This window comes from Rattus norvegicus, chromosome 4 (assembly GCF_036323735.1).
Source record: "Rattus norvegicus strain BN/NHsdMcwi chromosome 4, GRCr8, whole genome shotgun sequence".
NCBI classification, from domain to species: domain Eukaryota; kingdom Metazoa; phylum Chordata; class Mammalia; order Rodentia; family Muridae; genus Rattus; species Rattus norvegicus.
In genome coordinates this window covers 148,996,803-149,109,738 of record NC_086022.1, presented here as the reverse complement: position 1 = coordinate 149,109,738, position 112,936 = coordinate 148,996,803, and the positions used below count along the sequence as shown (strand labels likewise).

General features: G+C 48.8%; 1 protein-coding gene and 1 long non-coding RNA gene across 10 annotated transcripts; one reads left to right on the top strand and one right to left on the bottom strand.

Annotated features, from left to right (window-relative positions):
* The first annotated feature begins 57,071 nt into the window (after positions 1 to 57,071).
* Positions 57,072 to 71,219, top strand: LOC102548867 (uncharacterized). Of its 8 annotated transcripts, XR_005503831.2 has the most exons (10): positions 57,105 to 57,279; positions 57,468 to 57,702; positions 59,154 to 59,244; positions 60,152 to 60,237; positions 60,530 to 60,620; positions 61,207 to 61,451; positions 61,681 to 62,847; positions 63,929 to 63,997; positions 67,571 to 67,719; positions 71,023 to 71,219. It is a non-coding gene; the product is annotated as an uncharacterized LOC102548867 (long non-coding RNA). The 8 variants fall into 8 exon arrangements; XR_005503833.2 differs by having other exon boundaries at positions 57,468 to 57,585; positions 60,152 to 61,451; XR_005503826.2 differs by having other exon boundaries at positions 60,152 to 61,451.
* Positions 71,220 to 71,898: 679 nt separating this feature from the next.
* Slc6a1 (solute carrier family 6 member 1) lies at positions 71,899 to 105,292 on the bottom strand. 2 transcript variants are annotated; one of them, XM_006237059.4, is made up of 16 exons: positions 105,019 to 105,292; positions 87,167 to 87,216; positions 86,159 to 86,483; positions 85,707 to 85,838; positions 85,490 to 85,590; positions 84,444 to 84,553; positions 83,586 to 83,718; positions 80,816 to 80,950; positions 80,513 to 80,616; positions 79,950 to 80,074; positions 78,699 to 78,811; positions 78,407 to 78,538; positions 77,114 to 77,216; positions 75,682 to 75,782; positions 74,846 to 75,013; positions 71,899 to 74,109 (listed from the first exon to the last, which is right to left on the bottom strand). In XM_006237059.4, exons 3-16 carry the CDS (start codon positions 86,394 to 86,396, stop codon positions 74,005 to 74,007), a joined length of 1,800 nt encoding a protein of 599 aa, XP_006237121.1. In that variant the 5' UTR covers positions 86,397 to 86,483; positions 87,167 to 87,216; positions 105,019 to 105,292; the 3' UTR covers positions 71,899 to 74,004. The 2 variants fall into 2 exon arrangements, with proteins under 2 accessions (XP_006237121.1, NP_077347.1); NM_024371.3 differs by lacking the exon at positions 105,019 to 105,292 and having other exon boundaries at positions 71,901 to 74,109; positions 87,167 to 87,220.
* Between the last annotated feature and the right edge of the window lie 7,644 nt (positions 105,293 to 112,936).

Genomic DNA, 112,936 nt, shown 5'->3' with positions numbered 1-112,936 from the left:
GAGCTGTTCACTGCACACAGGCACCAGCCCAAAGGGGCTAAACCCCAGCTTGACCTTTGCTTCTTAACCGTATGTCAGCAAGGCTGCACTTCCAGACTGACTGCTGATTATTTTTCTTTTATTACTTAGAAAGTTCTATGAGCTAAAATTCATGGTGCTTAAAAGATGTGATTGAAAATACTTCTGAACATCAAGGCTTTGGTACGGCTGCACCGCTGAGCCACGGCCACCACCCCTCAATTTGTAGACTGATTCCACCCCCCAAACAGTTCATTAACTCTTGATGCTCCCCCTACCCACTGGTGTCTACGCATCCAAGGATCTCGTGTGTGGATAGCATCCTCTGGTTTGCAGCGTCTCCTGACTACTTCATTCATTTAACCCGGTTGTCTTCCAGTTCTTTTTTCTCTCTCATGAATCAGCACCTCATTCCATTGTAAGGATAGTCTACTTTTTGTGAACGGGCCCAATGGCTGATGGCCTTCTGGTTGTTATGAATAAGGATGTTATGCACACACGAGCAAGCTTTTAGGTGAACTTACACTCACTACTCTTGGGTGTGGAGTTGGGGATAGAGAGTGGCTCTTGGATCATCGTGTCATTCTCGTTAACTTTCTGAATCACCAGATTCTCTTCCAAGAGAACCGTGCTGTCCACTCCACTTTCCCCACTACCCCCACCTTTAAACGGAACAGGTAACTAAGACTCTGAATGAGGGTAAAGATGTGACTGTCGGAACCACAAGCCAATGGCAGGATTAATACCAAGTAGACACTCAGATGCTTGAGGGACTTTGGGGGTAGCAGAGCCTGGGCTACCATTGTGTAGTTACAGGCTTGAACATGCACCCAAGTCACCTCAGAGGGTATGTCCAGGGCAGGTTCACATCACCCTCTAAGGGCTAGAAGCAAATTGAACTGACTGACTTGCTTGGATACATATGGGATCCTCAAATCCAAATGCTGGAAATGACTTTTAGGTATAAAAGTGCTGGCTATTCCCCCAGCAATTATATAGTGGAGGCAGGAGGGGATCAGGACTTAAGTCACCTTTGTGTACAAAGCAAGTTCAAGGCCAATCTAGACCTCATAAGACTCTGTCTCCAAAAGTGAAAGAAAGCAGAAAAGATTAGGATAGTCAGGGAAGTTGGCTTCAGCCTCCCCCGGGTGACACTGTTGGGAGGCGGGTGTGAGTAGACTCTCAGGCACACCTCGGGTCGCAAGGACACTACAGTGTAGGCTGTGTGTGGCCACTCTCTGTGTTTTCCTTGTCTGGAGGCCAAAGCCTGGCTTTCTTGCTGCCAAAGTGTTAGGGGCAAGCCCTTCTGGCCACTGTGGTTTGGACTTGGCTTCTAAGAAGGTTCTAGAAAGAAGGACCTCTTGACCTAGAGCTTGGACAAGGGGGTGGCTTGCTGAGCTCTGGGTGAAGGGAGGGAGATTCAGGTCAGCAAGGAAAAGTCAGGGAGAGACAGGCAGAAGGAAGATCAAGTTAAAGGATGAGCCAGGTCTCCAGGTCAGGCCCTGGTGAGGTAGGTGGGCTCTCCAGCTGTCTCCTCCTGCCACCCACTGTTATCTGAAGCATCTCCATGCTGAAGGCCATTGCATAACAACATTGGTTTAAAACATGGCTTTCCTTCCATCTTTCTTTTCCTCTCTCCCCCCAACTCCCACACCCATCTTAAGCTCTTAATCAAGGTTACATTTTCCTTGGGTCTTTATCTCTTCTCACTTCTCTTTCAGGCTTGCTTGGTAAAACCACATCTCTGGTCTCCTCTTTCTCATAACCTTGTCCCCGCTCCCCTATACTTGCCTATGGCTGAAAATCAGCCATGTTTTGGGTTTTGTTTTTTATCTTTTTTTTTTCCCATTAGCTTTCTCGGAACCACCTGGGCTCACTTAAGACTCATGACCTTGACTGTTTCAAGACTCCACCACACTGCCTCTCCTGCTCTGGTGTGTCTGCCTCTGCCTGCTGCAGCTTGAATGCTGCCTCTCCTGGTCTCACCCACCACTTCCTGCTTCCAGGAAACAGAAGCAAAATGTCCCTGGACTCCAAGGTTTGCCTGCTGCTCTGCCTTCAATGTGTCCTCCAAAATTCCTTGTGCTTTAGAGTTCAGAAGACTTAGTCCTCAAAAGCAGACATAAGCAGTTTGGAAGTGGAGCCTCTTGAGAGGCACTCTTGAGAGGTTACAAGGGTAAGGCATCAGTGACTTTGTTGTGAAGACCCGAGTTGGTTTCACTGGGTTCTACAAAGGAAATGAGATTTTGTGTCATGCTGGCGCTTTGATATTGGGCTTCCCAGTCTCCAAAGCCATGTCCCAAATAAACTCCTATTCATTATAAACTGCATAGCATCAGCTGTTCAGTTATAGTAACAACAGGAAACAGACAAATACCCCTCCTTCTAGTGACATACTCTGCCTCCTATTCATTGCTAAAAGGTGAACTGACTATGGGGTTGTGTGTCTTGGCCTGGGCCTAACACTTATCCCATGCCCTATCCCTCCCATCTGCTTAGAAACATCACTCCAACAACTCTCTCCCTCTCCTTCCCTCCCTCCTTCCTTCCCCTCTCCCCTCCCCCCTCTTTCTCTCTCTCCTGCACATGCACCACAGCGTTGGTTTTTTTTAAACTTCTAGATCATTCTTAGCCAGTACACAATCATGCTTCCATTTCTCCAAGCTTTGAAACACCATGCCAATGAAAATCCTTTTGACAAAGCCTTTCCCAAATACCCCTTCGTATGTCTGTGTGGGGGCATTGCTGTTGTGCAGCAGTGAGCTGTCACAATGCTTTTAAAGCGACTATCACTTTCGTCTGCCTCCAGTCAGCAGTCTAGCAAGACTCAGCTGTGAGGCTTTTCTGACTCATGTGGCATCAGTGGGACTATTGCCTTCTGGGGTCTCTACTGGGCCATGCTGGCACTGGCTGGTGGCTGGAGTTCATTTGGGGTTGTGGACTTGAGGGTTTCTATGTCCCTCTTCAGTGGCATGTCCTATTTAGAGTATGGCACATTTGTTCAGGACTGTGGACACTGCTAGATCTTTTTAAGGTTTAACCTTGAAGCAGCACTGTTGTTTTAGACACATTTTTCTTGGTGATAATCAATCACACATATGGATGGCCCTGATTCAACAGCCAGAGACTACAACAGTCCTTGCATACCAAGAGGTGAGATCTGTCAAGGCCACCTAGTGCCCCACTACCCTACTGCCCTCTGCAGTAGAACTTCTCCTCAATCTCTTCTATTCCTTCCTTCCAGTTTTCTTAAACTCATGCCGCCAGTCACGTAGCCACTTCTCCTGTGAACAGTGATGTTCTTGGCTGAGGTTAGCAGTAGCTACCACATGGTAAGGTCTTAGTTTTTACCCTGCTGGGCTGAACACAGTTGTCTACTCCCATCTTTGCTGGCTTCAGGACCTCAGAGTCTCTTCCTTTTCCTCCTGTTCCAATGACCCAAGCTTCCCAGATGATTTTTCTTGTCCCTTCCTTTGCCAAACCTCTCAGTGCAGGGCTGACCCAATGCTAAACCTTTTATGCTCTTCTCTTGGCCAATCCCACCACTTTAAATTCTATTCATAGCATGCATGGCTGCACGGACCATAGCCATGGTCAAGATCCTAGTTTATTTTCTATTGCTATGATAAATACTGTGGGGAAAAGCAACATGAGAAGAAAGGGTTTACTTGGTCTATATCGCGGGGCATAGTTCATGGCTGAAGAAAATCTGGGCAGAGACACAAAGCATTTATCATCTGTTTGTAGTTGACACTGGTATAAACAGACCTACTGTGTGGGCTGCACAGACAGTTATGTGTGGTAGTTGGCACTTGGAATTAACAGTCAACTTAATCGACTTAGAGAGCTATGCAATGGCTCTACCATATACAGCAGGGTAAGTCTCTTGACTTAATAACAAAAGTTGTCTATAAAGCTGAATCCCTTTGGTGGTGGCTGCAGCCTTAAACATCCTGTTTCTTATTCCTCCTGATCGCCTCATACAGGAAGTGAATGACCCAGGCCATCCAGGTCTGAGGAAGTGTCCTCTAAGATGAAATGATGAAATCAGCTGTGATGTGTTTCTCAGAACTCAGTCCAGATGTTGTTATTGCCCCATTCACATCTGTAGCCCATAGCCCTCCCTTGACTCCTGACCACTCTTGCCATCTTCCTTATGGTGCTGGTCATCTCAGAAGTGGGACCATCAATTGAGGAAGTGCCTCCATCAGATTGGCCTACAGGCAAGTCTATGAGGCATTTCCTCGATTAATGATTGGTGGCGGGGGCGAGGGGGGTGAGTAGGAGGGAGCAGTCCTCTGTGGGTGGGTCCATCCTGGTTAGGTGATCCTTGGTGTATGAGAGAGCAGGCTGAGAAAGCTAGAGAGTAAGCCAGCAAGCCAGCCCTATGGCCTCTGCTTCAGTTCCTGCTTCCAGGTTCCTGCCTTGAACCTTGACCTCCCTCAGTGACTGAGTATGACCTGGGAGCTGTAAGCTGAAATAAACCCTTTCTTCCCCGTGTTGCTTTTGGTCATGTTTGATATCACAGGAATAGAAGAAACCCTAACTAAGGCAGAAATTGGTGCTGGAGAATGGGCTACTGCTGTGACAGACGTGACCACATTGATTTGGCCTCAGGTTGAAGGGTCGATCTGAACCTCCAAGGGTAGGGCATGATATTGCTGTTTCTAATAAGCTTCTAGGGGACTCTAGCGTGCAGCTGGGCCAGAGCCGTTTCATCGCTGCCCTTTATCGCTTGCATCGATCATGAACATTGCAGCTGCAGAGGAACAGATTTAATTAGAGGAGGCGGAACATTTGGGGTGAGTGGATGACAATGTCTGGACACATCCAAGGGGCTCACAAGTCCCATCTCTCCTGTCGTCTCGGCCTGACTTGTTTTCAATTTAGCTGATGTCACTAGTACAAGTCATGTCCCTAAGGCTGGGTTTTGGAGGGGAAAGCAAAATTCAGGAGGATAAGAAAGGAGATAAGAGATAGATTAAAAACTCCCAATGGCTGAGATCCAAAGGATGGCACTGAGGGCTGGGGCTGGGGAAGGAAAATAAATGTTTTTCTAAACGAGCTGGGCAAGAGAAGATATTTTTGAAAATGGTCAAAATGAGATATAAGAAAACTCAAAAAGGCAGTATTGCATTACTGTGGGCCAGGGAGGAGTGGCTGTGCAAGAGCTGTTTCTAACAGAGGGGACAAGAGAAACAGGCCCCGCCCTCTTCCAGGGCCAGGTAAAGATGGGTACAACGCTACAGGGTTTATTGGTTCAGCCTCTGTAGGCAATGAAAGGCAGAGCCAGCACCTATGAGACCCTCTAACTACATTTGAGTGACGGCTGTCACCTGAGCAGTAGGGAACAGGGAGGGAGTTGTCAGGAACAGTATAAACTGCTATGTATGGCTAAATCCCAGCCCCACCAAAGAGAGACCCATAGAACAGGCTGGGTGCTAGAGGGGGCTTGCAGGGAACAAGAGGCTTAGTTCTCAATTTCCAGAAGGATCTGGAGTGGTGGAGCATGCAGTAACATCTGGACACTGTCATCAAGTACTTCATGCCGAGCAAAGCGCCTGACAGGGGCAGCTTCACAGCAACCCCTACGTGCTGACACAGTAGCCAGGATGTTCAATCAATGACTGAGCTCGGAATGCATAGAAAGTGTCGGGCTACACCCAGCGAACCCGCCAGAGAATAAGGCTCATGCCCCAAGCTTCCAGGAGCAAGGGAGATATGCCACATCTTGTGTGCCTCAGTTACAGCTGTGGACTTCCAGGAGAGCTCTAGGAAGCAAGTCTGGATGTGATCTAACCTTCAAACCAGGATCTTTTAGGGAGTGAAAGTGGGCACCATTTACAGCTCTGATTGGACAACTAATTAGCACTCACCGGGGCTGCCCTGGGTCAATAGGGCACAGGGGTACCTTGCCACAGAGAGGCACCAGCTCCCCTTGATATCAAATCAGGCTTCCTCTAGGCAGGGACATTTGAGCTAAGACTTAACAGGTGTGTGTAGGATTTGACTAGCTGCTTAGATCGACTTTGTACATTGTCAGCCTGCAGACCCCTCCTTGGGTGGTTGTCATTGTGATATTGTTGGGTCATTGGATGGGTGATTTTTCAATGTCATAGTAAATCCCTCATGGGAAATGTCATGCTTGTCTGACAGCTCTGCCTGGGATTCTTGTCAAGGCACCAACTGGAGGCGTGGGGCAGCTAGCACATCTGCAAGAAGCTCAGATCCTGCCTATTGTCATGCTCAGAGCAGAAGCTGGGGACCTGGCGGCTTCTCACCTAACCTTCCCTGTCACTATCTTTCTCTGAGGTCTGATGCATCTGTTTTACCCCAGTCTTATTATGATAAGCAGACACGATGTAAAATTAACCACTTCTAGGCATGGAGTTCCACGGCATTAAGTGCTGCAGCCAATACCGTCAGTCTCAGAATATTTCATCTTCCCAAGCACAAATTGCCCACACTAACACACTCTCTTCCTCCTCCAGGTCCTCGCATCCACCATGCTGTCCCTTTGAATTTAGTTATTCTATGTTGCGGATTTGGTCTAATGCTGCATGTGTCCTGTTAGTTTGGTCCCCCAAATTGCACAAGAATCCTCATGTCTGCACTTTAAACGCTGAGGAGCCAAGTTACTCTTGATTGGTAAATACAGTTGCTGGTGGCCAATGGCTGGGCAGGGAAACAGAGGCCCGCCTTTTGAGGTACCATGTCTGGAAAGGAGTAGAAGTCATGCCTGAAGTGTGCTGGACAGAGTCATCATGTAGGTGCTGGGGAACACAGCCTGAGAAGGCTTCAGGTTTGGGTCTGGGACAGTCAAGATGGAATATAGGTTTTAGTAATTAATAACTCAGGAATATTGGAGGGGAGTGTGTTAGCCACATGGAGGTTTGAAAGTGGCCCAACCATTGAGCTGCTTAGGCACATTAAAATATAAGGCTCTCTCTCTCTCTCTCTCTCTCTCTCTCTCTCTCTCTCTCTCTCTCTCTCTCTCTCTCTGTTTCATTTGAGAACCCAGAACATTGGGATGGGTAGCTAAGAGAGCTGCTACCACCAGCAGGGTCAATTTGAGTAGCAATATTTGGGTGCAGTACTAATTCTAAGGACCTTATGCCAATGCAACTGTATTGTTTGGCAAAGCAGAGCATCTATATCCGTATGTAACTAACAGCACATCCCAACCATCCATCAAGAGTCACCTACTGTCTTAGTTAGGGTTTTACTGCTGTGAATAGACACCATGACCAAGGCAAATCTTATAAAGACAACATTTAATTGGGGCTGGCTTACAGGTTCAGAGGTTCAGTCCATTATCATCAAAGTGAGAACATGGCAGCATCCAGGCAGACATGGTACAGGGGAAGCTGAGAGTTCTACATCTTCATCTGAAGGCTGTTATCAGAATACTGACTTCCAGGCAGCTAGGATGAGGGAGGGTCTTAAGCCCACACCCACAATGACACACCTACTCCAACAAGGCCACACCTTCAAATAGTGTCACTGACTGGGCCAAGCCTATACAAACCATCACACCTGGGTTACTTCCACCTCTAGCTGTTGTGCACAACGTTGTTGTGAACACAAGCATAATATCTGCTTTGTTTGCCTTCCCATGGCCATAACCAAATACTCAAGACGCCAACTCAAAGGAGGGAAGGTTTGTTGTGACTCCGGCTACATGAGCAGCAGACTCCATTGTTTCTGAACTTGTGGTGAGAAGGTTCAGGACCTCTTGACAATGGGGTATGCATTGTAGTTATTGACTTTATGGGGGCCAGGAGGATATAGAGTTGGGGATGTGAGGACAGGTATGGACCCAATGACCTACTTTCTCCAACTGAACTCTGCTTACTAACAGGCCATGCCTGTGAATGAATCCATTGATGAGGTTAGCACCCTCAAGATGCAATCATCTCTCAGCTGAACCAAGTCTTTGATAGGTGAGGCTTTTGGGGAACACTTTAACACCTGCCTTCAGTTCATGTGGGTTCAAACAGCATGGCAGCCAAGTCATAGAGTGCTTCCACTGAGCTTTTCCCAGGAAAGGCTGTGCTGTTCCCCATGACAGTGGCACCAGATGACAGTGACCATGTGCAGGAGCCTCACTTCCTTCATACAGCTGTGAGCAACTGCTGAGTCATCTTACTTTTTGTAGGGACTTGTATTAGTCAAGATTCTCTAGAGTGACAGAATTGACAGAATGATTATCTCTCTCTAGAGGGAAAGGGGGTTTATTGGAATAACTTACAGGTGGTGGTCCAGCTAACCCAACAACGAATGCTTATAAATAGAAGGTTCAAGAATCCAGTCGTTGTTCAGTTCGTGAGGCTGAATGTCTCCGCGGATCTTCAGTATATGGTCAAATTCCGAGTTGGCTTGAACACCAATGAGGGATGGACTTGTTAGTGAGGCGAGAGCAGGCAGGCAAAGAGTAAAAGCTTCCTTCTCCCATGACCTTACATAGGCTTCCAGCAGATGTGGCCCAGATTAGAGGTGGGTCTTCCCACCTCAAAGATCTGGATCAGAAATTGATCTTCCCACTTCAAATGATCTAACTAAGCAAAACTCCCTCACAGGTGTGCCCAACCATTTTTGTGCCTTCATTCCAAATGGTCACCTTGACAACCAGACTAGCCATCGCAGGACCTTTTATTTTCCAATTCAAAGAGGATTGTTGATTTCATGTAGCTACCTTCAAGAATACCATACAGTGCTCCCATAGTCTTCAGCCATTTCCTACCAAGAGTGACATGTCACACAGTTACAACATCACAAGTATACTAGTTCAAGCAAGTGCTGACGTCATTCGGTGTTTATTAATGTACATGTGTGTAGATATTTAAATTTTATCACATGCACAGATTCACGTGACAACAACATCAGTTAAGTTCCCAAAAGATTTTTTTTTTAATATTAGGCATGTGGAGAAATTTTTAGTGACAGGAAACTAAAGATCATTGTATAATAAACACCCATGCATTGCCATCCAGTGTCGGGTCTCAGCATCAGTTTCCTCTCAGCCTCCTCTCTCCTCCCTGACTTCTCAGCAGCTCAAAGGCTTTTCCTCATTCCGTCTGCAGTCATTGCAGAAAGGTAGGAGATGGGACACTACTGCTACAGCACCCTTAGGCACACTCCCCTGCTCCCAAACAACAATAACCTCTAGACATTCCCACCTAGACACCTATTCACCCACCCCCAACGCCAGCAACCTAGCCGTATCCTAGGAGAGGGTAGCACAGACTGCAAAAGTATTTACTTGGGGTGGTAGACAAAAGCCAGAGTTTCATACCCTACAATCAATCTACTGAAAGTCTTGTTGGGACTGGAGAAATGGCATTTGCTGCCCTTGCATAAGACTCAGCTTTGCTTCCTAGCACCTGCATGGTGATTCATGACCATCCTTAACTCCAGTTTCTGGGAATGCCTAATCCTGACTTCTGAGGCCGCCAGGCACACACATGGTACTATACATATATGCAGGCAAAACACTGAAATGCATTAAATAAATAATAAGTAAGTAGAAAATGCTATCCCTTTCCTTCAAAACACAGTTTCCCTACAACCACTCCCTGCTGTGTTAATGTCCAATGGCTATAACCAAATAGCTAAGAGAAAGTCACCTTAAGGGAAGACAGGTGTGTTATGGTCCCTACCTGCCAAGTTTTCTGTCTACTGGCAGCAGGCTCAATTGTTTCTGGACCTGTAGTGAGAAGATTCATTCATCTGGCTCTTGTCTCAGCTTCTGGAGTCTTCCACCCAGACCTCTGCAACGGCCTCCAACATGGAACACTGCCTCCCTCTGCCTGGCTGCAGCCCAGAGGGATCCTGGTTGCCATACCCCTCGGCTCTCAGAACTTACATCTTTCAGGCATTCAAAAGCGCACACCAAGGATGCCCCCCCCCCGTTTTTACTGTCTTCTAATTTCTTTCTCTTTCCCACTAGGGACATCCAGGCCCCTCCTGCTTTCTGGCCTTTGACAGTCTGTCCTTCTGTTGGGGATGCTCATCTTCAGATGTCATATGATCTACTGAATGCCTCCTTCTTGTCTAGGCTCAGACATCATGTGTAAAAACAGTGTAGCTTGGTATGCATGGGGGATTGGTTCTAGGACCTCCTTGAAGCCTCCAAATATTCTCGGATGCCCATGTTCTATATGTAATATAGTACACATCTCAGAGCCTCTCATATATGTTTGTATTTAATTTTTCTGGAGAGCTTCTTTTTGTATTGTATTTACATACATTTTATATGTAATTTAACCCCTTTCCTTCCTCTTCCCCAGCTTCTCCTATGTCCTTTCTACCCCTTCTCAAATTAATGACCTCTTCTTTAATTATGTTTTGTAAATGTTCACTTTTATTTCCTTAGAGGAAGGGCTAAGATAAGAGCCATACCCAAATCGTGTGAATACACAGATTATTCTGAGTCCAGAGTGTTTCTATCTAACTATCCCCAGGTCTAAGACTAGGCCAAGAACCTTGTAACTTCCATATAATCTAACCTTCTGCGAGCCCAGACATTGAAGGCTTCAGCTTCCAGTCTTTGTCTGCTAGCCTAGGCATAGAATGCTTCAGACTCCAAGACTTACTGCTGAATAAACTCGCCCTTTCTAGTTCTTTATGAACTCTGGCTGTCTGGTTCAACTCAGCTAGTTATTCTGGCTCAAACTCTTTAAGCTCTGGGTCAAACTGGTTTCTCTTGGCTTCTGACTGAATTACTCTGCTTGGAAATACTGCCTCTGAACTCCACAAATGGAATTTCACCGAACTCAACTGCTCTGCTCTGATCTGAGTTCAGCAGCACTCAACTGAATTGTTCTGAATCGAGCTGACCACAACTGAATTGAATTGAATTTCCTCTTCCTCCTCTCCCTCTCCCTCTCCCTCCCTCCCTCCCTCCTTCCCTCCCTCCCTCTCTCTCTCTTTCTCTCTCTCTCTCTCTCTCTCTCTCTCTCTCTCTCTCTCTCTCTCTCCTTCTCTCTGTTCTTCAAGTAGCCTCTCTTTCTTGTCTGTTCTCATAAGAGTTAGGTATATCCTATATCTGACTCATTCTGTCAAATCTTCCTCTGATTCATCACTTTGCCTCTCAATTAGATGTCACTGTTTGGTATCAAAGGTTCATACTGTATTCAAGCCAGAGGGATTAAAGGTGTATACCATGTCTGCATTCCAGTTGGATCATATCTTTGAATGTGATCCCTTGCCAAAGCAGCCATGTTGCTGGATTAAAATTCCTCTACAATTGTTGTTACACATATATGCATACATAACAACCTACTGAGTCCATTTAGTGTTGCTTGTATGTACATGTGTTTAGGATTGACCACTTGGAATTGCATAACTGTCAGAGAACTCATCTTTGACGAAGACTGATTCTTCCTTTCTTAACAGTCATTATTGCCTGTAGTTCACCTAGGGATGGGATATTGTGAGATTCTCTCTACCCACATTGGCATGTTAATTGGTTTGTCATTGTCAGAGTCTTAGTTAGGTGACCATAGTATCTAGAAGCAGATACCCTGGTCCTCTGACTCCTATAGCCTTTCTGTCTTCCCTTCCTTGATATTACTATGTGCAGGAGTGTGGTGTAGATTTATGAGTTAGGATTGGGATTCCCATGGTCTGTTCTGTGCATTTTGACTAGCTGTGATTCTCTGTCCTGGTCTCCATCTGTTTCAAAATGAAACTTCTTGAAAGAGGGGTAAAAGCTACACTTACCAGGGAAAGTAGATGCAGGTTCCATTGGAGCAAAGCCTGCAAGTATTGAAATACTTGAGGGGTTTGGTACTGTAAAGAGTCTCCTGATGACTGCCTACGCCACTACAGTGTAAATCCTCTGCAAATACTTATTTCACTGCAGCTTGAGGAGAACATGTCTGCTTGGTGCAGATGGAGTTTAATTTTCAGAACAGTTTCTGTTTGAGGTTGGGTGAACCTGGGGATGTGAAGACCAGGGACACTAGGCCAACCACATCTTCTATAACCCTCTGCATCCACTTGATACCTTGCTCTGTGTCTCTAGTGCTGATGGACAAGAAGCATAAACAGATGGCTTCATGGGCTGGGCCTATGAGTACCCTGTGGGACTGGTTGAGTGTGAGTGAGGCCAGATTCCTGTTCCCTGCTTCCTTTCCATGGGCCTCTCTCTGGTCACAGTTACTGTTTCAACACTACAAACTCTTCTTCAGTGGCCTACTCTCTGCTAGGAGTCCAAGTCCTGTGCTAACCTTGTTACTCAGCTCTCCCTGGTCACTTTCTGTGTCTATCTCCTAGCCTATATTCATTCTCTCTCTCTCTCTCTCTCTCTCTCTCTCTCTCTCTCTCTCTCTCTCTCTCTCTCCATTCCCCATTTCTTCCTCCTCATTATTTATCACCTTTTCGAGTGGTACACGTTACACCTTCCTGGGCTACTTGTCACTTGAATCCTCTACCTGGGGCAGCCCTGTCCTAATGCACAAACTGTGTACCTTACAGCCCCAGTGGTCTCCATTCACAGACTGTGATGTGATATTGCAACGATGACTCTTGGTGTTGTACAACAGTGGCCCTAACACTCAAAAAAGTGAAAGCCATTTTCTTTGTGGGGGGTGTTTCCCAAATGCTTAGACATGTGCTTGGCTCACCCTGGTCTCACAGTTTTCTTTAAGGACTAGCAATCTCTTTTCCTCCCAAAGACAAGAGGATCCTTACCTAGAGGTATCTAGGGCTCTTCATATAATCCTTGAGAGTAGTGTGCTGACTAGTTTTGTCAGCTTGACACAAGCTGGACTTACTTCAAAGAAGGAAACCTCAACTGAGAAATTACCTCCATAAGATGAGACTGTAGGCAAGCCTACAGGGCATTCTCTTAATTGGTAATTGAAAGGAGAGCCCAGCCCATCATGAGTGATGCCATCCTCAGTCTAGTAGTCCTGGGTTCTTTTAAGAGAGCAGGCTGAATGAGCCATGATGAGCAAGTCGGTTTATATCCTCTGTATCAGCTCCTTCCTCTGGTTCCTGCCCTGTCTGAGTTCTTGACTTTCTTTGATGATGAACAGTGATTTGAAAATTCAAGTCAAATAAACCCTTTCCTCCCCATCCCAGCCATGGTAACCCTAACAAGGACGGGTAGTAACCATATCTTATTGGCTACCCAATGTTGTGTTTGTTGTCTGTGTGCCTCTCTAGGCTAAGTCCTGACCTATCCATACAGGAACGTCTAGCATGAGGAGCCTGTCTGACATGACAGATAGGACTCACTCAGTGGTGCCATGGTGGGCCCAGGCTGATGGCAACCTTCAGCACTCAGAAGTCATATGTGCACTTGGCTCTTGCCCTCAAGACTCAGCTGTGAGCCTGGAGAGATGTCTGACCCAGGATGTTCCTGGGAGATACTTTTGAACTACCAGATAGGTCTGAATGAATTGCCTTTCCATTCCCCATGTCCTCCTTGCACTACAAAACAGATACCTCTAGGTAAGGATCCTCTAGGCCTTGATCCTGAGATGAGTTTCTCAAAGAGGAGGTCAGGATTATCCTAACCGTCAAGTTGACCCTGAGGACTTTTGAATGACCAGTCCTAGATGAGATTTCAGGATGCAGCAGGCAAACAGGCTGCCTTCACGTCTTCCCTAAAATTTCCCAACAGCCTTGTGAGCAGGAGAAACAGCTCTCTTGCCCTGTGTGGTGATTTGAATATGCTTGGCCCGGGGAGTGGTATTATTAGGAAATGTGGCCTTGGTAGAGGAAGTGCGTCACTGTGGAGGAGGGCTTTGAGACATTTTTCTAGCTGCATGGAAAAAATCTTCTCCTTGAGGCCTTCAGATCAAGATGTAGAACTCTTGGCTCCTCCACTGCCTTGCCTGCCTAGATGCTGCTATGTTCCTGCTTTGATGATAATGGACTGAACCTGTAAGCCAGCACTAATTAAATGTTGTCCTTTAGAAGAGTTGTCTCGGTCATGGTGTCTCTTCACGTTCATGGAAAGCCTAACTAAGACACCCTGCCCTGCATGGCTCCTTTGTTATCATCAGATGTTTGGTCCAGTCTGGCCAGCTCACTTGATGTCCTTTGGCAGTGTGGCTTTCTGTACCATGCCCTCCTCCCTCCAGGGGCTAGGGCACACAGGCACCCATGGATGTTCTTTGCTTGATTGAAAGTGCTGTGGGAAGCAGGAGAGACTTCAGAAAGGACAGTGATGAGAGGAGCCATTAGGTACTAATGCCACCCACCCTCCATCACTGCACAGCCTGGCTGGCTTCTTCCAGGCCAGTTGGGTTGGGGTTAATTAGCTTCTGGACTTCTTCGCTGTAGGGTGTCTCCTTAATCATCTGCCACCTGCTCCTCTCCAGTCTAGCAAGAATGAGTGTTCTGGTAGCAGAAACTGACCTAGGGCATGTGAACCAAGGGCAAATCTCTAAGAGCTAAAGCCACATGCCCCAGTGACCCCACTGCCTGCTTTCCTAGGGAAACTGAGGCCTACGGAGGTAGGGACTGATCTGGAGTCCTTTGGTGGGTGGCTGAATCATGAAGCAGCTGGCGTTCTTGGATTCAGATCTAAGGCTGACTGCCACAAAATGTTTTTATTCATACTGTAAACTGGCCTCCATTGCACTGTGTTAAGAGGCCAAGGCTTCATAGATGACTAAGTCAGAGGGAGCCCCTCCTCCCACGGGTTCACTCTGCAGTGGAGGACACCCCACTGAAAAGGCTAGCAAGCAAATAAATGGGTGATAGCAGAGTGTGGATGGATCACGAGGGTGGAAAACTGCAATGCCCAGGATGCCTGTGGACTGCCTTACACAGGGAGTGCACTTTAATGCATTTTGCTTCTTATCGAAATTTGATTGTCAGGGCAATGGCATTAATGAGATCACAGGGCACCACCTTCACGGAGAGACTCATGTCTTTCTCCAAGACAGAGGACTGGTCTTCATGGGCATAGTTATTCTCACAAGAGCAGGTACTTGGAGGGGGTGCCTGGCAACTCCCCTTGGTCTCTGGCACATAAACTGCTTGCTGGTTCTTCCATTGTTCCACAGTGCAGGGAACTTCACGAGTCACCAGAAATAGGATCCTGGCCTTCCAGCCTCCAGAACCATAGCTAAGCAATGTCCTTCCTATTTACCAGCCTCAGGGTTTTGGTTGCAGCAACCAGCATGAACCAGGACTCAGCGACACCAGGGGGATCCTTTCTGAGGAAATAACTAGTTTCCCTATGATAACAAGCTTTTCTTTATCAATAAGGATGACATAACAGGAGACAATAATACTTTTGCAGCCCCCCGGTGGCAGTGTAGATACAGGTTTGGGGAATTGAGAATTGCAAACACCACAAAGAAAACAGCAAGATCCCATGTCCCTTCTGGAGAAAGAATACCATGTGGTACCAAAGAGTCTCTAGAAAGTCAAAGGTAAATCTGGAGCTAGGGAAATGTATCATCTCCATGCAAGGGTGAGCACCTGAGTTTGGATCCCAAAGCCCATGCAAAATTAATAAATGGATAGATAGATAGATAGATAGATAGATAGATAGATAGATAGATAGATAGATAGATAGGCCAAGCACAGTGGCGAGTGTTTGTGACCTCTGTGTTGGTGGGGAACAAACAGGAGTGCACACACACACACACACACACACACACACACACACACACACAGCTCTGGCCCAACTCACAGATGCAGGACATATGTCACATGTGTACTTAGAGATTTACTAGAAATAGCCGGCAAATGTATAAAAAGAAACAAGTAGAATCGATTTTAACATCCTTTGCTAAAACCAACATGTCCAAACTATTACCATCCAAGGATGAAATCTTTTCCAGTTTTTTATGAAGTCTTTGAAATCTGGCCTGCGTTTAGTCAGGACTACACACACACACACACACACACACACACGCTCGCCTAAAAGGAGGGAGAGACTCATTCAACCACACACCACAGTGGTCTAACCAGCAAAATCCAGACTGTGGGACACTCTTCAGGAAAGATGGCTGGCATTTTTTCCTTAAAGAACTATAATGTAATGTAGGAGCTGGAGAGATGGCCCAGTGGTTAAGAGCACTGGCTGTTTTTGCAGAGGATCTGAGTTCAATTCCCAATAGCCACATACCTGCCACAATTGTCTATAACTCCAGGCCCCGAGGATCTAGCACTCTCTTTTGGCATACAAAGGCATTTCACAAGCATGATGCACAGACAAACGTGCAGACAAAACACCCATACCCATAAAATAACAATAAGGGCAAAAAATAAAATATGTTATAGGACCAGTAAGATGGCTCATCAGGTAGAAGGAACCTGTGACCAAGCTTTATAACCTGAGGTGACTCCCTGAGACCTGAATGGTGGAAGGCAAGAACCAATTTCCAGAAGTTGTCCTCTAGGTGCCACACACACACACACACACACACACACACACACACACACACACACACAAATAATTATATAAATGTTAGTTTTAAAAAATAAAGTACATTTTAAAGGGGGAAAACTATCAGGAAAGACACTTAAAACTATAGGAGTCTTCAAACACATAGCAGGTAGTCACTGGGTGTGGATTTAGTTTACTTCCTGGTTGAATCAGACCACTAAAAGACGTTTCATGACCTTTGTGAAAGAAGTTTCTGCTGAAATATTCTATTGAAATGACTGGTATTTAATGTGATAATGGGACGGTGGCTGTTTTTAAAAATCATTCTCGTTTTTTTAAGGTGTGCTGAGATGTTTATGAGTGCATGCCAAAATAATACATCTGGAATTTGCTTCCAAGTAATGTCTGAGGGGAGGGGCAGGTGGGGATAAGTCAGAACTGAGTTGGTAATGGTGATGCATGTCAAATATTCTGTTTTCTACTTACTGGACATTTATGGACTAAAAAGAATGAAAGGGAATTGGGGTATTTCTGAGAGAGAGAGAGAGTGGATAGGAGAGGCCACAAAGCAGCTCCAGAAGGGTAGGGAGTCTGTCTACCTTGATTAGTAGCAGGCATCTTCTCTGACTAGCATGGAGAGTGGCCCCTTAAAGGTCAGGAAAATGAGATGTTATTCATCTAGAAATGAAGAGAAAGAAAGCCATCTCTGTAGGTGTGCATGACCTTGCAGATGGAAAGGCTGAACTAATGCATGAAAGAGAGAGCGGAGGTGTGGATGAGTCCAGGCAGGTCACAAAGCAGGTCAACATATAGAAGCCAATGCTACTATACCCAAAAGATGCCCCAACATATAAAAAAGACACGTGCTCCACTATGTTCATTGCAGCCTTATTTATAATAGCCAGAAGCTGGAAAGAACCCAGATGCCCTTCAACAGAGGAATGGATACAGAAAATGTGGTACATCTACACAATGGAATATTACTCAGCTATCAAAAACAATGACTTTACGAAATTCGTAGGCAAATGGTTGGAACTGGAAAACATCATCCTGAGTGAGCTAACCCAATCACAGAAAGACATACATGGTATGCACTCATTGATAAGTGGCTATTAGCCCAAATGCTTGAATTACCCTAGATCCCTAGAACAAAGGAAACTCAAGACGGATGATCAAAATGTGAATGCTTCACTCCTTCTTTAAATGAGGAAAAAGAATACCCTTGGCAGGGAAGGGAGAGGCAAAGATTAAAACAGAGACTGAAGGAACACCCATTCAGAGCCTGCCCCACATGTGGCCCATACATATACAGCCACCCAATTAGACAAGATGGATGAAGCAAAGAAGTGCAGACTGACAGGAGCCGGATGTAGATCGCTCCTGAGAGACACAGCCAGAATACAGCAAATACAGAGGCGAATGCCAGCAGCAAACCATTGAACTGAGAATAGGACCCCCGTTGAAGGAATCAGAGAAAGAACTGGAAGAGCTTGAAGGGGCTCGAGACCCCATATGTACAACAATGCCAAGCAACCAGAGCTTCCAGGGACTAAGCCACTACCTAAAGACTATACATGGACTGACCCTGGACTCTGACCTCATAGGTAGCAATGAATATCCTAGTAAGAGCACCAGTGGAAGGGGAAGCCCTGGGTCCTGCTAAGACTGAACCCCCAGTGAACTAGACTGGTGGGGGAGGGCGGCAATGGGGGGAGGGTTGGGAGGGGAACACCCATAAGGAAGGGGAGGGGGGAGGGGGATGTTTGCCCGGATACCGGGAAAGGGAATAACACTCGAAATGTATATAAGAAATACTCAAGTTAATAAAAAAAATAAAATAAAAAAAAGAAGCCAATGCTGCGTATGTACACTGGCAACGAAAACCCCACCAATAAAATGATAGCACGATTTCCTTTATAAGGAAAGTTTCAAAATACCTGGAATGAATAAAGAGACAAACCACGCAAACACTATGGGTGCTGAGATGGCTCGGCAGGTTGGATGGAAATGAGACATGACCACTGCAAGGTATGGTTGAGGAGGGGTTTTTATTGTAAATATGAGGGAGAAGTTAGCTAGAGGCATCTGGAAAGGTCCAGAGCAGAGAGAGAGAGAGAGAGAGAGAGAGAGAGAGAGAGAGAGAGAGAGAGAGAGAAGCAGATTGAACATGGCCAGCAGAAGAGACCAGGCCATGAGAGGGGAGGTGTGGGAGCCAGGGAAGAAGGGCAGAGTGAGGGGAGGCGAGGGGAGAGAGCACATGGGCAAAATGGACGGACTGTAGAGGAATCAGTAGCTGGGGAGGGAAGCGAAGCCCTGGGCTGAGGTTTAGGGTGGGAGACAGGATAGGAAGAGTAGAGAGAGACAGGTCCTGAGTAACCCTGGGCCAGTGTGCACCACCCTTAGCCATTTGTCTTGAGTTTCTTTGGGACCTGATACAAGTAAAGGTAGTTGTTCCTCACCACAGGAGGCAGCCTGAGTTCTATCCCCGGGACCCACATGGTAACAGGTGAGGACCAACTTTCTCAAGTTGTCCTCTGACCTACACACACACACACACACACACACACACACACACACACACACACCCCATACCATGGTTCACGTGTCCTCTGCCCAATAAATAACCGAAACACTAAAATGTTTCAAGAAGACTTTCACATTAGGAACTTTGAAGCAAAGCCTCCCTGAAAGCAGTCAAAAAAGCTCCAAACAGAGCAAGACACCTGCACTGGAAGACATGGTTTGCTTAGGGATGTCTGTGCTGCCAAAATCTACTCACGGATTCAACGCCCCTCCTGCCAGTCTTAGGGTTGCCTCTTTTTTTTTTCTTGTTGTTGTTGTTGAAAGAACTGACAAACTGATTCTAAAATTCATATGGAAATGGTAGAGACCCAGAATAGCAAAAGAAAAAGAAATTTAAATAAAAGGAAGTGAGTCACACTTCTCATATTCAAAATTTCCTGTGCCGAAGACAGGAGAGATGCACCCACACAGCACAGAGACCAGGGGAAGAGAACTGAGAGGCCCCTCCATTGTAACCCACTGATCTGCAGCAGGCGCCAAGGCAGAGAGTCTTTCCACCCAGTGGAGCTCAGGAGACAGGCTCCATATGCTAAGCAATCATCATCCCTCAAACTACAGTCACACACAAACTATTTGTCTCTCAGCTATGATACAAAAAAACCCATAATCAACAGAAGAAAAATGAATACGTTGGACTTTTATCAAAATGAAAAGCTTTAGTGTCATTTTAATTAGGGCTAGCAGGACATGGGAGCTGGGCGCAAGAACGATGCTATCTCAAGAGAATATGGCTGACCACATTATTTTTAATGTATGTGACTTCCTGATATAAACATATCCCACATCCCATCAATGGTGAGAAAAGATACACACGGACAGTGTGAGATCCAGGGGAAACTTAAGCTGAAATGTTACCCACATGGAATCATCGTGACTGCTGTCTCCATGGCCACGGAACTCCTGGAGAGGATGCATCCTCTTATAGCAGACACCTGCTGGCTGGAGGTGTTGGCTGCGAAACAAGCAGACTCCTGCTATGCTTCTCTGTCATGTCAGAAGTGCACAGGAGTTAATTCCCACTCAGTCCTGGTGTGTGTGTGTGTGTGTGTGTGTGTGTGTGTGTGTGTGTGTGTGTCCCATGTGTTCCTGTTGGCTGCGAAACAAGCAGACTCCTGCTATGCTTCTCTGTCATGTCAGAAGTGCACAGGAGTTAATTCCCACTCAGTCCTGGTGTGTGTGTGTGTGTGTGTGTGTGTGTGTGTGTGTGTGTGTGTGTGTGTCCCATGTGTTCCTGTGCCCGAGGAGGCCAGAAGAGGCCATCAGATACCCTGAAGCTGGTCTTAAAAGAGCTTGTGAGCTGCCCGATGTGGGTGCTGGCAACAGAACTCAGTCCTCTGGAAGGGCAGTGAGCACTTAGTCTCAGCACCATCTCTAACTCCCAATCGTTCGTTCTAAAGAAAAGATGGCTTACAGAATATTACAATATTTTGGAATGGAAAAGTAGTTAGTGAAAATAATAAATAGGGGCTAAATGAAGTGCATGGTGATGGCCTAGCTCTGTGGTAGTTCAAGGCCAGCCAGGATAACATAGGAAGAAACTGCCAAAAAAAGAAAGGAAGGAAGGAAGGAAGGAAGGAAGGAAGGAAGGAAGGAAGGAAGGAAGAGTGAAGAGAAAAGCTCATGTCAACCTTACAACACTCAAAGAGTGCCAAAAACTCAGGTGTTGGTCAACCAAGAATGGATGGATACACTGTAACAGATCTATACACTGAAATCGCACCCTAATAAAAACCAGACTGCTGGAGAACCAGTGCGTGTGATTCCGTTTGCATGCAGCAGAAGGACAGGTTCATCTAATTCATGGTGATAGAGATCAGAACAGTGACAACCTACGGGATTTAATTGGAAAGGCATGGAGACATCGCAGGCTGACAGAAAGATCCCGTACTCCCAGAACTGTGTTGATAACCCCTGTCAAAAATCATAAATTTGCACACCCAGGACCCCTGCAGGTCAATGTGTAAGCTTTGCTTTAATTTGTGAGAGACTAGAGGGTGCGTATGTGCAGAGAAGAGCCAGGCATTCGGTGCTGGAGAGATGGCTCGCTGGTCAAAAGCACCGGCTGCTCTTGCAGAGAACCTGGGGTCCTAGGTCCTAGGTCCTAGGTCCTAGCACCATGCGGTGGCTCACAACCTCCTGTAACTCCTGTTGCAGAGGATCTGACGCACTCTAACCTCCAGGAGTACCAGGCATACACATGGTGAACATATATCTATCTGGGCACATACATTACTCAGGCAGAACATTCATAGACCTAAAAGGAACAAATCTATTCATTTCGGGGGCCGGATGTTGACAGGTGGGGTGGGCTCCGGCTCTGCCTTTGTGTCTATTGCCCTCATGCGCAGAGTAAATGAGGCTTCTGGGAAACCTCTTTTAAGGTGTCAGCCATGCCTGCCTGTGGCCACTCCTGGATTTCTGACAACATAAAGTCCTAGCAAGGACAATGACTCACCGTGGGGGTAGAGCCAAGGGGAGCTGAGGGTACAGTCAGTGGAGGCCGGATGAAAGGACAGAAAGATCTGAACTTGGGAGACAGACCAAACCAAAGACATTCAACTTGAGCTCAGTTAACTCTTCTGTAAAATGACATGGGGGAGGTGTTTGGGGACATCAGGTCATGTCCCTATAGAAGGCAAGGGACTGGCAAGCTAGGAAGGGGCTGAGAGAAACAGTGAGTAGTCTGGGTGTAAATCTGGCCTTGGCCTGGTCCCTCAGGGGCTGCAGCATTGATTTCAGCCTGCCTCAGCTGAGTGCCCGTCTCAGCCATTAAATAAGGAGGCGGGGCATTGTGAACTCTTAGGAGCCCATGAACACACAGCTGAAGGCTGGATGCCTTTCTTGCTGAGTGGGAAAGACCCCCTACTAGAGCTTTCGTTACATGGAACAGGTCATAAGGAAGTGTTAACTGTGTTTTGGCTGCATAAGTAAAAGCACTCTATCCTAAAGGTGGACACCCCATCTATGGTAGAGTGAACTCTCTGGTCATAAGCTATGGCTGAAGTAGTTCTCAACAGCCAGAAACTGGTAGAGACCCTGCCTTCGTGCCTGCGTCAGAAAGCTGGGCTTGCCTAGGGAGGGGATGGAGTGATGGAGAGGGCCCTTTAGGGTAGACCCTGGAAACCTGCTGCCTGCTCCTGCCAGTTTCCCATAACGGCTGCTTCCAGATGTTCACACACACTGACCCTGAATCAGCTGTGTGTCTCATGGGGCCACTGGTCATGTATTTCCACTCCATCCTTCTCCTGTTTTTGTCTGATACATTCAGAAGACTGTGTGCTGACCCTGGGCATGGCAGGGTCTGCTCAACCCAGAATCCTGCTGAGAGCGTTTTCTAGAAACAGCGAGCTAGTCTCATGCCTGGGACGTTCACATCCTCATGGAAGGAAAGCCAGTAGACTTTTATACCAGTTGTTTTTTTGTCAACTAGACACAAGCTACAGTCATCTGAGAAAGGAGACTCAGTTGAAAGACTGCCCTTATCAGATGGTCAAATGGTAAGGCCCGGGGGGGGGGGGCACTTTCTTTTTCTTTTTTGTTTGTTTTTAGCACTTTATTTTATTTATGTGTATTACTGTTTTGCCTGCATTTTTGTATGTACACAATGTGGGGGCTGTGCCTGTGGAGGGCAGAAGGTCCCTTGGAACTGAAGTATAGGCAGCGATGTGCGTGCTGGGAACCAGATCCAGGTTCTCTGCAGGAGCAGCTGATGCTATTAATTGTCACGCTATCTCCCCCATTTCTTAATCATTGACTGATGTGGGCGGGCCCGGCCCACAGTGGACCATGATGACCCTGGGCAGGTGATCTTGGGTTATATGTGAAAGCAGGCTGAGCAAGTCAATAAGCAGCATTCTTCCTCATTCTCTGTCTGTTTCGGTTCCTGCCTTGGCTTCCCTTCATGACAGACCACAAAAGATTAAATAAACCTTTTTTTGCCCCTCATGTTCCTTTTGGCCATGGTGCTTACCACGCAATAGAAACCTAACAAGAAAAACTTTGGAATCAGATGGATCTTGCTTTGACTCCAGCTCTGTCATCCGCTAGCTGTGGGATCCTGCTCACGTGGTCATCCACCTCCAGCTGCTAGCATCTTCTTCCTTGAAGCATGCATATCCTAACGCCTCTGCTCAGAGTGGGAAAGGGGAGGACTCACAGCTTTATCACATTTTGTGTCTTGCAGTCCACTTCCTTGCAAGCAGAGCCCTCCCTCTCTCCTGAAAGATAACCTCCACCTCTAAGGGGCAGCTCGCATGGATTCACCATGGTGCCAGACCAATTATCCCGTCTGCCTGTCTTTGGGGGATTTTCTTCAGTTCTGGATGGGCGTCCTTGTCCTGCAGGCGTCTGTTTCCTGTTCCAGTTACTGCCCTTCAAAGGTTCAATTGTCTGTTGTCTTCAGAAACCCCGTGCTGGTCACACTTTCCCAGCCGAAGAATGGTTTCACTAAGCCGGAGCTCTTACCAGGAACTGGTCTTTTGTTCACAGCCCAAGGAAGTTGATGAGGGGGTCTACCCGGAATCGGGCATCACCAGTGATGACTTCAAAAGGACTCCTTCTGGAAAGAAGGCGGGGCTCAGTCTGAGAGTGATGGACAGATGATGCCAGGTGGCTCCCAGGGGCTACGGGCTGAGCAGATCAGACACATCAGACACCAGACACATCCACCCATTCCCTTAAGGATTCCTACCATGCCAAGAAAGGCAGGGCTGGTGGTAGGGCTGCCAAAACCAGATAACCATTCTCACAGCGGGGCGGGGGCAGCTACCAGCTATGCCCCCCATTTCCACTCATGGTACTGTCTGGTTCCACAAGACCCAAACAGATTCCCTTAGCCCTCATCCTGGAAATGGTGCTATTTTCCAAAGCACAGCCAACACCGAGAACGGCCCTTATCAAGCCAGATCGGGTCATTTTTCTTCCTCTCGGAGCATGATTATTCCCAAGAGGGGAGACTGGCTAATTGTTTTGTAAAAACTTGGTGTTAGTGGCTTCCTCGTGGCATCTGTTATGTTCACAGCTTTAGGAACAACACACATGGATGAATCCATTTACATGTCGGGATTTACTATGTTCACGGTATGTAATGGATTATAATGTGAACATGGTGAAGGACTGATGAAGGATATTTAACTTAAAGTTTTAAATTAAAAAAAGGTTTAATTTAATTTTCTGTATATTTTGCCTGCATGTGTGCATATGTGCTGCCTGTGTTACAGATGGCTGTGAGTTGTCATATAGGTGCTGGGAATCAAACCCAGGTCCTCTGGAAAAGCAATAAGCTCTTAGCCAGTAATCTGCCTCTCTGGTTTCTGGTTTAATTAAGTTTTCCCTGTTTATATCCCTGCAAACTCTACCAGAAGCAAGGACTGCCTCGTTTCCACCATACTCAAAAGTCCCCCAGAACTTTTCAATCAATAGCCCAAAATCCACTTTCCCCACCACAAAGCAACCACCACCCACAGTTTGCCACCAGAGCTGGGTTTAGCTCAGTTTTAAACTTCATATAATGAAACCATATGGTTTACAGTCTCATTCAGCTAACATAATGGTCCATACATGCTGTGTTATCAATTGTCATTCTGTTATATGACCACAACTTGTTAAATGGCTTCCAGGGGATGGAAAAAAAACTGGTTGTTTTAAGCAAGACAGTTATTGAGCATACTAAATTTCAGGGAGTGGAACGTGAAGGCTGAGGAATGGCGAGAGGGTTTAGAGTGTGAAGGTGCTTGCTGCCAAGCCTGATGACCTGAGTTTGATCCCCAGGACTCACATGGTAGGAAGAGAAAAGCGACTCTTACAAGTTATCCTCTGACCTCTACATGTGTACTGTGGAGTGCAGGTCTGCACACCTGTGCACACACACGCACAAGCACTCTAACTAACTAACTAAATAAGTAAATGGATTTAGGGTGGACTGGGAGGAAATTTAGAGATCATACTCAACTTCCTCAATTTATATGTGAGGTTCAGAGAAGGGAAGTGACTAGTTCAAGCCCAAGGTCACACAGCTTCGTGAGGCTGAGCTGAGGCTAAGCCAAATCTACTTCGCCAGGCAGTCGGAACTAGCTTTTTTTTTTATTTAGTTTGTTTGTTTGTGTTTTGTTTGTTTGTTTTGAGACAGAATTCCTTGTGTAGCCCTGGCTATCCTGGAACTCACTCTGTAGACCAGGCTGGCCTCAAACATAAAGATTTACCTGCCTCTGTCTCCTGAGTGCTGGGATTAAAGGTGTGCACCTCCACTGCCTGACTGGAACTACTTTTTAAAGATATTTATTCATTTATGTGTATGTGAGCGACACCCACACTGTGTATGTGTGTGTGTGTGGGTGTGTGTGGGTGTGTGTGTGTTCGTGCATGAGTGCATTGTACTCTCGTGCCTGGAGAGGCTAGAAGAGGCTCAGATCCTTTGAACCTGAAGTTAAAGGAAGTTTGAATCAGCTAACACGACTGCTGAGAGAAGTAAATTTGTGTCTTCTGGAAGAGCAGCGAGAGCTCTAACTGCTGAGCCAGTTCTCCAGCCCCTGCCTCTATATAGCCCTGTCCTGTCCTGTCCTGTCCTGCCCTGTTCTGTCCTGTCCTATCATCTCCTTTCCTTGCCTTGCCTATCCTATCTTATTTTTCTTCCTGCCCCCTCCCTCTACACCTCACTTAATCTATTAAATAGATACACAGAGGCACTCCTTTACATCCTAAAAGGCTTGCAAGTTTTTCTGCACACACAATATGTTCCCCTGGGAACATATGATACAATTTATTTCTGAGGTGTCAAAACTGTGTCTGCTATGAAGTTAAGACTCATTTATAAATGTTCATAAGAGAGACGAGGAGGTAACTAGTGATTCATAAATACAGACTGTTTGTATCAGAGTTCGGGTGGTGAAAACCCCCCAACAGGGGAGCACTTCTCAGCTTGCTTTGCACGAGGCTGAAATCTGGATGCTCATGGGTGTTCCAAGTGTGATTTCACTGTCTTTGTTGTTGTTGTTCTACCTTTCACGGCAGTAGAAAAAAAAATTAAGTCAGATATCCCGGGGTTCACCTTATGGTCTCTGTTTTGGCGGCTTTGTTACTGTCGTAGCTTGATTTCTATTGCTGTGATGAAACACCATGGCCAAAAGCAACTTGGGGAGAACAGTTCTTTCATTTTACCGCTTGGAGTGTGTCAGCTAGAGACGTTGGAGCAGCAACTCTCGGCAGGAACCCGGAGGCAGGAACAGAAGCAGAGCCTCCGGAGTAATCCTGTTTACTGGCTTGTTCCTCAAAGCCATGCTTTCTTAGAGCACCCAGGACCACCAGCCCAGGGGCAGCACCACCCACACTGAGTTAAGCCCACCCACATCAATCAAGAAAATGCACCACAGGCTAATCCAGTGGAGGCACTTTTCTAATTGAGGTTACCTTTTTCAAATTGACTCTAGCTAGTGCCAAGTTAACATAAAACTAGATGGCACAGTGACCACATAGTTCATTCCTATGAATTTCAATTTCCCCTGCAGAGTGGGCATAGACAGTATTTATTGTCCCGCCATGATGCTAGGGGCTTATTTTTAGGCACAAAATAAATACTCGATATATCCTCTTGGGATGAATTTGTATTCAGAAAGAGTTCCTTGGGGAGATGAGGTATGTCTAGTAAAGCAAAGGCAAGGAATGGGAATCTAGCCTGTGATAAATGGGAAGCCATGTTTTCCCTATAAATTCTGGCATCTTCCTTGGCAAGGGTTGTGTGCTTTTCAAGTCTCTGGCTCCTGGTTCTGTTCATCTGCTCCCTCATCTCAGGAGAGAGGGCAGGCGAGGGCTAGGCTTGTGAAGTTTAGGCCTCAGTGTGACTGTTAGTCAGGGTCTAGGCCAATGTTTCCAGGCTCTTGAACTTTTCTTTAATGAATTGAAATGAAGATTTGCACAGATCACACAGGTAGCAAGATGGTTTTATTTAATATAAAGCAATAATACAGATCAGAAGGAAATTAGCTGCCAATAGTGACAGGGACCACTAGAATGAGACTGCTCAAGGTCACTGGTTATTGTACAGGGTTTTCTTTGGAGAGGTTCAAGAGAAGGAGGAATTTGACTGCTAAGGGGCATAGTAAAGAAGTCCTCTATTTTAATTGGCAGATCTGCATTACGTAAGCTTCTACCCACTGAGCATGTCCCTTCCCACTATGCATCCGATTTTAATCATACAGATAATTATGCAAAGGTATAAGGGCAAATAGAATGTTCTCCCTAAAAGTTCACCTATAAGACACAGTTTATCCCCAAATTTGTTCATGACAGATTGACCATCCTACATACTGGTCTATACTGGTAATGTGTTTGACTAGAAATGGAAGAGAAACTGATTCCATTGTTTAGAGAGGGCTGTGTGTGTAGCTCAGTGCTGGAAGGAGGCCTAGGTTACCAGGTACATTGTTAAAAAGAGAGGTGTGTGTACAGTATATACACGAAGGTCTAGGTTTCCATGTGCACTATAAGAAGGATGTGTGTAGCCCAACTGAGCGGAGTCCCAGGTTGCTGAGCTATTCCCTATGCTTGCCTTTCTTAATAGACTAAGAATGGGGCCTTGATAGTCACACCTGGGTCTGGATCTCATCCTGGAGTCCTAGGTAAGACTATTTTCTGTTTCAGTGATAAAATATTATGACCAAGGCAACTTATAGAAAATCTTACTTGTTCTTACAGCTCCAGAGAGGGGATCCATAATGGCAGAGGGGAGGCATGACAGCATGTGACTGGAGCAAAAAAACCTAAGAGATCACATCTCAACTGCAAGCAAGTAGCAGAGAGTTGGGTGAGGCTATGAGCTCCCAAAGGTCACCCCAATGATGTATTTCCCTCAGCAAGGCTGTACCTTCCAGGGTTCTATAACAGCCCCCAAAACAGCAGTACCATGTGTGGGCCAAGTATTCAAATACAGGAGCCTATGGGTGACATTTCTCACTTAAATCACCACAAAGAGCAACAGCATTTGACCTTCCAGGCTCTCGGGTGGCTTCGAGAAAGAGGACTTCAAATTTGGGGGTCTCAAGAGTAGGTTGATGTTCTGGGTGGGCTGGGGTAGGAACCCCTGTTCCTAGAGATATATAGTGTGGTCATGTGTTTGTTAAAGTTTCTCTTTGAGCCTCTGTTTCTTCTTCTTCACATAAGGAGGGTCATTCCTGTTGGGAGGGTTGGGAGGGTTGGGAGGGTTGGGAAGATCTCATGAGCCAAGCACGGGGGAATGGTAACCATCCCTTTCCCCTACTGCTTAACAGTGTCTGAGACGTTTTCAGACTATGCAACCCCATGGACCTGGTGAGTTAGTTATTGAAGCCCCTGGGCAGGACAGGTAGCTTCAAGGAGGTTAAGCTGCATCTAGGGGGTCTCTGGTTGGCAGAGGCTGTTCGCAAGTGTCATCTGTTTCAGTTATAAGAAAGAGTCCCAAGTGTCAGAGCGTTAAATGGCACAGTGGGTGCAAAGTGTTCAACAGAGTTCAGTCAAGTGCACTGGCTCAAGGAATGGGTTCTGGACTCAAGTGGGGTTTGGATCGTCTCTAGTATTTCCTAGGTGTTGCTAAGTTAGGAAATTGCTTAAGCTGCAGTCCTCAATTTCTCAACGTGTCAAGGGAGGGCTTAACCATACCAGAGGATGTTTCCATAACACAAATACGACAGGAAAAATCACAATGACTGGCAGATGACCAGACCTATGTGGTAGGATATGGCATTCTCTGGGGAATGGGACTCCATGTTCTTTAACTTCCCTGTCTGCCTGTCACTGCAATGGAATTGGACCTTAATCAGTTAGAGAAACATAATTGGATTTTAGTTAGACCACAGCAGGCTCTTTTTCTTTTTTAATCTTGAAAAGTGTTCTCTTTCTAGAAGGGGACATAGTAATTGAAAAGAATGTGGATTCAGACCAACCATGGAATTCTGAGTCATGCACAAGTCATGTGACCATGGACAAGTCACTTCCTCTCTGTGGAGTGTCTTCCTTCTTTACAGAATGTGGATAATTATGGCAGCACCGCAGGCTCCTGTGAGTATGATAGGACTCTGTAGGCTAAAGCCGCAGCCAAATCTCTTTGGCCCAGGACCAGCTCTTGAAGTCTGCAGCTTCCTGGCTTGGAAGCGTCCACAGAAGCAAGGCTTTGGCTCAGGGGTGCCTGGAGACTCTTGGCCAGAGAGAACCAGTGTTTGCTGCTTGTTCTATTGCTCTCCCTCAGCCCAGATTCCAGGCTCTTCTGCTCTTGTCTGGTGGTGACAACCTAGCCTGTTCAAGGATATAGCCTTTGGTGCCTCAGGCTGGGCAACTTTGAAACCCATACTCTTCTGTGAGCAACATCATCTCTCTGACCCTCAGGCTCCCATTTGGGAACCACGTTAAAAGTGGTCCCTTCCTCAAAGGGCACTTGGCTTGTGCATGGTGATCAGAGCTGGAACAAGATGACCACTGGTCATCCATTCCACAAATGTCTGCTGAGCACCTACTACGTGCTCTGTGCGTAGTATAAAATAGACAGACTCATCTCAGCCTTGGGGGTCTCTAGTCTAGTTGGGAGAGCAATATGAATAATGACATCCAAAGTGGTAAGTGCTGTCTTAGTCTGTTTGGGAGGAGCTGGGACAAAAAGTGCCCAGCACGGTGGCACACACATTTAATTCCTCTGCAGGAAGCAGAGGCAGGAGGATCTCTGGAAGACCAACTACTCAAGGGCAGCCTGGCCTACATAGCCGGTTCCAGGTCACCGAAGGCTATAGGCTATACAATGAGATCCTCTTTCAAAACAAATCATATCACACACACACACACACACACACACACACACACACACACACACACACGCACAGCACCACTGCCACCACCCAATAGGCCGCATTCAATGCTTTATGGCTAATTTTGGTTGCTATCTTAACAGACTTTAGAGTCCCTACAGAGACAAACCTCTCGGCCTGTCTACGAAGGGTTGTCCAGATTAGGTTAATTGAGTGAGGCAGCACCACTCCATGCCCCAGTGCACAACAGGTTCAGGCTGGAGCACCTCATCTAGTGGCTACTGAATTTTCAGGAGATAAGACCTTAGTGGCAGAAGCAGATCACTGGGGTGGGCCTTTGAAGACAGCCCCTGGAGTCTGACTTGGCTCTACTTCCTCACTTGCCATGACCTGGGCAGCCTCTGCTGCACATGCCCAGTGCCATGACCTGAGCTGCAGCTCTACACGTCCCTCACCCTCATGGACTGAAGAGCTCTCAAACCATGACCAAAATAAATGTCCCCTGTCTTGATGTGTTTCTGCCACATGCTTTTGTCACAGCAATCTGATAGGAATGAAGACAATCTTGCCATCACGTTATTGGGCAGTCAAGTTCTGCCCCCATGCAGACATTGATTAAGTAGCTAGTATAGAAAAGCAGACTCCAGTGTGGTTAGGCGCAAGACAGAACATTCTGGTCCTAGTCTATGACTGCTACAGGCCACCCCAAGTCATCCTTAGCTGATGGCGGGACACAGTCTATTAGGGACGTGGAGAAGTGCCTCCCTGGGGCTGACTGGTTCCTTACACTGTGTTCGTGCCAGGAGAGAGGGCCTCTAAAATGCTGTAGCCAAGCTACATGCACTGAATTGCACTCATCTCAAGAGCTTACTTCCCGCATCCATTAAGCTGCCTAACAAGCTACGGATTTCACCTCTGGAAACTCGTTTATTTTTAACAGTCATTATGCTAATGAGCAAAGGCTCTGCTGTTGCTCTTCCATGAAGAGAAACGGACCCCTCATTGTGGCGACTTCTGAAAGGGTGGGGGAGGGGCACCACGGAGAGAATGCTGACAGGCATTTGGGGACCAGGAGCTCCAAGTAGCTGCCTGCTCCCAGTATATCACACTATTTTTTTTCTCAAGGTCCTGGCAAGTTTACCTCTGACTTCATACTTGATGCCTTCTGTCCATCAACTTTGCTTCTATGTGAGGAGCACCCTACAGCCATGATAAAGCCTCTTACTCTGGTCAAGGAGCCAGTCCAAGGCTTCCCTGAACTCCCTGTCACAGGGGTCACTTTTTCCAATAGTAGTATCTACCTCTGATCCCCACACACTACTAAACTATGCCTGATTGCACAATCAGTCTTTGCCTATTGCTTTCAACAAGCTATCCATTTGTCCACTACTGGTTTTATTTTCCTGTTTTACGTATATGAAACACTCCATTAGTGTTCATTTTCTGTCTACCTGCCAGACCTCAAGTTTCAGCCTTCAGAGCTCGGCACTTGGTAAATACTATCCTCAAGGGACACAGATAGCAACATCTGTGGATGCTCTGGTCCCTTACATAGAATACAGTAGAATTTGCATGAAGGCTATACAGACCTGCCACATACATTATGTCATCTCTAGATTGTAATACTGACAGAACGTAGATGCTACCCAAATCTTTATCCTGCTCTGTGTAGAGAACACAACCTCCCCAAGCCCTAACATGTTCCTGAATCTGTGCGTGTGGCTCTGCAGATGTAAGGGGCTAACTATACCGAACCCTAACTTGGGGAACTGGCACAGCCATATGCACTGGAAACGTAGAGTCATGAAGCCAGCACAGCAGCCTGACACAGTCCCAGCAAAGCTGAGCGGATTGCCGCAACCTCTGTCCTTCATCTCCAGCTTTAGGGTTTTGGTTCCTGTGTGCTGCATTCTTGGGGATTTTCTGCATGATGATTCATTTTATGTCTTCTCCAGAGAAAACCGTATCTGAGTCTTTTTAGGAAAATCCTAAAATTAACTTTGGCTACAATTTGGAAGTCTTTCTGATGCCCTGGAGATGATTAAGCACAGATGAGCCCATGGCTAGATGAGGCCATTACTCCAGGAATCTTCTTGGGGTGTCTGCCCCTGAGCAAACTCAAGCAGTATAAATGGTGCAGGATGATCTTAGATAACTAATACTCTGACTGGTCAGGAGAATAGGTTATAGATTCAAAGTCTCTTTTTATTATAGGTTTTAGAGCTCTCTAAAAATATGGTTTAAAGATAGATATTCTTCAAGGTACACCACTTCAAGAATAAATCTCAATAATTAAGATTTGCTAGTCATAAAAAGACCGATTCGGATATTTTCTGTTTTCTGGAATGATTTCAAACTACACACACTTCCAGCCTAAAAGCAGCCCATCATCTACTAAGTGTGTGTGTGTGTGTGTGTGTGTGTGTGTGTGTGTGTGTATGTGTGTGTGTGTGTGAGTGTGTGTGTGTGCGTGCGCGCGCACTTTGCTGGAGACATTCTTTAGATTCTTTAAATTGGAGTTATAAGGCTAATAATAAAGATTAAATCTGTTCTGTTTGTGTTTTCTAATTGTGACTGAACTTGTGACCCTGGACGCATAACGAAAAAAAAAAAAAGTCAAACACATAATCTGTGCTTCTTGGATAATCATTAGTCTGTCTTTGTTCTGAGGAACCTGGGTAAATAAAGAAGAACCTGGTGGTTAGTCAGTCAGAGCTTCAAGATCCCCCTGACACTCCTCCCTCCGCTTTCCTCACCAGCTCCTTATCCCCTCTGCTGCTGCTCTGTCAGTAATGACCCTTTGCCCCGGACCCCCCATCAGGAGACAAAATAGTGGCCAAAAAGGACCTCACCATTGCTAAGAGAAAAGGTATGCTTGTCAAGAAGGCAGGAGGCTCTTTTGGACGGATGCCTAGCTGTGGAAGCCAGCCCAGGTCCTGCTGGGGCCTCTTGGCTCTGTGCTTCTCCCAGGTAGTGCTGTGTCTTTCCAGAGATGCTGCATCAAGTGTGGGTTTCCTGTCCCCTGCCCAAGGCCGGTGAGCCCCAAGATGATAAATGCAATCTAGTTGCCGGGGCCCATTGTCTTCTTCCTTGGTTTAGGAGAAAGGCCTTATGTCTCTGAAGAAGTGAGTCTTTGTGAGGTTTTGTGGACAGAGGAGACAAAGTAGAAGCAAACCAAAGGATAGACAAAGAGACACAAAGAGTCACAGCCCACTGCCCTAATTGAGCACTGAATCCATTCATGCCAGGCATTGCTAGGGCCTGGAAATCCAGGGCTAGGATAGGCTCAGGCCCCTCTCTTGAAGAACTGTAAGTCCCCCAGACACCTCACATTCTTGCCTACAGCTTGTGCTACCTGTAAGTCAAGCTGTTCTGGAATGCAGGCATGTGTTGTCTGTGTCCTGCATGGTCTCTATAGATTGTCTCCAAAGTTCATGGCCCACAAACCTGGAATGCTAATTGACTGCCTTTATAGTAAAAGCTTGTCGATCATGGTGAGAAAATGGAGAGTTAAGAAGGAAAGCAGAGTACGAGTAAGAGATCAAAATGTACATGGTGCAGGGGTCCAAGGCGGTGGGATCCTGTGCCTCTGTGAGGACAGAGGCCATTTCTGTGGTTTAAATGTGGTTTAAATTCAGTCCCCAGAGTGAAGTGCTTAGGAGAATGGCAGCTTAACCCAGTGACAGCCTTTGGAGGTTGACTTTTGGGGAGTAACTAAGGTAATATGAGGCCATCAAGAAGGGACCCTAGTCCACCAGGACTATGGCTCTCTAAGATGAGGAGGAGGGACCTGAGCCGGTACATCGGGTCTCACTGTGAGCTGCTCTGGCTGCTCTGACCTTATAAGAAATAATTTTCTTTCCTACATAAATTATCCAGTTTGTGGTGTTCATATAAAGTAACAGAAAAAGGACTGAGATGGCTCAGTTGCCACAGATATTTACGTTTGCTATTTTCCTCCATAACAAAATCCCACAGTTAATAGTTCGGCCCTTAGGGAGAAACCCAGCTTTCAAGCCTCCCCGTGAGAAGCTCAGTTCTTGCTCACTTCACTTCCTAGACCTTATAGGAGATAATGCAAGCTGCAGGAGAGACCTAGAAGCCAGAAGGAGAGAGCAGAGAAGCTGGTCCTGAAGGGGTGAAAATTATCTGGGGTCTAGAGAGCCACACAGAGCTGAGCACTAGTAGAAGCAGCTGTGGTCCTTGGGAAGCTGGGCTTGGGTATTTCTCACAGCTCTGCTGGGGCTTCTGAAGAGTGAGACCACAACAGGACTGAAGGGTTCACTCACCAGGAGCCAAGCTGGGGTTCCTTTCCCCTCCTTCCTCCCCCTCCCCGTTCTCGTCCCCCTCCCCTCCCCTCTCTGTATGTGTGTGTATAGTCATTTTATGTTGTTATAATAGGCACACCAGAATGGATCTATCCATTCATATTTCATAGACAGGAAGAAGTGAGAGGTGATACACATACAATTTGGAGTGTTCTGTTTAAGAAAAAGGTTTCAATATTATTTTTAAAAAATTAGGTACACATAATGAGTATTTAGAATTTTTTAAAAAATCACAATGATTTTAGATTTAAAAAGAAAAGTCAAATAAGTAATGCCCTTTTATTAAGTTCCTCACACCTCCCTACTTCTGTGTGTATGTATGTGCTTGTATGTGCAGCTGCATATACACATGTTGTACATGTGGAAGCCAGCTGTCTTTAATTGTTCTCTGTCTTATTTTTGAGGCAGGGTCTCTCAACGAACCTAGAACTTGTTGGTTCAGCTAAACTGGCTAGCCACCGTGCCCTAGGGATGCACAGTCTGCCCATCCAGAGCTAGTCCTATGCTCTAACGCTGTAGTACTATGCTACAATTAGTACTAGTACTAATGCTGTCTAATTTTTTTTCTGTGAGTTCTAGGGGCCAAACTTGGGTTCTCAGGCTTGCATCTCCCCAGCCCATCTGTTTTTAATATATTCTACTTAATTCTGGTAGTTCCCATCCTACCTTGATGCTCTCTGTGTGGGAGAGAGAATGCTATGTCACCTTGTCATGCCATGCTACTGACTGACATTCGCTTTGTACTGAGCTGTGGTGCACAGAGCATGCAATGCCATACACGTGCATGGCTTTGGGTCTAGGTCCTTCAGACGGGGAGTTTTGGTAAACTCTATTTTGTATCTTTTCTGTCGAAGAAGATAATGAGTGGTGCATGAATGTTATTCAGTGCGGCATTGTTGGGGATGTTCTGCTTCTGCAGTTGGAAAATAATTTTGACTAGACAGTGATGAGAATTGAATCCAATTATAGTACTGTATCTGAGGATTAATTTTCCTTGTCTAATCCCAAGATGTCAGTCTCTGTCCACCTCTGATCTGTTTGTCCTCTGTGACCCACACATTTCTGGTTCCCAACACCGTGATACACTCTGAAATGCTTCACCACACCCGGGGCTGTGCTCATTTAGGACAGTGAGGGTCGATGAGCTACATCTGTATAACACGCTGGGCCCAAGCAGTGTTCCCAAGTCAGCTTCCCCTAACGCCCCCTGTTGCAGAGTAAGGGTAACAGAAGAGAACTCCAAGCACACAGAGCTGTCACCCTGGCTATAGCCAGAAAACATTACTAGGCCCCCGCCCGACAAATGCACAGACACTATTATCTAGTACTGACATTGGAGGACACAAGAAGGGACCCCCAAAGCACTGTGCAAATTAAAATGCCTAGACACAAGGGCCACGAGGCTCTGACTGTAGGTGGAGAGCGATGGGTATGAGCATCTCTCTGAGATGATAAGAAAATTCAAGAATTAGATGGTTTGTGCTGGTTTATGACTGTGGATATTATTGTTTTAGAAAAAACAGTGCATAGTGTGTGTGTGTGTGTGTGTGTGTGGTGTGTGTGTGTGTGTGTGTGTGTGTGTGTGTGTGTGTGTGTGTTGGCTAGTTTTATGTTAACTTGACACAGCTAGAATCATTTTGGAAAAGGGGACCTCAATTGAGAAAAATGTTTCCACTAGATTGACTGTGGGCAAGCCTATGGTGTATTTTCATAATCGATGTGGGTGAACCCAGCTCACTGAGGGTGGTGCCAGCCCAGGTCCAGTGGTCCTGAGTATACGAGAAAGCCATGAGGAGCAAGCCAGTAAGCAGCACTCCTCCATGGCCTCTGCATCAGCTCCTGCCTCCAGGTTCCTCCCTTGAGTGTCAGACGCTCTGCCATCCCTTACTCCTACAGTATAACCTGAGAGAGTTGTAAGATGAAGTAAACCCCATCCTCCACAAACCAGGACAGTGGAAAAGGATGATTCTTACATCAACAACTTTTCGATACAGATGTCGTTTTTAAGAGATAACCAAGTAAAAACACATTGGTCCCTCCCTCGACACATTCCTCTTTAATGCACATGTGTTTCCGTTATTCATTGGTAGCAATGGTGGGTAACAAACATCAAGCAAACAAGCCAGCGAGCACAAAACCGCAGTGCTGCACTGCTGAAATAAGAAGGTGTTTGGCTAAGGAGTCACTTGGGCTTTGATCGGCCGCCTGATTTCCGTTAGTCTCGCTTTTAATGGTTTGTTTGTGGTTGGAGTAGTAAAGTTTTGGATGACCTCAGCCAGGGCAAAGGAGATGATGTGGCTCTGAACTTAATAGTTCTCCTCTAACATCCGGGGCATGTTTTCATCATGAAGGCAATAGAGAGAAAATAGAAACATACAGTGGGGATATTCTTCCCCAAGGTAATCCTTCCATTGTGTGTATATGCACACGTGAAGGAACATGCAAGCACGTGGGTTTGCCCTACACGCAGTGGCTAGACACCAACCTTGAGCATCTTTCCTCAGGAACCTTCCTCTTCTGTTTGATACAGGGTCTCTCCCAGGCCTAGAATTTTCCCCAGTAGGTTAGGCTAGATGGCTGGGAGCTCAAAGGACCTGCTTGTTTCTGCCTCCCATCTCGCCATCTCTGGGATTAGGGATTCTAAGCACAAGCCACCATGGCCAGCATTTTATGAGTGTTCTGGGGATCTGAACTCAGGTCTTCATAGTTGTGAAGCAAACGCTTGACAGACACATCCAGTTCCCCAGCTCCATGCTTTGCTAACTTTGCGAGACCAGAACTTCATCACTCAGCCAAGGGCAAGTTCAGTGGCTAAGGAAACAGACTGTGGTTTTAAGAGGAGAGAAACTCCAAAGCCACGTGTCAAAAGAAGCAGTTCTGTTTTAAATCTGCTTCCATGGAAGCACAGGCATGTGCCTGTCTGTGTGATTGCATCTGTGTCTATGTGTGAGCATGAATGTGCATAGGCATGAATGTGTACACATGCATACATACATAGCTGCTGTGTATATACATGTGCTTCGTTGTATGTATGAGCAAGTCCTGGAAGCTATTTTTGCTTGAGTGCCTGTAGACCTGAGCCTTCCTGAGTAGGTGTCTGGTTTAGTGAACCAATAAAGTGTATTGCCCCAACCCAGTGGGATTCTAGGGCCTATGGGTCTGTTGAGCCAAAATTGAGAACTGTTAAACAAGGTTTTGAAGTCTGAAACCCAATGCAAGAACCAACGCTGCTACCAACTGGGTGGGCAGGTGACTCTAGACCCAGCCTTCTGACCGTGAAATGGGACCACCACTTCTCAGATTCCAGGTGCTGGGAAGTGACACATCAGATGGAGGGACTTGGAGCATGCAGTGCACTGGGATGTGGCTAACTGTGAAGATGGGGGTGGCTGCAATTTCCCCCCTCCTGATTCTTCCCTCTGCCCCGTGTGCTTGACCCCTTTCCAGAAGCCGAAACTGAAAACTGAAAAGCAGCTTCACATCTCTTAATGTGTTGTCATAGAAACCGCTGGCTCCTGCTCATGGCTCTGTCTCCCCCTCACTGTGGGGCTGGGATGTGGAGGAGGAGGAACGGGCTCACCAGAAGTCCCCCTTCTTCTGAAGGTGTGGGAGGTCTGGCCCTGTCCTTGGCGGCAGGCAGACACCCTACTCCTCCCACTGCCCTCAGCAGCAGCTCGGGGATACAGGGACGATCTGTTCAGCATCCTCTGGGCAGTCCTAGCTGGTGCCGATTCCAGGGCCTCACTCCGAAAGTGGAGTCAGGTCTGAGATCCCGGAGGTGGCAATATCTGCACACTTTTAAATCTCCCCTCTCCCCCTGGGAGACTAAGGAGTGGGGCATCCCTGCAACCACACCTGCGGTATCTAAGGGTGCAGGAGCTGGAAGAACCCAATCACAGATCCTGCTGGGTCTGGAATCTGTCACTTCATTTGGTGACTCATGCCTTCACTTACTCACAGATGTGTTTGCTTATCCAGTCAATTACAGACTCTTCCGTTCACATTTAAATAGTCATGCCTTCCTCTATGTACTCACTGCTCTGAGCAAACATCCATTACTATCTGAGCTCTGAGAGATGGGGAGATAATTAAGGTATAGCCTCTGCTGTGCTGCAGGGGTTCCAGGGTGGGATTTTCTAACTGTAATAGGAGGAGGAGGAAGAAGAGGAGGAGGAGAAGGGGGAGGAGGAGGAGGAGGAGGAGGAGGAGGAGGAGAAAGAGGAGGAAGAAGAAGAAAAGGAGGAGGAGGGGAGAAGGAGGAGGAGAAGAGGAAGAGGAAGAGGAAGAGGAAGAGGAAGAGGAAGAGGAAGAAGCAGCTTCCCATGGATGGATAGACTGGCATTTTATTCTTAAAAATAACATTTCTCTGTAAGAAAATTATTTATGTGCACTGTGGTCTGGGGAAAGGGACAGGTGCTAATATTCACTTTTAGTACCTGAGGAGGTCATTTTCAGGACCCCAACAGACACTGCCTCTGTGGGGGCAGGTCCTCTTCGTGAAATGGCACAGTGCTAGCAGAAATTCCATATGAGGCCAGCAGAGCCCAGTCCCTTCACCAAGGTGGGACCAGGGGAACTTTAGATTCAGCCACATAGCGAATTGAAACTCAGTCTGGGCTACAATGACCTTGTATCAAACAAACATTTAAATAAGACAATAAGTGAGGTCCTTTTCATCTATGCTCTGGAACACCAAGGTTGCTTGCTGACAGTGGCTGAGGCAGAGGCATGGAGCATCTCACAGACTGGGAACACACATATAACCCACCCATTCTTTCCTGAGTAAGCCACTGTCAGATGCCCTTATCTAGTCCCTACCTCTGTCCCTCTAGGCCCTACCTCCAAAACAAGGTCATATGAGTTTCCATCATCCTTTATACCTCACAATAGGGAGTAAATTTTAACACTGAAATCCTCAGAAAACACATTCAAATCATGTCAGCCTTGACTGTCAGTAAAATGTTGGGCTTCATGACGCACAGAGGTGCTCAGAGAAAGAGAGGCTGTAACTTGGTGGGAGAACTGTGGCAAGCTTGGTGCAGAGGGTCAGGAGGGGTAGGAAGGAGAGGCACTGGCCTTTGGTTGGAACTGCATGATGATGAAGGAGGTAAAAGAGTGGCGGTGGACTTCAAGGGAGTCCTGCTCCTGGGTAGGAAGCCGAGCTGTTAGCTAAGACTGGGAACCTGATTCTGCTCCCAGAGTCTCTCTCCATGGAAAGTAGAGGCATACAGCTCTCCAAATGGAAGCTCCTTAGAAACGAAGGCTCTAAGTCCTGATTGGCAGTCCTAAGAGCAGTGTGGTGTCCATTGCTGGCCCAGTGTCCTCTGAGAACCTGGAGGTTTGAGCTCCCATCGTTCCCTGAACTCTGACCTATGAAAATGTCCTTCTTGGTCGGGCACATTGCTATCAGTTCCAGACTCTTCCTCTGGCTGGAACCACACATGGAAATGCACCCTAGACTGACTGGTTTCTACTGGGTGGAACCCTGGGGACGGGCTGTCACCCGCTTGGGTCAAACCCATGTCATGCCATGTATGACAGAGAAGCCCTGGGACCATGTGGAGTCATTTTCTGCCACAGCCTAACCTGGCCATCCTGACTGAAGATGCAGAGCCTTCCTTCACTGAGCGTCTGCCAGGCTTCTCACACAGCCTACAAGGGGACTCCAAGCATGGGAGCCAGAGCTATGTCACACCGCAGTTCAGAATGTTCCCTGCCGGCTGTCTCAGAGCAAAGCTCCCTCCCTTCTGGTGTAACCCACACGGACCTCTGCGATGTACTCTGCTTCCTGCCAAATCAGTCCTGGCTTACTCCGCTCTGGCTCTGAGAGCCTTAGAGACCCCTTGCTTTTACCTTTCCGCTGTGAATACCATTCCCCTGTGAATATCTATGACTATTCCACATCCCATTGGCTCAGATATGACCTTTGCAGTCTGATGTTTCTCTACAACCAGCTCTGTCTGAAGCCCTCCAGCCCCGCAATCCCCGTCACACCTGGCTTCCCTGCTTCAGGAAATCTCCTGAACGGGACACAGACTCCATGGCTCTCATGTGCCGGGTACCGGCTGGACTCTGGGGCACGCATCTTTTCGATGTTTCTCCTCAAGTCCCAGGATTTGCTCAACACAGGAGGGTCCTAAGAAACACCGTGGGTTAAATGCACATCTAATCCCCGAACTTAAGCCCAAAGCCTCTGCCGTTTACCTGTATCCACAGCCAGGACTCACACAACTGGATGTGACCAAGAGTGTTGAAAGAGTAATGCTGGTCTTCCTGCCAGGTGGCTGGTCACTGTCCTCTGAGGCCTCTGGCACGGGTAACCCTTTCCCTGCTGGGCATAAACAGCCTTTTCAGCTAATGCAGCAGGATGGTCACTAGTGTCTGTTTTCAGGCCACAGTGCCACCTGCTGGCATATGGCTGAATCGCATGGAAACTGGCAGAGGCTGGGATTAGCCACAAAGCAGAAGGGCAGAAATAGGGACTCCAGCGCTAGTCTTTCACAGGCCAGGGTTCAGGTTCTTCCCAGGTCACTCCCTAGCTGTGTAATACCTACTCTAGCATCTGTGTTCAGATGGGTGGCTCATCTGTAACAAAATGACAGTGGGAACAGGTAACTCTGAAATATCACCTCCTGGGGAAGCCCTCCCAGATTGCTCCCCCATGTCCCCCTACATTCACCCCCCTTTTATCTCACTTTTTTGTTTCTTTGTATCACATACCCTCCTCCCCCAACATTTCAGCATTTTTTACGATCTCTTCCACAAAACACCAGCTCCATCACGGGACAGGCTTGGCTCACTGTGTGTCAAGAGCCTGGGCAGTGCCCACCATGGAGCAGGACCTGAGCGCACCTATCAAGCGCAGCACCACTAACAACAGGCACCCACTAAGTGCTCTGTAAACCCTGCACTCAGGACACACTCACCAGCTTCCTTGGGTTCAGGTTTCACTCTTCTCTTAGTTGAGTCACAGAGTGATTCCGGGAGACAAACTATACAGCAGGGAATCTACCACTCTAAGGATGTCAGTGTGTCACTGTGATAGTTAGCACTGCCATCCTAACAGGATCTACAATCACTAGAAGACACAGCTCTGGGTGTGCGCGGAAGATACTACACTATATTGATTGGGGTAAGGAAACCCATCCTGAACGTGGGCTGCACTGGGGTCAGGAATCCCAACAGAAAGAGAGCTGAACCCCAGCATTCATCTCTCTCTGCTTCCTGACTGCAGATGCGACAAAACTGGCCATGGAACACTCCTGCTGCCATCACCTGCCACTGAAGCAGCAGTACCTGTGAAATAGCTCTTCCTTCCTAAGTTGCTTTTGTCGGGTCTTTATCACAGCGACAGGAAGTGCGCTGTCACAGCCGTGTGCAGTCATCACCAGCCCTGTCTCTAGACTTCTTCCAATAAAAATGAAATTTTGTCCCTGTTAAGTGCACACACACACACACACACACACACACACACACACACGCCCTAGCAATCTACTGGTCATCATCAGGTCTCTATGAAGCCGACTGCTCTGGAGACCTCATGTAATGAAGTTTTATTTGTCCATGGTCACCTGCCTTTCTTGAGATCTATTTTTGCATACAAAGGAAGTAGGTTCTGTGGGACCAAATGAGGGTTAAATGGGATCAATGCAGGTGTCTGCCTAGCACTTAGCTGGTCACAGAGTTCCCCGAACTTATCAGTTCCTGGCTTCATTGTCTCTGGGGTTGCTATACACATCATAGACACCAGGTGGCAGCCTTGTGCCATGAAGACATCCTCTGCTGCCGCCTGCAGAGGGATCAGGGAGTTAGTGGGAAAGACCCCGACTTTAGAGGTTCAGTGACAGCAGGAAAGAATTTTGAAAAGGCTCTTGGGAACAGAAACAGATTACAGGAGCCCAAGTCTTTTAAGGCTCCAATGTTGTTTGGACTTTGAGTCCCTATGGAAGAGGAAAGGAACCACAGAAGTTGTGGCTGGATATGCATGGCTTGAGGCCTACGAGGCCGCTTGGTCTTTTAGCATCATAAAAGTGCGTCACTTTACCTTTCAGAACCTCCACATTAACATCTGCATAATGGATCCCCTACAGGGTCACAGGGAGAGTAAGTGAAAGGCACACTAAAGCTTCAGTCACTCACTGAGCCTCCTGTGTTCACTGACACCAAAGAGGGGGGTGAGCATTGCCGTCCCCCAGGAGATGAAGACAGCTCTCTAATTCAGGAAGGACCACACCAGTTCCTGCTTACTGTAGTCTTACCAGCCTCTGGTAAGTGCTTTAGCAAATGCCAGTAGTTGTGAATTTAGTGCTCACCCCATCCCAGTCTCTGAGCTCTCTGCCACCTGCCTCTCAGTCCCAGCTCTTCCCAGAGCTCCTTTGTCTTTCAAACAGGAGTGTACAGGCTGGAGTAATGGTGGCCCATTTTTCAGAGTCCTCCCTGGCCTCAGAAATTAGTTTTTAATGAGCACAAAAGTTTAAGAATTGTGTTGGTTAGGGTTTTCTATATGTTTTTGGTGTGTGTGTGTGTGTGTGTGTGTGTGTGTGTGTGTGTGCGCATGTGTGCATGTGCGTGTGCGTGTGCATGTGTATGTGAACTTGACACAAGCTAGGATAGAAGGAACCTCAAATACTGCTCTCAGGCTCACCTGTGGGGAGGTGTCTTGACTGAGGGCAGATGTGGGAGGGCCCAGCCCACGTGGTTTGTACTATCCTGGACAAGGAATCCTGCACTGTATAAGAAATCAGGCTGAGTGAACCATGAGGAGTGAGCCAGTGAGCAGCATTCTTCCTTAGTCTCTGCGGCAGTTCCTGCTCTGACATGATGGGCTACAGCTGCGAGCTGAATAAACCCTTTCCTCCACAACTTGCCTCTGGTTCTGCTGGTTGTCAGAGAAACAGAAGCTTACATACGGCAAGACTCCAGACACAAAAGGCCATGGGTTGCAGGATTATGTTTAGATGACATGTTAAGAAGGGGCGAATCCACAGTGCAGTGGTTGCCAGAGGGGAACAGAAGAGCTTTGTGGTTTTCTCTTGGCAATGGGAGTGCTGTGCTGTGCTGTGCTGTGCTGTGTTGTGCTGAGCTGAGCTGTGCTGAGCTGTGCTGTGCTGTGCTGTGCTGTGCTGAGCTGTGCTGTGCTGTGCTGTGCTGAGCTGTGCTGTACTGTGCTGTGCTGTGCTGTGCTGTGCTGTGCTGTGCTGTGCTGTGCTGTGGTGTGTGCTGTGCTGTGCTGTGCTGTGCTGTGGTGTGTTGTGTGCTGTGCTGTACTGAGCTGAGCTGTGCTGTGCTGTGCTGTGGTGTGGTGTGTTGTGTGCTGTGCTGTGCTGTGCTGTGCTGTGCTGTGCTGTGCTGAGCTGAGCTGAGCTGTGCTGTGCTGTGCTGTGCTGAGCTGTGCTGTGCTGTGCTGTGCTGAGCTGAGCTGAGCTGTGCTGTGCTGTGCTGTGCTGTGCTGAGCTGAGCTGTGCTGTGCTGTGCTGTGCTGTGCTGAGCTGAGCTGTGCTGAGCTGTGCTGTGCTGTGCTGTGCTGTGCTGTGCTGTGTTGTGTGCTGTGCTGTGCTGTGCTGTGGTGTGTTGTGTGCTGTGCTGTACTGAGCTGTGCTGAGCTGTGCTGTGGTGTGGTGTGTTGTGTGCTGTGCTGTGCTGTGCTGTGCTGTGCTGAGCTGAGCTGAGCTGTGCTGTGCTGTGCTGTGCTGAGCTGAGCTGTGCTGAGCTGTGCTGTGCTGTGCTGTGCTGTGCTGTGCTGTGTTGTGTGCTGTGCTGTGCTGTGCTGTGGTGTGTTGTGTGCTGTGCTGTGCTGTGCTGTGCTGTGCTGAGCTGTGCTGTGCTGTGGTGTGTTGTGTGCTGTGCTGTACTGAGCTGTGCTGAGCTGTGCTGTGGTGTGGTGTGTTGTGTGCTGTGCTGTGCTGTGCTGTGCTGTGCTGTGCTGAGCTGTGCTGTGCTGTGCTGTGCTGTGCTGTGCTGAGCTGAGCTGTGCTGTGCTGTGCTGTGCTGAGCTGTGCTGTGCTGTGCTGAGCTGTGCTGTGCTGTGCTGAGCTGTGCTGTGCTGTGCTGTGCTGTGCTGAGCTGAGCTGTGCTGTGCTGTGCTGTGCTGTGCTGTGCTGTGCTGTGCTGTGTTGTGTGCTGTGCTGTGCTGTGCTGTGGTGTGTTGTGTGCTGTGCTGTACTGAGCTGTGCTGAGCTGTGCTGTGGTGTGGTGTGTTGTGTGCTGTGCTGTGCTGTGCTGTGCTGAGCTGAGCTGAGCTGTGCTGTGCTGTGCTGTGCTGAGCTGTGCTGTGCTGTGCTGTGCTGAGCTGAGCTGAGCTGTGCTGTGCTGTGCTGTGCTGTGCTGAGCTGAGCTGTGCTGTGCTGTGCTGTGCTGTGCTGAGCTGAGCTGTGCTGAGCTGTGCTGTGCTGTGCTGTGCTGTGCTGTGCTGTGTTGTGTGCTGTGCTGTGCTGTGCTGTGGTGTGTTGTGTGCTGTGCTGTACTGAGCTGTGCTGAGCTGTGCTGTGGTGTGGTGTGTTGTGTGCTGTGCTGTGCTGTGCTGTGCTGTGCTGAGCTGTGCTGTGCTGTGCTGTGCTGTGCTGTGCTGAGCTGAGCTGTGCTGTGCTGTGCTGTGCTGAGCTGTGCTGTGCTGTGCTGAGCTGTGCTGTGCTGTGCTGAGCTGTGCTGTGCTGTGCTGTGCTGTGCTGAGCTGAGCTGTGCTGTGCTGTGCTGTGCTGTGCTGTGCTGAGCTGTGCTGTGCTGTGCTGAGCTGTGCTGTGCTGTGCTGTGCTGTGCTGAGCTGTGCTGAGCTGTGCTGTACTGTGCTGTGCTGTGCTGTGCTGTGGTGTGTTGTGTGCTGTGCTGTGCTGTGCTGTGGTGTGTTGTGTGCTGTGCTGTGCTGTGCTGTGCTGTGGTGTGTTGTGTGCTGTGCTGTACTGAGCTGAGCTGATCTGTGCTGAGCTGTGCTGTACTGTGCTGTGCTGTGCTGTGCTGTGCTGAGCTGTGCTGTGCTGTGCTGTGCTGTGGTGTGTTGTGTGCTGTGCTGTGCTGTGCTGTGCTGTGCTGTGGTGTGTTGTGTGCTGTGCTGTACTGAGCTGAGCTGAGCTGAGCTGTGCTGTGCTGTGCTGTGGTGTGGTGTGTTGTGTGCTGTGCTGTGCTGAGCTGAGCTGTGCTGTGCTGTGCTGTGCTGTGCTGTGCTGTGCTGTGCTGTGCTGAGCTGAGCTGTGCTGTGCTGTGCTGTGCTGTGCTGTGCTGTGCTGTGCTGTGCTGTGCTGTGCTGTGCTGTGCACCGCAGAGGTAGTGACTGTATGCAGCTGGGACTAGACTGAATGCTGCTCTATGGTCCCACTTTAAAATACTTGGTTTTGTGATGTGAGTTTCACCTTGATTTAGAAGAAACCAGTCCAATTTAAGCATGTTCTTTCCACCGAGGCCACTGGAAGATAAAGAACAGGGCCAGGAGCAGTGGATTCTAACATTGCCAGCCAAAGATTAAGGTGTTGTTGTTGTTGTTGTTGTTGTTGTTGTTGTTGTTGTTGTTTCCCTCTAGCAGTAGGGCAAGGGACTCCACTGCCTCACTTGTTCCTATGTGTCCATTTACTAATCCACTCCTTTGACCAGCTTCCCACAGTTAGCTGTTAACTTATCTTCTTGACTATTCACCAGAGTATCAGCCAACTCAGTAGTCTATCTGTCCATTCATCTACCATCTACTAATCAATTCATCCATCTGTGCACTCATCTATTCATTTACCTGTCCTCCACCTACCCATCCACTGACTCATCCGTCCAATCACCCACCCACTCCACCCATTCACACACCATGCATCTACCTGTCCATATCCCCATCTGTCCTAGTTAGCATGGAAAGGAACTGCCTAGATCAGTCTGCTTTGTGGGGAATTGTGTCATTTACTAATTGATGCAGGAGGGCTGGCATGCCCACTATGGGCGGCACCATCCATAAGAAGGTGGTACTAGGCTATATGGGAAAGCTAGTTAAGCATGGAACTATGAGCGTGCTAGAGAGCAAGCAAGCAAGCAACATTCCTCCATGATCTCTCATTAAGTTTTTGCCTCTAGGATCCCGCCTTGCATTCTTGCCCTGACTATCCTCTATAAACTATAGGCTGAAATAAACTCATTCATTACCAAGTTGCTTAGGATCATGATGTTTATCATAAAAACAGAGGGCAAATCAGAACACCATCCATCCATCCACCCACCCTCTATTCATCCATTCGTTCATCCATCTACCCTCCATATCCACCTACACACCCATCCATCCACTCACCCACTTATTCATTATCATCTTCTCTGACCCAGGCACAATAAATTCAACTCAGTCTCTATGGTGAAGGAATCCTATGTCCAAAGAAGGGTGCTGACTCTTTCTTAGATAATTATAGCATAGGGACACTTGGGGTCTGGGGACGTCTTCAGTAGGGCCCTGGCTCAGAGTTGAGGGAATATCAGGTTTCCTCAGATAGGAAACAGTTCAGACTGAAAGGCTACCTAGAAGCCAAGCCTAGTGGATTCAGATGGGGAAGGAACACGCCTGCGCAGAGGAACTCCATGGTCAAAAGCCCAGGTGAGGGCTGGAGTGATGACTCAGTGTAGATCTGAGCTCAGATTCCCAGCATCTAGGTCAGTGATGGGCACCATGGTGCTGGGGGAGTGGAGATGAGCAGATTTCTGGGGCCAGCTTAGCCAAAGCAGGGAGCTCTGGGCTCCATGTGAGACCCTGTCTCAAAAAAGATAAGGTGGAGGGTAGCAGAGGCAGACATTCAAAGTCAACCTCTGACCTCCATGTGTGCATGCACTGGCAAGCATCCCCAGACTCCCACCCCACATATACCACACACACACACACACACACACACACACACACACACACACACACATACACGAAATAAAAGCTCGGGTATCAGGGTGCTCAAAGCATACAGCAGAGTGGCTGAAACTGAACATGTGAAGAGAGTACACTGTGCCCAGGGGACGGCATAATATGTCACTCAAAGAACATGGACTTGGTAGAGACGTCATGGGTCTCATGGGAGAATTTTAGCTCCAAAAGCAAAATGATCGGGTCTGCATTCCAAATAGACTCCTGTGAGGCAAGGAGGAGGTTAGTAGGGTGGGAGGCAGGGAGAGAGTGCCTCAGGCATGTCCTACAGGGCTGAGCTGGTCTAGCAATGTGTGTTCTCACCATATCCACCTCTAACTCTTAGGGAGGGGGTGGTTTCTCTGCCTTGAAGCCTAAGTTTGCTGGTCCCTGCTAGGATCTGATGCCCAGGGCACCATGCCTCATCACTTCCCATGAGGTACTGAGGACTTTGGACCTTCGCCTCTGGCTGCCCCATGGGCTGAGGGATGGGTAGGCAGCCTGTCTAGGGACTGGGACTTCCCATCTCCCTCCTCCAGCAATTCCTGCTACACAGTGTTCTTGGTTCTGCTGCTCAAGAAAGCAATGGGGATTGCCATTCTCCTCTCACTCACCAAGAAGGCAGATGACTTAAGCTGGAGCTCCTCTAAGCCAAGACCCCACCCATCTGACTGATAGCCATGCCCCTTGTAGTTACAGTCTTTAGTTTTTGCTGCAAGGCTCAATGCATACTGTTTCCATATGTGAACCCATCTCCTGAGGCTGAATGAAAGGATGGTGGGCAAAACCTGGGGACAAGTTCCAACTCTGCTTCCCACTAAGAGCTGTGTGACCTTTTACAAGTAACTTAGTCTCTCTGGGGCTCTTTGTGTGCCTTCCAAAAGAGACACCCCGAGTGGCTGTCACACGAGATCCTGGGATGAAATGATGAATTTGTTTATTTAATGTGAAGTGACACAGTAGTGAAAGAACAGCTGACACGCAGTGCATGCAGGCCACACAGCAGGCACTGCTTTTACCCTGTGCACAGGCTTACTGGGTGAATCCGCACAGCAGCCTGGAAAGCAGGCATAGCCTTTGCCATTAAGACAAAACACCTGACATGGGCTTATGAAGTAAGCCGGCAGGTTTATTTTTGGCTCATAGTTCTGGAGGTTCAAGGGCATGATTGGCAGCCAATCTTGTGAGAAGAATGAGAGGTGGAGAGAGAGGGAGAGAGGAGGGAGGTATAGGGATGAGGGAGGAGGAAGGAAGAGGAAGGAGGAGGGAGGTGGACAGGAAGGGGGAAAGAGAGGGACATACACACACTCACTCTCTCACACACAGAGACTTGGGAATAGCTTGTACTGAAAAGCAAGCAATGACTCCTCACTTGGGCTCTCAAGATCCATGAAAGCAAGACTGCTGCTTGATATCTGAGTGCTTGTGCACAGCCACCTGCTGACCCTTCATGGAGGCATGCTGATCACTCATAGTAGGCCTATCTGCTTGTGGACAGCACCAAGTCTATCTCAGCTCTTCTCGAGAGTCAAGGTCCACAGATGAGTAATAGAGGCCATCTTCCTGGAAGCTTCCGGGATCCTTCCCAGTCCTCCAAAGGGCCTCTGAAAGTCTCTAGTGATGCTCCTGAAGATGCAAGGCCACAGATACTCACAGAGAGAGCATCTCATAAAGGCATCACCCTCCAACAGCAATCATATCCATCTCCTTGAGGGAGGATCATCTCCTTTGGAACCACCTTGTAAATGAGAGCTAGATCCTCCCTGTGACCAAGACTGTTAAAACTGTTACCTACGTCTCAACCCTGCCCAAGTCCACCTCATGCCAGTGACTATAACGAAAGTCCTCTTCTCAGAGTGACCACACTGATGAAATAAACCATCCCCTGCCTTGCACCATTCCCAGGGACAATTAAGCTGTTCTTGGTGGCTCAGGGGGGGAACAGAAGCAGATTCAAATCCACAAAGCCACAGCTCCCAAGCCCAAGAGCAGTGGTGACACCCAGCAACTGTGAGTAAGTATCTGACACTATCATCCTGATGCCTCCCTATCCCTGCCTCCATGAGAGCGAGAGAGAGAGAGAAAGAGAGAGACAGAGAGAGACAGAAAGAGAGACAGAGAGAGACACACAGAGACAGAGACAGACAGAGAGAGACAGAGAGAGACAGAGAGAGAGAGAGAGACAGAGAGAGAGACAGAGAGAGAGAGAGGACTAATACAAAAGTCAAGGTCTTCTTGTCTCTGGGCTGAGCCTCTGAGAGGTTGGCTTAGGAAGAATGGGGAGAGAGCCTGGAGGCGTGGGGCCCTGATCTAAACTCCATCTGTACAAGTGCTTCCTCCCATGCACCCGGACACCCAGTATCAACACTAATCCTGTCCCAGTAAGGCGGCCCTGAGGGTCATGGGTTCCAATTACCAGAACCATCTGATGCCAGCCACCATCTTCCTGCATTACCAGACCAAGACCTGCGGGTGCCTAATGAGAAATACAGGAGCGGATGGCTCCCTCCTCACACCCTGCACCCTGCCTCCCTCCCCAGAATGCCTCGCTGGCAAGCTTTCCTCCTGGACCACCTTCTGGTTTCACCAGAATGGGTTTTAGAGCCGCCTTAATTCTCACTTTAATTAAAAGGAAATGTCCTCCCAGTGCTTTGGGGCTGGATTTCTTTCCCTCCCTGGAACATTTGTTCAGCCTCTGAGCTGGAGCCTGGTGCCTGGGTAATTGAAAGTTACAGATGAGCGAGGACATGACTCTCCCGGGAGGGGGACAAAGAGAGACACAAGCTGGCACCGGTTCCAACCTTTTCCGGTGTGTGTTGGGGAGGGGTGGCCATGCTCCAGGCTGGTGGGGAGGTGAGATGCCACCAAGGGTCTGCAGGTACCACCTCCATCATTTGGGATATGGCAGACCCCCATGGAAGCCTCAGGAGCCATGCCAGAATTCTCAATAACCCATGAACTCCCCTTCCACCAAGGGAAAAGAAAAGAAAAGAAAAGAAAAAGACAGAACAGAATAAAAGAGTGCTCAGTGCCACCATCTCCCCGCCATCTGGAAACAATCATTCCTAACACCTGGGGGAAAACAGTCTTCAGGAGCTTTCTAGACTCTTTGCATGACCCAGTGAATTTTTATTGCCTTCTCTCCTCCTTGATTATAAACGTGATTGATAATCATTGAAAACAGTTTAGAAAAGAGTGGTAAAAAGTTGTGCATTTGGAACACCCAGAGGCAAAGTCACCTCCCCCCTACCTGCACCCCCCCATCTCTGCAGCTACTTGAACATGGGGTGGGGGAGGGGCCACGATTAGGTCCTGGACTATGACAAATAAATGCCTTAGATGGTCGGCATATAGTGGGAGTTCTGGGATGGTCACTCTGAGGGTCTCCTGACCTTTAGGCTTCTGCTGTGGCAGACAAGAGACACATTTTGAAGGGGACCCCTTCAGGAACCTGTCCCTAATGACCAGGGACTTTCTACTAGGCCCCACCTCCTAAAGCATCCACTCTCCCCTAACAGGGACAACTCTTAAACACATAGACATTTACTGGAACACAGGGACAGATAGGGCACTTTACATCTTGTATTATCAGGGCAAGTTTTTCCACCATGTCTTAGACAGAAGTCTGCATGTTCACACTATGAACAGCCTAGAGTGCCTCTGAACCTGGAGGTACAGACAGACAACTGAGAGGTGAGATATACAGGACACTGATACCACAAAACTCTGACTGATGTCCCTGATCCACGTGGTTTATTTTTCCTAGAGTGTGAACCTGCCTCCTCCTTATGTTGCTGGTCCCTGAATAAAGCATGATTTAAGGGTTCACTCTTGTCTCTGCCCGTGGATCTTTATGGTGACAGACAACAGGAGCTCTATTGTTCCAGTTCCGGATCCAAATTACTGCAGCTGGGAATGTAATTTCCTGTGCCTGTGTCCCATCTGAGGACACAAAGTAGCTATCTTGCAGCTATCTTGTATCTATCTTGAAAGGTTGCTAGGTAATGGTTGATTGTTGTTTGCTTGGTTTGCTCGCTCTTTCTTCCTTCCTTCCTTCCTTCCTTCCTTCCTTCCTTCCTTTCTTTCTTTCTTTCTTTCTTTCTCTCTTTCTTTCTTTCTTTCTTTCTTTCTTCTTTTTCTTTTTCTTTTCTCTTTTCTTTTTTCTTTCCTCCTCCTCCTCCTCCTCCTCCTCTTCCTCCTCCTCCTCCTCTTCCTCGTCCTCCTCCTCCTCCTTCATTTTTCTGAAGACAAGGTTTCTCTTCATAGCCCTGGCTATCCTGGAACAAACTCTGAAGACCAGGCTGACCTCAAACTCAGAGATCTGACTGCTCTGCCTCCAGAGAGCTGGCAACATGGGCTACCACGCCTGGCTCTGCTGGCTCTGCTGTGGTGGCTAGTTATATGTCAACTTGACACAAACTAAAGTCACCTGAGAAGAGGGAACCTCGATTAAGAAAATGCCCGCATTGGATTGGGCTATAGACAAGTCTTGAGGGCATTTTCTTAGTTGGTGATGGGTGGGGGAAAGACAATTGCAGGTAATACCAACCCTGAGCTAGTGGTCCTGCATTCTGTAAGCACTCTGAGCAAGCCAGTAAGCAACACTTTCTCCATGGCCTCTCATCAGCTCCTGCTTCCAGGTTGCTTCCCTGTTTTGAGCTCCTGTCTTGATTTCCTCTTGTGGTGATCAGTGATGTGGAGGCCTAAGCTGAATAAACCCTCTTCTCCCCAACTTGCTTTTGTCATGGTGCATCGTCACAGCAATAGTAAGCCTAAACTAAGACAGTTGCAGAGAGCAGGGATGACATCCGGCGTCAGGCCCACCTTTGCGGCAAAGGTAGCTGGAACTTCGAATAATCTTAATAGCACCCCTACTCCAGCTCCCAAGATCTCCTTCCAACTGAGAAGCAGCATCCAACAGGGCCTGTGTGGCATTGTGTGAACATGGAGTTACATCCCGATAAAACATACATTAGGAGAACATCAGAAGTCGAAAAGTCGAAAAGCTGAACGTGTCCTATACCTCAGCCTCATCCCATGGCACCTGCAGAGTGGCAGGCAGTGGGCTCCTCTCAGAGGAGCTGCTCAAGTTTCCCATTCTGCATGGCAACAAAGTGATACACTGAATATTACCAGCCCAGGAAAGATTAAAGTTCACACTGAATGACTCGAGGTAAGGTTTTTGCCAAATGCCTGTCACTTCAGATGGCAGCCCTGCTCAAAAACATCTGGTCCTGGCGAGTCAGGGGCTGTCTAAATGTGGCACTTTGCATCCTATTTTTATCTGTCACCAAATCATGGCCACTTGAAGCAAAGTGACATTTGCTGTTCTTTTCCAACATCACTTCGAATGGCTCAGGGGTGTCTGCTGGGGTGGGGTGGGGGGTGACATCTATCCCGAAAAGCTTGCCACCAGGCTGCCTGTGAGCTCTTTCTTCTATGGCCGTTGTCACGTGTGACACCATGGTGACATTCATCGCTGAGTAGGCCTAAGACAGTAAGTCTTGGAAGTGGCAGGACTGAGCGCAAGGAACAAGGAACATTCCTTCTTATTCTCTCTTACCAACCCACGTGCAGAGAGGTTTTTTTGAAGATCTATTTCTGCATGTGCTCACCATTTGTTACAGTACGCACTCCTCTCTGACCTCGCTGATGCTGCCCACTATGCCTCCCAACATGTCTGTGCATTTACATAATCAGTAAGAATGTTCTCTGTGGCTGCTTTGGTTTCTAGGTGAATGAACTGAGTATGCTGGCGACGAACAGGTATAGTTGACAGAGCAAATTCTTTCTGACGGCTGGTTTCGTCTCTGTAAACTGGGACTCACGGTGGTACGTGTCCCCTAGAGCTGTGGTGGACGGTAGGAATCACGCGCCAAGGTTTTGGTTCGGTCCTGGTCCTGACAGCCACATCCCACCAGGGCTTACTTAGTGCTTCCTGCTGGACTGGACAGTTGGGCAGATTCTCTTGGGGCTCATCGAGGGGAAGAGCACTGTGTGATTTGACATGGGTCTTGTCCTGATTCGTTCTCAGTCTGTGAGCAGGGCCTGCAAGGCCAAGTGTGGCTACCTCAGAAAGCGGTTAAATAGCTTAATGAGGATGTGCATCTCTAGAGCTTGGACTAGAAGATGAGTGTCTGCTTTCTGGCTTCCTGGTGTACAGAGCAGGGGAAGTCCTGAGTGGGCAAAGCCCTGAAGAATGTGTGCTATAGACATGAATGTGCCCATATTGAGGACCGCACAGCATCGAGACCCATGGGGAAAACTCGATAGCCTGTCCTCCAACGCTTCCTCTGCCCCATATTCCTATGATGACAGTACATGTAGAAGAGGTCCACCGTAGCTTTCTAGCCCTGTTTATGGCCTGAAAATGGCCCCCCATGGAAATTTCCCCTATTGAAACTAGCTAAGCCTTTCTCCTTGACCCAGTTACATGCCATCACCCACCTCCCACTTTACCTGTGTGTCCTAACCATACTTCCTCAATCAGCTCTATGCGCTCACCCACTTCCCAGTTCAACTTTAAGGATCGCACACGCTGCATTCCCAGGTGCTGAGGGTTCCCCATCAGAGGGCCCAGCTCACCCAATCCCAGCTTTCCTCCCTCTCTTTACTCCCTCACTGCCCTGGTCAGGTTTGTTTCTGAAGCAGAGCTGAGAATGTGGCATCTTGGGGTTTAGCAATTCCAAACAGAAGTGGGAGAGTCCAGGAAGTGTTTTTTGGAAAAGGGCACCAAAGCCAGGGCTTAGGAAAGAATCTGGAGAGGCCAGCCTGGGGGGAAGCTGGTATCTCCTCCTGCTCCAGGCAGAGCAAAGGGCACATGGAAGTGGGAGGGGAAGCTGGACTTGGGAAGCTACTCAAGGGATTGTGTCTACTGCTGCCCACACAAAACGGGTTTTCAGTTTTCCAGCAAGGATGGGAGAATGGCTGGCAGGTGAGCAGCCCTTATGCCACTCCATGTTTGTTCCTCTCATCAAGGACTGAGGAGAACTTGGGGAGGTGCTCACAGAGGCAGTGCAGAGGAACCACCCATCCTTCACACTGGCCCGAAATGCAAGACAAGAGTGCCAGAGCCCTAGCTCAGTGGCCACCTTGCCTTGTGCGGTGCAGCCTGCTCTTGCTTTTCAGTTGCCCCATGCAGTGAAAGCCATGCCCTTTCCCTGGGGGAAGCTGCCATGATTCTGTTCCTGACTAATACCTGCAGGACCCAAGCTTGCCTCTGGCCTTTTCTGTTAGGTTCACAGTGCCAACTCCAGCAAAGGGCTCAGCCAGAGAAGGCATCTGCCATCCCAAACAGAAGCCAGGAGGCAGGTCAGAGTCAAGGTTGCCAAAGACACTGTCCGGAGGCTGGGTCCTGTCCTGCTGGTGTGCCATCTTAGGAGGCTGGCCTCTCCACACCTGTCCATAAGATGGCAGGGGGGCTAAGCATCCCCACCCAGATATATAGAGTCAGGAACCAGGTACTCATAACCGAGATACAAAATGGAGAGTGTGAGGTTCCACTACTTGCTGGCAGCCAGCACCAGGTCATCAAGCTCCTGGGGCTAACCTGTGAACCCTCTGGTCATCAGCCCCAACACTGGTAAGCAATGCCTTGAAGGAGGTTCCCACTGCAGCTCAGCCTGGCCTGACTGGGAGCTTTAGCTTCATGCTGCCACACACAGTATTCTCTGCATTCTCTGCCCAGAGTTCTAGTGATGACATCGCATGTGCCCCGTGGATCTCTGACTTGTTCATTTCTCTTTCTGTTATTTGAAAATCTCACAATCTACCCGCCCTCCTGTTGATGAGCACTGTGGCCTCCAGTGAAAGCTGTTGAAATGCTGCCACAAATGCTCTTGTGCTATCTTTCAGTAAATACTGTGCATGCGTGCGTGCTTGCGTATTCTAGGAGAGAAACTATCAAAATGGCTGTTCCGTGGGTGGAAAAGAAAAAAATTGATTCCAAACAGCCACGGGCATCTTCTGGGAAAGCAGGACCCAGAGAGAATCCAGCTGGTCATAAAGAGACCGGGTATCTGGGAGGAGGGAGGCTTAGCTGGAGCAGCCTAGAACTAGCACTAGAGCTTTGATTCCCTTGGAAGCTTGTTTGAGATAATAGAAAAGTAGCTGCCCTCTCCAGAGATGGGAGAGTGACTGTAGTAGCAGATAAGAAAGTAAATGGCTTTTCCTGCCAAGCAAACCCACTTTAAAAGAAGTCTGAGGGATACTGAGAGTTTATGGGTCAGAGTCCAGCCTGAGCTAAACTCAAATTGTCATTGTGTGTGTGTGTGTGTGGCGGGGGGGCGGGTAGAACAAACACCAAGTTTGCCTCTTGTTAGGCACACAATTGGGAGTAAAACTTCTGGGTCCTAGAGCAAACACACACCTGGCTTCATTAAATACTTGGCATCTTGTTTTGGTATTGTTTTTCTGATGCAAGTTTCTAAACATAGGTAAGTTAATAGTATATTGATCACCTGAATGTCCGCCACCATGATTCTAGCTTTAATATTACACTATACATGTTGATCATGACTCCCACAAGTCATCTATCCACCTCCCCACCCATGCGTCCATCCTTTTTCCTACCATATAAGACCCCAAAGTGCTGAGCGTGGCACATTCCAACCTTCAGGAGGCAGAAGCAGGGAGATCACTGTGAGTTGGAGGCCAGCCCACTCTACAAAGTGAGTTCTGGGCTAGCCAGGGCACAAAGAGACCCTGCCTCAAACAGCAAACAGTCACACAAACCCTTCCTAACTCCATGCTTCAAGTCTACCTACCATATCTCTTTGGCTAGGATTACTCCTATGCCCTCATTTCTACCTACTATGCAGGGCAAAGGACCAGGTGACTAGAATAGACCAGTTCAGACTCAGCCGGGGCAGAGCCATGTTCACATACAGCACAAAGCTATCCGATACCTGAACAACATCATAACTCGGTATGGAGGAGGAAAGGGAATGTGGCCATTGGTCTCCAGCCTCCAGCTCCTAATGTCATCTCCAGAGAGAATGCCACAGGCAGGGAAAGGAGCTGTGTGAAATCCTGCACAGCCCCTGACTTCTTTCTCAAGCCAGGAGATAAAGCTGATTCCCTACCCCTATCCCCCAGAACCTTCTCATTTCTACAGATGGACCCAGGAGGGTTGCTGTCAACAAGCAAGAGGGAGGACTGGCCTGGCCTTGAGTACCAAATATCAAACATGTGTGCCCGAGGTACACAGCAGTGCTCAAGAAACTTTTTTCCCTAAGATTGATGTCAGGCTTTAGGCAAATTGCCACCCCTCCCCAGGCCTCAGCTGCATCATCTACAAAGATAAAAAAGAAAGGATGATGTTTGATAGAGCAATCTACCCCACTCTTGAGGTTTCTCCATCCAGACGCGGGCAGCACATCCCCCTCCTCCCACCATCTCTCTGCAAAGGTCCTGAGCCTCGAATGACCACAGCCAGCAGCAGAGCCCTGGAAGCTTATCAGACATGCAAATGAGCAGACCCAAGTCAGCTCCTTCCAACAGGCGCACATAAGGCAACTTAACACAGATGTCAGCTAGGCTATGAGAGCCTAGGAGCCACACTCTGAGATAGTTCAACTGCACCAGAGACATCAAGGAATTTAAAACACCGAGTCTCCTCCTACATCTAAAGATGCTGAGTGAGTGGTTCTAAGGTGGGGGTAGGGACTTGAACCCGTAACCAGGTTTGGGAACCGGCACTTACAAACTTCGGCAGAAGTGCCTTTCCCTTAGCTATCTCTGGGCACTGATGCGATCATCCATTAATTCATTTGCTTGTTGGTTTCTTAACTTATTAAGAAATTTAAAAATATTATTAATTAATGCTATTTAATCTGCCTTCCAGCTTTCTCACTGTTCATCCCCCCACCTGTTTCAATCCAGACAATCCCAACATCCCCTGCTTTTCCAGGGGGACCAGCTCCAAGACTTCAATGGATGCCCGAAACCACACATCACACCGAACCTGCTCAGGCTATTTCCTCCTACACATGCTAAATGTGGCGGCTTCATTTACAGATTAGGTACAGGTAGAAATCCACAACAGGGAACACTGATAACACAAACAGCCCCCACTACCCTGTGGTCAAACAAACATGGCTTCTCGGAGCATCCCATTGTGCTGTACTCACCCTTCTGTGATGCAAGCTAATGAGATGTAGCGAGGCGCATGGCGTAAGCATGGCGGCCGCAGTGTTGGATTACGACATCAGGGGTCTCTTGAACACAAGCGCTGTGGCACTGTGGTACTGTGGCACTCTGGCAGTCCCTCCTGTCTGGTGACCAAGCCAGCTACTAGGTGACTAGATGGTGAGCCGTGTACACAGCGTGGACATGCTAGACAATGGCGTGACTCACATCCTGTGTGGGACGCAGCAGGATGATGTGAGCCTTCATCGTGGTACCCGGGATGGCATACAACTTAAAACAAATGGATTGCTTATTTCTGGAATTTTCCATGTAATATTTTTCAAATTAGCTGTAATAGAAACTGCGGAGAGTGAAATTGGATAAGTGGAATGACAGCATTTATGACATGGCAGGCACTTTAGAAGACAAGTTTCTGTTTCCAGGGGGATGACCGTGAAGCTGGCAGATGCGTGGCTGCAAAGAACTCGCCAAGATGGGACCCTGAGAGACCCCTGGAGCCTCCAGAGCACAGGCCGAGGGCAACAGCTGACGGGCAGAAAGGTTCTTACAGATGTGTGACACTCTGGAGGGAGTATCCCAAGCAGGTGGTGGAGGACACACAAGGGCTTCTCTGGCAGAGCCAGAGACGAATCTGCTGGAGAACGTGAGAGACTAGGGGTCAGTGGAGGAAGATTGAGCTCCAACAGGGCAGGGACTTGCAGGGAACTCTGGGGTTTGAGTATGGGTCTCTGGCTATGGGAGGCAATCCCAGCAGCTGGCTAGACCTCAGAGCAGTGGTTCTCAACCTTCTTAAAATGGCGCCTCTTTTAATACAGTTCCTCGTGTTGTGGTGACCCCCCCCAACTATATGATTATTTTCATTGCTACTTTTTGACGGTAGTTTTGCTGCTGTATGAATCATAATGTAAATAACTGTTTTCCCATGATCTTAAGTGACCCTCGTGAAAGGGCCGTTAGACCCCCAATGGGGTGATGACCCACAAGTTGAGAACTGCTGTCTTAGCGCCTGCTCTGTAGCTGAGTGTGGAGAAAGAACTGCAGTTCTGGAGAACAGAAGCAGGGCACGGTAGTAGGCAGGTGAACCATGACTATATCCCCAGCAGGAGATGAGGAGAGGGCAGGATGGAGTTGTGACATTGGTGGAGCTGGGAGGAGACAACCTAGGTGAGAGTCTAACCTCTCAACCTCAATCTGGATTGGGAGAGGTGATACTGACTCTCGGGTTGGCTCTCAGCTCAAGGGAAGTCCAGCTGTGGGTCTCACAAGATCATAGCCTGTTCGAGGTCAGCTCCCTTGCTTCAAATAAAGTCTCACAAGGCCATTAATTTGTTATAAAGCATCAGCTTAAAAACATTCATAAGCGAAAAGGCCAATTTAAAAATGAATGTTTTAATGATCAGGATTTAGCAGCTTGACCTCTAGGGAATGTTATTCTCACAGTAAGAGTTGAGGAAAAGGAAAAATACCTATCTTAGGTCCCTTTTGTCATTGGATCCATTCACTGCTGCCGGAAGAGTCACAGAGTCACCGATGCCTAGCATGCAGTCCCTTCCTGCTCTGCTTACATGCCTCCAGGGATGGTGACCTCACTCCCTAATGACCAGGGCAGTCTTTTCTATGTTTGGACAGGCTGGCCATCAGAATGTTAGAGCCTCTTACCCCAACAGACCTTTGACCCCTGGACCCCAGAATGCTTTATCTCCCTTGTCCACTCCATACACACCCTTCAGCAATACAGTCTTTATCAAAGCAGTTACTCCGTTTATCTTGAACTTCATTCACCTGCCATGACCATCTCCCTACACAACACAGCATATGTGAGTTACATGTTTCTGAGTTACTTGGGCTTGAGTTTCAGACAAATTAGCTCTGCACCCTTCAGCATTCATTTCCCAAGCACAAGGACATTTTCTTACATGATCTCAGTGCACTGCTCAAGATCAAGGAGTTAACACAGATACAATATATTTTAATCTCGCTACATAGTATATTCAAATTCTAGCCACTGATCCACCAGGCCCCTTAGAACAACAAAACAACAACAACAACAACAACAAATGCCTATTTTATGAAAGTTACCTAAGGGTTTATTTTGCTTCTGTCTGAAGGATTGTGGTACATCATGGCAAGAAGACCCAGCAGCTGCTGTGTGAGACGGCTAAGTACACTGTACTCACAGTCAGGGAGCAAAGAAAGAATGTTGGTGCTCAGTGCGCTCGCTCTCTCTCTCTCTCTCTCTCTCTCTCTCTCTCTCTCCCCTCCTTCCCTCCCTTCCCTCTCCCTTCCCTCCCCCTTCTCCTCTCCCTCTCTCCCTTTCCCTTTTTCATCCCATCCATGGAACAGTGACACTTACATTCATGGTAGGTCTCCCCTACTCAGCTAAACCTTTCTGGAAACAGCCCCTGCTCCTGTAGGCAAAGATGTGTCTCCTAGGTGATTCCTAGTCCAGTCACATTGACAGTGAAGCTCAATCATCAAAGTCCACCTCTTGTCAACCAGAACACTTTAAATCATGACACTATACAACCTTGACCCTCAAAGGGTCAAGTCTGGTCATCTCACAGTGTACTGAGTTCATCTGTAAAAGTCTCCCAAATCATAACATTTTTAACATTACTTAAATGTTGTTTAATGTAACTTAATTACATGTATTTAATGTATTGATTTTAATTAAAATTAATAATTTAAACATTATTTAAATGTTAGATTTAAATTATGCCCATGCCTATGATCCCAGCATTTTGAAGTTTAAGGCCATCTTTGGCTACTCGCTGAGTTTAGGGCCGTTCTGAGCAATATAAAACTCTCTCATTGTACAATGGCAGAATAAACATTCATTTTCTGAAGGAGAGGAGCTCAGGCATAGCAAGGGAAGATGGGATTGAAAAGACCAAGTTTCAACAGGGGAAACCCAAAGTTTCATATCTGGCCTCTTTGGTGGCTTCATCTGAGTCCCACAGGGCTTGGGCAGCCCACCCTCCGGTTCCACTGTCCCCAGCACACACGCCTTCTCTCTTCTCTCTTGGGCCAGCTTCATTTCTTGGCCATCCCATGCCCTGGCATCTCCAATCATGGGGCCTTTACATCTTAGACTTTATCTCCTTAGCCTCATGCAATGGCCTCTCTGGTGTCTTCGGGGAAGTTCTTCAGAGATATCCTCAGACCGGGTCCTTCCTTTCTAGTGTTCCACAGGTTGGTGTCTTCAATCGGAGTTGTCTCATTTGTGGGGTGTCCACCAGAGAAGACTGCTTGGACATGGTCTAAGCTACTAGGAAGTCTTTTTAGCCGCTAGTGACTATGCTGGGTGTTTGGGATCATATTTAGCCCCGAACCTTTCTCAGGGTGAAAATTTAAAGCACAGAAACCATGCTGAGTTAATACACTTCAGTCAACAAGCGCAGTCAGCCAGGAGCAGGACTACAGAAGCCAAAAAGCAAGGTTAGGGCATTTACAGATGCTTTTTTTTTTCCTTCTTTTTTCCTAGGTCTTTGTTTTGGATATGTCAGGTGATGTTGTCTACACGCTGAGTTTTATGGCTTGAATAACACTTCCATTATGGAGTCAGCTGTGCTAAGGTCTGGGAGCCTGTTACAGTCTTACCCTCGGGGCATCCTTCCTGTTGTTCCAGCCCAGAGAGCAAGATTTCCTTTTTTCTGAAGGTGTACTTTCTGTAACTATTATAGCTGCTTCTGCTTCCGCCACACTCGCCTCAACACAACTTTGAATTTGCCTGTGCTCCTTCCTGGACAAATCACCCATTTTCCATATCCTTCTGCTTCGAAGTCTCATTACAAACCTCACTAAACATAACAGCAATAGCCACACCATAATCATAACCCAAATGCTAGACGTATTGAAAATTTCCCTGCCAAATAGCGGTCCACTGCCTTTAAATTCAGCCTCACTTAAGTTCTCAGAGCATGAGCCAACTCCAGGCGTCTCTTTGCCAGAAGGCAGCAATAATGGCCCCCAGCCCAATTCCCACTAAGAGTCCTTATTCCTTTCCAAAACCTCAGGAGTACAGTCTTTATGATCCTCACTTCAGATTGCTGGTTTTCTAAACTCCCACCAGGATGGCCCATCGGATTCTGCTTAAAGCATTCTGGGGCTTCTGTAGCCTAGAGGGAGGGGATGCTTTCACATGCCCTTTCTTCCCATCAGTTACTTCCAAAGTCATGAAGACGACATGGCCAGCTTGTCACAAGTGATGACTCCATCTCTCGGCATCAGTTCTCTGTATCAGTTACTTTCTCCTCATTGCTGGGATGAAATACCTAACAACAGCAACTTAAGGATGTGTCCTGGATCGTGGTTTGAGGGAACTCAGTCCACCACGGCCAGGAAGGCGTGGTAATAGAAATATAAGGAAGTCGGTCATACTGCAACCCCAGGCATGAAGCAGAGTCGTAAGTGCTGCTCCGCTCACTTTCTGTTGACTTTCTACTCATTCTGTTCAGGACCCGAGGCCATGGGAAGAGGCTAGACACATCCAGGCGGGTCTTCCCTCTTTAGTTATACTTCTCTGGGAATTCCTTAATAGATACACCCAAAGTTGTGTCTCCTAGATGACTCTGAAGATGATCAGGTTGGCAACAAAGACTACAATTTTGGTTTGTTTGTTTGTTTGCTGTCCAGGGAGCCAACCAAAGAATAGGCTCTGTCCACTGGTGTATCTCTTAAATCTGAACAAATCATTTATCGTTGCCTATGACTTTGATCGCTTTCAAGAACATAGGTATGTTGTTTTGTACATTGTCTCTCAGTTTAGGCTCTCTCTCTCTCTCTCTCTCTCTCTCTCTCTCTCTCTCTGTGTGTGTGTGTGTGTGTGTGTGTGTGTGTGTGTGTGTGTGTGTGTGTGTGTGTTGAAGTAAGAGGACAACTTGCAAGCATCGTTTCCTTCCTTTCACCGAGTGAGTTCCTGACCTTGAACCTAACTTGTCAAATGTCCTGGTAAGTGCCTTTACCCACTGGGTCATTTCTCCAGCCCGATCCTGGGTTGTTTCACAGAGTACTCTGGAAGGTTTGTGAGGTTCTTTACTGAGCAATTTCTGGGTGTCAGCTGAGGCTTCCTGCATCTGAATTGGTGTGAGGCCTAGCACTCTGCCATACACAGGGACTCTGTCCTTCATGTGCACTGTGTGCAGGCTCGAAGGCTTCTTCTGCTGCCAGTACTTATGGTTCTCACATGCTTTGGGCTGGCATTGCCCAGCATAGTCTGGCTGAGCTCTGTAGATCTACTCTGTTGACCCTGTAGCCCAGTAAGTCAGTACAGATACACCTCCAGAGGAGCAGGCAGAGAGACAGAGCTGGCTTCAGAGACTCCTGTATAAAAGCCCTGGAGACCATGCTCGAGCTTTACTGACCACTGCCCTGCCTTAACCCTGCATAGACCTAGCTCTTTGCCTTGTGCCCTGACCCTTCTTTGCCTATGACAGTCACTGTGGTGTAGCAAAAGACCAGGGCTCAGCTGCACAGACCCAATTGCAGCTGTGTGCTCTTGGGAGCATTGCTTTACCTCCGTGGGCCTGAGAATTCTCACCAACTAGTAGAAACCAGAAGCTGAGCTTTTTTGCTGGTTTGTGGTAGGAATCACTCAAGGAGACAGTGCTGGGTATGTATGTATGTAGCAGGCATTCAGGGAAAATGATTCCTTTCCTTACTTCTTCTGTCCTGAACTCTGCATCACCGATGAGTGGGAGTCTTGGCCAGAGGGAGGCCTTGACATCAGCATCCTGGGATCACCAGCATCTGAGACAGTCCATATGGCCCTGGCACTTTGTCAAGTACAGCAGAGATATAAAGGTGTGGAGTCCTCTCTATGATGGGTTCTTCTAATGAAGTCTTTGCCCAGGGACCTTGCTAGTCAGCACTCTCCCCAGACTTTTCCTCCTTTCCCAGGCAGAATATTTTCCTGTCTACTCCTACCTGGTGTCCTTATGGCCACTGAAAAGTACCGTACCTAGCAAATTTGTATAAAGCACCATTGCCTCTCTCTCCTGGTTCCTACCTAATTTGATGTGATGACAGCCTTGACCTGAACATCAAGACATTCTATTGACAAGAAATATCTAGATAAACCTTACTTTCCCTTGATTTCTCCAGAGACAGTTTTAGATATTATTAGATGTGTCCATCAAAACAAGGCTCTCTGTTTATGTCCCATTAGCATTTGTTAGCACAAGAAAGCCATCAAGAGCAAAATATGCACAGGCTCTAATTGATGTGCATCATAATGAAATGTTCTTGTCAGTGAACTGTCCTCCTCCAAAGGAGGACTATATTCTTAAAATATAGTTTATTATGCATTTCTCATTATAAAAATAACACCCATGTCTGGAACACAGACAAGGTGCTGGCTCTATGGGAAACCACTATGCACACAAATGAAAAAAATTTTTTAAGAAGTCCCCAACAACAACAATAACAAACGAAGCCAACAAACAAACAAACAAACAAACCACAGGGAATATCTGGAGTGCTACGATGAGGGTCATCTGCATTCCATGGGTTGGAAGGTGGCTGGTATAGACCCTGTCCATTACCACTGTCTTTGTTGCTACCATTACTCCAGCATTAGCCTCTTCAAGCAGCCAAGAAAGGTCCCCAGGGAGTCTGAAGCAGTCTGGTTTGTAAGCGAGAAGAGAAAGTCTGTCACTACTGTGACATCATAGGAAGTGGTCAGGCATGGTCCCTCCTGATACTCACTGTGTTCAAGGCCCTTTCTGACAACTTGATGCTTGGGGAGCCACCAATCCTCAGTTCCATAGGAAGACACAGCAAAGGTGACAGAGACTCTCATCTACCCCATAAGAGAGAGGCTAGAAAAAAAGAGGGCTCAAATGTTTTTGTAACTTTGTGTTTAAAATCCATGTCAACCGGGCAGGGCTTGGAGTGAAGGAGCTGGAGACTGGACAGTAGGAAGCCGACACGCTGGAAGAAGGTATCTTAACAGGTATGGTGGTTTGAATGAGTTTGGGCCCCATAGGCTCATGTACTTGCATGCTTAGTCCCCAGTTGATGAGCTGTGAGGGAAGGATTGGGAGTTGTGGTCTTGTTGGAAGACATGTGACACTAGGGGTGGGTTTTGAGGCCTCAAAAGCCTATGTGAGAGGTAGCTTGGAGATTAAGAGCACAGCCTACTCTTCCAGAGGACCCAGGTTCAGTTCTCAGCACCTACCTGTAGTTGTTCACAACCATCTGTAATTCCAATTCTGAGGAATCTGGCACCCTCCTCTGGTCTCTGTGGGTACTACATGCACACTGTGCACATACATATACACAGGCACAACACTCATACACATAAAAATAAAAATAAGTGTAAGCTTACATTTAAGGTATCTTAGCTAGTAAACTGACAAAAGACTTAAAAAGATCCAGTTTAGACAGGGCATGGGGGAGTGATTGCTACCAAACACTCACAAAAATGGACACAGCTTCCCGAGGACAGCTTACCAGTAAGTGCTAGTGGTCCTTAAAATGCAGATCTTTGGATTTGATTGGACAGTTCTGGGGCTGCCGACACATCTGGAGAGACACAGATATTCACAAAATTTAACACTTAAGATGAAGAGCCCTTCTTTTGCAAGCCTGCAAAATGTCCCGCACAGCTATCTGCACCACTTTGATTTTAAAGAGGAAAAATATTAAGCCTTCAGCTAACATTTTGTGAAATGATGTAGCCACAGGCCCCACCTGAGGCTCGGGAACTGAAGAGTCCCGGGAGAGCTGACTGAGGAATATGGAATCTGTTTCCACATTAGACAGCCTGGGGGGGAGATTAGCATTATCTATCATTGGTTTAATTGAGGACCCAAAATGCCATATTTTCTTCATTTTGCCTGGAACGATAACAGCTCAGCACTGTCACCCTGGTTACCCCACGCTAACCAGAAGCTCTCATTAGCAACCACATCTGATTAATAGAAGCAGGGAAAGAAACAGCTTAATTACGAAGTGACACCGTGGCAGACCCAAAACTTCAAACCCCAGGCTCTAGGTGGGGGATGCGTTCTGACTGAGAAAGAACATCTCAGGATCGGTTGCTATAGTGACACCAGTTTTTTTGTTTGTTTGTTTGTTTGTGGTTTTGTTTATTTGCTTGTTTTGTTTTGTTTGGTTTTTGAGTGCTCAGTTGGGGCCAGGCATGTGTTATGTGCTTTCCTTGGCTTAATTCAATGCACTTTACCAGTGATTTTATGGAGAAGCCAGGCCACAATTGTGTATGGAGTGACACAGAAAGTGAGCAGCAGAGACAGACCTCATTAGGGGATTTATGGGCCCAGAGCCAGGAACCTTGATAAGGTTCACACTGCTGTTCCCTAGAGACCCACTCACCCACCATCTACTGCTCAGCCATCTCTTCACCAGTATATCACTCACTCACCCATTACTCTACCCCCTTATCTGCCTATGCATCATCCATCCACCCATTTCCAGCCACCATCCATCTACCATCCAGCCATCCACCAAACAGGTGCAAATAGATGGATTCCAGGCGTTTCTCCAAACCATCTTTTCGTCTACCATTTATCCATCCAATCTCTCTCTCTCTCTCTCTCTCTCTCTCTCTCTCATTATCTATCTATCTATCTATCTATCTATCTATCTATCTATCTATCTTCCTAGCTACCAATCCAACATACATACATACATACATACATACATACATACATACATACATCTATCCACCTCCCACCCATTCAACCCACCCTCTATACATTCAGCTTCTATACATTTGTTGAACTCATTCTGTGTGTCAGTCATTCTATGGATATTTAGGACATGCTAAAGAGTTTCAAAAGTCCTCAACCCTACAACCTTCTTTCTAGTGTTTGGGCAGAGGTAGGAAAGATGGATAGTTGAAACATGCATTAGATGAGGCAAAATAAAAGTAGGTAGGGAATGCCTCAGTGGACAAAGGCTTTTTCTACCAACATGACAACCTGAATTCTATCCCCAGTTCCCACATGTTAGAAGGAGAGAACTGACTCCCTCAAGCTATTCTCCAACCCCTGCATTGTGGGATATATATAACCACACAAATAAGCAAATACACACATAAATGTAATTAATAACGTATGTAGTCTTAGCTACATAGTAAGAAGTTATCCCAACTAACAGCATCAACAAACAACAAGTGGGAGAGAAAGACAGAGACACACACATACACACACACACACACACACACACACACACACAGAAAGAGAGAGAGAGAGAAAAGAGCAATTGTTTTAGAGTGATCAGAGAAGGTGTCTGTGAACAAGATGGCTTTGAGTGAAGGTCAGAATAAAGGGAAGGAAGCAGCCATGGGCTATGTGGAGGAAGCAGGCTAGGAGAATCCACAAGTATAAAGCCCCACAATCACTGATGTGACAAGCAGATGCCTTCCTGTCCATGTGAATTTGTTCTAAGCTCCTCTGACTTTCTCACCATGTCTTTACCATCCTTCAGTTTGGGTATGTGTGGCACCATAGTTATTCTGTGGTTAAGTCATCCTTCCCTTGGTTGTTAGATGAGGTGGTTATTTCTCTAAGTCACCCTGGATAAATTAGTTCCTTCTTGGTTTCCCCACATTGTCTAAGCATAGAGAATCCTGAGAGTAAGGGTTTGGAGGGGGTAACAAGATAGAGAAATGGCTTACTTTGGCAAAGTCACATGAACAAACAATATGGGTGATATCTGTGGAATTGAGAAAGACAGAAGTCTTGGGGCAGAGGAGGGAAACAGAATTGTATTCTAGATGTGGCTTGAGCAACCATTTGGAGGCTGGAGTAGGGACGCAGCATGAGCTAGTCTGTATTTTAAGCTTATTCTGGTGCTGCTGCATGTGGTCTATAGTGGGTGTGATGATTTAAATGAGAATGGCCCCCACAGACTCAATTGTTTGAATGCCTGGCCCTCAGTTTGTGGAACTGTTTGGGAAGAATGAAGAGATGTACCCTTGTTGAAAGAAGTGTTGTGCAACTGTAGGGTGGGCTTCGAGATTTCAAAATCTCACATCAGGCCCAGTCTCTCCTCTCCTCTCCTCTCCTCTCCTCTCGTCTCGTCTCCTCTCCTCTCCTCTCCTCTCGTCTCCTCTCCTCTCCTCTCCTCTCCTCTCGTCTCCTCTCCTCTCCTCTCCTCTCGTCTCCTCTCCTCTCCTCTCCTCCTCTCGTTTCCTTCTCCTTCTCCTCCTTCTTCCTCTCTCTCTCTCTCTCTCTCTCTCTCTCTCTCTCTCTCTCTCTCTCTCTCTCTGCATGAAACTTGTAGATCCAGCTACTGCTACAGCACAGCATCATCATGCTCTTCTATCTGCCACCATGTTCCCCACCATGAAGGCCCTCTGAAATTGTAAGTCCCCAATTAAATTCTTTCTTTTAAAAGTTGCCTTGGTCATGGTGTCTCTTCACAGTAGTGGAACAGTAACTATGACAATGGTTGAGCCTAGAGGGAAGATGTAAGCCAGGAAGTCTGTTGTTTGGGGTCTAAAGGAGCAATCATGAATGTCTGGGCCATATTGAGATGAGATCTCGACTTTTGCCTCTAGGACAGCCAAATAGACCTGCCTTGGATGGTCTCAGCCCATCTCATACACTTAGTACCCTTCCATCTGCCTCTGGTCTCCTGCATGAAGGATTTATATTTGAAATGGGAACAAGTAGTCACAACCATGAGAAGACCCATGAAGGAAGGACTGTAAGGTTACTTTATAAGCTAATGGACTAATTTAGAAACATGTGCTGTGTGTCTGTCCCAGTGTTGTGAGGAGCCCACCAGAGATGACCATTCAAACACAGTTTATAGCTAATTGAAAGTCTTTATTCCAGCTAGCTGGGACTACACTCAGGTTTTCTGGATCCAAGTGTAGTACCAAGTGTTTACAGTAGGATTTTTCTTTCAAGGACAAAAAGTATATCTTGATATCTTGCTCAGTGGCAGCAGGGGAGGTTTTATGCAAGTAAGCATTTTAACAGAAGCTAAGATAAGCAGTTAGCTTGAGGGGAAGGTTTGCACGAGCCAGCAGTTTAACAGAAGCTAAATTAGTTAACATATTTTGATTTCAGGTTTCTAGAATAGAGTTGGGTAATTATTCACAGAATTCTCCATCAAGGAGAACAAATTATAGTTAAACCTGAAATAGCCTCATCAAGAATGCAAGGTGGAACTACCCAAAGACTATATACATGGACTGACCCTGGGCTCCAACCTCATAGGTAGAAATGAATAGCCTAGTAAGAGCACCAGTGGAAGGGGAAGCCCTTGGTTCTGCCAAGATTGCCAAGAACCCCCAGTGAACGTGATTGTTGGGGGGAGGGCGGTAATGGGGGGAGGATGAGGAGGGGAACACCCATATAGAAGGGGATCGGGAGGGGCTAGGGGGATGTTGGCCCAGAAACCGGGAAAGGGAATAACAATCGAAATGTAAATAAGAAATACTCAAGTTAATAAAGATAAAAAAAAGAATGAAAGCAGTTTAAAAAAAAAAGAATGCAAAGTGGAGGAACCTCTACACTGTCTTGCCTTGTCATACCAGCATCCATGTTCTAATTTCTCTAGGAACTATGCTCTCTTATGAGTCTCACTTCATGTGCTTGGATACCACTAATCCATTCCATTGCTTAAGAGGTGGCCAAGTGACCAGATCTAACCATTCTAAACATTCTATCCTCTTGGTCACACGTAATATGTAATATCTCAGATAGGCATGGATCCCAAATAGGCCCTATTTGGGAAGCTGGCAGAGAACCTCAGTTGAGGCAGACACATATATTAGAGGAAAGATAAACTCTATAAATGGGGTGTAAACTTGAAGCCACTCAAGATTCCCTCTTTCATCATTAAGCATATGGATAATCTGAAGGCAAATCTGCAGCAAGAGGTCGAGGGGAGACAGGGGTACTGATAGTTTCTCTGGGATGTGTTATCAACAAAGTTTCTTATGCTTTAGACAGTTTGAATTAAAGTTTCTGTTGGTTTCCTAAGCAGGATGTAAACTCCCTATGAGCATTTCCAGCTGCTTTTCTCCATATTTGTATGTTCATATTTAATGTTCAGGTAAAAGGCCATCAACAGTAAGTGCTTGCTTGCTGAATTCAGTCATTCAAACCATATCCCAGGCCCTGTGAATCACACTCTGCAGCAGCCATGCTCCTCCAGGGGACATCAGTGCACACTGCATTCCTCTGAAAACAATTTGAGCCTCCAATAGGACTTAAAAGCCTTGGAAGAGTCTTACCAGCCCCAAGCCCTACAGAGTGCTTTCCAACTTCCTCCTGAGAAGCTGAAAGGGAGAGAAGCTGGCAGAGGACCTCAGTTGGGGCAGGGTAGACCCAGCTAAGGGGAGTAACTTTGGTCCAGTTTAAAGGAAGAAGCTGATTTCCTCTGAAGACTGAGCTATAGGCATTGTGACTTAGAGGGAAGTCAGGAAGCCTACAGTCAGCAGCAGACAAGCCCCAGGATGGAGTGGTTCAGGACAGGGTTGAGGGACAGCTCAGGAAGCATCACCCAGGAGGTAGTTTCCTTCAATTGATCCTTTGTTTACTCTTCCAAAGGGAAATTCCGTGCTTTTTTGAAATGCCCATCAAACTTGCCTCTCCATCACTTCAGAGAAGAGCCAGGAGTAGCTCAGAAAGCCTTGGAGAGAGATGGAGAGAGCAAGCTGAGTGCACTATGGCTTGGGCAGTCCCCACCCCACCTCTGCTTAGCTGGTAACAGCTGTGTCCCTAAATTGGTTCCCAAAGTCACTGTAAGGTATGCCTTAGGGACAGTCAGGGAAATTGGATGTGGACTAGGAATTAGACAAATGGATTATGGCAATATGACCTTCCTTGGATGCTCTTGCTTATAGAAGAAGGCTATGGATGGTTTACATCAGCAGGTAATTATCAACCAGCTTAGTGATTAATCACCTCATTCATGCCACATTGTGTGACTTGGGGCTGCACTTCCCAGAACCTCTGCAAGGTGGTATCTGCCTATACTCTAGAGGGCAAGAAGCAAAAGCTCAACCTCCTTGTCTGTTACCTTCTTTGGCTCTGGCAATGGCAGCTCTGGTTCTCACCAGACAAATATCTGCCTGGTGGCTTTGAGTGACAGGAGGCTGGACCTCCTTGAGTAGGCCAGCTTTCCCCCTGAGACCCCACCCAAAACTACATCCATGAACCAAGGGGAAAATCTCTCCACGACTCCTCAATCCACAGGAGCCTCTGTAATTGAGCTGTGAGCACCATCTCTTCCCACCTGTGGTAAGGGCTATAGATCCCAGTAGCCAGTCAAAGCCCTGGGGTAAGGGACAGCCTGGAACAAGACAGACAAGGCAGAGCTGCAGAGGGAGAAGAGGAGCTGTGGAGGGAAGGGAGGAGGGACAGAGGGAAGAAGGGAGAGAGAGAAGAAGGGAGGGAAGGAGAGAGGGAGGGAATGAAGAGAGAGAGAGAGAGAGAGAGAGAGAGAGAGAGAGAGAGAGAGAGGGAGATTGAGAGAGAGGAAGGGCTCCACAGTGAAAGGACAGATAATAGGCAAGTGAGGTGATACACAGGGGTGAGGTGGGGTGGGCAGGGGTCAGAGGCCAATTTGAAGGCAAGGCCTTGGTTCTCTCTTCCATCATGTGAGGTTTGGAAAATGAAAGCCTTATCTCAGTAGCCCAACTCCTGTGTCATTAATGTTTCTTCGAGGTTCTTTTAGGGTCCAAAGCAAGTTCTTGGTTCCAGTGGAGAGCAAACCTTCAGGGTTCTCAGAGGCCAGGATGATAGAGTCATGGATACACTTCCCTACCTTGTACAGGATTTGAGCCTCATTCAGCACCCAGCCATGGAATGCAGATGAGTTCTACGCTGGTGGGACAGTTAGAGGCAGCGTGCCAGAAAGGGGGCAAGGACTGTGGAGAACAGTTCTGCTGGTCACTCAAATTCCCCTTTAAGGCTCATATTTCCCAAGCCTTCTCATAGTTATCTAATGACTATAACCCTTAATACATCTTCTATCCCATGGTATTCAAAACAGATTCTCTTCCCAGACTGGTTTAATTGACAGAGGAGAAGGAGGAAGTGGGACGAGACAGAGAGCACAGCGTGCCTACAACCAGTGGACCCTGGATGAAGCAAAGACAGGAATCCAGCTCAGCTCTTCTTGCAACATCTCTACAAAGTCGCGCTTTTCTAAATATGATTTTAAAATTAAAATTCTAAAGAATGCATTGAGTCAATGACACCAAATATGACTCTATTATCTTCCAGATTAGATCTTTATTTGGCTAACAAAATTGAGTCTGCCCTGTGTAGCTGAGTAATCTCTTCCGTATACTACTCATTCTCAGAGGAAAGTCCAGCTCTGTTGCAGTGGGTTTTGAAACCACATCTGTTGCCTTGGGATTGAATTCGTCTGTGTTGTGACCTTGTTGTGTTGTCCCAAGGAAAGAGATTATTGCTATCCCTATTATTATTACTATTATTACTATTATTATTATTATTATTATTATTATTATTATTATTATCTCTATGAAAGGAAAGTCTGGAGTGTGTGTGATGGTTTGGGAAGAGAACTTTCCCCCAGAGCCTCAGGCACTTAAACCCTTGGTGCCCATCTGGTAGCGCTGTTGAGCAGGGGCGGGGATGGGGCGGGGAGGTGTGTAAGTGGCACAGACTTGTATGTCACCCCCGGGTAGGCTCTGAGAGTACCAGTCTCCCCCATTTCGTTTGTTCACTCTGCTTTGTGCTTGTGGTTCAGGATGTTAGCCCCTAGCTTCCTGCTCCTGTCACCATGCCTGCTGCTTACCTGCCATGCTGGACTCTATTCCCTCCGGAACCATAAGCCCAAACAACCTTCCTCTTCTGTAAGCTATCACGGCGTTTTGTCACAGCAATAGAAAGGCAACTAATACACCATATATCATAGAACCTTTATTATTTTTCCTCTAAATTCTTAGAAACGTACATAACGCCCGTGCTCTAGTTGTGATATCATTTGATAGACATTTAAAACACATCTTCATGTATAAATATTTTACATTTGGTCCATAGAACAGATAATTTTACTAAATAATACTGTAATTTTTTAAAACAGGCTCTGTATATAGTCTGAATAGGCATATATTACATATACTTTTTATATAGAGATAAATTTACTTGGTGTTCTGAGAATAAATCCTTATTGCAAAAAAAAGCATATATGATAATACAATTATCTTCTTCCCTCTGGGCAAAAACTAAAAAAGAAAAGTTACACATATTCACAGTTCTCACAGTAATTGTACGACCCTTAACGTTGTGCTCTATAAGGTTAAGTTTGGGTGGAAATCAGGGGATTTCTTGCCAAACATCTCAGAGGTGCTTACAAACATGAAATATACTGCATTTATCTCAAAAAAGACTTGTTCTCAGTTTTCCATCAAAGAACATCGAGCAGCAAGAAGGAAACCTCCTGCCTTCATCCTAAAGGGCTTCATAGACAGGTAGGGGAGGGACGGGGCCACGAGACACAGTGGAGGGTCCTTGCATTCCACACCTGGGACTCTGGCGACAGGCACCTGTGCAAGCTGGTCGCAGAGTCTCCACTGAGCAGGCAGATGCCTCAGCCACACGACCCTGCTACAAGTGGCCTCGGGAAGAGCTGGTAGATTGCCTACACAATATCACACGGGACGCTAACTGCCACATGTGAGGATGGGTATGCATGTGTGTGCATTTCTATGTGCGTACGTGTTTGCATTCTCTACAGTGTGCTTGATGCTCTGAGGGAGGGAGATAGCTTATTGCAAGAACTGGTGTGCTGGTCACTTTTGGATGAGAATGACAAGAGATTCAAGAAACCCACGGTCACAGTTATTCACCATAGTTATTAAGGATTAGTCATAAACACAGTTTGTGAGCTACCAAGCTAAGAAGCTACGGGACAAGACATATACGCTTTGCTACATGGGAGTCCATCCTCTCGGCAGAGGAGAAAGACGGAGCTGCTGGAACTTTCCAGAAACTGTCTCCACTGGCTTCACCAACACAGAATCCAAGGCCAGAAGGGACATACGATGCTCCCCACTGGAGCAGGGGAAGCTCAGTGCCAGGGTAGGATGGAGGGAACCTCTGAAGTAACCCTCCTCCGTTAGTGGGTGTGTACATCTGAAAGTTTTCCAGAAAGGTAAGGGGGGCAGGGGGACAGCAGAACAGAGTGGCAGTGACAGTCTAAGAGGGAAACCAGGGTGGGCTGGATTGGTCCTGACTTAGAACCTTCACCTTGATTTCCTTGGCCATTGTTTGTGTTAAACTGGGCAGCTCAGAGGGACTACAGCTCCCACTCGGGGAAAGTCCTGGGTTGGTGATCAGAAAAGGCAATTGTGCTTGTGGCTTTTCTTTTTCTCCTCAGCACACAGAGCTCTTCTGGATAGGCTGTTTGCTGTTAATGCCACCTGGGGAGGTGGGGCAGGGGACACTGAGCTGCCCGGATCACAGGGTCACAGGGACAGAGGACCCTCTCCGCACTGGTCTGTGAACAGTCTGGGGATGGGTCTGTGAAGCTGCCTCGGGAAGGAGAAATTAAAAAGGAAGAGGCAGGGCCTGCCGGCTGCCAGCGGCCATGAACACAATGCTGTAGCCCTGGTCCATGACCAGTTCAGAGCCAAGGTGGACAGAAAAGTCTGGATAACAGTCTACAGTTGGGGCACAGGACAACAGTCTGAAGAAGACTAAAAGCCAGGAGTGTGTGGCCTCAGCCATCACCCTCTCTGGCAGCATAAAAAGGAGCTACAGTGGCAGTTACAAAGGCCAGCCACCTGCTCCTGCTAAGGGGCCTCTGTGAAAGCCCCCAAGGGGTGGCTGCCCACTCAGGGCCCACCTAGGGTCAGACTGTCCCCCATCTCCCCTCTCTGCATGGTGATGGTGTCTGGACCCGCCCCTTGAGGTAGTTGGAGACAGAGAGTATCTTCAGTCTTCAAGGGGTGTGGGTACAGCCAGTCCAGGGTGCCAGTGTAGGGGTGATGAGGGGGCTGTACCCCTAGATGTAGGCCTCCTTGCTGGCTGAGCTGCCAGCCTGCGGCTGCTCAGGACCATTCTCAGGGCGCACGATATCTTCACTGGGCTGAATCATGACCTGGAGACGCTGTGGGCAGGGGTGGAGGTAAGGTCCTTCGCAATGAGAAGCAGCCCTTCCCCTCTCTCTTCCTCCACCAAGCCCAGCTCTAGCCAAATATAGTGGACCCAGAGTCTCCTGACTGGTCCTCTGATGCCTTTCCTGACACTGTCTTCCCCCCTTTCAGGACCCCACAGACTCCCATTTCATCCAGTGTAAAAGCCAGGTCCTACAATGCCTTGCACAGTCTGGCCACTGTCACCTCTCAGACTCCATGTCTCCCTATTTCCCTTTCTCCCCTCCTCACCTTCCCTCCCCTCCCTTCTCTTCCTATGTCAGCCACACTGACCTCCTCTGCCCTTCAAACACCCAAGGCATGTTCCTCTGGGCCTTTGAAGATGCTGTTCCTCTGCCTGCCACATCTCCCTTTCAAATCCTTACATAGTTTACTCTGCCCGCCCCACTTCTTCCTTCTGCCCTCCAGCCCCACTGATCTCCCTCCAGCTGGTCTCATGGCATTTGGATGCCTGGACCCTTGTATAAGCCTCCCATCCTACTCTCCCATTCTACCCTCCTAAGACCAAGTCTTTCTGCTTCTACTCCTCAGCCTGGCTTTTCTTCAGGCCTCCGAGGAGCAACCTAACGCTGCTCTACCTGGTCAGGATGGCAGTGCGTCAGGTGTTCCCCGTTACTCTAAATGGCACTGACTTGTTGACTCAGGCCTTCCCAACTAGAGCCCGAGCTCCCTCCATGCAGTAGGGCTTACCTGCTTCAGAGAGCCCTTTAGGGTGAGGAACATGTAAGCCATGTACCCGGGGATGAGCACCATGGAGGACAGAGCCATGAGCCAGCCCACGCCCTGGCCCCACTTGGGGAAAACGTAGCTTCCCATGGTGAGTGGTGTCATCTGCACAGCACTGAAGAGAAACACGCCCTGTGGATGGTGAAGGGCATGATAGTCAGCCCCAGGGGCTAGACCAAGCCAGACCCTACCTCCACTGAGCTGACTCTCACGGCCTGCCATCCTGGTACTCCGCAGGCAAAGACTTAAAGCAGAATCCCCTTTTTGGAAAAAGTCTGGAGCGACCCCCTCCTGCGGGCTAGCTGGTATAGTGGGCTGGATGGCCACCATGATCTTACATACAGCACAATATAAGCAGCAGCCCAGTCCCCACCTCAAGGACATGGGGTGTCCCTGCCAGGGCTCTCAGGACCTCGGCACCTGTTAAAGAGGGAATGAGACTTGCTAAGGAATAGAAGGCTCTGCATGTTGGGAATGTGGGCTCCTGGGCTAGGCTGAGCTAGGAGAGTGACTCAGGACAACAGTCTGAGTGCTGAGGCTATGAGGAGGGCATGTGATTGTTCCCCAGCAGGCCTTGACACAGATAAGCAGCAAACAGTATAAGGGGAGCATTACCACTCATAGGGAGTGGAAGACCTGGAGAGATTTACCCTGCCCTCACTCCCAAGAGTATTCTTCAGGGAGCAGATCTGTCTGCACCACAGTCTGCCTCATCCCAGGGGGCTAACTTCTACCCAGTGGGCTAGCCTCATCCCAGTGGACTAGCTTCATCCCAATGGCTGGTCAAGTCTCATCTTTACCGCCACAATGATGGGTGTGAAAAAGGACCAGCACAGCTTCCACCAGATGCAGGGCCTGGAGCCAACCATCTCCTGGATGTTGTCATAGAACCGGTTGACACCTGTGACATGGGAGTAAGAACAGAAGGCAGGGGAGCTTCCAGGACAGTGGTCTAGGACCCAACTCTACCATTTCTTTGAGGTGCAACCATGAGCAAGTCCCCTCACTTCTATGACCTCCAGTGTCCTTGTCTCTTAAATGGGACCTGTGGTTTGGTTTTAATCAAGTCCTGTGGCGCCATAACATGAAGACAGGAGGATATGTAAAGACATACCTTCCTAGCGCCCTGCCCACAGACACCTGTCCTAGCTATGCATTCATTGGCTTTGCCGGGAGGGCACGTTTCCCCAAGATGCTCTTACTATGAGAAATGGATGGTAGCTTGTGAAGAATTTCTGAATCTAGGAAATCAGTGATAATGATAAAAGAAAGACCTGAAGGTCTCAGAACAGAGCAGGTTGTGTCCCCTGTGGAAAGCCACAGAGTGGATGCAGAGGGGATCCATTAGGAGGGAGGAGCAGACAGTGGTGGGAGGAGGGTGATGGGGTGTAGGTGGAGGATGGGGGAGGGGTAAATTTGGGGAGGACATTCTTAGGGTTTTGACTCCTAGGCAGTCATTCGGGGAACCCTGGCCCCACAAGAAACAAATAAAATAGACCCTTTGTGGTTAGTTTCGGAATAGTTCATACCTGTAATCATACATTCTCTTAAAGTCATTGAGCACGTGACTTAGAAAGTTGTATTGTCTGGGGCGCCCCCCCTTTTTTTTCAGATAAAATGTCTCTTTTTTCCACTTTTATTTTGTTTGTGTGCGTGGAGGCACATGTGGAAGCCAGAGGACAACTTGTGGGAGGCACTTCTCTCCTACAGGTGAACTCAGGTTGCCAGTCTTGGTGGCAAGTATTTTGTGCCATGTCACCAGCCCAGCCCTCTAATCAGTTTCAAACCAATCATTTTATCCTCAAATTTATAAAGTTATAATGGCTTGCATTTTACCTTTTAAAGATTTATTTATTTTTCTTGTATGTGCATAAGTGTTTGTCTGCCTGTGTGTCCACACTATGTACATGCAGTGTCCACAGAGGCCAGAAGAAGAAATTGTGTCTCCTGGAACTGGAGTTACAGGAGGTTGCAAGTCTCTATGGGAAGTGCTGGGAACTGAACCAGGTCCTCTGCAGAGGCAGCATGTGGTCTTAACCTCTGAGCCATCCCTGAAGCCCCTGGCTTGCACTTTAAATAAACATGTGCGACTCCCCATCACACTTTCTCAACAGGACAGCACTTGTGGGAGTGTTATAAAGGCAAAATAGAGGATTAACGTTCAAGATCTCATTAGTGAATAAATGGCTGGATGGACGGATGGATTAATGAGGGAGGAGGGCTGGATCTCACCATAAAACCAGGAAATGGAGACACACTCAAAGAAAACCAGGAACAGCAGGCTCATGCCACTGGCAGAGTAATAATCGAACAGTTTGAAGACATAAATGCCACCCTGAAAGAGACAAAGGGATAGTGCAGACATGGCTCCATGCCTTCAGACGCTCCCCCAGCTCCAAGATCCAGAAGAGCCTGGGACTAGGCACTTCGCAGCTGGAAAGCTTGAGGGTGCAGTGAAGAAGCCCTTAGAGTCTATGGCTGCTCAGTCTCGGGGCTGGGACGATGTCTGGGTGGTGGCAGGAGATGTCCTATTTCCAGTATGGCTTTCAGGAGGACTGGAAGCAGCCAGCCCATCACCAGTATACACCGATGATAGTTCTTTCCTGCCTAAACCCTCCCCCGACTCACACAAAACAGTAGGTAGAGCTGTCGTTTTAAGTCAGATCTAACTGCAAAGCCTGCAAGGTCTGGTTTGAATCTCCATCCATCCTCCTGCTCTCTGCCTCCTTCACACTGGCCTCCTCTTGTCCCTCTGCCTCCCCAGATGCATTCCTGCTGCAGGGCCTTTGTGCCTGTTCGGTTTGCTTCCCTAAGATCCTCTACTCCCACCCCAGCTCTGCCTCATCTCTCAAGGCAAAGCTCAATGGTTACTGCCTTATGGAAGCTTCTCCTAGCTACCTTATGAGTTACAGCTCCTCCCATCCCTGTTGGTCATTCTTGAGCCTACTACTGATTTCCCTCCTGGCACTTCCTCTCAGAAAGAAGCTAATATGCATGTTAGTTTTGACCCCCACAACCTTCCACAAAGCCAACAAGGCACAACTGCTGAATCTCAGGGTCAGGCTACCACACAGCACGTGTGCACAGTATTCCTCTCTGAGACAGACAGATGGAGCTTGGAAAGTGATGGTGTCAAAGACTCCACTCCCAACTTGACTCTGACTCATTTCTGTGAGCATTTGCAAGCTTACTATCCCCCCAACTCTCATCCCCCATCTCCCTGATTCCCTATCTCTCTCATCCCCTCCTCCATGGCTGGGATATATGCTACATTCTCTAGATTTGTCCCATACCTTCTAGTTCAAAGTCCACCTCTCCCACCAGTCTGGGACACATTTACAATGGTGTGATGGGGTTTGGTACAATGGCGCTCAGTACAGAGATAGTGGCATAAGCTAACCCTGAGAAAAGGAGGCCCAAGGGCTGGAGAGCTTTGAATCTTGGAGGTGAACATGTTTCCTGGCATGAAAATGTATGGCAAGCCCAGGGGAAAATCTGAGGCATGTCGGATGCTGGTCAGCCTACCTGGGTGATGTTAGAGAGGCCAATCAGGTAGGACACGATGCACACGGCAGCAATGAAGAGTTCACGGCGATTGCGGAGAAGCCTGGGGTACTCATCCACCAGGGCAGTGATGAAGCCCTCCACGGTACAGAACTTATTGGGGGAAAAGATGGGGTTAGCTACCAGCTGCAGCCAGCCTCCTCCTACCCAACCACCCAAAACCTGGCCTTGTAATAAAAGGCTTGTAGCCAGACAGCAGGATCAGAACAGTCTGGAGTCAGGTCCCCCAGGCACTGTGGGGTAGGGACCTTACCTGGCTGTCAATGCCCAGCATCAGCAGCATGGAGAAGAAGAGGATAGCCCAGAGGGGAGAGATGGGTAGCTGTGTCACAGCCTCGGGGTACGCCAAGAATGCCAGTCCAGGGCCTGGTGGGGAGTGCAAAATAAGAAAGAAAAAGAGAGAGTGAGTGCTACCAGCAACACACACAACAGCACATACAGCCGAACAAACACCCATCACACCCAACACACCCAGCAGCACACACAACAGCACATACAGCCGAACAAACACCCAGCACACCCAGCACACCCAGCAGCACACACAACAGCACATACAGCAGAACAGACACCCAGCACACCCAGCACACCCCACACCCAGCACACCCAGCACACCCAGCACACCCAGCACACGGTCACTTGCTCATGTTGATCTCAGCTCATCCTTTGGGTAACCTTGTGTGTGCACTGTCATCCCTTAGGAAACACTGAGAGTCCAGAGGGAAGATAGGTGGTGCAGAGCAGTGACCACCGTGCAATGAGGGACCATGGGGACCTGGTCAGTGGCAGGGACAGCGCACATGCAAAGAGGTTGCATGGGGATACATGAAGGAGGCAGGTGGAGGACAGATGCTGGAACTGCAGGGCTTGTGGAAGGGTGAGGGAAGAGGGTGGGGAGGAAGCTGGGGCTTCTGTTCGACAACTGAACCCTTCATAAGGTGGGAAGTTAGAGGATGGTACAGATGTAAGGTGTCTATCTGGAGGCTGGGGGTAGGTGTGGGTCTAGAGGGCCCAGAGATGTGTAAGAGTTCAGGAGAAGCCTCCTGGGAGGATACTGTAATCTTTCTGGTTGTGGTTCTGGGCAGAAAGGTGGGGTGAGAGACTTGAGCATTCCAGGAAAATGAAATTGGAGAAGGGGTTTCCCTGTGGGTGATACAGGAACCTCAGCAAAGAGCATTTCTTCTGACATGACCAACCCAGTTCTCCAAGGGACAAGTCACATCACCTCCCTGAACCTCAGGGGCCAATGCCCGGCCCAGAGCCCCTCCTACTGTGGCTGCCCTGGCCAAAAGTAAAAAGGGGTCAGGCCCTGAGGCTTTTCCTGGCTTTGACACTGGTGACCACGGGAGCAGAGTGGGCCCAACCCATACTGTGACAGTATTTTTGGAGCTAGAGCAAAAGTCTAGCCTGAAGAGCTTTGCATTATGGAGGTGATCATGACCCAGCTGGACCCACATGCACACGCCTCACGACCACACCAACCATCATCCCCAGGTAAAGTGCTGACCTGAGGCCGCCACATCGGCTATGGACCTCTTGGTGACATGAGCCATGAAGCCCACGATGGAGAAGATGACGAAGCCGGCAAACATGCTGGTGCAGGAGTTGATGCAGCAAACAATGATGGAGTCCCTGAAGAGCAGGGAGGGCGGGAGAGGTGATTGGGAGCGACTACGGGAGAGTGGGACTAGGGGGCAGTAACCTCCAAGGGACGGAAAGGGTCCGTCCTAGAAGAGGAACTACAGGCTCCAGCTGCCCTAGAAGGACAAGACCAGAGCAAGCCAGGCAGGGTAGAGCCAGAAGGAGGGGTCAACTCGAGAAGGTCAAGAGAGACCCAATAGGGGAGGTGCGGCTACAGAGGACGCAGAGATAGAGGTACCATGAGGGATGCAGTCTCAGATGAGAGTGTGCCTACAGCACGTGACAGGGGAAAGTGCTGGAGATGAGTGTATTACTGGGGTAGACACAGGGGTAGGGGGTTGGCATTCATGCCTGGGGTGTGGCCTCCATCAGGAAGGCACGGTCAGGGGCGTGGTTAGGAAGGAAGCCCTAAAGCCGGCCCCTTCGCACCTGTACACATTGTTGTGGAAAGAGTTGTAGCTTCCCAGAGCAATCAGGGACCCCAGGCCCAGTCCGTAGGAGAAGAAGATCTGGGTGGCGGCGTCAAGCCACACCTGTGGGCAGAGGGTCAGAACCTCAGAACTGATCAAGTACAGAACCGTCATTGTCATCGCTACCTCGGCCCCCTGGGAGTCCTCAGGGATTAGAGACTCCATCTGACCTGCTCAGGTGTAGTCTCTGTAGCACGATCTTGACCCGGGGACCCATTTGGGCAGGGCAGGCGGGACTGGGTGGGGCGAGGCAGATGCTCACCTCAGAATCAGACAGCTTTCGGAAGTTGGGCGTGATGTAGAAGAGGATCCCCTCCTTGGCCCCAGGAAGTGTCACTCCACGGAAGAACAGGATGATGAGCATGATGTAGGGGTATGTGGCTGAGAAGTAGACCACCTAGAAGCAAAGGACCGTAGGGCTGCCCCTCTCTGCAGCACCAGATCTGTTCCTCTTCCTCCCGGAGGAGCTCACCCTGGATTTCTAGCCCTACTGTGGTAGGCATGACCACCGTTTTGAAGCCCTCCATGGATTCTCTACCACTGGCTAGCACCTCCCCTGCCCCATTCCTGTCAGGCACCCTCTGTCCTTTCTCCTCCCACGTGTATGAGGCTAGTGCCTGTCTGTGGCAAGGAGAAAGACACAATTCTGGGAGGGGGGACACCCCCAACCCTCAATCAGAGGCCATGCCCCATGCTTAGAATTCTCTGTAAAGCTCAGGGCCTCTAACTCATAGTGATCCTCGAGCCTTATCCTTCTGAGTGTTGGGGTTACAGGAGTGAGCTCTAATTTTGGGTTGGGGGGGGCGTTGATTGTCTCATTATGTAGTCCTGGCTGGTCTGGAATGCACAGAGCCAGTCACTTACCACTAACTCTGCAATGCTGAGATTAGAGATGTGTGCCACCGCCCTGCTCCTCTACATTCTACATTATCTGAGTGATACGAATGGTAACAGAGAATTTAAAGTCCAAGTGGACATGCGCACATGGTCCCATAGACAGCTCCTATTGGTTATATGAGGAACAGGTCCCACATGGCTGACATATCTGTTCTCCCAATGCTTAGGACAGCCTATGTCATTCAGTGGACTGTTCGTAGGTGTCTGACAATCACGTAACATTTTGGTTCTCACTTTTTCTGTATGGATGACTGCATGTCTTTGCAAAAGGGTTTTAAAAAATGGCCTCTTTTACGTGTGTGAAGCGAAAACACACAGGCTAAGCTGGTTCCTAAACGCTGCTTCACTGTCTCTGGAAGAAAATGATCTTTAATTACAGAACATCCTTTGGGAGGTACCAGCTCCCCCACTACATGGGGATCTAACTGCAACACTGAACCTGTCTGTATACGAATCTTTATCTAAAAAGATCTTTATCCATGCTTGGGGGAACTTCCAGCTGTGCCATTACTGAATCTAAGACCATAAGCTTCTCCCGGCTCGTGACCTATGCTGCTTAAGAACCTCTGGAAATGGAACTACAGAGGGCAGGGCATGGTGGCCTCTGTGTTGCACAGAGTATGTTTAAACTTTGTCTTCTGTTAGACCCAGCACTAAGGAAATGGTCCTGCACACTGTGCTTCTTTGTGACTTTGGCTGCCCCAAAGTCTGATGTGGCCCCCACTTATTGGACTCTGCGATCCTCGGTATTAGGAAAAACAGCCATAAACTGTGACGAAACCAACTTAAAAAGGGGGACTTAAATCATCAGTATGACTTTGGGTAATTTCTTCTTACCTTCTCTGAGCCTCATTTTTGCTTATCTAGCAAATGGGTATGGTTTTCAATCTCAGTGAGCAGAGGGGCTGTTGTATGAGGACACAGGCCATGCCTAACCCATAGCTGTTCTCCATGCTCAGCAGGAGCACACAGTAGGTTTTCAATAGAAACTTGCTGAAGGACAGCAGTAATGGATGGGTCAACATCCCCAAATGATACAGTGAGGGAGGCCCCGACTCTCTGTCCCCAATAAGTAACCAGTCTGTGAATGCAGCCAGATTGCTGGGTATCCCCATCCCCCCTCCTCCAATAAGTGGTACTAAACACTGAATTCCCGTGTGGAGGATGTTAATTAGCATTCTGCTTAGATCATCTCTTAGCCTGTGATGACCCACTAGCAGAAAAGGGGACTAGGGCTCAGAGGGGTCTTGTGACTTGCCCAAGTGCACACAGCTATTCCCTGGGAAGCTGAGGTTATAAGACTCCAAGGTGCTGAACAAAGCCCCCACTCTTCTGCTTCCTGGAGTCAGCCTAGAAGGGCTCTGTACCCACCTCTGTTCTCCTTAGTCCTAGGGACAGATAAGGGATCTTCTGACCCCCACACTGGGTCTGAGGACCTGGTAGGTCCTGGGGTCTACCAGACTATACTATGCTGTGTACCACTTCTGACTAGAGCCCAGGAGTAAGTCAGCTAACTCTGTCTTCAAACTTTTCAATAGGACTTGCAGCCAGTCACCCTCCCATGTCCGTGTACAGATGCCCCAGCTTGGCCCCCATCTTCACTTACATAAGCTACATAAAAGTAACAAGTGGACTCCCTAATGCTAGAGATCCTGACAGGTACCAGGAAACCCCTGGGTACATGTTATCTCACAGAAGGAAAACGAGTTTCAGGGAGGCAGGGTGGTGTGCCCAAGGTCACAGAGCCAACAAGCTATCACATGGGGATCTGAGCTTGGGGTCATATACTGCTACCATCCATCCCTTCATCCATGGGTCAGGATAGAAGATGGCACCTCTGGGCCCATGTACTAGACGTAGGGTGGTCACAGAACAAGTGCCAGGAGAAGTTGATCCAGTGGTCTTGGAGCAACACCTGTCATCTATCTATGGCTCCATCAAGCCCAGTAGCTTGTGTGAGCTTGACACTGGCTCATCTCCTTTCTCAAGAATGAACCCAGGCATGGAGAGCTGAAAGGACTTTAACTCAAATTAGGCAGAGCATATGGGAGTCATGGGCCCATGCTCAGGACCTACCTCCTCCTATAGACCTGCCCCTTCTCCTGTGTGTCTCCATTATTCATACATGACCCTACCTTTCCAGTCCATCCAACACCCTTCCAGATGCAGAAATACACAAGCACCCAGGCAATGGCCAGTGTGATGGCTAGCGGCCAGCGGATCTGTCCTGGCTTGTCTAGCCCATCTGTCATTTGGTGCATGTTGCGCCTGGAGACAGAGGAAAGAGGAAAGGGTCATACAGGACCAGCAGGAGGTGGATATCCATGGCTATGACACAGACCATCCTCTCCCTGCATATCCTGGTTGACACTATGACCTTGTGATTTGGACAGGGACTGTGGGGCCAGGACTCTCACCCTGGAAAGTCGCAGTAGTTGGTGTCAACTGCAACTCCTGGGCTGCTTAGCTTTCCCCTCTCCTCTGCTGTGCTTCCCCAGCCCCAGAGAACCCTCATAAGTCCTAGGTAGGTCACTTTCCTGCCTGAGACCTTGTAGCACACAGGACCCTCTTGTCTGAGATTGGAGAACAGATGACTGAGACTTCCCAAGGTCCACAGTTCACCCTTGCCTCTCAGCACAGCCCCTCACTGGGCACTCTCTGTAGCTGCCCCCCTCACTGTGCCTACACACATACTCCTTCCCACTGACTCAGTACCACTGACTCCCCGACCCTGCATGTCATGGTAAGCAGCCACATTCTCCTGCAGGCTGGTGCAGGCCACCTCCCCTACCCTGCACATCTTCCTGCCAATATGAGTTGCCTGCTGCTGTCATTGTCTATTGGCATTTTCGGATCTCACACAGTAGGTATTCAGGAGTGAATGGCTGAAGGAAAATTCACATTACCTGCTGCCACCCAGCTGGCACACACTCCCTATCCCCATCCCAGCCCCAGCCCAGCCCCAGCCCAGCCCCAGCCCATCCCCCACTCACTCCCAGAATTCCACCACGGCACTGGTCATGTTGGTGGTGTTGACCAGGCTATAGTTGGAGAAGCAGCGGTCAGTGTTCCAGGGGTTGTCACACTGTTTCCACGGCAGAGTCTGCAAAGGCAGAGTCACAGACAGAGCCTGCTCAGTCCCTGGGGCTGTCCAGAGAGGACTCCACTCACACAGCCCACTCTCGTCACCCCACGCACCTGCTCACAACCATCTTTCCACCTCTTCTTCCCAAGAGCTCTCAGAGACAGGTAGACAAGACTACACCACCCAAGTGTGAATTCTTGCCCCTCCAAGAACTAGCTCCCAAGCCATACTGTGTCCACCCCGTGACCCCAGTGTGCTGCTGAGCAGCACGGAGTACACACAGCTTTGCACAGTAGCTCTTACTAGGACCTTGGCCTCTTTTACTCACTAACTCCTCATCCTTCAGGCTCCCCCATGATGCCTTCTGTCTCCTTGAATCTGACCACTTTAAGAAGCACACGCAGGCAGAATCGCACAGCATCCACTTTCTGTGATGGCCTTAGCATCTTCAAACGTCTTTCACACCCATAGTACATGGGCCAGAGTTTCTTCCTTTTTTAAGGCCAAATAATACTCCACCACACACGCGTGTGCTCAGTCACATGTGTTCCCTGGGGACCCAGGATTGCTTTTGAATGGCTCTTATAAGACATGATGCTGTGAACATATGGGCATAGACCCCAATGTGTCTGAGACCCTGCTTTTGCTTCTGTGGATCACATTTATAAATGGGGTCGGTGAGGTCTCAGAGAAGTTAAGGCTGGCTCCTGAAGTTGCACAGCTGATAGACAGTAGAGTTAGCGTTCAAACCCGCACCAGCTGAGTTCACACAAAATGGCAATTGGATCCAGTTGTGGGATGCCTGAGGCGCTAGATTGCAGCTCTCAGCGTGGCTGGTTGGGGAAAACACTGTAGGAGACGACCTACACCCCTCACTCCTCATTCAAGGACTGACCCAGTAAGCACACTGTAGATTCCCACAGCCTAGGTAGGCCCTGACCAGCAGCCACTCACCGTGGTGAAGGAGTTGTACAGGTAGTAGATGGCCCAGGAGATGATGACAATGTAATAAATGTTCAGCCAGAAGGACAGCACAGCTGCCGCGAGGCCCACACCTGAGGTGGAACACGCACAGGGCTTGCTGAGGCATTCTTAGAAACGGGCTCAAGACTTCCTTTGCTCCCAAGGACCTTGGGTAAGGCCCCTCCACATGCCCAGGTCCCCCACTCACCCTTGAACATGGGAGCCAGCTTCCATACGCCCAGGCCCCCAATGGAGGTGTACTGGCCTAGGGAGCACTCCAAAAGGAAGAGAGGAACACCCGCAAAGATGAGCGTCAGGAAATATGGAATTAGGAAGGCCCCTAGGGAAGAGAGACACACTCATGATCCTGAGTCTTCCCAGCAGCTTTGAGGTTCCACATACCATTCCCATGTGTCCTGCCTGGAAAGCAGTATCCAGGGCTAGCCTTAAAAGCATGCTTCATTCAAATTGCGTCCCAGCTCTTGCAAAAGATACCAAAGTTCTGACATCACTGCTACAGACAACTGTCCTTGGCGACTGACTCTTGAAGAGAGGGCAAGGGGTGACAAATAGGGCCCACCCTCAAAGATCCTCCCTTCCCTCAAGGTAGACCCAGAAGACGCAAAGACCTGGTCCCGAGGTCACCAGGTGGCCACCTACCACCACCGTTCTTTCCGCAGAGATAAGGGAACCTCCATACATTGCCCAGGCCGATGGCGTAGCCCACACAGGACATGAGGAAGTCGAAGCGTCCCTTCCATGTGTCCCGGTCAGGGAGGTCTCCAGCCTTCTTCTGCACCTTGACTACAAGGGTTTTGGGCTTGTCACTGGCCACAGGAGCCTCGCTGACCTCGGTAGAGATCTGCCCATCAGCCACCTTGCTGTTGTCAGTCGCCATGTCTCGGAGCACGAACTTGGCAGCAGGGATCCTGGCGGGCAGGCGTGCGATGTCAGCTCCAGTCCACGTGGACAGCAGCTTTGCGGCCTGGGATTGTTGTAGAAGGACAGAGTGGGTTATAGTCCTACTTAGTACTAGGACTTAACGACTCCTGCTGATTCTGTCTTGTGTGTGTGTCCCATTTATATGGGACAGGGGTCAACCTTGGATAGCATTCCTCAGCATCTGTCCATTATTTCTGAGACCATGTCTTTTGCTAGCCCGGAACTCAAGGTATAGGCTAGACCGGCTGGGGATCCTCCTGTGTCTGCCTCCCCAGTGCTGAGATTACAAGTGTGCACCCCCACACCTAGCTGAGTGTGGGAAGCACAAGCACATCTGAGAACACACAGAGATGCCAACAGAAGCTGTTGGGACTCCACCTCTAGGGCCCCCAGTTGTGGTCACTTGAGACGTGGTCTCTCCTGAACCTAGAGAACATGATTCTTTCAGCTACACCAGCAGCCAGCAAGTGCCAGCAGTCCTTTTATTTCTACTCCTCCTAGTGCCAGGGTGCCTGGTCTTTTTCATTGGTGCTGGAAATCAAACTCAGAGTCTCATGTTGATGCTTTGTTCAAGTACTTTACCAACTGAGCCATCCCCATGACTGCTCTGCACTTCAGTTTTCCCATCTACCCGATGGGGCCAGTCTCCTTTGGCTTGTCAAGTTGTGGCAAAGTCAGCTTTCAGGTCTGACAGGGTGCGATTCGTCACCTGGCTCCTTATCTTACCTAATAGTTCTCTGCTATGAGTCTTCTCCTAAAGGCTTTCTCCGCAGAGCCTGCAGAACAGAGAACAAGAAGGGCAGGGAGGTGAATGGGCAGGCTACACCAGGCTGGACTGTCAGCAAGGGGGCAACAAGCAGGGGGAAGCCGCTGGGACCCAGGCAGTGCCTGCAACCGCAGAGCATCCCCAGCCAGAGTGACTGCCGTGAGTCCATGCAGCATGGCACTGGCCTGCCGATGCAGAGACATGCAGGATGGGCTGTGTCGGGACAGCTGTGGCGATGGGCAGGGTGTTCCATAATTTTATCAAAGGGAAAAGAGGAGCCGGGTGGCACAGTGCTTGGGCATGTTGGGAGTCAGGGAACGGGCTGATCTTTTCTTTAATGTACAAAATTAAAGTTTATTCTAGCTGATATTGTTCTCCACCCTCCTTATAAACTTGCAGAAATGTTATTTAACAACCAAACAAACGATGTCAGAGCAGAGAGAGGAGCCCTATATTTTATAGCAAGGAAGGTGGATTTGGAAGTCTTCCTCAGATGTCCTATTTAAGGTTCTGCTCCCTAAATGTGGAAATAGATGGTCATGGAATTTGTTTTCTTCTGTGTCAACTTTTTTTCTAGAATATTCTATAGAAGCTGTCCAGTAAAACGACACCAACTAAACTTATGGAACCCTCAGAACAAACTGGAACATAGGAAAGAAGTGCTGCTCCATGGGCCCCACATAGGAGATAAGCAAAAGCCATGGCATGGGCGTTGTGCCTGGGATCTACCCCGGATGCCCGGTGTGAGGTGCATGGCCTTCAGCCCCTCGCATGCAACCTATTACCCAGCACCATGTATCCTCCTCGCGGGAATACTTCACGGCCACCCCTGCTTCTCCTCCATAAGGTGACCGACTCAGTTTGAGCCTCCCGCACAGTGGTAGGCTTGTCTTGAATGATTATCTCCATTCTGGCCGGGTCTGACCACATTAGGGAGAACTGTGGCCTCAGGTAGAGGTAGGCTGTACCCTCCAGGGCGGAGAGAACGGGAGGTGGAAGACAGGGCCTGCTCCAGAATCAGGATATGTAGACTGCCAACTCAGGCAAGACAGACAAACATGCTAGCTTCTTTCGTGACCACAGTGTCCTCAGTTGTAGGCTCCAGCTGCCGTATTTATTCATAATGATCCAATCACCTCAGGCCAGTCTGACCATGTGACCTAGGCTAGCCAATCAGATTCCTTCCCTGAGATTCTGGTTGAGAAAACAAAAGTCTTGGGACTCCGAGGCATGTGGGCTGCCTGGCTACTCAGCTCCTGGGATGCCTTTAAGTGTCGTTTACTATGCCTTGAACAAGACACTTCAGAGGTCAGGGTGATTATGAGGCGTGGCTCCTACCAATGTCCTTGTCGCTGGAGCAGGTTGTTACAAAAGCGAGTTCCACCTTTTAGGCCTCTCTTACCATGTCTCAGGAAGACAAGAAGGCGCTGCTGATGCCCCTAACTCCCGTAGACTCTCGGCTTCCAGGACCGTGATCCTCCAGCCATTATCTTTCACTGGCCTGTGGCATTCTTTGTTAGAAGTACTGGTGGACAAAGGTGTCCCCATGTGGCTGGCTCTAAGACTCCTTGGCCCCTTGGGTCCTCAGGAAACGCAGTCCACAGTCCTCAGATCCAACTCAGGAGTCCCAGGCAGAGCCACTTAGAAGAATTGGCTCTGAGGGAGCCTTGCTGTCATTTCTGTTTTCCAGAAACGTATGTCTGGATTCAGCCGAACACCTGCAGCATCCGAGAAGGAGCTGCAGAGCCAAGAGCTGTGATTTCATGTCTATGTCTGAGCATAAATGAAAGGGGTTGGTGTGATGGAACTGATGCCCAGGGAAGATCCAAGATTCAGACTTGGACTTGCCTGGTACCAAAGCCACTTTAGTGTTGAGCCTGACCTTGGCTCTCTCCAGCACCTGCTAATGCAGGGTGAACTACCACACCTCACTGACCCCTATCTGGATAAATGGGGAGATGAGAACAAGGCCAGGCACATAAACAGGTATGCAGGGTAACTCCAGCATTGGCTGACAGGGCCTCAGGCACCATATGGACATTTATTTACCCAGCACTCCTGGCTGCAGCTTTGTGGGAATGTACCACAGGGATACCACAGGGATAGAGGGCCTGATACTCTGAGACTCTGGTCCCAGAGTGTCAACCTGTCAGTCCTAGTGAGGCACATCAGGTGTAAGCACATGAAAACCTTTGCTGTGGGTTTCCTCCTCATCCCAGAGAGGAAGAGACTCAGCTCATCCCTGTCAGAGGCTGAGAGGGGAGCAAGACTGGGGTAATGTATGTAGGGACTCGTGACAAGAAAGACAATGTAATTAGGCAAACAGAAGACTCACCCAGAGGTCTCTGAGAGGATGGAGTTAATGAAAGAGACCAGAAGGAAGAGTGATGAGTCTCAGTGATGGTCCGCCCCTCCTCAGTGTGACTCTGTGACCAAGTCTTAATACCACTGACAAAAATCTCAGCTAAAGCACAGAGATCTGCAGGTCCCTCAGCCAGAGACATTTTGCAAGGAAGGAGTGCGGAGCTGGGAGCTCTAGATCAGACATGGCAAATAGGTCAGAAGTCGCCTTTGGGCTTGTTTTATTTGGCCAGAACAACAAGAAGATTCTGTTTGAATTAGAAGTTGAAAATGTGACACTCTAGGACACAGTGGAAAAGTAATGCAAAGACCCCAAGGCAGGACGGAGACCTTGGTGTTTGAAAGACAGCAGAAAGGGCTGGAAGGGAACAGATCCAGGTGGAGGGGTGACGGGTCACATCACACAGGGTCTCAGAGGCTAAAGCCAGTAGTTCAAATTATTATTTTTTTTGTATTTTAAGTGGGCAAGGTGATCTCATGCTTCTGGATCTCACCCTAGCTATGACAAATATCCCAAGGGTCAGGAGCAGAAGCAGAGAGGCTCTTGGGAAACAGAGTCCAGGAGAGACATGAGGACTTGGTCTTGGCCACTGTGGCACTGGGGCTCCACCCTGGAGCAGGGCCTGGAAGCCCGCTGGTGGCCTGCAGATGGGCAGCCCAGTGCTGAATCAGTGGCCAGCTGTAGAAGAGGGGAATGCAGGAAAACCCCGAAGGACAATCTCCCTCTGTCTCATTGCTTCAGAGGCCCCCAGGGTGGTCCTGTGGGTGGAAAGTAGGCAGAGGCTGAGAAGCCAGGGCTTGACAGTCAGGGGTGCCATTGTCTCTGCACATGAGTTGTGGGTTGGAGGAGCCAGAGCAACAGGCTTGACCTGAATTCTGCCCCTGCTTGCCACTCTCCCCGCTCCTCCTTTCTCCCTCCCATCTCCCCCTTTCTTCTTCCTCCCCTTATCCCCCCTTCTTCCTCCCCTCACCCCCCTTCTCCCTCCCTCCCACCCTGGCTAGGCCCACTGCTGCTTCATCTCACTCCCTCCCCTCCGCTCAGTAATTACTGGAACGGCAGAGGCTCGTAGCAGCTGTAATGACTCCACTTGCTTTTATCTCTTTCAGAACTGTGATGGTTCAAGAAAGGAATTAATATTGGGTTTGGCTAAGTGCCAAGAGGAAACAATGCATTTTATTATCCGATTGAGAGGGAAATGCTAGGCCCACCCTTGGGACATCTGCTGTGTACCCAAGTCCCTGTGCACGAATCCTTTCATAGAAACGCAGCATTTATTGGGCACCTACTGTATTCCAGGCATGTTACAGTGCAGACTGGTTGCAGCTACACAAGCTGAGAGTCCAGGTAAGGAAGGAAACTGAGGCCTGCCAGCCTAGGGCTGCAGTCAGAGGGCATCTGAGAGGGCTTTGCCATGCACAAGGTAGCTCTGCTAGCAGCACTGTCCACTGGGACTCGGTAGTGTGACTCGAGTGTGCTGGGCCTTGAAGCCCTCACTGTGGGGATGGCTTCCCACTGGATCCCTGCAGGGTGCTTAGTTGGGACATTTGGCTTGGCTGGACCCAGGTTTCAAGAATGTGGTGAGAATCGAAGCCAGGGCACACAGGATGTTCCAGTAAGGGGCAGTTCCACGCTGCCACCCAGAGGTGATCAGCCGCGTACATACACTCTGTTGTAGAGTAATGACAGCTAGCCCAAGTAAGAGAGGCCAGAAGGAGGCAGAGTCCTGGAAGTTGATGAGTGTTCATGGAAAAGGGGGTCGCTTCAGGCAAGACTGATGGGAGTGTCCAGCTGGACATCTAAAACAGGCCCCATTCTCGGACCCTCGGTGGACATTTAAGGGGACCAAAGAAAGGCCCTTACTGGTATAGGCTGGTTTTATACTGCACTTATATACATAGGCAAGGCTCAGAGAAGGCTGGCATAAGCTCAGGATCCCACAGCACAGAGCAATTTTATCTTTCCAGTCTTCAAGCTCTCCACGCTCACTCGGGACCTGCAGACCTTTTAACGCCTCACCCTACCCCAAGGTCAGGAGCTGCCCTCGCTGCAGTTCTCATGAGAAAGCACTAAATGCTAGGCTCTCCCACTGAAGTGGGCCAGGAAGTTCTTTCCTCAGGTCTCAATATAACCCTCAGGCAGAGGTGTAGTTCCCAGCTCCATAACTGGACCAGGGAAGGATATGAAACACCAAAGCTACACGCATGACCAATAGCCCCATTTTGCAGACATGGCGCCATAGTGACTTGTCCCAGATCACCCAGAGCTTAACCTGGGCCCTGGAGTCAGAGCCTGACCTACTACCTCTCTTGTGCTTGTGCATCTTGGGATCAGGCCTGGGTAAATTGTCTGAGGCTTTAGTCTAACCCAGTTGGTATGGCCACAGTGGGAGAGCTGGGGCTGCTGGGAGTTGAAATTGCCCAGGTAAAAGGAAAAGGAAACTGAGGTTCTGGCCCTTCCAGGGAGAAGGCAGCTGAAAGTACCCCATCACCCTAGATGAGAACATCAAATATACAAACCAGCTGTGGTTGCTCTAAATAACTATTAAGCTATCGGTCCCATATTAGCAACAGTCCCATTTTACAGAAAGGTAAACTGAGGCACAGAGAGGCAAAGTGACTTGCCAAGGTCTCCTAGCCAGAAGCTGGGTGTCAAGATTTGAATGGGAGCAGCCAGCTGGGATACTGGGCCTATGTCCTAACTTCTACATTTTGCTGGTTCTATGGGGGTAGGAGGGGCTTCCAATCCTACCTTTAGTGTGTGGCCTGTCCCCAGCAGGCAGCTTCCTCCAGGATTAACCTCCAAGGACATGTCCTGCTACTCTCTGAAGAGACCTTAGAGACCTTGTCTCCCTGTGGCTGTTAGATGGGCTGCACAGAGGACAGTTGTGGCAGGGATGCCCTAAGAGCTCCTGAGGCTAACCTGACAGTCTGGCCAGCAGTCTTCATTACTGTAAGGTCTGGACTCTAATAAGAGTTCCTCCTTGGCTCTAGGCTCACTGCAGACACGACATGGCCAGCTATGGGGATCAGTGAGCTCGAATCTCACTAGCTGTGTAGCCTTGAGCCAGCACCTTGCGCTCTCTGTGCCGTGCGGTTTCCTTCTGTGTGTAAGCGGCGGAGGAGCAAGGCTCTGCTTCCCAGTAACCCCAGCCTCCCCATGCTCTCTCCATCACACTATCGGCATCCTGCCAAACCCTGTTCTGATACCTAATTAACCACAGTGTCTGGTGGCGCACCTCATTTTGTTGAGGCAATTTTCAATCTAATCTGCCCAGCATGCAGTGAGCCAGGTCCCATGCTGGGTACTGGGGGATGAGATTCGAGATGGAGCCTGCAGTCTCTTACAGAGTTCCCAGGGCATCTGAGAGATGAACACAGATGGGCCAGCACTGTGGATTTCTCCCTGGGCCTAGCCAATTGCTGTACAGGGCCCCGTGTGCAAAAGGGTGTGTTTGTACTATACAGAGGGGCTGAGGATCCGACCCGCTAAAGGTTCCCATGTGCTTAATATATTCTGTGTCTCTCATGTACCTCTTCATTTCCCCTCACCACGTCCCCATTGTACAGAGGTGGAAACTGAGGCTCAGGTAAGAAAAGCCTGCCAAAGTCCAGGAGAGGGTGGTGAGATTAGATGTCCAAGCTCCTAATCATAGTTCTCTGTTGGCACACATGGGGAAACTGATGTGAGGGGGTTTGTCACCACCGCCTGGTCCCTGAAAGGGAGATACCAGCTTTGTACAGATAGGACTTAGTTCCCCCTACAGTACCACTCACAGCACTGGATGCATGCATGTCCTTTTGAGTAGCATCCTTACGGTCCAAGGACAGCATATGTCTCCAAAGCAGTGTTGTGCTGGCAAATGTTTAAAAAAGGGACTCTCAGGAAACAAGGCAAAAGGCTGGATGGGTGGCATCTGCTGCTGTCCCTGGTATAAATACCCCATGCCAGCCTACTGGGGTTAGTTAGAGGACCCCACAAGAGGTAGCATGGCTATAGGGCTCTGTCTGCAGCCCCACATACAGTGTTTCCGATGTGGTTTCTTATGCAGACGGGATCCTTACCACCCAGTGACCTCATGCTGGACCCCTCTGATGCTTCCCCCTTACTGGCTCTGAGCATGCTCTGTAGCCCCCAAAGAGTGCCAACTCCTATGCCTCTTGGTCTCTCCATCCACCCTAGCTTCAGCATCCTAGATCCAAAAGAGAGCATGGAGGCATAGTGAGTGGATGGATGGGAAGGAGGAAGGGGTGGGGAGGGTGGGGGTTAGGAGGAGGAGAAGAAGGAAAAACCAGGGGAGGTAGAGGGTGGGGAGATGGCAAGGAGGAGGGAAACAAAGGGAGGGAGAGAAAAGGAAGGAAAGGGGGACAGAAGGGTATCCTGTCCTACAGACCCTTGAGTACCCAGGGATGTGGGGGAGCACACACTCACCAGAAGCAACCTGAGGTTGTAGGAGCCCAAGGTCACTCAGGGGGAATGATCTGAATTCAAACTTGGCCTCAGGGCATAGGCCACCATTGATCTCTTTTGTGGATCCTAACTAGGTTGGGATGCCCAGTGAACCTCCCTACTCAGACTTCCATGCAGGCAGCCCTGCACTGGACACAAGGCAACTTCACAGGGATGGCCAGGGGTGCGTGCTCTCCCAGCTCCTTTCCTGGCCGCCTGTGGTGACACAGGCTGGTTCTCTGGAGGGAACCTCAGTTCTCTGGAGGAGCCTCAGTTCCAAGGCTTCCTCTTGCAAAGGCTCCGAGCTCAGCCCACCGGAAGGATTAACCAGGATCAGGAAAAGAGTGACAGGGTGACCACTTGGCACTCTCTCACATGGCTCTCTGCCTTGTCAAACACACTGTGAGAGCCCATGGGGTTAAATAACCAGTCGGCCTCTTTCAGAATGCTGGAGACTCCCACGGGAGTTTGCAGAATGCAAATTTGGAGGAAATAAAACAAAATCTCTCTCAGGGCTTGCTGAACTAAACACAAGGCTAGTAAGTGTCATGGAGAAAGGAGACCAGGAGGCCTGTCTGAGTGGCTCGCATTGGTTCAACAGTGAAGGTAACCAGGTATAGCTTCAGGGTTTCAAGCCAAGCATCTATACTGGGGTTGCCCCACTCCCAACAATGACCCAGGCTTTATCCCACCCTTCCAGAGGTATATCATCAGCAACAAGGTCAACCAAGGTCACCGGAGAACTGGTGGTCTTTGGCTAAATAGGTTTGCATTATATGATGCCTAATTAGAATTTTCAGACTTGAATTTGTAGACTGTAGAGAGGGGGCTGGGCCCTTGCATTACTGTCACCTTGTCATTAAGCCCCTCACTGTGTAACTACTTGGCCCCAGGTGGCCTTTGATTTGCAGTCTCAGGATACACAGTGCCATTCCCTCAGCAGAGCGCTCCTCTGGGAGGTAGTTGAAGAGGGAGGGTAGAGTTGGCCCTTTCTGGCAGTGTCAGTGTCTAGGGGTGATGGAGTTCAGAGAAGCGTGTGAGGCATTCTGCTTTCTATTCGGAAAACTACAAATTTCATTCCTCCTCATAAGGTCTCAGCCAGGGTAAAAAGAAATGCCTAGAGCAGAGGCTCTCAGCCTTCCTAATGCTGCGACCCTTTGGTACAGTTCCTTATGTTGTGAGGACCCCCAGCTATAAAATGATTTCTGTCGCTACTTCATAACTGTAATTTTGTTGTTATGAATCGTAAACATCTGTGTTTTCCGACCGACGGTCCTAGGTGGCTCCTGTGAAAGGGTCCTTTGACCTTCCCCCACCAGGGGGGTGTGACCCACAGGTTGAGAACCAATAGTCTAGAGTATTTTACAAGAATGAAGGGAAACTACTTTTAGGACTGACAAAGGTTCTGGGTCAGGTTCCGGGATCTAATGCTGGTTTATATTTATAAAGGCTCTGTCGGAGGCTCAGTCTCACCAGCACATCTGTGCTTCAGCCCTTCCCTCAGCATTCAGAGGAATTTCACGCTGTGTGTCTCCACTCCTTGCTATCATGTAAAAATGCTGACAGAGCAAGAATCTGGGAAGATGGCATAGAGACAACTAATTCCTCAGGCTCTGTGCAGTCAGCTCAAACCTACGAACTTCTGCTTGGGGTCAAAGGGTGATCAGTTTATCACAAACTGTGATGGGGATGGCAGAGCAGGACCCAAGCACTTGGAGCAGGAATGCCTGCTTTTGAGTCACAGTCTAAGATAAATGCTGTGGTGCTAAACTCTCTGTGTTAAACAGAATATCTCATTTCAGGACTTGTTCTTGGGGGAGTAAGGTGAGGTGAGTACCTGGGGCACAGAAAAGGCTTGATGGTTGGCACCGTTTGTATTTTGAGATAATGGTAGGGAAACAGGAGGGGAGAAGATGTTAGGAGTTCACAGCTATAGGCAACAGAGGCCAGCACTAGATCCCAGAACCTGACCCTTTGTCAATTGGAAAAACAGTTTTCTGCCATTCTTATAAAAGACTCTAGGCCAGTGCTTTTCAACCTGTGGGTTTTAATCCCTTTGCAGGGAGGTTGGGGAGGGAGGTTGTTGAATGACTCTTTCCCAGAGGTAACCTAAGTCCACTGGAAAACACATATATTTACATTATGATTCATAATAGTAGCAAAACTACAGTTATGAAGGAGCTGGGGAAGCACCAGGGAGAGGTTGATCATTTCAAATGCTTCCAGTGAACTCCTCAAAAATTAGAATGTTACCAAAATCCAGACTAAATGTGAACAGCACTCATTTGCCACCAGTGAGTCCCTCGACCTTCTCCTGACTGCAGGGATGTGTCATTCTGTCACCCAGCAACAGTAGAGGACTCACAAACAGGATATAGTCTTCTCTTGAGGACCGCTCAAACAGGTTCAAGCACGTGAACAGGCTTGCATCTCTATGCAGCTCTCCCTCTGCCTCCGAAATGGCCACATGCCCAAATCCAGCAGCACTCTTTCCCACTTCCAAGAAGGAATGGGGTGACAGCCAGCTCACATCCCTATCAGCATGCAAACGATGCACTCTGGGGTTCCTCAAGGTGTCACCCTCATAGTCTGCGATCCCCTGATCAATCCAGGAGGGAAGTACATTTTACCATCTGTTCAGGAGAAAGATGTAACTGGAAGGGGGTGAGAATATTTCCCAAAAAGCACTGCAGCCTGTGGTCGTTTACACAGCTGGAGGAAGGAACCTATCTCCAGGACGGCACGCTCACAGATCTTGAGGGACACAGTGCTCACAGCATGCAAAACATTGTGTCTGTTTCCAGGGATCGAGGCGTTTGTGTGTTCTACTGATGTCCTAGCCTGGGGACAAGCATCTTGTGCCCCTGTACTGACTTCAGCGACTTTCATCCTTGCAACTTCACAGATGGCTGCAGCAACCCCTGCTCCTGGCCTTGCTCCTTGGGCTAAGGACAGATGGTGGCTGCTATCGAGGGAGCCAGTTGGGACTAGCTGCTAGCTTCACCTACCATGCAGTACACCATCTTGTGATCTCCTGTGAAGTGGGAAATGGCACCCTCCCCCATCCCCACATTTTCCAGCTGAGGATCCTGAGGATCAAAGATACACGACTTGCCCAGGGCCATAAAGCTAAAGAAATAGCAGAGAATTTGATTTTAGCTTCAAAACTGACGCCTCTGGCTCTGGGGAATATGGTTTTCTCTTTCTTTGGGCTGACCTGTTCCTGGCTGTCCAGCAGAATCTTCACATTCATTGTCCTCCTCCACTCAGGAGAAACAAGAGCTCTGCGGGAACCTGAGACCACCCCTCCAGAGATCCCAGCAGTTAGCTTCTGTCCCCTATGCCAGGTTTTCCTAGAATGGGGAGGCCAAGGGCCAGCTCTTCATCTGGGCGGAATGACCTGAGCCTCAGATTTGCCTCCCCTCTACCTAACTCTGACGTGTCCTTTTCTCAGTAAGGTGGGAAAGAAAGAAACAGCAGCAGCAAGGATCTCTGAATCCCTGTGCTCCCATGCCCACAGTCCCGTGCATCCTGTTGGAGAGCCTAATGCCTAGACATAGTCCCCTCTGCTCTCTCTGTCTCCCTCACTCCAGAAGCTCCCAAATCAGCATTCCACGCACATCACTCTCCTTGTGCAACGCCATTATCTCCCGAGGACACATGCTCCGTTGTCACGGCAACCCGAGTCCTTCCTCCAACTCTATTTAATAATTTCTCAACAGTCAAGCTGGGCTGGCTTGGGGCAGGGGAAAGAGCAGCAAGGCTGGGCAAGAAGTTCTGGGTCCTAGCACCTGTTGTGCCTGGGACAACTGTCTAGACCTCAGTTTACCCATCTGTAACAGGGGGTCACCTACAATGGGTATGTTTGTGGTTTTGACTTTGAAATTGTGAGAAGTAGCATTCTAGGTCTAGGGGGGACCAATGTGGGAGGTGAGAGTGACACTTTAGGCCAAAGAGTGAACTAGAAGCTGTCTTGGGCAATGGCACTCTTTTGTTGAGCCGATTCTAACATGTAACCTCCAGACACTGAACCATCTCCCTTATCCAGCATTAGGGCTAGGACTGGTTGGGATGCCTTGCCAGCAGCCATCAATCATAGCCCACTTTATTCCCATTCTATAGATGGGTAAACAGACAAAACAATCCTCACTGGGAAAGGCCCAGATTGTCCTCAGAACCCACTAACATAGTATCCAAGAAGGCTGAACCAATGGGACATGGAGAATGGCCTGTCTGCCACCTGTCCCTCTAACCACTTAGCCCTCTGCTGCTATTGCGGTGGTCCCCAGCCATGTGGCTTCTGGTTGTCTCTCAAGAAACCATACAGATGATGGAGAGAGAGAAGGAAGAGTGATCTGGGGTCCCTGAAAGGATACAGTTTCCACATGAACAGCTCTTCTTCCACAGAACCTAGCACACAATAGGTGTGCATCATTCTATCTGGTGCAGCTGATTGCCCATACTTGTCTCAGTAGCTAACTTGTTTCAGTCCCCAGAAGCCTCCAGGAAAGTCTGCCAAAGATACTATAAATTAATGTCCCAGGAGCAGCCAAGAAGCCCAAGCCTGGGAAGGACAACCAGCTACCTCTGGGACTTAGTGAGTCTCCAAGGGAGGGGATGGTTCTGCCCTGGCCCAGGATGATGGCTTTGAACAGGCTGTCGGCAGCCCTGCACCGCCATTGAATTCCCTCGGTTGACAGTTCCATTGAATGCCCTAGCAAATGAGCGGTACCACATCTGCTCTGTCATTACTGCCACTCACTGCCATTTGGAGAAAGAGCGCTTATCTTACCCAGCCATTAGTCTCGGGAGGGTGTCATGGAGAAATTCAGGGGTGAAAGGGAAGTGGGGTGGGCAGCTTCCCTCCCTGAGGCCTGCCTGGAGCCTGAGGAAAGGACACCAGCAAAGTGATGTCTTCCTGTTCAGCAGTGCAGGGAGGGAAGGGACCGTCCCATGGTCCACGAAGCCTCAAGCCAGACAGGAGGTAGCACTCCACTTCTTTCTCAGGTATGCTAGACAGACTTGATGGGGTTCTTGATCTGTCATATGTCTGTGAACTAACTTGGGACAACCTTTCAATTCTGGTGCCACTTTTCCTTTACAGAGGACATTGGTACAATGGTTAGCTCAGTATCCTGTCACAGAGTCAGCCTGGAGGCTGGGGGGAAATGACTCCGTATGTTCATTCTGTGCTTCCTTCCTGAAGAGACCTATTCAGTGCCTCTGTGGCAGGTGCACGTCTTTAAACCCCACCACACGTCTGTCTATATGGTCCCTTCTCACCCTTTTCCTGGACGATGTTTTTTCGGGGGTGGGTAGGCTTTCTTTCTTGCACACTTGCTTTCTTTCCGTTTTTAGTTACAGGTGAGCCATGGATCTCAAGCTCTAGCAACAGTCACAGTGACAGCAAAGAATGAGTCCCATCTCCTCACATCGCCTCCTTACACTTGGATATCTGCTCAGGTGCTTTTTGAGAAAACAAACAACATGGAAAAGCACCAGGTTTGACATCAGCAACGCCCGCCCCCCCAGACATAGCTGGCAAACAGGACCCCACTCCTGCCCCCAGACTCAGAGTTAGGGGAGAGCATCCACCACAGCACAATGCCTGGAGTGGGTGAAGTGAGGTACCCAGCCTTGTCCAAGCCCTGGAGGTAAGGGCACTTGGGCAGCGGTCAGATGGGTGGTCTCCTGCCTCGCCTACTGCACCCCAGAGGCAAGTGTTCCAAACCTGTAAGACGTCATATATGCCAGCATTGCACGTGGTCAGAGGTGATCCTGACTGGTGTTACATGCTGCATCCCGCCGCCAACCCTCTGTGCTGAGCATGTTAGCGGCTACATGATGCTCCAACAGTGGACTTCAGGTGGCCTGGCTCATATAGGAACATTGTTCCACATCCTTCCTGGCCCCTCAGACCATAGGCCCCTCTGTATATCCTCACAAAGGTAGGGGGTGGTTCATGTCACCCCAAATCCTTCAGATGAGAAAATCTGGGTCATGCAGTTCTGTTTGAGAACACACATCTCCCCCTCTTCAGCATCAGGCTACTGATGGGGTCAAAGGATTACACTTTTGAACCCTAAACTCTTCACATGGCCTAGGTAATGACGAGTTCTGCCCAGAGCCCAGGTAAGGCTCAGTCAAATCCGGGAGGAGGGGGACTCTGCCCTCCAAAGCCTCTGGCTGAGCCCACCTGTGTCATCTGCCACCTCAGTTACCTCAGATGCTGTGGGTTCCTTTCCTGCCAGCACAGTGCTTCCCCAGGCTCCAGCTCAGGAAGAAGAGCTCAGTAAAGAGGACAAACATTGGCTGGGGAGCCAGGGGACAGAGCTCTCTGAACCTCAGTTTCCCCATTAAAGGTAACCCTATCCATGCTTGGAGCGCCTGGCTCAACAAGGAAAATGCTTTGAAGACAGAAACCCTACGTCTTAGAGGAGTGAGCATTTTTTCCCGCATGCAAAGAGAACTCATCTAGGTCAAGGTCGTTCAGACTGAGATTTATTAGAAACTCAGCTTTAAAAAGATTTTCTTTGGTGGATGGAAGATTCTTCTCTAGAACCACACTTTCTTCTCCTGGATCACGTCCCCATCCCACTGGCAAGGGCAAGGTTTACAAACTGTGAAGTACTATGCTGATAACCAGGGGTTATGTGGTCAGCACCACTTTGCAACCAACAAAAACACTGGTTCCAAATGTCTCTCTCCACTTGCCTCCTTATGGTGGCTGCCTGCGTGCGCTCTCTGATCTTTTCAAGCAATAAGGCCAGGGAGGTAACCGCTGCCAATCCCTTCCAGGGCATCTTTGACCTTGAATGTCCCTCTGCTAGGGCTCAGCTATCCCAAGAGCTGGTCTTGCAGACATCAGGCAGCTAACAGGAGAGCAGAGTGGCGGGTCACTGTCCCAAGCAGCCACCAATCTTCCCTTCTCTGCCTTGCTTTTGTGTCAGGACTATACCCAGCCCAGAAGCCTGGGGCCGCTCTGCCAGCTGAGGGGGCTAACATCCTAATGTGCTCCGTTCCGCCCAGCTGCACATCTCCCCCACCTCCAGAGTGCCACCGCCAATCATTCTCCAAGACCTGGTCCCCTTGTAATTTCCAATTTGTGAGAAATATAAAAATAGAAGACCATTCGCTGCAGGCAGCTCACATCGAATCGGATGCCACTTTCTGTGTCATGTCAGATCACGGTAAACGGAACGGATGGCTTCCTTGGGCAGCTCTCAATGGCTTCCTGAGTGGGGAGTAGGTGATGGGGACAAATGAAGAGACACCCAGAAGATTGGGAAAAGGTGGCAGCTGGGTGCAAGCCACCAATACCAGCCTTAAATGAAGTGCAGGCCATGGACCTGTTGGGATAGGATGGTGACCTCGACTAGAATCTCAGTTCTGCACCATCACGGCAGGGGTCTCCAAACTTCAGCTTCCCCCTAAGTCAAGAGCCTCACACCTTTACACCGACTGATGCCTGGCCTTCTCCAGCTGTGGTTAGGCTCGGGTGCTGGGGATGCACTCGGGAGACCCTGTAGTTTCTCTAGTGGGCTGTGCCATGCTTCACAGCAGTGGGTAGCACCTGCAAGAGACTTAGAGACCTTGTGGCTGAGTTCAGACTCAACTCCATTTATTGTCCTCCTCTGTTACTTCATCTACACAGGGGCAGGGCTCATGGGATCTTATACAAATTAAATGACATGAAAGCGTGGCACGGGGCACATCTTCAGGATGCAGGCGAGGACAGTTGCCACTGTTGCTGCAATACTGGCGTGGGGATAAGGGTTCTTGGAAATTGTCTCCCTCTTTACATCTGAATTCCAGGTCTCTGTTCAAACATCATAGCTTGCAGTTCACACCTACTGCCTGTACCAGGAAACAGGCCCTGCTCTCCGTGGGCTTCTCCCTGCTTCCTTCTGCCTCCCAGGGCTCAGAGTCAGAGCGCAGAGGACAGTGCTGGGTGTCTGACAAGTTTACAGAGGTACCTCTCCCAGGAAGCCCTGTTTTGGAATTATAATCTGGCTGCCCATCTCCTTCCCTCTCAGGGGCCAAGCTTCCTTCCCCTACCTCAGAATGACTTTCAGAGAATAGGGCAAAGCTGCCAAAAAGAAAGAAAGAAAGAAAGAAAGAAAGAAAGAAAGAAAGAAAGAAAGAAAGAAAGAAAGGAAGGAAGGAAGAAAGGGAAAAGAAAAGAAAAGAAAAGAGAAAAAAGTCTCCAAATCCTGGAGCAATGGATACTTGGTGACCTCATCAGCTTGGGGAGGGGCTGCTCTCATTAGCTGGGGGAGGAGCTACTTTGCAGATGAAGTCATTTCAAGGTCATCTGAAGTCATTTTAAGGTCATTTCCACCTCAGCAATGGCTGACCACTCTCCCCGAGTAAAGAAATGGTGACAATGCAGACCTGAGTGAATAAAGACAGCTCCTATTTGGGCCAAACCAGGCCCTGTTGCCATGTTTCCATTTTAGGAGCAGGCAAGACAGCAAAGGGGCTTGCTCTCTCTCTCTCTCTCTCTCTCTCTCTCTCTCTCTCTCTCTCTCTCTCTCTCATTGGGTTTGGCTTCAGGAATACAACTGAGAGAGAAAGGAGCTGGGTCAACACAGCTTGGGACCAAGGGGCTACCTGTCGAAACATGGAACTGAGTGCATCCTGTCCACTCTCAAGGTCGGGGAGCTTTCAGAATGCAGAGAGCTGCAAATGGAGGGCAAGTCTGGATTTGCTAGGGTCGACACTCAGCTGGGCATCCAACAAGCCAGGGACAGGGATGGAGAGACAGTTCTGAATTCCAAGTGACCTGAGAAATCTCTCACATCTCCTAGGGATGGCGGGAGGTGATTTATTTAATGTTGCTCTAGACTTGCTGGGAAGAAAGAGAAGGAGTCATTTCTCTGACAGCAGGTCCAGAGGGACTAACTCACTGTCCCCCATAAAATCCCACTGTCACTGCTCTTCCCTTGACTCTCCCACTTTACAGATGTGAAGACTGAGACCAGGGAAGCAAAATGTGGCAGCCTAGGGTTTCCTTGCCTCTTCCTTGCTGTGTGACCTTGGACAAGTCAATCTCCCCCTTTGTCTTATCCTCTCCTCACTTCTGAAGTGTGGTTTCCGGCAGTTTCTGTTGTATAAGGTTATGGTGCGAATTACAAGCTTGACACACCAAACGGTTTTGACATTCCATTTCTTCTTTCCAAGGGGGATTAGAACTTGGCCAAGGTCACCTGGCTAAGAAATAGCAGTACCCAACCCAGGGCATGCATGTTTATTTTATTCCTGGGTATGGAATAAATGTAAAGCATTTTACAGCCTTCCTGCCTCGGCAACACAAGTAGATAAGAGGGCAGGTCCCCGCCGGCTGGACCATTAGGCAATCATTTTCCACCTGTGAGCGCTTTTTTCTGGAACACATATTGAGTTCCTCCTGGGTTCTGGGCCACAGTAAACAAATTCACATCCCTTTCTCCTCGGTTGCCAGGAATGTCAAATACTGGGCTGACACTCGTGTGTCATTGTGTGTATCTTTGCTTTTACCCTCTTAGGTACCTGTTCTTTGGCCTCTGGACCCCTCGTTAGAGCCTCACCCAGGAGACCTTACTTCTCAACAAATGTGGGTCCCCAGAGCAAGGTTTCTTTGGGGATTGACCATTGCCGTTTTCCCCCTCAGTGGTGGCTGCCTATCTCCGGTGCCTTTCTCAGGGAACCCCACTCCACAGAAGCTCTGGAGACAGGGCAGCCTGTGTCTTACTGCCTGGGACTCACTGTTTGTCCTCTAGCCACTGGCCACCAAGCCAGCACTTGGCTGGAGACAGAGCGCTTTCTTTGTTTGCCGCCTGCCTGGCAATTCCTTTCTGAGGCTCAAGGGAGGCTCAGCCATTTTGCCCTCCTGCTCTGGGGAAAGCTCCCTCTTTCTCTCTTTTCTGAAGGGATTTACACCTTCCAGGGCCACTTTCTTTCCCCCTCATTCCTTTGGAAGAGGGTCTGAAGATGCTTTTTCTAGGACCTGTTCCCTCCTTTCCAGAACCGGGGTGGGGAAAGACTGCATGGCACTTTGAATTCCCACAGATCTCTTTTGTTTTGTAATTTGGAAGTTGGGGTATGCACGCTCCACTGTTTTCACCAAAGTTCACAACAGAGAATATAGGCAGGACCCAGAACATCATTTTTTTTTCTTTTGTCCAACACATACCCTATATGCCATAGAAAAACTGGGGCTAGCATCATATTCCACTCAGCGGACGTAGTCCCTTCCCTGATGTGGCCACAGTCCCTTTCACCCCTAATCTTCGTGGGTGGGCAGGAGGTCTAGCCCGTAGACCTCAGTTATTTTGGTCTTATCAACTGGCTTTCAAAAACCCATTTTTCCCCTAGAGACTCCGGTCTGTTTCGAGAGGACACTGGCTCCGTACAGAGCTGCCCATTCTGAGTCTCTTGTTGGAAGCCCAAATGAAACGCAGAACGGGACATCTGTGAGTGTCACCCATGGGGTGGGTGGGTACAGAGAGACTGAGTATGGAGAACGCGTGGTCATTGCCACAGAAAGAAATGAGTAAATACCTGGGGAAGACAAACCACGGGAAGTACTGACCCGACCCACCTTTTGCACCGGGCATCTCTCAGGTGAACAGGGTAGCAGCGCCAGCTTGCGCGCGCTCGGCCCGAGCTGTTGTGCACTTTCTTAAAGATAAGGTTTCCTGAGAGCTTGAGTTGCCCCGGGATGGGAAGGACAAGTCTTCATCCTCAGGTAGTCCCCAGCCCCTCTGTCCTCCTGCCCCCAGTGAATGAGGCACTCGGAGACTGGGGACGTGGCGCAGGTTGATCTGGCTCCCTCCTGGGCAACCCGCCGCCCGCTGGCGAATGAACCAGGACATCGACGGCACCTGGCCTCCTGGGATCCTCCCGCCTCCCGAGCATCCCTGGGCTGCAGCCGGCGCACGTCGAGGGGCGAGGACGGGGGACACGCTGCAGATTAGGGTCCCGCCCTCCACCCAGCGCCCCGACGCCAGCCTCCCTTCTTACCTGCGGCCGGGGCTGCGCGGGCCGCTCCGGCTCGGCCGCGCAAGGACGCGGGCGCCTGGGCTCCTAGGCTCGCGCAGCTCTCCTGCAACCTCTCAGCTCTCTAGGGCTCCGAGGGCGGGCGGAGGGGGCGGGGCTGTCAGGACACGCCCTCTGGGCGGAGCTTGTCCGCGCCGTCTTGCCCGCCCCTACCTTTCAGCCTCCATCTCTCCTTTCCCCACCTTTTCTGTTCCTGCTCCTCTCTCCCGGCTACCTCTGCCCTGCTCTCTCTCCCCTCCTCCTTCTGCCCTGCTCCCCTCCTCCCTCTGCCTGCCTCCTCTTCTCTCCACCTACCCCTTCCTCTCTCCTCCTTCTGCCCTGCTCCCCTCCTCCCTCTACTAGCGCCCTCTTCCCCTCTGCCCTGCTCCCCTCCTTCCTAGGTCCTGCCCACCTCTTCTCTCTGCCTGTTCCCTCCTCTCGTCCCCCTTCTCTCTGACCTCCCCTCTTTCCCAGCCCTGCTTCCTCTCCCTCTTTTCCTTGGCCTTCATCCTCCTTCAGTCTCCTGGCCTCAAAGGTTTACCTTAATTGGTCTCTTGGTTTCTCTGGCTCTGTCACTTCCCTTGGAAGCATTGTGGGAGCTGGGTAGGACTCTTGCCCCCTCCCTACCCGTCTCCTGTCTGTCTACTGCTGCCTTCTGTAGGAGACAAAGTTACTACCTGAGCTACTAGGCTGGGAAAGACTGTTACTGCAGGATTGATCGTGGAGGTGTGTGTGTGTGTGTGTGTGTGTGTGTGTGTGTGTGTGTGTGTGTGTGTTCAGCAAACCACAATCTGGAAACCCCCCTGGGTTGACTAAGGATCCTAGGTGCTCTGCCTCTAGCTCTTGAGATGTGAGGAACTGTCTAGAACACCTCTGCTTCTGGCCAGCTCCAGCTACCTCTTTCCAAGTCCAGACCTTCTGGCTCCTTCCATCGAGGTTTTGGGTAAAGGGCCATGCCTTCCTTTTCCATGTTCCCCAAAGACTCAGGAAGAATTCATTCTCTCCAGTTTCAGTGGCCTCCCGCTTCTGTCCCTGAGTCTGGTATTCAATATCTGACCTTCTGTCCTCTAATCTCATCAACCCTGGGGTCTCCAGCCTCAACTCCCAAAGGTCAACTGGCTTCTGGCTCTTTTCCCATACTTACTTCCACAAGCATTAGGGTTAGTGCTCTTTGGCCTCTGGACTGGTTACCAAGTGCTGTGTGTACTTCAAATGACTATTTCTGGAACTCCTGAGAGGCACACACTGGTCTGGGTTTGGGTTCACAATAGTAGACACACAGACCATAGCTCCTCTTATGGGACAAGTAAAGAAACAATCTTTCCTGGAATAACCATTGGAGAACCCAGAGTGACAAGTTCTGCCAGAGCCACCCATGTGGGTCCCAGCTGAGATGGGGGTGAGGGTTAGGTCTATTCATGAAAGTGCCACTGGGGTGGGAGCTGCTGCGTGGATGAATGGAGAAAGCTGTCAGGGGAAATGTGGGTGTGTCTTCTAGCAAGATTAGGGAAGCAGGGGGAGGGGCTGCTTTTGCTTGCCTGATGATCATTTCATTGTCTTCCAGTCTCAGGAGCTCAGTTTTTACTGTAGCGTCTTCTCCCTGCTTCTCACAAGCACATGACAGCGTACAGAGCTCCTGTCCACAAGTACAAATGTGACTAGAGCCATACCAGTCAGGGTATAGCACCTCAAAGCAAGGGCAAGTGACAGACGTTAGGCCAATGGCACCTCCACCTCAGACCTTTCCCAAACGTCTTAATCACCAACAGGTTTTTAAGTCTGGGGCTGCCACACCAGCAATAGAGCCTACCTGAATATAAGGGAAAATAGAGGAAGGCAGAAGTGAGGCAGAGGCCAGAGGCCAGCCATGCCTGAAGGCAGAATGATTCTCTGAATAATTGAATTACTCTGTTTTAAAGATTAATTCATTTTGATGTTATTATATATTTGTCTGTGGGTATTCTCCTGTGTGTGTGCCTGGTGCCTGAAGTTTCCGGAAGAAAATCTTGCATCTCCTGGAACTGGAGTTATAGATGGTTGTGAACTACTATGTGTGTTCTGGGAATCAAATTCGGGTTCGCTGAAAGCATAGCTACTGCTCTTAGCCACTGAGCCATCTCTCCAGCCCCTCTGCCTTGTATTACTGATCTGCATTTGTTCCCGTCTTTGCATCTGTTTGACCTCTGTCTTAGTTTAGGTTTTCATTGCTGTGAAGAGACACCATGACCAAAGCAATTCTTACAAAGGAAAACCTCTAACTGGGGCTGGCTCACAGTTTCAGAAGTGTGGGAAGCATGGCAGCATGCAGGCAGACATGGTGCTGGAGGAGCCTAGAGTTCTACATCTTGATCCAAAGGCAGCAGCGGGAGACTCTTCGGAAGTCAGTCAGCAAGAGGGTCTCTTCCACATGGGGTGGAGCTTGAGCACTAGGGGCCACCCTCAAAGCCCGCCTACACAGTGACACATTTCCTCAAAAAAGGACAGACCTAATAGTACCACTTTCCGTGGGCCAAGCATTTTCAAACTACCACAACCTCCCACTGAAAGCTGCCCCTGACTGTTGAGATGGCTTCTTAGGCTTGCCTATTGCATGTTAACATCTCCTCATACCCTGGCCCCCAGCCCCACCCCACCCCTGTGCCTCCCAGACAGCTTCATCCCTCAAGGCATACCCACTAGGCAAATGATGTCCAACCACAATCTTGGCATGGTATTGGTATGGTAGAATTCAGAGAGCTGTCTCTGAGGCATAGGGCAGTTGTGTGTGTGTGTGTGTGTGTGTGTGTGTGTGTGTGTGTGTGTGTGTCTACAGGCAAGGCAGGCACAGGTGGGACCCCCCTCCCCTTGTGAAAAACCTGAGTGAGAATATGTCAGGTAGCTCACAGTCATTTCATGACCTGGTGGCAGCCCCTGTGACATCTCGTTTCCAAGATGTCAGTTGTCAGGCCCTCGCTGTGGTCAGGAGATGCTCATACAACAGGGCAAGCCTCGGATGGTTGCTGGGCAGAGGTTAGTATCTCCCAGGAGCATAGACAAGCATGCGCGAGAGCCCTGCACCTCCAGCTGTGGTGGGCAGCAGGCTCTAGAACACATTGGGTGTCTTTCTGCTTCGACCTTGTGCTCATTTCCAGGGAGACCTATTTCTGGCAAGTAATATTGGTCTTTTAGTTACAATATGATGTAAAGTTTCCTTTTGAGATACTCTTATTTAATCTAAAAAAAGGAAATATTTAAGTAAATAAAAATAGGCTGGCACATAGAAGTTTGCCCAGCTCTTGTGGCTGGCTTGCAAATGACTTCAGTTTCTGTGGCCTAATTTAGAGAGATGCTTCATCTGTGTATTCATTGACTCAACAAATATTTATTGAACACCTACTGGGTGTGAGACACTGCGAGGGGAATGGGGGGGAACATGACTAGACGAAGATGCCAGAGTTGTGAGATTCCATTCAGGAATCCAGGGTCTGAGCAGACAACTCACCCACGCACCACATTAAGAAAAAAACCTGAGCCTGGGGATTGAATGACCTGGGGCTGAGATGTAAGATCGAGTGTATGGAGGCTAAGACTGACCCATATACAGGACGAAGTAAAGGGAGAGAAGACCGGAAGCCAACAGCTCGTGAGGGACAGCTTTGTGGTAAGTGTGAGGACTGGAAGGGCTGGTACCTAGCTGAGTTCCCAGCACATAGTAGGTACTCAATACATGGTTGGAACTATTGCTGTTACTAGTATTAACATCTCCTCTCTTCCTTAACTTGGAGAACTAATTGAGTCTTAGTTCCATGGGTTATCAAACCAGAAGCTGTTTGTAGATGTTAGTTAGACCATTTGGTGGATTAGTTGAGGCCCAGATGGGATAGTGGCTTGTCTTAGGGTACCTAGCTATTTGGTGGCAAAGCCAGGAAGACATGAATACCTGCTTCATTTCCAAGCACTTGCAGCATGGGATACATGATACATGATATCACGGATAGGTGGGAACATAGACACACAGCGATGTTGAGTACTTTTCTCAGAGACACACAGTAGGAGAGTTGCAAGGCTGGGATCCCAATTCAGGCCTTCCTGTCTCTAAGGCCAGTAACTCTTGATCTTGTCCCTGGACATTTTTTAAATCCTTGACAGCTGCTCATCAGACCATGATACCACTATGAAATAAGACTGGATATGGTAGTCAGAATGACTTGAGCTGCTACTAACCTCTGTGTGACCTTGGACAAGTCCTTTCCCTCTCCAAGCCCATTTCCTCCCCTGTAAACAGAAGGCATTTCAAGCCACCAGGCTTCCGCGTATAGACACTGTCTTTTGGGGTCTGCTGTCCTCTCCTAAGTACAAGCTTGCTGCTCAGGACCCCTGTCTGCTGCTCAAGCCGACTTTGTCTCCATGACAACACCCAATTCTACCTTTCAGTCTTGCTGAAAGTGTAGCGAAATGGAGAATCGCCCTCCAAACCAATAAAATTCCTGCTGTGGGTAGACAGGCCTTTGCCTTTTTTGTTTGGTTTCCAGAAGGGTTATGGGAATCTTACCTATCATCTGGGCTCAGGATTTCGTCGCCAGCGAGTCCCTATGGTTATGGGTATTAGTACTTGAAGGCACGAGACAATCCCCAGAGTTGGGGTTATCTCATGTAAGAGTCCAGAGGGTGAGGGAATGGCTCACTCTCCACTTTAGAGAACTGAGCATTGATCCTGAGGGTACAGGGGAGGGAGTCACCGAATTGTCAGAGAAGCAAGATAAGGATGAAGAACCGGGGGAGGTACTAGGCACGTGGTATCTTGTTATTCTGTCCCCAGTCACCCTGGGCAACGTCATCACTGGCTGTGGCTCCACTGCAGAGCAATCACACATGTGTGTCCTTCTTACCTGCAGGGGTCAGTAAATGGACACCCAAGCATGCCAGGGGGACCACAAAGAGCAGATCCACAAGGCTGGCTAAGTAGCACACCAGGGGTGGCTAGACAACACCCCAGTACAAACCCCTGGGGTTCTCTTCTGCCTCTGAAGCTAGGCAACCTTAGGAAGGGTCTAACCTTTCTTAGACTCGGTTTTCTCATGTATAAAATGGGAATGAGGCTAGGGTTCTTCTCATAGAGCCACCAGGAGAGGTCCAGAGAATGACCTCTATTACCTGCTGCTGTTGGCAAACTCTGCCTTCCCAGGATGGGCCAAGGTCAGCCTGAGGTTCGACCACCTCCAAGAAACCTGCCTGGTTTATCCCCAACCTGCACATGGTTGTACCTCTGCTAGGATTCTCAGGCACGGCCCATTCCTATTTTCTTTAGAATCCATTATTCTCCTAATTTTTGGGAAAAGAGACAGTAGTTCCTTGGAACCTGTACACAGTGGGACCAATACCGTTGACCCATATGTCCCCTCCTGGTGCAAGGTAGCTGGGACCCTTCGATTCTCTCACACATGTTCTGCCTGCATCGATCTGGTCTGTGGCATTATTTTCAAGGTCCTTCAGAAAACGCCTCCAGGTCCTTGCCCATTTGGTTCCTCTACCAAAGACACTGTTCCTGCACTGTGCTCTCTCAGGGTTGAGCTATGCACCAGGGTCAATCCCATCTCACCCCCACTTGACACCAGACTCTGGGACAGAACAGGGCTGACAAGGTGGACAGACCGGATTCTTACCCCAGTAGGCCGCACAGGGACCACACAACCTGAAGGAAGCACTTTCCACAGGAAGGAACCACAGAAGGCATTTACTGAGCAATCACTCGGTGGCCGAACTCTCGCTGCCAACCGATCCCTATAAACACTTCAGCACAGGAGAACGTAAGTCCCTTTAGAGATCAGGCTGAGACAAGGCGACCTGCCCACCAAAGCTACATGGTCTGTATGTTCTCTTTTGACCCTTTGCAAGTCCCTTACTCTCCAGAAAACCACTGTTTGGAAATGTCACTCGTTTCTCAGAGCTGCTGACTCATGGCCTGTGAGATAGGGATGAGAAGGAGATTCTGGATACAATCTGAGGTAAGCTTCAGGAGAGTGTGCCTTGGGCGAGATTGGCACACACTGGCTCCTGCTGAACCACAGAGAACAGACGTTATGGAGGACTCCCCATGGGAAGGTGGTTCTAGTAGCCATTGGCAGGCCTTTGTGCTTGATTTCCAACCAGCCAGGAGGGTAGGACTGATTCCTGTCCTTATTTAATCTGAGGCACAGAGTGGGCAGGTGCTTTACCCAGGTACACACAGCAGGAAGTGTGGGGACGGAGGGTGGGTGCCTAACCGTTGTGGTAATACATCTTGAGAGTGGGCCTTCATGTGTCTGGTGTCATGCCTAGACAAAGGGTGACCGAGAAGACCATGCACACAGGTATGGACCAGATGATGTGGAAATCACACTGTTCCTTACAAGCTCCATCGCAGGCCCTGCCTCCCCAGAATCTGAGTGTAGACCACTGTATTACTTTTGTTGCTGTGACAAATACCTGATCAAAGCAATTTAGAGTAGGAGAGGTCTATTTTAGGTTGAAGTCTGAGGGTGCAGCTTGTCACAGCATGTTAGCCAAGGTAGAGGAATATAAAGCAGTCGGTCACATTGCAGACCCTGTCCTGCGGAATGAGACCGTAGAGTGGATCTGTCAGTTAACCTAATCTAGATCGTCTCATACTTGTGCTAGAAGCTTGTCTCTTCTTCATCCTGGATCCTGTCAAGCTGACAATCAGTATTAGCCATCACATTCATCACGTGAATCGAGAGTCCAGGATTATACCCAAGTCCCTGTGGGTACAAACACATTCAACCTGCAAAGAACTGTGAGAGGTGCCCCCTTGCTGCCATTGGGAACAGCAGGCAGCTTAAACGCTCTCTGCAGCCCAAGGTATACAACATGGGTATGCAAATCATACACCGACTAAGGAATCACAGAGAAATTTCTGTCAGAACAGTTCTTTGTTATGCACACAAGCTTACCATTAAGGGGAAAGCAAATCTGCATACTAACGAAATGGATTTGTTTATTTCTTATAAAGATTAAATCTTGGCTGAATAATTGAAACTGTGGAGAATGCAGCCATAGCAGAAAAACCGTCTCAAAGGCAGAAGCGCGTTTAAGGCCATTACTGAAATCATCGGAAAGTCTGTCCCACTCCTAAACCCAAAGACTGAACCAGATTTTGTGAAAGTTGAATGGCCGTTTTAAAAATCAAACATTCTGGGCTGGGGAGGCCGCTTGGTGGGTAAGAACTTTTGCTCTGTAAGCACAAGGACCCCAGTGTGAATCTCCAACGCCCATGTGAAACCGGGCTAACATTAAACTATGGAGCATTGGAAGGTAGCTCCCAAGAGGCACTGGGGCATTTGTGTAGCCACTCCCACAGGACTGCAGCCTTTGGGATCATGGAAGCACTCCCAGATGCCCAGATGACAGCAATGGTTGTGGGGGGGCAGGCCAAGCAAAGCACCTGGGACAGGTCAGATCCCGTTATGAATGTCACACTGTGTCCTTACCAGTGGGGATGATGAGGCTGTGTACTCCTCAGAAGTCAGTGACACAGCACCTGAGATGGCAGCTGCCAGGCAGGAAGGGGTTATTTTGCCTCCTGGATGCAGGCCATCACCACTTGTCTTCTGTTGCTTTCAGGACTTTGGCCTAGGCAGCTCATGCTGTCAGGGCTCCTGCTGTGGGGTAAAGCTGCTCACCTGATGGCAGTGAGAAGGAGGGGAGAGGAGTGAAGGGGAGGGGAGAGATGAAGTGGGGAAGAGAAGGAAGGGATGAGGTAGGGAAGGGAGGGGAAGGGAGAAATGAGGTAGGGAAGGGGGCAGACGAGAGGAGGGGAAGGAAGGGGAGAGAAGGGGAGAAGGAGAGAGAGGAAGAAAAGAAGAGGGATGGAGGAGTAAGGGAGAGAAAGAGGGGGGAAGAAGAACCAACACATCGTCTAGTCCTT

Excerpts from the sequence above, each read along its gene's own strand:
- Slc6a1 (XM_006237059.4), bottom strand. The coding sequence starts at position 86,396 with ATGGCGACTGACAACAGCAAGGTGGCTGATGGGCAGATCTCTACCGAG. Across the intron at positions 77,217-78,406 it reads GCCTCTCTAACATCACCCAG|GGTGGCATTTATGTCTTCAA; the intron begins GTAGGCTGACCA and ends TGTCTCTTTCAG. Across the intron at positions 75,783-77,113 it reads CTCCATTTCCTGGTTTTATG|GTGTCAACCGGTTCTATGAC; the intron begins GTGAGATCCAGC and ends CCCATGTCACAG.